The following is a 114,222-nucleotide window of genomic DNA, read 5'->3' as shown; positions in this document are numbered from 1 at the left end:
CCATCCCTAATTGCCCTTGTAGGTGATGGTAAGCCACTTTCTTAAACCACTGCATCCATGTGGTGTGGGTACACCCGCACTGCCTTTAGAAGGAAGTTCCAGGTTTTTTGATCCAGCAACAGTGAAGGAAAGACAATAGTATAGTTCTAAGTCCAGATGATCTGTGGCTTGAGTGGAATGTGCAGGTGCTGGTATTCCAATGTGTCTCCTGCCCTTGTCCTTTTACGTACAGTAGTTGTGGGTTTGGAAGGTGTTGTCAAAGGAGACTTGTAAGCTGCTGCATTTTCTTTTGGCAGATATTACAATCATTTTGTGCTGATGGTGGAGGGGGTTAATGTTTAAGATGGTGGATGAGTACCAATCAATCAGACTGCTTTATCCTGGATTGCGCAAAGCTTCTTGAGTATTAATGGAGTTGCAGTTATCCAGGCAAGTAGAGTCTTTCATGACACTCCTGACTTGTGTCTTGTAAAATGGTGGACAGGCTTTGATTTGATTTGATTTATTGTTGTCACTTGTATTAGAATACAGTGAAAAGTATTGTTTCTTGGGCACTATACAGACAACATATCGTACATAGAGAAGGAGAGGGTGCAGAATGTAGTGTTACAGTCATAACTAGGGGGGAGTTGGGAGGTGAGTTACTTGCTACAGAATTCTCAGCCTCAGACCTGGTGGTTGGCGACATTGAACTCAAGAAAATACCAAGTATAAGAACCTAAAGCAGTGACTGTTTCTATTAATGTGAGTAAATATGAAATCTTCTTTGACAGGGTCACTTATTTATTATAATGAAAAGTTTAGTAAACATCTACCACAAGAGGGCACTCACAGAGCATGGAGACAACGTCCATCACTTGTGTTTGTAAATCCATTTCCCTTTGAACAGCTGTGTTGGACCATAGCCTGTTGTAGCTCAGGGTCATGAGAATCCCCTCATTGACATCCGGGTTAGAAAACCAGAAATCTCAGGCTTTCACTAATGAAATCTCAAGATACCAAAATCTATTTTCCTTCCAACTGCAGAAGAGGAATTAAACCAAAATACTGAAGGAGATGTTTTAATTTATTCTTGTGACGTGAGCATCCCTATCTGGAATCGCCTCCAAATCCAAAACTCTCCAGGATAGCTTTGTAATCTCTATTCTGTCGCCTTACACGTTCTCAATCATAATTGTACCTATGGTGGTTGTGCCTTCAGTTACCGAGGCCCCAAGCTCTGGAATTCACTTCCTACATCTTGCTGCCTCTCTCTCTCGCTTCCTTCTTTCAGACACTACTTAAATCCTACTTTTTTGACAAGCTTTTAGATCATCTTACCCAATATCTGATTGGGATGGCTCATTGGCACAGTGGTTAGCACTGCTGCCTCAGCACCAGGGACCCAGGTTTGATTCCAACCTTGGAGGACTGTCTGCGTGGAGTTTGCACATTGCATAGGTTTCCTCCAGATGCTTGTTTTCCTCCCACAATCCAAAGATGTGCAGGTTAGGTGGATTAGCCAAGCTAAATTGTCCCTAAGTGTTCAAAGATGTTAGGTTAGGTGGATTAGCCATGGTAAATGCATGGGGCTATGGGGATAGGGCGGGGAGGGGATAGGGCGGGGAGGGGATGGACCTGGGTAAGATGCTCTTTCAGAGAGTTGGTGCGGACCCGATGCGCTGAATGGCCACCTTCTGCATTGTAGAGCTTCTATGGTTCTAATATCTCCTTATGTGGTTGGGTTTAGTACCTTGTTTTATAATGTTCCATGAGATGTTTCATTTTATTAACAAAGCTATATACAGTGTGGTTGTAAGAGCAGCATTTACAGCCTATCCCTAGTTGCCCTTAAGAAGCTGCCACTGAGTTGTCTTGAACCGCTGTAGTCCACAGTGCCATTACAAAGGTGTTCTGGGATTTTGATCCAGTGGCATTGAAGGAATGGTAACATAGTTCCAAGTCAGAATAGTTTGTGGCTTGGAGGGGAACTGCAGGTGGTTGTGTTCCATACATCTGCTGCCCTTCTCCTTCTCGGTGGTAGAGGTCACAGGTTTAGATGTCTTTGTTTGAAGGAGGCTTGGTAGTAATACAGCCACTGTGCTGATGATGGAGGGAGTGAATGTTTAAGGTGGCGGATAAGGTGCCAGTCAAGTGGGTTGCTTTATCTTGGATAGTGTCAAGCATCATGTGTGTTATTGGAGTCATACCCATCCGGGCAAATGGAGAGTATTCCATCGTGGTCCTAATTTGTGCCTTTTAGATGGTGGACAGACTTTGGGGAGTTAGGAGGTGAGCTACTTGCTGCAGAATTCCGAGTCTTTGATCTGTTCTTGTAACACTATTTATATGTCTGGTATCATTCAACTTCTGGTCAATGGTAACGCCAGGATGTTGATAGTGTTCAATGATGGTAGTGCCATTGAATGTCATGGGGAGATGGTTAAATTCTTTTGTTGGATATGGTCATTGCCTGACACTTGTGTGGCATGAATGTTACTTGCCCCTTATTAGCCCAAGCATGGATGTTGTCAAGGTCTTGCTGCACATGGATAGTCTACTTCAGTATCTGAGGTGTCACAAATGGTGCATGGTGCAATCATGAGAGAACATCCCCACTTCTGGACTTATGATGGAGGGACGGTCATTGTAAAACAGTTGAATATGGTTGGGCGTAGGACACTATGCCAAGATGATTAACTTCCAACAACCATCTTCCTTTGTACCGGAATGACTCCAACCACTGAAGAGGTTTCCCTTGGATTCCCATTGCTTTCACTTTTGTTAGGGATCCTTAATGCCACACAGTCAAATGCTGCCTTGATAATCATTCATCTCACCCCTTGAGTTTGGCTTTTTTGTCCCATGTTTGGTTAAGATGGTAATGAAGCCAGGAGCTGAGCGTCAGTGAGCAGGTAATTGCTTAATGAGCAAGTTATTGCTGAGTAAGTGCTGCCTTATAGCACTACCAACAACACCTTCCGTCACTTTGCTACTGATTGAAAGTATACTGATGTGTTGATAATTGGTCAGATTGGATTTGTCCTGCTATTTGTAGACAGAGTAAGAAGTTTAACAACACCAGGTTAAAGTCCAACAGGTTTATTTGGTAGCAAAAGCCACACAAGCTTTTGGAGCTCTAAGCCCCTTCTTCAGGTGAGTGGGAATTCTGTTCACAAACAGAGCATATAAAGACACAGACTCAATTTACATGAATAATGGTTGGAATGCGAATACTTACAACTAATCAAGTCTTTAAGAAACAAAACAATGTGAGTGAAGAGAGCATCAAGACAGGCTAAAAAAGATGTGTATTGTCTCCAGACAAGACAGCCAGTGAAACTCTGCAGGTCCAGGCAACTGTTGGGGTTACAAATAGTGTGACATGAACCCAATATCCCGGTTGAGGCCATCCTCGTGTGTGTGGAACTTGGCTATCTGAACTGATAGCCAAGTTCCGCACACACGAGGACGGCCTCAACCGGGATATTGGGTTCATGTCACACTATTTGTAACCCCCACAGTTGCCTGGACCTGCAGAGTTTCACTGGCTGTCTTGTCTGGAGACAATACACATCTTTTTTAGCCTGTCTTGATGCTCTCTCCACTCACATTGTTTTGTTTCTTAAAGACTTGATTAGTTGTAAGTATTCGCATTCCAACCATTATTCATGTAAATTGAGTCTGTGTCTTTATATGCTCTGTTTGTGAACAGAATTCCCACTCACCTGAAGAAGGGGCTTAGAGCTCCGAAAGCTTGTGTGACTTTTTCTACCAAATAAACCTGTTGGACTTTAACCTGGTGTTGTTAAACTTCTTACTGTGTTTACCCCAGTCCAACGCCGGCATCTCCACATCATTTGTAGACAGGTCATATCTGGACAATTTTCCACATTTTCAGGTATATGTCAGTGTTGTAGCAGTACTGGAACATCTTGGCTGGTTATGGTTGGTGATATGGCTATATATGGAACACAAGAATACAGTTCTCCTGCCAGGATGTTGTAATGGCCCATGGCCTTTAGATAGTGCCCTCAGCCGTGTCCCAATATGACATGGAGTGAATCAAATTGGACCAAGACTGGCACCTGTGATGCTGATGGAGGGACGGTCATTGTAACCTGTGATGGTGAGGACCCCAAGAAGATGCTGCGATAAATCATGCACTCGGCACTTCTAGCTGAAGCTGGTTGCAAATACTTCAGCTTTGTCTTTTGCACTGATTTGCTGGGCTCCCTCATCATTGAGGACAGGTGTATTCATGGAGCCTACTCATACCAACGTACAACATAGGAGCAGAAGTAAGCCATTCAGCCCGTCAAGCCTGCTCCACCATTCAAAAATATCATGGCTGACCTTTTTGTTTTTTAAGTTCCACATTCCCATCTACCCAATAATCTTTGATTCCCTTGCCTAACAAGAATCTATCTATTTCTGCTTTAAAAAATATTCAATGACCCCACTCCCCCCGCCTTCTGACGCAGAGTTCCAAAGTCGCACAACTCTGAGAAAAAAATTCTCCTCATCTCTGTCCTACAAGGGTGAACCCTAATTTTAAAACAGTGCCCCGTAGTTCTGGAATCGCTCACAAGAAGAAACATCCTTTCCACGTCCACTTGTCAATACCATTCAGGATCTTATATACTTCAATCAATTCACTCCTCACTCTTTTAAACTCCAGTAGAAGCAAGCCCAACCTGTCCAACCTTTTCTCATAAGAGCAGGTATCAATCTAGTAAACATCCTCTGAACCACCTCCAAAGCATTTACATCTGTCCTTAAATAAGGAGACCAAAACTGTACATTATATTTGAGATATGGTCTCAGCAATGCCCTGTATAACTGAAGCATGTTATCCATAATTTTATGTTCAATTCCTCTTGTAATAAAGAATAGCATTCCAATAACCTTCTTGACTATATGCTGTACCTGCATGTCGGTACGGCACGTAGTGAATCATTCACTAGAACACCTAGACCCTCCTGCATCCGGAATTCTGCAGTCGTTCTCTGTTTAAGTAATACTCTGCTTTCTATTCTTCCTGCCAAAATGAACAACTACCCATTTTTCCACATTACACTCAAATCTGCCAGATTTTTGCCCTTTCGCTCAACCTCTTGATATTCATCTGCAAACTCTTTGGCCAGAATTTTCTGGTCGTTCACACCCCATCGCCACTATGAGTGAGGATGGAGAATTTGGTGCTCAGTCAAATCTTCATTCACTGCAACGGGACCAGAGAATTCCACCAGCATGAACAGCCTGAAAATTCCAACCCTACATCTTCTTCGCAAAATATTTTCCTACATATCCTTAGTCCACAAATTTAGCTACCATGCCTTATCTGGGCCATTGATGTAAATTGTAAAAATTGGAGGCCCAAGCAAGACCTCTGCGGGACTCTACTCATCACATCTTACCAATCAGATAAAGATCCTGTTTTGCATATTCTCTGTTTTCTACCAGCCAGCCAATCTTCTATCCAAGCTAATATGTTACCCCCTTAACCATGAGCTTTAATTTTCCACAAAAGCATGCTGAGTATTCCTAAATTTTGCCAAGTGCCCAGTTCTAACTTACTCAATGAGTCTTTCTAATAGCTTCCCCATGACAGAAATCAAATAAACTGTTTTCTGCCTCTTTCCCTCCATGAAAAGAGGGGTTATATTTCCTACTTTCCAGTCTGGTGGAATCTTTTCAAAATTCAGGATCCATCTGTTGGAAAATTAACACAAATGCATCTACTACTTTGTGGGCAATACGGTGGCACAATGGTTTGCACTACTGTCTCACAGTGCCAGGGACCCCAGTTCGATTCTGGCCTTGGGTGACTGTCTGTTTGGAGTTTGCACGTTCTCCCCATGTCTGCGTGGGTTTCCTTGGATGCTCCAGTTTCCTCCCACACTTCAAAGATGTGTGGGTTAGGTTGATTGGCTATGCCTTAGTGGCAGGAAGACTACTGGGGTTATGGAGATAAGGCTTGGGTGGGATTGTTCTCTGTGCAGGTTTGATGGGCCGAATAGCCTCCCTCTGCACTGTATGCATATACCTCAGGGGTTCACAAGCTGGGTTCCATGGAAGGGGGCCACAAGGGCCCGAGAAGAGCCAAGGTTGGGGAGGGGAATTTTGATTTGATTTATTATTGTCACATGTATGAGTATACAGTGAAAAGTAATGTTTCATGTGTGCTATACAGACAAAGCATACCGTACATAGAGAAGAAAAAGAGAGTGCAGAATGTAGTGTTACAGTCATTGCTAGGGTGTAGAGAACGATTAACTTAATGCGAGGTAGGTCCATTCAAAAGTCTGAGGGCAGCAGGGAAGAAGCTGTTATTGAGTCGGTTGGTACGTGTCCTCAGACGTTTGTATCTCTTTCCCGACTGAAAAAGGTGGAAGAAAGTATGTCTGGGGAAAGAGATAGTCATCAACTTCACTATGTTGGCTGCTTTTCCAAGGCAGCAGGAAGTGTAGACTGTGTCAATGGGCGGGAGGCTGGTTTGAGCGATGGCTTGGGCTTAGTTCACGACCCATTAGTAATTTTTTGTGGTCTTGCACAGAGCAGGAGCCATACCAAGCTGTTATACAACCAGAAAGAATGCTTTCAATGGTGCATCTGTAAAGGTTAGTGAGAGTCGTAGCAGACATGCCAAATTTCCTTAGTCTTCTGAGAAAGTACAGGCATTGGCAGGCTTTCTTAACTATAGCGTCGGCATGGAGGGATCAGGACAGGTTGTTGGTGATCTGGACATCTAAAAACTAGAAATTCTCGACCATTTCTACTTTGTCCCCATTGATTTAGACTAGGGGCATATCCTCCACTACGCTTCCTGAAGTTGATGACTATCTCTTTCATTGAGGGAGAGATTGTCATCACACCAGTTCCTCTATTTCTTTCCTGCACTTTGTCTCGTCATTGTTTGAGATCCGACCCACTACGGTGGTGTTATCAGCAAACATGAAGATCGAGTTGAAGGGGAATTTGGCCACAGTTATAAGGTGTATAAGGAGTATAGTAAGGGGCTGAGGACACAGCCTTTTGGGCACCGGTGTTGAGGATGATCGTGGAGGAGGTGTTGTTACCTATCCTTACTGATTGCAGTCTGTGGGTTAGGAAGTTCAGGATTCAATCACACAGAGGGAGGAGCTGAGTTCCAGGCCACGGAGTTTGGAGATGAGTGTTGTAGGAATAATGGTGTTGAAGACTGAGCTATAGTCGATAAATAGGAGTCTGACATAGGTGTCTTTGTTATCTAGGTGTTCCAGGGTTGAATGCAGGGCCAAGGAGATGGCATCTGCTGTGGACCTGTTGCAGCGCTGATTGGAGCTAAGGTTGGGGGAGAGGGATGGGGGGGGGAGGGGGGGGGGGGGGGATGCTGAGAAGACAAGGCCAGCACGGGAGAGATGAACCAAGGCTGTTGGGGACCAGAGAAGAGTCATGGGAAGCCTGAGATGAGCCAACACTGGGGGAGGGGCCTTGAGAGGAGGCAATGCCTTGGGAGCCCAAGAAGAGCTGGGGAACCATGAGAAGTGGGTGGGGGTGAGGCTGGGTGAAAGTGAGGGTTGGGGATATTGGATAAAGATGACGTTACATGAAGGTGAGAGTGGGTGAGATTGAGGGAGTGTATGAGTGGGTGTTCCCATTAAAATTTTAAAAATGTTAAGATTGGGAAGTATTTATTGAATAACAGAACTTGATAATAAATGTACATATATATATAATGACATAAAAACATGTTTAAATTTGTTTTTGTATGTTTGTACCTATTGTGCAGTAATAGTTTTTTGTGGTTTAATTCTCCAATAAAAAAAAGTTTTGAGGGGTTCCTTGGGAGGTCAAAAGGGTTTCTCATTAGCCAGCTCTTTTAAGTCCCAAAGGTGAAGTCTATCTGACCCAGAGACTTGTCAGTCCACAGCTCCACCAGTTTGCTCAGTATCGCTGCCCTAGCGATTGTAATTTCACCAAGTTCCTCTCTCCCATCTCCTGATTTATAGCTATTACTGGAATGGTTTTGTATCTTCTGTAGTGAAGATAGGAGCAAAATATTTGTTCTTTTCATTTGTCATTCCATTATTATCTACTATTAACTCCCCATTCTCATTTCTAGATGACCAACACTCACTTTTTTCATTTTTAAATACTTGTAAAAACATAGCAAGAGTTTCTACATTTCTAGTTAGCTTCCTCTCATACTCTAATTTCCAGCTCCTGATTAATCTTTTAGCCATTCTCTGTTGTTCTTTATATTCCAACTAATCATCTGACCTGCCATTCACCTTTGCATGGTTATATGCTTTTTCCTTGTTTGACGCGTTCCCTAACTTCTTTAGTTAATCACGGATGGTGGGTCCTCCTTTTAGAATTTTCAATAAAGTAGGAATGTATTTACTCTGAATATTCCAAAATATCCCCCTAAAAGTCTTCCACTGATTCTCTATTGATCTATCCCCTGGCATTTTAATTCACTTCAGCTAGCTCAGCTTTCATGCCCATAGGAAAAACATAAAAAGCAGGAATGTAAAGACAGTAATCTCAGGATTACTCCCGGGGCCACATGCTAGTGATAATAGAAGAATAGACCAGATGAATGCATGGCTGGAGGAATGGTGTAGGTGAGAGGGATTCAGATTCCTAAGGCATTGGGACCAATTCTGGGAAGGTGAGACATGTACAAGCCAGGTTGCATCCCAGCAGGACTAGGACCAATATCCATGCAGAGATATGTGCTAATGCTGTTGGGGTAGGTTTAAACTAGAATGGCAGGGGGATAAAAACCTGAGTGGGGAGACACAGGAGAAGGAAACAAAGATAGAAATGAAAGACAGAAAAATAGAAAGCAAAAGTGGAAGGCAGAGGAAACAAGGGCTGGCAACAAATAGGGCCATACTACAAAAACTGTAAAAATCACAGAATCATTATGGCTTAGGAGGAGACGATTTTATCCACAATGTCTGCACCGGCTCTCCAAACGAGCATCATGACTTGATAAATTTTCTATCTGTCTGAAGTCACATGTAAGCCAGACCACAGAAGGATGGCAGACTTAATGGCATGAATCAACTAGATTAGTCTTTGACAGTCAATGATGAGTTCATGGTTACTGTGACTATCTCTCAATTCCAGATTTTATTCATTAAATTTAAACTCTACCAGCTACCATGGTGGGATTTGAACTCTTGTCCCCAGAGCATTAGCCTGGGCTGCTAAATTCTTAGTTCAGTGACATTATCTCCCCTTATCTCCAAAATGTTAATAAGACAAGTCTAAGGGTACTGTATCGGAGCATTCACAATAAGGTAGACAAATTAAAAGTGCAAATTGATTTAAATGGATATGATATAATTGCGATTATGAAGATATGGCTATAGGGTGACCAAGACTGGGAACTAAATATCCAAGGAAGGATATTTAGGAAGGACAAGCAAAAAGGAAAATGTGTTGGAATGGCGTTGTGTATTAAGGATAAAATCAGTGCAATGGTGAAAGAGGATATTGGCTCAGAAAATCTAGATGTAGAATCAGTCTGGATGAAACTAAAGAGTAACAAGGGGTGGTGAAAATGTAAGTGGGAGTTAACTATATGCCTCCAAACAGTATTGGTAAGGCATTAAACAGGAAATTAGGGATGAATGTAATAAGGGTGCTAAAATAATCATGGATGACTTCAATTTACATATAGATTGGTCAAAACAAATTAGCAAAAATACTGTGGTGGATGAATTCCTGGAGTGTGTACGAACTTTTTTTTTGGACCAGTATGTCAAGGAACCAATGGGGAACATTCAATCCCTAATTTGGTACTTTGTAATGAGGAGGAGTTAATGAATAATCTTGTGCAGTTCCTTTCAGGAACAGTGACACGAACATGATAGAATTCTTCATTATGATGGGAAGTGAGGAAGACGGATCTGAAACTAGGGTCTTAAAACTGAACAAAGGAAACTATGAAGGTATGAGACTTGAGTTGGTTAAGATAGATTGGAGAGTTTCATGAAAAGGAATGACAGTGGATAGGCAATGGCTAATATTTAAGAAATATTGTGACAGTTGTACATTCCTTTCTGGTGCAAATACACAACAAGAAAAGCAGCAACAAATTGGCTAACTGGCTAAGGATATTTTAGATCCAAAGTGGAGCTATATAAAGTTGACTGAAAAAGTAATAAACATGAGGATTGGGAACAGTTAAGAATTCAGCAAAGGAGGTCAAGCAATTGATCAAAAAGAGAAAATAGAGTACGAGTAAACTTGCAAGCAACATAAAAGTGCACTGTAAAAACTTCTATAAGTATATAAGAAAAAGATTACTGAAGACAAATGTAGGTCCTTTACAGTCCAAGTTGGATTTATAATAGAGAACAAGAAAATGGCAGAACAATTAAAAAATGACTTTAGTTCTGCCTTCACGAAGGACGACATAACAGTTCAGAAATCCTAGGGAACCAAGGATCGAGTGAGAAGGAAGAATTGAAGGAAATTAGTATTACTTAAAAATAGTGCTAGAGAAATTAATGGGACTGAAAGCCAATTAATCCCCAGGGCCTGATAATCTCCATCCCAAGGTATTAAAGGAGGTGGTCATGGAAATAGTGAATGAGGTGTTTGTCATCTTCAAAGATTCTGTAAGTTTTGGAACAGTCCTGACAGATTGGAGGGTGACAAATGTAACCCTGCTATTTAAAAAAGGGAGGGAGGGAGAAAACAGAACTACAGACCAGTTAGCCTAACATCAGTAATAGGGAAAATGCTCGAATCTATTATAAACAAGACACTTAAATTATCAACAGGATTTGACAAAGTCGACATGGATTTATGAAAGGCAAATCATGTTTGACAAACCTATTGGAGTTTTTTGAGGACGTAACAGAATGGATAAGGCTGTGGTGTATTTGGATTTTCAGAAATCCCACGTAAGAGGTTAATATGCAAAATTAAAGCACAAGGGTGTAATATATTTGCATGGCTTCAGAATTGGTGAGCAGACTGGAATCAGAAAATAGGAATAAATGACTCCTTTTTCAAAGTGGCAGGCGGTGACTCGTGGGGTGCTGGAGGAATTAGTGCTTCAGCCTCAGCTATTCACAATATACATCAATGATTTGGATGAGTTACCAGTGTGTGTGTGAGAGTTGCAGGCGATGTTCTTTGGCTGGCTGCTCCCAGGTAAAGATGGCCAATGGGTCAGGGTATGATAATGAGCAATAACTAAATCTCTCTTTATTCCCTTGCAGGTTTATTTCAGGTATTGCGATGGAGCCAATGGAGCTTGCTGTTATTCTCATTACAGCAATGGCGGAGGAAAGACTCAAGTATAAATGTGCAGTTGCACTGATGCTGGAGCATCACCCTCAGGACCAGGCCATGATCAGCAGCAGAAAGCAGCAGCAGAAGGCTGCACCAGCCGGTCAGGTGCTTGAAGGCCATGCAGACACTCAAGAGTGCCCACTGGTGGCTGCATCATCCAGTAGATGCCCTCAACCATCAAGCTCATGGCCTGAGCTATGCATTGGACACCTCCCTCCAGGGATTGGCCATCAAGCCTCAGGCTCTTCACTGCGGATGCCCTTGCTGTGTTGGCCTGCGGGCCTCGCATTTCCAGCATTAGTTCCTGCAAAAGAAGCCTTTGGGACGCCTCCAGTTAGCCTTGCAATCTCTAATACCCGTTCCTGGTATTCCTGACTCTGCCTTTGCATCTCCAGCAACTGAAGGACAGACAATGCCAGAGGCATCACACCCGGCTGGGGCACCGCTGAGTCCTGGGATCCAGCAAATCTCAGACTGTCCAAACCCTGGGACAACCTGCTTCCAACTGATATGGAGTTGATGCTGTGAGGTGCTCACCAGATAGCAACCCAGAAGCCTGCCTGCTGCAATCGTTCACCAATGTGTGTGTGTCCACGCTGGTGGAGGGTGCAGATCACGGCTGTGACACATCTTCAGTGTCCTTCGCCGACATATCTTGGCACAGGATCCCAGCTGGTTGATGGGACAGGCTGCTCAAGTGATTTTCCTGCAGGGGAAGGGACATGATATTAGTGCTGGCAAGGGCAAAGGTCTGGGAGAGACAGAACTCACGCAAGTTTGGGAAAATGGATGAAAGTGCATATCCATGTTATTATTGGCCCTTTTATTCCACAAACATCACCTTTGCTGGCAAGCCTATTATGTGGTGTTAGGGTTCTGGACCAGAATCCCAAATTACATGAGGATGCCAGACTAGACCCCAACAATTTTTCTATTTTGGCATAAATGGGAAGATATGATGCTTCGCTCCAGGAGTAATTCCACTGACAAATTAGGGATCGTTATAGTAACACAAACTTTATTGAATAACACAGTTCAAATATAACTCTAACAAATGAAGCAGATTAACTACTAACAGTTGAACAATATTTAAAAGTGAAAGAAAACAACCTTAATTTCTAACTTACGTCTGTTTCAGTTTGATATACAGTAACAGTTTTAACAACACCAGGTTAAAGTCCAACAGGTTTATTTGGTAGCAAACACCATTAGCTTTCGGAGTGCTGCTCCTTCGTCAGATGGAGTGGAAATCTGCTCTCAAACAGGGCACTTTGCCGTCAGTTTGATATAAGCAACATTCGTCTTAGAGACTCAAAATCCACTTTAAATATAGTTAGCTACCATAAAAATACTTGCTATAAGTGTAAACAGTCTTGAAGCTTTCAGAGAGAGAGAATGAGTTTCAGCAGCTTGCAGAACACCTCTGTCTTCAAGCAATTCCCAGCCAGGACTGAAAAGCTGTTTCTCTGCTGCAGTCCAAGCTCCTCCCATTAACCACATCAACACATGATCCTTCACACCTAAACCCACATTCCATTCCTTTAATCAAAACCCCAGAAGAAATGTCCGTTAATAAAGAAAAAAAATATTAGCTCTATCTTAAGTAATTACTATAAGGCTAAAATGAGTCATTATTCTGCTCACTCAGTATCTGAGCAAAATGTTTTCCAGACACACCAACTGTCTGCACGATAGAGGTGAATCTGTAAACAGACCCCTTAAATGTAAATGTATATATAAATATATATCAATAGTAACAGCATGCTATCATTACAGTGGCACTTTATCAAATGTCTTTTGGAAGCCCATAAACATTACATCAACCACACCTTCAATACGCTTACTTCATCAAAACACTCAGTCAAATTTGCTAAGCAAATTTACGTTTAATAAGCCTGTGCTGACTTTCCTTAATTAATCCATCCTCATCCAAGTGACTATGAACTTTGTCCCAGATTATTGTTTCCAAAAGTTTTCCCATCTCCAAGGTTAAACTGAAAGGCCTGTAGTTATTCGGTTTATTTTTTAGAGAGAAAAATCAAGAGCTTGGCAACTGAAGGGACATGCAAGAGACCAGAACTGGAATCATTTCGTCTGAGGTTGTGCAGCCGTTGAGGCAAAGTATATTCTGTATTATTTTCTTCTCCTGGATGCAACTGTTCAGTTTAAAAACAACATAATGGTCTCAAAGATTGAGAAACAATTTGCATTGACCGCTATTAATGCTGAAAATGATCAAAATTCTTCACTTCCAATGTTGTTTGTTTACCACTAATTGTAATTTGTCATAGATTTGCATTATTATTTAACTTGGTCTGATCTTTTAATTTAAATAGTTTGGCAATTAAATCACTCAGGCAGTTATGCTATTTCAGAATTTCAATAGTTTTATTTTGCTTAAGGAAGTACAGAAAATGGAAATGCAAGTTTTGCAACAATGTTGTTAATTAAATTGATACATTATGCATTTACATTAAAAGGTTAATACAAGTTCAATCCGGTCTCCATATTAAAATGTGTGAATGAAACCAACATAGGCAATTACATAGGCAATCTGAAATGAAAACAAAAAATACTGGAAATCCACAGGTCAGGCAGCACCTCTGGAGAGTAAACATTTCAGGTCGATGACCTATCAATCAGAGATGAATCATTAACTACAACATTAACATTGCTTCACTCTCTCCATAGGTGCTGCCTCACCTGCTGAGTATTTCTAGCATTCTGAATTTTATACAGGTGTAATTTCCTCCCAAATTTGCTTTATTCAGCACACTGGTCTAAAGAATGTAGCTATATCAACCACAGATAGCATTGAAATTAGGAATTCTATTGCAAAAATTTGTTCTGTCTACTGTGACACAATTCAATTCGTTTTGATACACCAAAAATAGAACTACCTTCAATAAAAAAAAACTTTCATGGGGAGGTGGAAACTAATTCCCGAAAATATAAAGAGCCAGTCATCAATTGGCATCACCAATGTGAAATAAATCAGGCCAGAAATGAGACCTCATGGTTCAATTCTCCCTTTTAAGAAGCAGCAGTAGTGTTCTGCCAGATTCTTTGAAACACTTTTATTCCTATTTTGAACATGAGCAGTATTTTGAAGAGCAGTTTTAAATTATGGTTCAACATTCAACTCTATTTGTAAGTAATGCATAGGATAAAGCAGAATACATTTGGAGAAAATATAAAAGCATTTAATATTGGATCTCCTGGTTGCTTGTAATGTGCAACCCAATAAACTGTAAATTACAGTACTCCCATAATTAAACTAACAAATAACTAACTCATATACATGAACAGATCCCAAACCCTTTGCCTTGTGGTCTCATTAATCATATACGTTCCTCATGTTCACTCATGGACGTTTTTGAGCTAAGCACATCGGCAAGCATGTGTTTTGGGATTTCAGAGCCTCTCACAGTCAGTGTATAGCAGGCATCTTCCACCTTTCCTAGACTTTGTTTCAATGTGTAAAGCTTCTTGGAAACTTCATACGGTCCAGTGTTACCAATATAAGTAAACCCATCATAGATAGCACGTAGAAACTGGCTCACCTCAAAGGGCGTTTCAATATCCCCATTACCAACACTGGTGATACACATGCGCATCAATTCACCAGTCAAATCTGCAATCCCCAACAGGTAGTCTGTGGGAGTCACCTGCAGACAGAGTTGTTTTTGTTTCTCACCCTGTGAATCAGATAAGGCCACATCCTGCATGATAAAAAGCATCAATAAGAGTGGAAAAATTCATATTACATTAAATATTACCTGTTGCATAAAAAGGAATTTTAAGCAGTTAACAACAGACATTTAAATCTTGACAGTGTGTGTTCCTTTTGGTTATTGGATTGTCATTATAAAGTAACACTTTCTGAGGATACTTAAGAAAAAGTAATCCTACATTTCAGTAGGAATATTAACGTGACATGCCCAATGATGGTGCTCATTCATTTATTTTTACAATTCAAAAATGCAATTAGCTATATCTAGATTCCCAATCAGCCACATGTGGCCAGTGGCCATCATGTGGACAACAATCTTATGTTGGTGGGGTCTGAGATTTCTTGGTATTTTCATCTTACTTTTGATCCGAAATTGATTTGATTTGAAATTGAAACATCAGCACCAAAACTGGATATTGTTTAGGTGCTCGTTAACACTTCCAAATTCACTACAAAACACTGACATTAGTTATTTTACATTTAGATTTTACTATCTCATTTTAATTTTTTGATAACAAGCATAATTTGATTATTGGGAAATACCAATAGTGAGAAGACTAGCAAACTCTTAGCATCAAAATGATTAAAAGAAAATACGTTACTCTTGCTCCTTGCAGGCGAAGTAAGGAGTCTCACAACACCAGGTTAAAGTCCAACAGGTTTATTTGGTAGCACAAGCTTTCGGAGCACTGCTCCTTCGTCAGGTGAGTGAAGAGTTGGGTTCACAAACAGGGCATATATAGGCACAGACTCAATTTACAGGATAATGGTTGGAATGTGAGTCTTAACAAGTAATCAGGTCTTTACAGGTACAGACAATGCAAGTGGAGAGAGGGTTAAGCACAGGTTAAAGAGGTGTAAATTGTCTCAAGCCAGGACAGTTAGTGAGATTTTGCAAGCCCAGACAAGTTGTGGAGTTACAGATAGTGTGACATGAACCCAAGATCCCGGTTGAGGCCGTCCTCGTGTGCGGAATTTGGCTATCAGGTTTTGCTCGACGATTCTGCGTTGTCATGTGTCGTGAAGGCCGCCTTGGAGAACGCTTACACGAAGATCAGAGGCTGAATGCCCTTGACTGCTGAAGTGCTCCTCGATAGGAAGGGAACACTCCTGCCTGGTGATTGTCGAGTGGTGTCCATTCATCTGTTGTCGTAGCATCTGCATGATCTCGCCAATGTACCATGCCTCGGGACATCCTTTCCTGCAGCGTATCAGGTAGACAATATTGGCCGAGTCACAAGAGTGTGTACGGTGTACCTGGTGGATGGAGTTCTCACATGAGAAGATGGCATTCCTGTCGAGGATCCGGCACATCTTGCAGAGATTACTGTGGCAGGGTTGTGTGGTGTCGTAGTCACTGTTCTCCTGAAGGCTGGGTAGTTTGCTGCAGACAATGGTCTGTTTGAGGTTGCGCGGTTGTTTGAAGGCAAGTAGTGGAATGTGGGGATGGCCTTGATGTTTGTCTTCATCGATGACATGTTGAAGGCTCTGGAGACGATGTCGTAGCTTTTCCGCTCTAGGGACATACTGGACGACGAAGGGTACTCTGTCCGCTTGTCCTGTGTTTGTCTTCTGAGGAGGTCTGTGCGGTTTTTCGCTGTGGCGCATCGGAACTGTCGATTGATGAGTCGAGCGCCATATCCAGTTCTTATGAGGGCATCTTTCAGGTGTCTTACAATCCTCCTCATCTGAGCAGATCCTGTATACGTAGTGCTTGTCCATAGGGGATGGCTTATTTAACGTGTTTAGGGTGGAAGCTGGAGAAGTGGAGCATCGTGAGGTTATCCGTGGGCTTGTTGTACAGTGAAGTGCTGAGGTGACCGTCCTTGATGGAGGTGCGGGTGTCCAAGAATGCAACAAATTCTGGAGAGTAGTCCATGGCGAGTCTGTAACCTCCACAACTTGCCTGGACTTGCAAAATTTCACTAACTGTCTTGGCTTGAGACAATTTACACCTCTTTAACCTGTGCTTAACTCTCTCTCCACTCGCATTGTCTGTACCTGTAAAGACCTGATTACCTGTTAAGACTCACATTCCAACCATTATCTTGTAAATTGAATCTGTGCCTATATATATCCTGTTTGTGAACCCAATTCTTCATTCACCTGATGAAGGAGCAGCGCTCTGAAAGCTTGTGCTACCAAATAAACCTGTTGGACCTTAACCTGGTGTTGTGAAACTTCTTGCTGTGCCTACCCAAGTCCAACGCCGGTATCTCCACATCTTGCAGGAGAAGGAAGAGAACTGAAGACAAAAACTTTAAACAATATGGATTGTTGAGCTCGAGATGAAAGGAAATTATCTGAATATTGCCCCTAATAAGAATTAATGGATTTGTTCGAAAATTAAACTACTTTAATCTCTGCATTCTGCAGAACAATCACAGAATATCAATCATTAAAATAGCAAGTGGCGGAGGGGGCACACAGGGGTGGCATTCAATGAAACATATCACTAAAAATAAAATTAGAACATTTAATGAATTCATGGAATCTCCAATTCATATCCTCGAGTGTAACTGCTCTTTAACATGGATGTCCAAGGGTAACAAATTCTAAATCAAACTGCTTGCATGAAGTAAAGCTTCTTTTCTCCATTACAAACCAACTTCTTAAACCCCACTCCACCCTGAGCCCAACAAGTGCAAGGGACAAATGAACTTCTCTGTCACAAAGGTTGAAAGTACCTGTTCAGCTGCCTTTACTGCTTCTCTTCCTTCCCCCTATCCAACCAAGTCAAATTTTCCCAGAGGATCTGACCTGCTTCAACTTGAACTCATCCTATAGTTTCTCTTTTATTACACCCCATGCCCCCTCTGAACCCTACTTGTTGATGAGATCTACCTCTTGCTCCTTAAAGCCTACTCAACCAAACTGCTGAAAACCCAACTTCCCTTCCGGCTCCGATGTTAGCTGATGTTAACAGTTTTCTTTCCTTGTGTGCTGTTTCTGCAAACCTTCAAATCTGTTGTCATCAATCATCATCTTAGAAAGCCTATCCTTAACCCCTCTTTCATTATAAATTACTACCCAATCTTTAACTTCCATTTCCTCTTCAAAGTCCTTGAATCTGTCCCCATCTTGCCTACAACTGTTAGATGTGTGAATAGTGACAACAGGTAGATATTGAATGCAGGTCAATACAAACTATTGTTACTTAAATGGTATGCATGCCTGAACAAAGATAGAACTCCATGTTTGAATCCCTCTAATTAGATTTATCATCCTGCTGAAACAGCCCTCAAAGTCATAAGTGACTGCTTATGTGCACGTGACTAGTAAACTATCCCTGCAAATCACAGACCCCACCAACATAAGTCCATCAACTTGGCCTTTGACATGGGTTGGCCACATCATCAACCTCCAAAGACCACCTGCTATTGTCTTCAGGGTAGAAGTATCCTTGCCTATTTCCAATTTTATCTATCAAGTCATAGCTGGAGATCAGATGAAAAAGGATGTTAAAGGAATTAAAAAATTAATATGATGAGGAAAAAGTGTGCTTATGACAGGTTTCAGGTCTAAAATACAATTGAGAACAAGAGGAATACAGAAGTTTCAGAACGGAGGATATAAGAACACGAAGAGGATTATGAGAAATGACTGACAACCAGCATAAATGGGAATCCCAAAGTTTTCTATAGGCATATAAATAGGGTGGCCAAAGTAGGGCCAGTTAAGAACTTAAAGGGAATTTAAACAAGGAGGCAGGGGGCATGGCTGAGGAATGCTGTGCATTCATGTTCACCAAGGAGGTACATGCTGCCCAGGTCATGGTGACAGACAAGGAAACTCTGTCCCTATAAATATTCAAAATTGATGAGCCAATGTTACATAGACTCAGTACTTCAAAGTTGGCAAGGCACCGGATGAGATGCATCCAAGGATATTGAAGGGAGTAAGAGTGGAAGTTGCAGGGGGCACTGGCCATAATAATTCAGTCTTCCCTAGACTCAGGGAAGGTGCCAGAGGACAGGTGTATTGCAAACATTACACCATTGTTTAAAAAAGGTTGCAAGGATAATCCCAGCAATTACAGACAAGTCAGTTTTTTAAAAAAATCAGCGGTGGGCAAATTTCTAGAAACAAAGAAGAAAGAAAATTACAGCACAGGAACAGGCCCTTCGGCCCTCCAAGCCCACACCGACCATGCTCCCCGACTGAACTAAAACCCCCTACCCTTCCGGGGACTGTAATCCCTCCGTTCCCATCCTATTTATGTATTTGTCAAGATGCCCCTTAAAAGTCTCTATCAAATCTGCTTTCACTACCTCCCCCGGTAGCTAGTTCCAGGCACCCACCACCATCTGGGTAAAAAACTTGCCTCGTACATCTCCTTTAAATCTTGCCTCTCGCACCTTAAACCTATGCCCCCTAGTAATTGACTCTTCAATCCTGGGAAAAAAGCTTCTGACTATCCACTCAGTCCATGCCCCTCATAATCTTGTAGACTTCTGTCAAGTCGCCCCATAACCTCCATTGTTCCAGTGAGAACAAACCAAGTTTCTCCAACCTTTCCTCATAGCCAATGCCCTACATATCAGGCAACATCCTGGGAAATCTTTTCTGTACCCTCTCCAAAGCCTCCACATCCTTTTGGTAGTGTGGCGACCAGAATTGAACACGATATTCCAAGTGCGGCCTAACTAAGGTTCTATAAAGCTGCAACATGACTTGCCAATTTTTAAACTCAATGCCCCGGCCAATGAAGGCAAACATGCTGTGTGCCTTCTTGACGACCTTCTCCAAGTGCGTTGCCACTTTCAGTGACCTCTGTAACTTTACATCCAGATCCCTCTGCCTGTCAATACTCTTAAGGGTTCTGCCATTTACTGTATATTTCCTATCTGTATTAGACCTTCCAATATGCATTACCTCACATTTGTCCGATTAAACTCCATCTGCCATCTATCCGCCCAAGTCTCCAACTGATCTATATCCTGCTTTATCCTCTGATGGTCCTCCCGCAAATCCACCAACCTTTGTGTTGTCTGCAAACTTACTAATCAAACCAGTTACATTTCCCTCCAAATCATTTATATATATATATATTACAAACAGCAAAGATCCCAGCATTGATCCCTTAGGAACGCCACTTGTCACAGCCCTCCATTCAGAAACGTACCCTTCCACTGCTACCCTCTGTCTTCTATGACCAAGCGAGTTCTGTATCCACCTTGCCAGCTCACCTCTGATCCCATGCGACTTCACCTTCTACACCAGTCTGCTATGAGGGACCTTGTCAAAGGTCTTACTGAAGTCCATGTAGACAGCATCCACTGCCCGACCTTCATCAATCATCTTCATCACTTCCTCAAAAAACTCGATCAAGTTAGTTAGACTCGACCTCTCCTTCACAAAACCATGTTGCCTTTCGCTAATAATACATCCACTTATTCCCAAGTGGGAGTAAATCCTGTCTCGAAGAATCCTCTCCAAATAATTTCCCTACCACTGATGTAAGGCTCACCGGCCTGTAATTACCTGGATTATTCTTGCTACCCTTCTTCAACAAAGCAACAACATTGGCTATTCTCCAATCCTCTGGGACCTCTCCTGTATGTGGAGATGCCGGCGTTGGACTGGGGTAAACACAGTAAGAAGTTTAACAACACCAGGTTAAAGTCCAACAGGTTTATTTGGTAGCAAAAGCCACACAAGCTTTCGAAGCTCTAAGCCCCTTCTTCAGGTGAGTGGGAATTCTGTTCACAAACAGAGCTTATAAAGACACAGACTCAATTTACATGAATAATGGTTGGAATGCGAATACTTACAACTAATCAAGTCTTTAAGAAACAAAACAATGGGAGTGGAGAGAGCATCAAGACAGGCTAAAAAGATGTGTATTGTCTCCAGTCAAGACAGCCAGTGAAACTCTGCAGGTCCACGCAACTGTGGGAGTTACAAATAGTGAGACATGAACCCCATATCCCGGTTGAGGCCGTCCGCGTGTGTGCGGAACTTGGCTATCAGTTTCTGCTCAGCGACTCTGCGCTGTCGTGTGTCGCGAAGGCCGCCTTGGAGAACGCTTACCCGAATATCAGAGGCCGAATGCCCGTGACCGCTGAAGTGCTCCCCAACAGGAAGAGAACAGTCTTGCCTGGTGATTGTCGAGCGGTGTTCATTCATCCGTTGTCGCAGCGTCTGCATAGTTTCCCCAATGTACCATGCCTCGGGACATCCTTTCTTGCAGCGTTGTCTATCTGATACGCTGCAAGAAAGGATGTCCCGAGGCATGGTACATTGGGGAAACTATGCAGACGCTGCGACAACGGATGAATGAACACCGCTCGACAATCACCAGGCAAGACTGTTCTCTTCCTGTTGGGGAGCACTTCAGCGTCACGGGCATTCGGCCTCTGATATTCGGGTAAGCGTTCTCCAAGGCGGCCTTCGCGACACACGACAGCGCAGAGTCGCTGAGCAGAAACTGATAGCCAAGTTCCGCACACACGAGGACGGCCTCAACCGGGATATGGGGTTCATGTCACACTATTTGTAACTCCCACAGTTGCGTGGACCTGCAGAGTTTCACTGGCTGTCTTGACTGGAGACAATACACATCTTTTTAGCCTGTCTTGATGCTCTCTCCACTCCCATTGTTTTGTTTCTTAAAGACTTGATTAGTTGTAAGTATTCGCATTCCAACCATTATTCATGTAAATTGAGTCTGTGTCTTTATAAGCTCTGTTTGTGAACAGAATTCCCACTCACCTGAAGAAGGGGCTTAGAGCTTCGAAAGCTTGTGTGGCTTTTGCTACCAAATAAACCTGTTGGACTTTAACCTGGTGTTGTTAAACTTCTTACTGTGTTTACCTCTCCTGTAGCCAGTGAGGATACAAAGATTTCTCTCAAGGCCCCAGCAATTTCCTCCCTTGCCTCTCTCAGGATTCTGGGGTATATCCCATCAGGCCCTGGAGACTTGACTACCCTAATGCTTCTCAAGAATCCCAAAACCACCTACTTTTTGATCTCAACATGACTCAATCTACACACCCTTCCCCAGACTCATCATCCACCAAGTCTTTCTCTTTGATGAATACTGACGCAAAGTACTCATTTAATTCCTCGCCCATTTGCTCTGGCTCCACACATAGATTCCCTCCCCTGTCCTTGAGTGAGCCAACCCTCTCCATGGCTACCCTCTTGTCCTTTATATATGTACAAAAAGCCTTGGGATTTTCCTTAATCCTGCTGGCCAATGTTTTTTCGTGACCCCTTTTAGCCCTCCTTACTCCTTGCTTAAGTTTCTTTCTACTTTCCTTGTATTCCACACCTGCTTCATGTGTTCCCAGCCTCCTAGCCTTGACACATGCTTCCTTTTTCCCTCTGACTAGTCTCACAATATCTCTCGTTATCCAAGGTTCCCAAAACTTGCCATACTTATCCTTCATCCTTACAGGAATCTGCTGGTCCTGAATCCCTATTAGCTTACACTTGAAAGCCTCCCACATGCCAGATGTTGATTTGCCCTCAAACATCTGTCCCCAATCTACATTCTTCAGTTTCTGCCTAATATTGTTGTAATTAGCCTTCACCCAATTTAGCACCTTAACTTGAGGACTACACTTGTCTTTATCCATCAGTACCTTAAAGTTTACTGAATTGTGGTCACTGTTCCCAAACTGAAACGTCGACCACCTGGCTGGGCTCATTCCCCAATACCAGATCCAATATGGCCCCTTCCCTAGTTGGGCTATTTACATTCTGTTTCAAGAAGCCCTCTTGGATGCTCCTTACAAACTCTGCCCCATCCATGCCCCTAGCACTAAGTGAGTCCTAGTCAATATAGGGGAAGTTCAAATCTCCCACCACAATAACTCTGTTATCTTTACACCTTGCCAAAATCTGCCTACATATCTGTTCCTCTATCTCCCGCTGGCAGTTGGGTGGCCTATAATAAACCCTCAATATTGTGACTACACCCTTCCTATTCCTGAGCTCTATCCATATTGCCTCGCTGTATGAGCCATCCGAGGTGTCCTCCCGCAGTACAGCTGTGATATTCTCCTTAACTAGTAGTGCAACTTCCCCACCCCTTTTACATCCCCCTCTATCCCGCCTGAAACTTCTGTATCCTGGAATGTTAAGCTGCCAATCCTGTCCTTCCCTTAACCAAGTCTCTGTAATAGCAACAACATCATAGTTCCAAGTACTAATCCAAGCCCTACGTTCATCTGCCTTACCTGTTATACTTCTCGCATTGAAACAAATGCACTTCAGTCCACCAGAACCTCTTTGATTAGCAACCACACCCTCCTGCTGTTTCTCTGAGTCTTACTGGCCCTACTCTCTGGTTCCCCTTCAGTTAATTCCCCTTTGCTTTGGTTCCCACTCCCCTGCCAAACTAGTTTAAATCCTCCCATGTGACACTAGCAAACCTCCCGGCCAGAATATTTATGCCCTTCTGGTTTAGATGCAACCCATCCTTCTTGTACAGGTCCCAGAAGAGTTCCCAATGGTCCAGATATCTGAAACCCTCCCTCCTACACCAGTGGTATAGCCACGTGTTGAGCTGCACTATCTTACTATTCCTTGCCTCACTGGCACGTGGCACAGAGAGTAATCCTGAGATTCTAACTTTCTACCCAACTCCCTAAACTGCTGCTGCAGTACCACATCACTCTTCCGACCTATGTTGTTAGTAGCAATATGTACCACGACCTCTGGCTGTTCACCCTCTCCCTTCAGAATGCTTTCTGCCCGTTCAGAGACTTCCTGGACCCTGGCACCAGGGAGTCTCTTTCACGATTAGATGAAAGCAAAATACTGCGGATGATGGAATCTGAAACAAAAACAGAAAACGCTGGAAAATGTCAGCAGATCTGACAGCATCTGTGGAGAGAGAATAGAGCCAAAGTTGAGAGTCTGGATGACCCTTCATCAGAGCACAACGATGAAGCACTGCTCTGACGAAGGGTCATCCAGACTCGAAACTTTGGCTCTATTCTCTCTCCACAGATGCTGTCAGACCTGCTGAGATTTTCCAGCATTTTCTGTTTTTGTTCTCGAAACAATTGTTCGGGATAGAATTAGTAGTCACATGAAAAAATGTGGGCTCATTAGCAAAAGCCTGCATGGATTTTTAAAGGGAAAAATTGTGTTTAACTAATTTGCTGGAGTTTTTTTGAAGAGAACAGAAAGCAGTTGATGAGGGTAAGGCTGTAGATTCTTTTTTCAAGAGGCATTCAATACAGTGCCACACAACAGACTTGCGAGAAAAGTTATAGCTCATGAAATAAAGGGACAGTATCAACATGGATACAAAACTGGTGGGATAATAAAAATTAGAGAGCTATGGATATTTTGTGGGCTGGACAAAGTTTTGTGGAGGAGTTCCTCAGGGGTCAGTATTGGGACATGTGCGTGCGTTTTCTTTCTGTCTCCATTTCCGGCAATAGACTATCTACCAATATCCATTACAAGCCACTGACTCTCACAGCTATCTGGACTACAGCTCTTCGCACCCTACATCATGTAAGGTCTCCAACCCTTTCCTTCAGCACCCGTTGCATTTGTTCCGATGATTTCCAAAGTGGTGCTTCTAATATGTGCTCCTTTTTCCTCAACCATTGATTCCTATCTACAGGGCCCTCAAAGACGTGCGGTCAATCTCCCGTGCCACGACCCTCACCCCCTCCCTCCCTCCCAGAACAAGGATAGAGTCTCCCTTGTCCTCATATTTCACCCCACCAGCCTCCGCACGCAAAGCATAATCCTCTGCCATTTTCACCAACTCCAGCGCGATTCCACCACCAAACACATCTTCCCTTCACTCCCTCTGTCAGCATTCCACGGAGACTGTTCCCTCCGGGATAACCTAGTCCACTCCTCCACTATACCCAACACCTCTCCCATTACTCATGGCATCTTCCCAGCTTCCAATCACAGAAAGTGTAACACCTGCCCTTTTACCTCTTCCATGCATATGATCCAAGGTCCAAAACACTCATTCCAGGTTAAGCAGTGTTTCACTTGCACCTCTTTCAATTTGGTCTATTGCATTCGCTGCTCCCAATGTGGCCTCCTCTATATCGGAGACACCAAGCGTAGACTGGGTGATCGCTTTGCTGAGCACCTTCGGTCTGTGCGCAATCAGGACCCTGACCTTCCAGTTGTTTGCCATTTTAACATACAACCCTGCTCCCATACCCACATGTTTGTCCTTGGCCTGCTGCAATGTTCCAGCGATTCCTAACGCAAACTGGAGGAACAGCATCTCATCTTCTGGCAAGGCACTTTACAGCCTTCCGGTCTCAACATCGAATTCAACAACTTCAGATGATTAGCTCTACCCCACCTCGACCACTTTGTTTTCATTTTATTTAATTTTTTTACTGTTCTCTACCTTTTATTTCAGTATTGTCTTTCTTCATTTTTCTTTCCCCCCCAATCTTTCCCCCTACTTTATCCCCCCTTTCCTACCTCTTTTTCTTATTTTACCTCTCTCCCCCCACATCTTCATCTGTCATAGTTTACCCTCTGGTTTTAGCTTCTCTGCCATTTGGCCATTCACACCCTTTATTCTCTCTATGGACTGCCATTAACAGTCTTTTCCCCTGGTTTCTGTGGCTATGACTCATCTTTCATTCCCTCACTCTGCAGTATAAATATCTCCCACTTTCTAAGCCTTTTAGCTTTGACAAAGTGCCATCTGAACTCGAAATGTCAGCTCTTTTCTCTCCTTATAGATGCTGCCAGACCTGCTGAGATTTTCTAGCATTTTCTCTTTTGGTTTCAGATTCTAGCATCCGCAGTAATTTGCTTTTATATAGTATCCTGGGCTTTATTAATAGGGGTATAGAGTACAAGGGCAAGAAGGATATGCTGAACTTGTACAAGACACTAGATAAACTTCAGCTGGAGTATTCTGTGTGCCACACTATAGGAAGGATGTGAATGTATTGGAGAGAGTGCAGAAGAGGGTTATAAGAATGGTTCCAGTGATGTGAAACTTCAGTTATGAAGATAGATTGCAAAGTTTGGAGTGGTTCCCCTTGGACAGAAGGCGGCGAAGAGGAAAGCTGATAGAGATGTTCAAAACCATGAGGAGGCTGGACAGAGTAGATAGGGAGAAACTGTTCCCGCTTGTATAAGTATCGAGAGGGCACAGATGTGAGAAATAACTTCTCCACACAATGAGTGGTTTGGGTCTGGAATGCACTGCCTGAAATTGTGGTGGGGGCAGGTTCAATCGAGACATTCAAGAGAGCATTAGATGATTATCTGAATAAAAACAACGTGCAGGGGTACAGGGAAAAGGCAAGAGATTGGCAATGTGTCATAACGCTCATTTGGAGAGCTGGTGCAGAGATGCTGGGCCGAATAGATTCTGAGCTGTAACAATTCTTCTAATTCTGTTATCATTGCAAGGGCTTGCTTTCTACACTTGCATGATTTCCTATGAAGCCCCCCAATAACCTTTCCTTGGCCTCTGTTCTATTTTTTATCTTCATGTTGCCCTTCAGCAACAGCGTGCGAAAACACATCAGATTCCACATGTACACTGACAACAGCCAACTCTACCTGACCAGCACCTCTCTCAACCCCTGTGCTGCCTTTGATATGTCACATCACTTACTGACATCCAGTCCTGGATGAGCAGAAGTTCTTAAGGCTAAATATTGGGAAGGCTGAATCCATTGTCTTCAGGTCACACCACAAACTTTGTTCCCTGGCCACCGTCTCCCTCCCTCTCCTTTGAGGCTAAAACAGATTATTCTCACTTGGACTTCCAATCTCACCCTCAGATGAGTTTCTGGATACGTACCCTCCCCATCACTCATTTCATCTACTTTAATCTCAGTAACATTAACATGCCTTTGTTCCCACCTGACCTGATGATTCTAATGCTCTCTTGATTTTCCCTCCTACCTTCCTCAAAAATGAACTCATCCAAAAACTCTGCTGCCCATATTCAAACTCTCACCAAGTTCTTTTCACCCTTGCAACATGTGTGCTTGACTTACAATGTTTTTAAAATTCACATTCTTTTTAATGCTTCCAAGGCCTCGCCATCCCCATCTCTAAACGTCTTCAACCCAACAACATTCCAAGATCTCTGTGCTCCTTGAATTCTGTCTTCTTGCACAATCCCGATTTAATAGTTTCACTATTGGTGGCCATGCTTTCAGCTGCTTGGACCCTGGAATTTCCTCCCTTAGCTTCTGCACCTCTCTCTCTCCTTTTTAAAGGTGCTGCTTGAAACTAACCTGTTTGACCAAGCGTTTGGTCATGTCCTTTTGGTCCTCTGTCATAATAGCTCATGCTATCCAAAGTCAAATTTTGTATGATAACACTGTTGGCACCTTGGGACATTTTACTATGTTTAAGTGCTATTTAAATATCATAGAATCCCGATAGTACAGAAGGAGGACATTCGGCCCATCGAGTCTATACTGACCACATCCCACCCAGGCCCTATCCCCATAACCTCACACATTACCCTGCTAATCCCCCTGACACTAAGGGGCAATTTAGCATGGCCAATCAACCTAACCTACACATCTTTGGACTGTGGGAGAAAGTGCAAACTCCACATAGACAGTGACCTGAGGCCGGAATTGAACCTGGGAACCTGGCTCTGTGAGACAGCAGTGCTAACCACCGTGCCGCCCTATATAAGTATTGTAGTATAAAGACTCAGGACAGTTTGAGAGAAAAGGTTTCACATGTAAAAAAAACACATTGCAGGGGGGCGAATGATCTTACCTTCTCACCCCGCTGGTCGATGGGTGAGGCGAGTGGTAGGATTGCAAGAGAGCCGGAAAATCAGGTTTGCGCCCAGCTTCTCGCCAGCTTACCCAAAAAGGACACAAGGCTGATTGTAATATTTAAATTCTATTTCTTCTGCTGTTGCACACAATAGAGGGATCTGTGCATGTGCAGTAGTGTCCTCTGCTGCAAGCTGAAAGCTTTCAGTGAGCCAAGGCCCCACCCCCTTCCCTGCTGGCAGGAAACAGATCTTGCTTCCTTTTTTTCCTCAGAGTGTGGTAAGATTCAATTTTTTAACTCACCCAAAAAAAAAGACGCACTTAGAATATTTTTGGTAAGATCGCCCCCATAAAAGATACATGATGAAGCAATGTACAGCATGGTTTGGTACTAAATTCTTTATAAAACAATAGCAGATTTCTTTTTTGCATTAGAAATAAATTGTCTTTATTCAACAAAGATGGTATTCCTTAAATCAGCTACTTTTGTTTAGATATAATGAGTGTAGCAGAATGCCTGCCACCTTGTCTTCCTGCCAGCTCTTCTATAGTCATAAGAAAAACTATATATTACTACATCACTGACACATCAAATGATTTGGAGAGTGATGGAAATGGCTGGGAAAAGGCGTGGCAGCTAATGAAAAAAATAAAAATAATGTTTCTAAACTCTGCGGTGAAAGTTAGGAAACAGGATTAGGGAGATATTTCACATCATATCTTTGATTTTGTTTGTTCTGCAACAACTACATGATAGGTTGTTGCATAAGGTTAAATATCACAGGATCTAAGGTGAGGTAGCCAAATTGATACAAAATTGGCCTGATGACAGAAGATGGTGGTTGTAGAAGGTTGTTTTTCACACTGGAAGCCGGTGACCAGTGGTGTGCCTCAGGGATCGGTGCTGGGTCCACTGTTATTTGTCATTTATATTCATGATTTGGATGAGAATTTAGTAAGCATGGTTAAAGTTTTCAGATGACACCAAAATTGGTGGCATAGTGGACAGTGAAGGAAGGAGGTTATCTAGGATTACAACAGGATCTTGATCAATTGGGCCAGTAGACTGTCGAATGGCAAATGGAGTTTAATTTAGTTAAATGCATTTTGTTCGATCAAACCAGGGCAGGACTTAATTAGTTAATGGTAGGGCATTGGGGAGAGTTATAGAACAAAGAGATCTAGGGGTACAGGTTCATAGCTCCTTGAAAGTGGAGTCACAGGTGGACAGAGTGGTGAAGAAGGCATTCGGCAAGCTTGGTTTCATTGGTCAGAACATTGAATACAGGAGTTGGGATGTCTTGTTGAAGTTGTACAAGACATTGGTAAGGCCACACTTGGAATACAGTGTACAGTTCTGGTCAGCCTATTATAGAAAGGATATTATTAAACTAGAAAGAGTGCAGAAAAGATTTACTAGGATGCTACAGGGACTTGATGGTTTGAGTTATAAGGAGAGGCTGGGTAGACTGGGACTTTTTTCTCTGTTGTGGAGGAGGCTTAGGGGTGATCTTATAGAGGTCTATAAAATAATGAGGGGCATAGATCAGCTAGATAGTCAATATCTTTTCCCAAAGGTAGGGGAGTCTAAAACTAGAGGGCATAGGTTTAAGGTGAGAGGGGAGAGATACAAAAGGGTCCAGAGGGGCAATTATTTCACAAAGAGGATGGTGAGTGTCTGGAACAAGCTGCCAGAGGTAAAAATTTTACAATTTTGTCTTTTAAAAAGCGTTTAGACAGTTACATGGGTAAGATGGGTATAGGGGAATATGGGCCAAAAGCGGGCAATTGGGACTAGCTTATGGGTTAAAAAAGATGCGGCATGGACAGGTTGGGCTGAAGGGCCTGTTTCCATGCTGTAAACCTCTATGACTCTAAAGAAAAGACAAATTTGCATGGTGCCTTACAATGTTTCTTGTACAACTACATGATTTTAACACACAGCAGTGATTTCTTGAGATCTGAGAACAGCAATGAAAAGAAAAAGAATGAAAGACTTTTATATAGCACTTTTCACAACCACCGGATGGCTGAAAGTGCTTAACAGCCAGAATTGAACCCAGGTCCCTGGCGCTGTGAGGCAACTGTGCACCCTCAACAGTCTTTCATTCCTCTTTTCATTGTGGGTTATCACCAGGCCCCAATTTCCTGAAACATGTTTCAGCATTACATTTCATATCCTCATTAAAACTCAAACATAAATATATTTCACTTTCTGGGAAAACCATGTCTGCACAACTGTGATAGATGTAAATCATTAGATAGAGATTAGGATGTCAAGCTTTTCCCACTTTCAGATCCAGCAGACACAATAACATATATGAATACTCTCAGACACTTTCAAATGGAGAAAATAAATCTCACCTCAGAATTCTCTGCTTCCTCTTTCTTAGGAGGAAAGACTAAATGCCTATTAATCTCGTCAAGGCAAATCAAGCTTCTGGTCCGAATAAAATGTTGGAAGGAAACAGCTTCCACATACTCCTGCAATCCTGCAATTCAAAACGAAGAATACTGAAATCCAGACATGGGCATTTAACATTTTTTATGAAGGAAAGTAATTATATCTGAAGTATTATACCTTAAAATCAAACCAGGAATCTATAAAGTATGATCTTTTATAGGTCAGACAATAAGTAGAAAACACTAATTCTTATTCATCGGTACAAACTACAAAGCTTCAAAATAAAACAGGCAATTCAAACAACAAATTGAAAAACAGCCCTGAATAAACGCACAGAATCAAAGCCAATGCTCCAAGGTGATTGCATAGAATTGCATATTAGATATAGTTGTAGGTTAAATTGTGACCAGTTCCAGTCCCACTGCACCCACATTATAAATTATGCTTTTGAATGTCATGCGTATGGTCATTAGGTTTCAGTTTTTACAGAAAACAAATGGAATTTCAGAATATGATCCCAAAGCTCCAATATAATCTGCAAAAGCAATTCTAATCTGTTCCCTTTTTCTGTCATCGTATATTTAATAAACATATTTATTTTATCCAGCTTATTCTATGTTTCAGTAATAGCCTTGCCCACTAACCCTGATGCTGCCTAACCCTAACCCTGATTTCCTCATTGTTCCACTGGAGCAAGCTGAGAGGGAGTGATTGGAGGCAGCAGTGCTGGTGAGAGATTAATTGAATTGTTTATTTATTTAATTAGTCAGCTAGTGTGTGTTTTTTTTTTTGGCCTTTACTTTTGCAGTAGAATTTTAAGTTTAAAGCGAAAACTGGAAGTGGGCTGCTAAGGAGTCTGGGAAGGGTTTTTATTTTAACTTTAAAAGTCAGTTACCTGGGAGGTTCCCCCTCATTGTTCCACTGGAGCAAGCTGAGAGGGAGTGATTGGAGGCAGCAGTGCTGGTGAGAGATTAATTGAATTTTTATTTCTTTAATTAGTCAGCGAGTGTGTGTTTTTTTTTGGCCTTTACTTTTGCAGTAGAATTTTAAGTTTAAAGTGAAAACTGGAAGTGGGCTGCTAAGGAGTCTGGGAAGGGTTTTTTAAGCGCGTGAAGTATAAAAGGTAGGCTGCAGTATCCAGTGGGCAGCGTCAGGAGCGGGCAGGGGAGTAAGTGGGAAGCAGAGTGTGAGCTATAAGGCTTTGGCTCACAGGGCTTGAGTGAGTGGGAAGCAGAGTGTGAGCTATAAGGCTTTGGCTCACAGGGCTTAGGCAGTAAGGGCGAGCAAAGGTGAGTTTAAATTCATTTATGCACTTTCTACCTGGTACTGGCAAGGTATCTAGAGGGGATGGGTGTGCAGGCAGTGCTATGTTCCTCTTGCACTATGTTTGAGGTGAGGGACGACGACAGTGTCCCTGCTGATTACACCTGTGGGAAGTGCACCCATCTGCAGCTCCTCCAAAACCGTGTTAGGGAACTGGAGCTGGAGTTGGATGAACTTAGGATCATTAGGGACGCAGAGGTGGCCATAGACAGAAGCTTTAGGGATACAGTTACTCCGAGGAATGAAAACAGATGGGTGACGGTGAGAGGGGCTGGGAGGAAGCAGTCCATGCAGGGATCCCCGGTGGTCGTTCCCCTTAGCAACAAGTATTCCGCTTTGGATACGGTTGAGGGGGATGACATACCAGTGGTGAGCCGCAGTGAGAGGATCTCCAGCACTGTGTCCGTCTCTGTGGCTCGGGAGGGTAAGGGGCAGAGCGGGAGGGCAATAGTTATTGGGGACTCGTTAGTTAGAGGGATAGATAGGAGGTTCTGTGGCAGCAAAAGAGACTCACGGATGGTATGTTGCCTACCGGATGCCAAGGTCCGTGACGTCTCAGACCGTGTTTTCCGGATTCTGAAGGGGGAGGGGAAACAGTCACAAATCGTGGTACACATTGGTACCAATGACATAGGTAAGCGAAGGGACGGGGATTTAAAGCAGGAATTTCTGGAGCTGGGCTGGAAGCTGAGAGCCAAGACGAAACATGTGGTCATCTCTGGTACGTTGCCGGTGCCACGTGATAGCGAGTTGAGGAACAGGGAAAGAGTGCAGTTAAACATGTGGTTGCAGGGTTGGTGTAGGAGGGAGGGTTTCAGATACGTGGATAATTGGAACACATTCTGGGGAAGGTGGGACCTGTACAAACAGGACGGGGTGCACCTGAACCAGAGGGGCACCAATATCCTAGGAGGGAAATTTGTTACGGCTCTTCAGGGGGGTTTAAACTAATTTGTCAGGGGAGTGGGAAAAGGAGTTGTAGTCCAGAAGTCAGTGAGGGTGGTGAGGTATTGGGGAAGGTATCAGGGTCAAGAATGGGTACCGGTAGACAGGAAGGTGGGTTGAAGTGTGTCTACTTCAATGCAAGGAGCATCCGGAACAAGGTAGATGAACTTGGGGCGTGGATTGGTACTTGGGACTACGATGTTGTGGCCATTACGGAGACGTGGGTAGAACAAGGACAGGAATGGTTGTTGGACGTTCCGGGGTATAGATGTTTTAAGTGTAGGGAAGCTGGTAAAAGAGGTGGAGGAGTGGCATTGTTAATCAAGGATAGTTTAACGGCTGCGGAAAGGCACTTCGAGGGGGATCTGCACACTGAGGTAATATGGGCTGAGGTTAGAAATAGGAAAGGAGCGGTCACGTTGTTAGGAGTTTACTATAGGCCCCCAAATAGTAATAGAGATGTGGAGGAAGAAATTGCTAAGCAGATTATGGATATGTGTGGGGGTCACAGGGTAGTTGTCATGGGGGACTTTAACTTTCCAAATATTGATTGGAGCCTTTGTAGGTCAAATAGTTCGGGTGGGGCAGTTTTTGTGCAGTGTGTGCAGGAGGGTTTCCTGACACAATATGTGGATAGGCTGACAAGAGGTGAGGCCACATTGGATTTGGTACTGGGAAATGAACCGGGGCAAGTGTTAGATTTGGTTGTGGGAGAGCACTTTGGAGATAGTGACCACAATTCGGTGTCTTTTGTTATTGCAATGGAGAGGGATAGGGCCGTACGGCAGGGCAAGGTTTACAATTGGGGGAGAGGTAATTATGATGCGATTAGGCAAGAATTAGGGGGCATAAGTTGGGAACAGAAACTGTCAGAGAAAGGAACTAATGAAAAGTGGAACTTTTTCAAGGAACAAATACTGGATGTCCTTGATAGGTATGTCCCTGTCAGGCAGGGAGGAAATGGCCGAGTGAGGGAACCATAGTTCACGAAAGAGGTGGAATGTCTTGTAAAAAGGAAGAGGGAAGCTTATGTAGGGATGAGGAAACAAGGTTCAGATGGCTCGATTGAGGGTTACAAGTTAGCAAGGAATGAGCTGAAAAAGGGGCTTAGGAGAGCTAGGAGGGGACACGAGAAGTCCTTGGCGGGTCGGATCAAGGAAAACCCCAAGGCTTTTTACTCTTATGTGAGGAATAAAAGAATGACCAGGGTGAGGTTAGGGCCGGTCAAGGACAGTAGTGGGAACTTGTGTATGGAGTCAGTAGAGATAGGCGAGGTGATGAATGAATACTTTTCTTCAGTGTTCACCAAGGAGAGGGGCCATGTTTTTGAGGAAGAGAAGGTGTTACAGGCTAATAGGCTGGAGGAAATAGATGTTCGGAGGGAGGATGTCCTGGCAGTTTTGAATAAACTGAAGGTCGATAAGTCCCCTGGGCCTGATGAAATGTATCCTAGGATTCTTTGGGAGGCAAGGGATGAGATTGCAGAGCCTTTGGCTTTGATCTTTGGGTCCTCGCTGTCCACGGGGATGGTGCCAGAAGACTGGAGAATGGCGAATGTTGTTCCTCTGTTTAAGAAAGGGAATAGAAATGACCCTGGTAATTATAGACCGGTTAGTCTTACTTCGGTGGTTGGTAAATTGATGGAAAAGGTCCTTAGAGATGGGATTTACGACCATTTAGAAAGATGCGGATTAATTCGGGATAGTCAGCACGGATTCGTGAAGGGCAAGTCGTGCCTCACAAATCTGATAGAATTTTTTGAGGAGGTAACTAAGTGTGTTGATGAAGGTAGGGCAGTTGATGTCATATACATGGATTTTAGTAAGGCGTTTGATAAGGTCCCCCATGGTCGGCTTATGATGAAAGTGAGGAGGTGTGGGATAGAGGGAAAGTTGGCCGATTGGATAGGTAACTGGCTGTCTGATCGAAGACAGAGGGTGGTGGTCAATGCAAAATTTTTGGATTGGAGGCAGGTTGCTAGCGGAGTGCCGCAGGGATCAGTGCTTGGTCCTCTGCTCTTTGTGATTTTTATTAATGACTTAGAGGAGGGGGCTGAAGGGTGGATCAGTAAATTTGCTGATGACACCAAGATTGGTGGAGTAGTGGATGAGGTGGAGGGCTGTTGTAGGCTGCAAAGAGACATAGATAGGATGCAAAGCTGGGCTGAAAAATGGCAAATGGAGTTTAACCCTGATAAATGTGAGGTGATTCATTTTGGTAGGACTAATTTAAATGTGGAAATACAGGGTCAAAGGTTGGGTTCTGAAGACTGTGGAGGAACAGAGAGATCTTGGGGTTCATATCCACAGATCTCTAAAGGTTGCCACTCAAGTGGATAGAGCTGTGAAGAAGGCCTATAGTGTGTTAGCTTTTATTAACAGGGGGTTGGAGTTTAAGAGCCGTGGGGTTTGCTGCAACTGTACAGGACCTTGGTGAGACCACATTTGGAATATTGTGTGCAGTTCTGGTCACCTCACTATAAGAAGGATGTGGAAGCGCTGGAAAGAGTGCAGAGGAGATTTACCAGGATGCTGCCTGGTTTGGAGGGTAGGTCTTATGAGGAAAGGTTGAGGGAGCTGGGGCTGTTCTCTCTGGAGCGGAGGAGGCTGAGGGGAGACTTAATAGAGGTTTATAAAATGATGAAGGGGATAAATAGAGTGAACGTTCAAAGACTATTTCCTCGGGTGGATGGAGCTATTACAAGGGGGCATAACTATAGGGTTCGTGGTGGGAGATACAGGAAGGATATCAGAGGTAGGTTCTTTACGCAGAGAGTGGTTGGGGTCTGGAATGGACTGCCTGCAGTGATAGTGGAGTCAGACACTTTAGGAACATTTAAGCGGTTATTGGATAGGCACATGGAGCACACCAGGATGATAGGGAGTGGGATAGCTTGATCTTGGTTTCAGATAAAGCTCGGCACAACATCGTGGGCCGAAGGGCCTGTTCTGTGCTGTACTGTTCTATGTTCTATGCTCTGGACATTTGGCCTTGGTTCTTTATCCTTGTCATGTCCTGCACTATGAGTTCTGAATTTTAATCTTTGAAAGGGTTCATAATCATACAAGTTTAAAAATCACACAGGCTGAAAAACAAAGGTGCTTTTATAAAAGCCTTCACAGACAGACACCAAGGCCATTAGTCTGACAAAGCACATAAATCAGACATCTGTAACTGGAAAATGGGAGTGATCCACAGATACAGAAATGAGCTGTATTATGAAGTTTTCATGTTGATTGGATATTATAATGAAGCAAGCATAAAGTGATTGTGATTGGTTTATGCTAGTTACTTGTAATCGATTTCGAAAACTTTAATTGCCATTGTATCTTGGAATACGCCATTCTGGCTAGCTACAGGGATGTGAACTGGAGCTTCCCAGCATATTAAAACAGCCGTTTACGAGAACTCTGTCACTTGTCTGGTTACTCGAAGGGTAGAATCATAGAATCCCTACAGTGCAGAAGGAGGCCATTCGGTCCATCAATTCTCCACCGACCACAATCCCACCCAGGCAATATTCCCATAATCCTACATATTTACCCTGCTAATCCCCCTGACACAAAGGTCAATTTAGCATGGCCAATCCTCCTAATCCGCACATCTTTGGACTGTGGGAGGAAACCCATGCAGACATGGGGAGAATGTGCAAACTCCACACAGACAGTGTGTGGACCCGAGGCTGCAATTGAACCCGGGTCCCTGACGCCGTGAGGCAGCAGTGCTAACCAATGTGCCACGGTAAAGTTGTGATCAATTAAAAGGCTGACATCAAAGACTGCAACAATTCTGGTGACAAGATGGCATTTCACTCAGGCCAGCTGGGAATAATGGTAAGTATGAAACCTCTGATTGATATTCTGAGCTGAGCTATCATAAACCTAGCAATAGTAGCCGATTTAACGAGTGAAATCCGAGCCCAAAATAAACTAGACAACGGGTATTTTTGAGGGTCAACCCCGCAGTGATAAACTGCGGTCACGCAGAGCAGTGAAAAGACCATGGGCCATGGTGAAAGCCGAAAAAGTGTAGTCAAAAAATTAATATCTGTCTTAAAAATTTAGAACTTTGTGTTGTAGATTTGAATTACAGTTATAGAAGTACATCAGGCACTGGAAATCAGCTTAAAAGCAACTTCTGTCACTTTAAAAAGCTGGAAATGGAAAGTGACTTGTTTAAAATTTATGAGCTACGGTTATATCTATATTGCATGTTAAGTTCTGTTTAAGAAACTTCTGAAGAAAAGTTAACTATTTTAACAAACAGTTGATTTGATTTTAAATCACTCTGAATCTCGTGCCTGTGTTCGTTTATAATGGTAGATTTATGGGAAGTAATTAAATGTGCAAATTTTAAGTGTAGGCTGGAGGAATGTGAAGTGTGAAAATGTGATAGTCTTAATTTGGTAGGATTAATTAAAATTTGGGATATTTGAAATGATTATGACAAATCCTGTATTGGATTGATCTTAGATCAAAACTTCTGGTCAGGTTGAAAGATATATTCCTGATACAATTAGCAATGAAAAGATAATTCTAGAATTAGATTCTGAGAAAGGAATTAGTCCTGGGTCACGAATGCTTGCTAGAATTTTAAAAAGAGTGAATGATTTCCATTTGAGAACTTTTACTCCGCTCCTTTTAAAACTAGCAGAGACAGTTGAAGGTGTATTTATTTTTCCAGACATTGGAAGTTACAAGATTTTAAGGTTGTGAATTGTCAGCTATGTGCAGATGAATTAACCCATACTGCTCCAAGCAGGATGGATTTGTTCTTTTTTTGTGACAGCTAACTGCAAATGAAACAAAACTTGCAGTAGCTTAAAGATATTCGAGAATTTATTTGTATTCAAGCCCTGGATTGTCCAGCATGGTCAGACAGAGTAAATGAACCAATTACAATGTTGGCGAAGTAACTGCTCACAGAACACAATCTGGTGCAAATTCTGAATATGGGAAGGTTGAAACCATGTCTGGTTGAAGTGGGCTCAAAGGGAAAGCCTCCTCCTGCCAGCAACTGGGCAGGTTACTGTAATTAGGGACAATGGAAATAACCCAGTGGGATAGATGAACATTGAAGGAAAGGAACACATATGCTTGTGCAGATCAGATGTGAGGAAGTGAACAGGATAATAGAGGAGTCATTGTAGGGGAGCTGACTTGACCCTGTGGTCAAAAGGTTACAGTAGAGTGAATGGAGAGCCAAGAACAGGATGGGCAAATGTTGAACAGGGTATGCCAAATTTAAAGATGATATTAATTTGATGGTTAATGAGAATGACAATGGTGATTTTTAAAAAACATTTAAAGGGATTCAAAGAAAAGAACACAGTTTAGGGAGTAGTTATGGATGTAGGAACAAAGTTTTTCTTAAAAAAGAGATAAGATAGATACTAATGGACACTTGAAAGGCCACAACACTACTGTTTGAATTTGGGACAATTTTGACATAGGAAAAATGTGCTTTAGCAAGCTACCTTTAAAATGAAGAATGAACAATCAAAATAGGTTACTGCCTGGAATCAAATAGAACGGTTTGATCTCTGTTTTAAAGATGTTATGAAGCAAACTGAATAGAATTAAGTAATTGAGAAGATAGAGACTGGAAATTAAACAATAAATGGGAATTGAGATATTGGGTGCAAATCAATTCATATTTCAACCTGACACTGATGTATATTCTAGTGAAAGGAAAGTACAGATGGGCTAGTAAATTGATAGCTTTTTCTTGGTGATATTTGTATCCTTGTCTATGTTTTTAAGAGGGTTTATAATAGCTGGTGCTGGTGGTGAAAGGGAATGGGTAGAAAAACTGCACAATTTTGCCAGAAATGCACAGCGAATGTGTTTCCAGTACAATCCTGGAAAAAGCAATAAAAATAAAACTACATCACCAGCCTCTTCCCAGAGGACTTTAGGAACAGATACAGATTGATTTTATAAGTCCATTACCCCCTTGAAAAAGGAAAGCAATATTGCCTTGTAATTATGGATCAGTTTACTAGATCGGTGGACGCATTCCACACTAATTACTCCACTTTAATAAATCATAGAGGGGGGAAACCAATGCACTGACACATGGAGGCAGGATCCGAGGATACATTAGAGAATTGAGTGAATAATTTGGTTAAGAAAGAAGTTGGACAGGCAGTGCAAGATCTGGAGAGGGGTCAGCCTGTTGAAAAATCAAGAGTACCACAAATGGACCACAGGGTGATGGTAAAGGTGGGACCAGAGTGCAATGGTCTACAATTGCGATGGCATTATGACAGGTGATACCTGTGCACTTGGAAATATAGGTCAGGAAGTGGGTGGAAGCATTATACTCCGTTAAAAATATATGAGGACCCTAACAAACTTGACGACCACCCAATTGGTGGGGACCAACATTAATGTTTTCACAGGTTCCTATTTACTCTGATGACTGTCATGGAATTGTGTATGTCAGCTACCCACCAGAGGAACAGGAGAGTGGATAAAGAAACCCAACATTTGGATTTCCAAGGTTCTTGTGCCCTGAGAAAGGCCAGGCATGCCAATCTGAACCACTGATCTAGACTGTGGGTAATCTGAGATGGAAAAGACACACAGAGGGCAATTTGGGTATTTAATGGATACATGATTCAAATATTGGGATTCTGGAAATAGCTATTCAATGTCACGCAACCTGGCTTTGAGGGCCAGTATTGTCAAGGACTATGTAAACATGTAATAGATAAGACTTGATTGCAGAAATATTAGATGTTACCAGTTTAATACCTGTGGACATCAAAAACCTACCTGCAGCAGAGGATATAGAAACTCCTGCTTTTTGAGGACTATTAAAACAAAGTAGATTAGTTTAAAATAGGGACCACAGTGTGCCTTATAAATGTATATATATATATCTCAAAGGTATCACAATGTGCCTCATTTATATACTATACAAAGGTATTGTCTGTATAAGTGCATATATAATCATTTTTGAACAAGTATTATAGATTTAAACTGTATTTTTATATTTTCTTGTGAGCTTTGGCCAACAAGCAATTTATCCCGAGGCACAATGGGAAATAAGCTTAATTCGACAGACCACATTCTTTTGGAACAATGAAGCATAGGGTATATGCTCTATTATCATGATAATAAAGGCGACATGGCCTCACCCCTCCCTATCTCTGTAACCTACTCCAGCCCGACAACCATCTGAGGTCTCTGTGCTCCTCTAATTCTGTGTATCCACAATTTTAATCATTCCATCACTGGTGGTTTTGCCTTCAGTTACCTGGCCCCTAAGCTCTGAAATTCACTCCTTAAACCTCCTGGTCTCTCTATCTCTCTCTCCTAAAACATCTTACAATATAAAATTTTGTTTGAATCCCTTTGGAGAGTTTTACCATATTAAGGGCACTTTAGAAATGCAAGTTGTTGTTATCCTGGCCTTGACCTACACTGTGAGCCTTGGACCTTCACCCTAGTTCTCATAGAAACCCTACAGTGCAGGAGGCCATTCGGCCCATCGAGTCTGCACCGACCACAATCCCACCCAGGCCCTATCCCCACATATTTACCCGCTAATCCCTCTAACCTACACATCTCAGGACTCTAAGGGGCAATTTTTAACCTGGCCAATCAACCTAACCTGCACATCTTTGGACTGTGGGAGGAAACCAGAGCACCCGGAGGAAACCCACGCAGACACGAGGAGAATGTGCAAACTCCACACAGACAGTGACCCGAGCCAGGAATTGAACCCGAGACCCTGGAGCTGTGAAGCAGCAGTGCTAACCACTGTGCTACCGTGCCGTCCTGTGCTGTTAGTCTGTTCCCTCTAACTTAGTCTTCCCCTGTACTGTACTGTGAGACTTGTCCCTTTGCCATAGTCCTGTTCACACTGTGGAGCTGCGTCACTTTACTCCTACTCCTATTCTGCACCATTAGCCTTGAACTTTCCCTTATTTCAATCCTGTCAATCTTGAGCCTTCACTCTAGTCCAGTCAACTGTGTCCCCTTAACCTAGTCCTATTCTGTACTTTGTGGATTGGCCTTTATGCTGGTCATCACCTGCATTGTGAGCCTTGGCCTTTTATCCTAGCCCTAACCTACTACGTGAGCTTTGACCATTTACTCTAGCCCTGTCCTGCATTGTAAGCCAGGCCTTATATCCTAGTCCTAACCCTCACTGTGACCGTAAGCCTTTATTGTGAGACTTGTTCCTTTATCCTGCATGGTCCTGTCCTGCACTGTGAACCTTGTACCTTTACCCTAGTCCTGTTTGACACAGAGAGCCTTAGGTGTTAAATTTTAAATTATTCTCCTTTATGTACAGAAAGGAAAATTACTTTTTTATTTAAGATCTTTTAAAAATGAATCTTTTTGCTGATGCAGGAGAGTTGCAAACAAGATTTTCTGTCCCTCCTTGGCTGCCATATGTGGCACATTTGGAGCGACGCCATTTCCAATGGAATTGGAGTTGGAATGAAGCCACAGTGGAATGGTTTCCAAATTAAGAACCACCCGAGAGCTGGTCAATCCTAGGAAACCAGGCAACTGGACCTCAGGCCAGCATTATATTATACCGATTCCACTAACTAGAATGGAGACATCCCGACATTACAGCAGGGTAGGTTGACTCAATCTAAGAGTCTCCATGAGAGCAATAAATGTCAAACAAGTAACTAGAAAATATATTTCCCAATAAAAGGAGGAACACTGAAACAAAATGCACTCTATTTAGACATGCCTTCCTTTTCAAGCATGTCAGGATGTTTCCCAGTTTGAATCCTTTTTTGACAAGACATTCACAAAAAGGTAGAATCAGAGAACCATCAGCTCTGGAAAATGATCACATTCTATGATAAATGAATGTTAATTTTTTAGCATACATCTGGAAAATTTCTGTCGCCTTGTACAAGAAGAATCACAATTAGGACAGGTGAAAAGGATAAATGATGAGAGATTGCACAGCTTTGAGTGTCTTAGTGCATGAATCACAAAAGGCTAGTTGTGCAGCTACAGCAAATAGTTAGGAAAGCTAATAGAATGTCATCATTTATTGCAAGGTCAATTGAATGCAAAAGTAGGGAGGTTACGCTTCAGTTATTCAGAATACTAGTGAGACTACATCTGGAACACTGTGTGCATCTTATTTAAGGAAGGATGTAAATGCATTGGAAGCAGTTCAGAGGAGGTTTACCAGACGTAAGGTTTACCTTGAACGGGCAAATTATCTTATGAGGAAAGATTGGATGGGCGAGGCTTGTACCATTGGATGTTAGAAGAGCAAGAGGTGACTCGATTGAAACATAAGAGATAATCTTATTAACTGGCAGAGCAGGCACGAGAGGCCAAATGGTCTATTCCTGCTCCTTGTTCATATACCAATGACTTCATAAAGAGTCAATCACATAGTAAGGGACCAGGGTCAAATGTAGGCCAGACAAACAGATTCCTATCCCTGAAGGACCAGTTAGGTTTTAATGACAAAACAGTAGCTTTCATATTCAATTGATCTGCTCACCAACAAATCACAAGATTTAATTAATTCAATTTTCTAAATTGCCACCATGCGATTTAAATTTACAACCGCCAGATGCTGGTCCAGGACCATGAAAGTGCCATATCCTCAAGTGTGCAAAACAGAACGAAATGAAACATAATCAGTACAATTCTGAAGTTATTTTCTCTGCTCACCTTGATCAAAAATTATGATGCAAGGGCAATTTATCAATCTAAATAAAGATTAGAATTTTACATGGATACACTGACAATCACTAACAACCCACAGGATTTAATTATCTCCAGTTATTTTGGATAGGTACTATGCTAAGCATCAACAGAGCCAAGAATGAAAAGGAAATAGAAGTGCACATCTGAAAATGCATTTACAAACCTGGAATTTAGTATATGTTATAACAGAGACAAGATCGATATAGACAGAATCAGAAACAGAGCAGTGAATGACTGATAAAGGATGCAGGTAATTACATACTGATGTTCCAGAGGTAGATTCCAGAGGTAGATACTGCCAAATAATGCCAGTATCCTCACCAAATATGCCGTTGTGATTGAGAAAATCAGTTTTGGAATTTCCCAAGGAAAATTTTGGATGTTATTTTGAGTCAAAAATTAAATGAAACCACTGCTGAAGGAAAATAAATCACAAAGAAAATGTTGGGCTAATTTTAAAAGCAACTTCTTATAATGTTGTAGTTGCCCCCCCACTCCCCCAAATAAAGGATCATTTTTAGTTTGCTCTATTGACCACCAAAGTATTTTACAGTGCTGTCATTAGGACCCAGTTTAAATATTCAGTTTCTAATCATTGAAATCTGGTTTTAAACACAGAGGCTAAAGAAGACGAGGAAAATTATACTGCTTAAGTTAAATTGCTATCCATGGAAAGATCAAAGCAGTGGAAACTCATTTTTAGTTTCAAGATTTGTTAAGTATCTAATTCCTTCTAAGTATTTAGTAACTAAATGTTAGCTAAATTGCAAAGTCCCTTGTTAATTTTAAATATCGACAAATCTAAATCTGATAGGAACAGCAGCATACTAAGGTACATCTGATAATTCACGAAATGCACATTAACTTTCTGACCCTGCAAGTATAGAATTTGCTTTTTGCTTGCAGCAAAAGAACAAGTTTTTCATTACAAAACTATTTAAATTCATAACCTTTGAAAATTTGAAGTTCTTTAATATTCATCTTAGACACTAAGATCATTCTCAAAGGTTGATCCCTTTAGGTAAGGTGTTTAAACCCAATCAATGATTTGGTGCTCTCTATCAGCTATTCTGAGATCTTGCATCAATGGTGGGAATCTTTAAATTAAATTGATGAATGCTACCAAGTTAGCATTAAAAGTTATAAAAACTAAAAAGTGGTACAAAATAGAAATTAGGATAAATTGGAGCCTTAAATTCAAACTGAGAACTACCAGAAAGTGCTACAAAGAACAGAAACAAGAACTGGGTTAAAACATGATCCTCTCAATTCTGGCATTTGGATTTAAATCCAGCTAAATGGATGGGAATGTCACACTGGTACAAGATGAATACTCTCCTGATTGGAGAGCCTCGGTATATTGTTAGGAAAGAATATAGCAAACTTCACATTATTTCTTGGCCTAGGTTCGTCCACTGGGCTTCTTGACTTTGACCAGAGCTGAATATAGTTGGAAGTACCTACCAATCCCCACCATTACCAATCTGCTTGCCTATACAAGGGGAAAGAATAGCCAAGCCAAAATGTCTGAAGTTCTTTGTGACAAGAAATCATAGCACTTTTGTGATCTGTGGTAAAATGCAAATACTTCTAGGCCACTTCAGATGGGTGGAATTATTAAAGTTCAAGTCGGTAGAAACATTAGTTTTTTTCTTTAGATTCCCTTTTATTGTTGCCAAGACTGTTGACCAATGCATTGCATCAAATCAGAAAAGTGACCTCAGCATTTCAACATTCAATGCATTTAGTGCCTGTAATACAGGATGAAGTCCATAATTAGAACAAAACATGATCTGGCTAAATTAATCACATGAAGTGAAGCAAAAGATCTTGCAATGCAAAAGCAAACTATTTTTCAATGTCTCAAAACCAATTCGGGATGGCAACAAATGCTGCCCTTGCTAGCGGTGCCCACATCCCACGAGAAAATATATATATTAAAGAACTTTGATAATTAACATGAGTCTAGACGCCAGTAAATAAAACAGCAATAGAGCAGCACAGTAACATTTGGCATGTTATTAAATGTTTGCATATTACAGGTCAACATAAATAATATGTAAATATGAAAATCCATGTGAAGTACTTTGCAAAAATATTCTTATTTTATGTACACATTTAGGTCTTGGCCAAACTCCTCATATTCCACATTTACAGTAGACACCGTGAAGCCCCTCTTCCACGCTCACTGATGCACATAATAATCAGCTCCTCGCTCACCACCACACATACCCCTCTTTCCAACCTACCTCCCCCACTCACAAACACACTTGTGCCCTCCCACCCCACTTGCTTAGTCATGCCCTCCCTCCCCACTCACTCATATCCTCCCTCTCCACACAATCACCACCACTCATTCATGTTCTCCCTATCCATTCATCCTCACTTTCTTCTTCTTTATCCTCCATACTATTGGATCTCTTCATCTTATCTGGATGTAGAGGAGCTGGAGTGAAAAAGCAGCAAGAATGAAGATGGATAAAAGGGAAACATTTTATAAATTAGACTCAAATCCTAGATCTTTCTAACATATTGACTGAAGTTGTTGTCAGGACTCAAATCCCAGGCTTTGGCTCCACTCCCATTTGACTCTGCTCCTTCCTCCCCAGGCCTCAGCCATGGACTCCCCCTTCTACCCACACCCATCCACCCCCAATTTCTCCCACCTTCACCATCCTTGGCACCACTCCTCCCTCCCCAGCTCTGATACTGTTCCAGGCCCTGCAGCTGAGCTCCCATTCACATAAAATGTGTCAGATTTGTTACAGAATAAAGAGAGGGCTAATTGTTGGCTCATCAAGATAAATGAAAAAGTCAGAATCTCACCAGTGGAAATTACTCATCATTGCCTTATACTATTTTATTTGTACATGGGATGTCTGTGATGCTGGCAACGCCAGCATTTATTCCCTATTCCTAATTGCCTTTGAGAAGAAGGTGAGTGTCAGAACACCTATAGCACCATGAGGAAGGGAGTTCTAGGATTTTGACCCAGTAACAATGAAGATTTGGAAATATATTTCATGCCAGGATAGTGTGTGGCTTGGACAGAAACTTGCAGATGGCAGTGTTCCCAATGTGCCTTGTGCCTCTCAGCAGAAAAGGTAGTGGGTTTGGAAGATGATATAGAAGAAGCCTTGGTAATCTCTGCAGTGCATCCTGTGATGGTACTCACTATATTCATGGTGCACCCATGAAGAAGGCAGAGAATGTTTAAGGTGGTGGTTGGGGTGGCCAGTAAAGCAGGTTGGTTTGTCCTGGAGGTTGCCTAGCTTTTTGAGTGCTGCTGGAGCTGTACTCATCCAGAAGAGCATTCCATCTTTCTTCTCTTGTCCCTCATAGACAGTAGAAAGGCATAAGGAAGTTAGGAGGTGAGACAGTCGCTGCAGAATACCCAGCCTCTGACCTGCGACTGCAAACACAAAATTTATGTGCTTGGTCAGTTAACTGTCTGACCAATGGCAACCACAATCTGACCAAAGGCAACCCCAGAACATTTATGGCAGGGGATTCAGCAATAGTAATGGCTTTGAATGTCAAGGAAAGGTAGTTAGGTTCTCTTTTGTTGGAGATAGTCATAGCACTTGAGTGTTGTGAATATTGATTCCTATTTATCATCCCAAGCCTGTATGTTCTTTCTGTTGTGGGTATAGATTGTTTCATTATCTGAGAAATTGCAAATAGAACTGAACACATCCATGATCAGTGAACATCCCCATTTCTGACTTTATGATGGAGGGAAGGTCACTCATGAAGTAGCTGAAAATAGTTGGGCCTTAGACTGGGGAACACCTGATTTTTGGAGCTGGATGACTGACCTCCAACAACCATAACCATTTTCCTTTGAGCTAAGTATGACTCCAGCTAATGGAGAGTTTTCACCCAAAATTTCATTGAATTTTACTCAGCCTCTTTGATGCCACATTTGGTGAATACTGCCTTGATGTCAGTGGCAGTCACTCTCACTTCAGGACTGGAATGCAGCTCTTCTGTCAATGTTTGAAACAACATTGTAATGTGGACTGGCACAGAGTGGTCCGAACAGTACCCAAGCTCAGTGTCAGTAAGCAAGTTACTTCCATCACTTTCCTGATGATTGAGAGTACATTCAGTTGCCCTGTACAATGACAGCTGCTGCTAGCCTCAAAACACACAAAATATTTACAAAGTTTTAACTCGGTTATCAGTACCTTTCTAACATGCACACTCATTTATACATTCATGGATAGTAATCTAATTACAGTGTTCAGATGATAGCTCTAAACTGATCAAACTTTCCTGTATATTTATAAGAAAGGCTGCATTGTTAGCTCCTCTGAACATTTGTGAAATACCAACTGGCTGGTAAGGTAGTCTTTCTACTTCGTAATGGCAAGCTATTTAAAATTTAAACTGATGTTTCTAAAATCATCTTTCAGTTGAAGTAAAATCAACTATGGCAGCAGGGACAAGGCGAGATGAACATTGCAGATTAGAACATGCTGTCAGTTTCAGCCAGCAGTTTTAAAATTATTTTGCATCTGCAACAATGTATGATATGTATTCCATTAGATTTAAATACTCTAAAGCTCTTCTTGAAGCATTGCAGCATCAACATTTATGACTGGGAGGAGCTTGCTACCAATTGTTCAAATTTACAACAACTTGTCCATCAAGCTGCATCATGCTTTGTGTTGCAATATCTTTTAATGATGAGGCAGAGCAGCGGCACAGAAAGAAATAAAAGGAATCAAGTCCTGCACACCAGATTCCAATTCCTCGTGGGACATCCTACCCCCGCCTATAGAAATCGGTCTGTTAGGTCACATGAAGATCCATGGCAAAAATCTGCAACCCTGAGTAGACGTTATCCTCAAATAGAGGGACAGCTGCCACCAACAACAAATGACTTCAGGATAGAAGTGTCACACCATATAAAACAGACTATATCATTCTGCAGGTTAGGTGTCCCTATCTCCCTTTAAAGCTACTGTTAAGAAAACAGCTCAAAACTTTGCACATTACAGCTGCCCCAGTTTTTGCATTGAGAGTAATGGTGAATCTAACAGCGTTATTATGGAGTAAATCAAACAGTAACTTTGAGTGTGTACGTGTACCAATTAAACACAGAAATCTTGAAGGTATGGTCTGTGCTACTGTGCTCCTTTACAGGCTGTACTACATCAGTGCTGTGTTGACAGACTCAGCATAGTAAAATGTCACTAGATGCTTCACAGGAGCATAATCAGACACAATCTGACATTGAGTCACATAATGAGAGATTAGGTTTAAAAGTTTGATCAAAAAAGTATGTTTTAAGGACAGCCTTTAAGGATGAAAGGTAGAAAGGTGGTGTAGCTTAGGGAAAGAATTCCAGGTCTTGGGGCCGTGGCAGCTGAAGATACAGCTGCGAATTGGGATGAGCAGGAGATCAGAATTGGTGGAGTACAGATATCTAGGAGGATTTCTTACACTGGAGAAGGTTACAAAAATAGGGAGGGGAGAGGCAAAGCAGGAATTTGAAAACCGGGATGTAAATTTTAAAATCAACAAGTTGCTTAACAAAGAGCCTATGAAGGGTCAGAGAGCACAAAAGGTCATGGGTGAATAGGATTTGGTGCCATTCATAACAACAAGAGTTTTGGAAGACAAACAAAAGAACAAAGAACAGTACAGCACAGGAAACAGGCCCTTCGGCCCTCCAAGCCTGTGCCGCTCCTTGGTCCAACTAGACCAAACGTTTGTATCCCTCCATTCCCAGGCTGCTCATGTGACTATCCAGGTAAGTCTTAAACGATGTCAGCGTGCCTGCCTCCACCACCCTACTTGGCAGCGCATTCCAGGCCCCCACCACCCTCTGTGTAAAAAACGTCCCTCTGATGTCTGAGTTATACTTCGCCCCTCTCAGCTTGAGCCCGTGACCCCTCGTGATCGTCACCTCCGACCTGGGAAAAAGCTTCCCACTGTTCACCCTATCTATACCCTTCATAATCTTGTATACCTCTATTAGATCTCCCCTCATTCTCCGTCTTTCCAAGGAGAACAACCCCAGTCTACCCAATCTCTCCTCATAGCTAAGACCCTCCATACCAGGCAACATCCTGGTAAACCTTCTTTGCACTCTCTCCAATGCCTCCACGTCCTTCTGGTAGTGCGGCGACCAGAACTGGACGCAGTACTCCAAATGCGGCCTAACCAGCGTTCTATACAGCTGCATCATCAGACTCCAGCTTTTATACTCTATACCCCGTCCTATAAAGGCAAGCATACCATATGCCTTCTTCACCACCTTCTCCACCTGTGTTGCCACCTTCAAGGATTTGTGGACTTGCACACCTAGGTCCCTCTGTGTTTCTATACTCCTGATGACTCTGCCATTTATTGTATAACTCCTCCCTCCATTATTTCTTCCAAAATGCATCACTTCGCATTTATCCGGATTAAATTCCATCTGCCACCTCTCCGCCCAATTTTCCAGCCTATCTATATCCTGCTGTTTTGCCCGACAATGCTCTTCGCTATCCGCAAGTCCAGCCATCTTCGTGTCATCCGCAAACTTGCTGATTACACCAGTTACACCTTCTTCCAAATCATTTATATATATCACAAATAGCAGAGGTCCCAGTACAGAGCCCTGCGGAACACCACTGGTCACAGACCTCCAGCTGGAAAAAGACCCTTCGACCACTACCCTCTGTCTCCTATGGCCAAGCCAGTTCTCCACCCATCTAGCCACTTCTCCTTGTATCCCATGAGCCTTAACCTTCTTAACCAACCTGCCATGTGGGACTTTGTCAAATGCCTTACTGAAATCCATATAGACGACATCCACGGCCCTTCCTTCATCAACCGTTTTTGTCACTTCCTCAAAAAACTCCACCAAGACGTCAAGTTTATGGAGGTCTGAAAATGACAGGCTGGCCAGAAGTGCATTGAAATACTCAAGTCTAAAGGAAACAAAGATATGAATGACTGTTTCAGCAGCAGATAAGCTGAGGCAGGAGCAGAGCCAAGCAATATTATGGAAGTGGAAATAGGTGGTCATTATGATGAGACTCATCGCAAGTCTGCGTGGATTTTCAATCTGATTGGTGGAAGCTGTTGCTTGTCTTGCTCATGCATGTCACAGATCTCTGGAAAGGGTATTGTGATATCGCTTTGAGAGAATATGCTAATGAGTAATTGGCCAGGATGTAAATCATGTGACCATCAGACATTAATCAGACGCGCTTTCAGTTTAGCTATCAGCATGAAGGAATTGCAGCTGTACTTTCCTGTTAATAATAAATCTGTCTGCTGAGCAATCCTGTACTACATCCTCAAATAAATCAAACCTGCAGTTGGTTTATCAGTGCTGTGCGAGATTGGCAAGTCATTGCTAAGCAAACACAGAAATACAATATAGGGTACCACACTGGATTAGATGCCTCATAACAGTAAGTTATCACTCAAAAGCCCAAGAAAACTATGGAGTTGTTAGTGTAACGTACAGGAAGTACTATTACTTTGCTGCCATTATGTTTATCAGTTTGAGACTCCAGCTGAGGGCTGCTCAACATTTTAAGAAATCTTTCATTTGCAGGATATATATGAATTGATGTATTGTTATTACCAAACTTTTCTATTGATCTCCCAAAACACTGCTTTTATTGCACTGGCTGATCTGCTGTTGTATATAGATAGGAATGTGTTCCTTTAAGGCCGTAAAGAGAATTCTGAGCCTAATTGTTCTTTAAGGTACAGGTTAGAGCCACAGCTTTGTCTGTATTCTCTATTCGTTTGGTGGTACAGAACTTGAATATTGCTGAAAAAGCGAGACATGCTGTTGAAACTTTTAATTTTGCACTCATCAGGACAGATGCAAGAATTCCAATTATAAAGGGAACATCAATTTACACTACAGAAGAAGACTGCTGATTGGTTGGCAAGTGGACTCTGAACAGTAGAGCCATTGCCATGGAGAATGCACCAGGGAACGGTTAACTGCAAGTTTTTGTTTAAATTCAAACCAGGCAGGTTGACTCTGATTGATCATGGCAATGATGGTGTGTGCGACGCAGATTTCGCATTTCCTATGCAAGAAGTTTTCCCAAATTCATTTTTGACCCACTCTGCTTGAACTCAATAACTATACCCTCATAGATTTCCCTGCTGGAGAAAAGAATCCTTCTCTAACCACCACATTAATTCCTTTTGATTCAAAACCTCAATAAAATTACCTTTTCACCTTATCTTCAGGGAACTAACCTTCATCGAGATCAATTTCTCATTACTCTGTGCCTTCATCTCAGGTGGACCCTCTCCAAGACCAGAAGATCCATCCTTAAGTGGGGTGCCCAAACTAAACAATAATCGCTGACTAGTGCAGTAGAATTCATTTGCTTTTATCTTCCAAATAGCTTGTCCTGAAGCCCAGAAGACCTGGCCTATTTTGTTGCTTTTTGGAACTGTCAACTAGTTTTCAATAACTTATGAAACTGCACCCTAAATCCTTTTGTTCATCCAGCCTTGTGGCAGTCTTTTCTAATTTCAACCATACTCCCAACCTTGCATTAAACTGTAATTGCATTGTTCTGCACACCCATTCAATCAATCAATGTCCATTTACAATTTTCTGCTCTCCTCTTCACTATCCACTATACTTTGTAGTTTTATTTCCAGGATAGGGATTTACATATTCTTTACATACTATATATTTAAAAATACATACATCTTCATGCATAGCTTGACACTGTTTCCATTACAAATTGTTATGTTCAGAACGTATAATGGAAATTTTATATGTAGACTTGTCACATAATAATTAAATCCTCTCACTAGTGAAGGTAATGTGGGGAGGCCGGCATACAGGGGCCACTGTGCATGCACTGATCTCGGTGCTGAAAAATCGCGCTTGCGCAGTGGCCTGCTCAGCGCTATGCTGCCGGCTCGGGTCACTGTCTGTGTGGAGTTTACACATTCTCCTCGTGTCTGCGTGGGTTTCCTCCGGGTGCTCCGGTTTCCTCCCACAGTCCAAAGATGTGCGGGTGAGGTTGATTGGCCAGGTTAAAAATTGCCCCTTAGAATCCTAAGATGCGTAGGTTAGAGGGATTAGCGGGTAAATATGTGGGGGTAGGGCCTGGGTGGAATTGTGGTCGGTGCAGACTCGATGGGCCGAAATGGCCTCCTTCTGCACTGTAGGGTTTCTATGGTTTCTATGGCCTATCCAGCGGGAATAGGCCCCGTTCACTGGTTTCTGGAGTGAATCACGCTGAGGCACTCTGCAGTGCACAGAGTGTGGGTGATTCATTTTGAAACTCCCACTGAAAAAAACCAGCGTGATTTACTCCAGTTTTTACACAAATTCGACACTTCGAATTTTTCTGGGAGAATCCCACCCATGATCTTCAGCTTAGATTAATAAAAAATTCTTTTATTTAAAACATGTAATATTTCGTTTAAGATAAAGTTTCCTGAAAAACGGTTATTTAAAGGTTAGTTAAAGATCAGATCTCTTTTAACATGAGGGTTTTTTAAGAGAACAGCTAATCATTCTTGCTGTGAAGTTAAAAAAAACTACTAAACATAATCAAAAAGTTAATTTCAAGGCTCCTAGAAAACTACTATAAAATAGTTTGGGCATTAGCATTTCCTTTAAAAGTTGGCAAACATCAAATCTGATGGAAAAATATTCAAGATTGTAGGAGAGACAAATGTTCAAAGGCCACAAAAGCAAACTCCACTTTGGTTGTTGATCTTTGCGCTATTCATTAAATATTACAAAATGGAGACAAAGTTAATATGTATCCATGAACTAATTCTCAGAATGTGGAACTCCTCCACACAGTATCTCAAAAGAAGGCTGCAGAACCACTGAATAACTGCACCAATAGCTGGCAGATGAGCATTTTTATTTACTGACTATGCGACAGCCCTTGCTTTAACAAAAATCTGGGTCTAAGATTCTAACACATAGATAAGAGAGCCAATCTTATAAATGTAAACCCGGGTAGCCAACACTTAAATATCTCTGGGATTTAAATTACAGAACAATATGAAAGCATCTAAAATCTGTTCACGAAGTTAATAGAAAATTATAATGTGCATGTAGATGCGCGTGCACGCACACAGGCCTCTTGAAGGTAGTCTGTAGAATTCTTGTACACAAGAACAACACAATGCAGTCTAATTATACTCTTCTCAGTGATACAAACACATGAAAGTAAAGGGACAGGAAAAGACAAACTGACCCTGTCCCACACAGTCGTGATGCCTTGAGCATCATGGTTCATTACACCATCAGCAGCAGCCACATAATCTGCTGGGAGAAAGAAGATAAATTCAGGACAAAATAAAATCTGGAAACTTTCTCACTGAACCCCTTAGACCTTCCAAACTAGTACAGAGAACTACATTGACTTTGATTTATATTAAGCACCTGCCATTTCTGCCTCAGCCAGAAACTGGTCCAGCTCTCTTTTGGTGATATGTAAAAACATGCATGAGCTGGCAACTCATTCCAACGGTCCACTATCTTCTGAGAAAAGAACAACCGTCTGACATCAAACACAGCTGGCCTAGTTTGTATGCAGACCCATTTAAGTGGTCGAACTGAAATAATATTTCAGCAAGAACACAGTCTGATCTTCTTATTATTTAAGCACTTGTCAGATGTCCCTAGATTTAACAGTCCAGTATTAATTCAAACCATGATCCAAAATCAGCAAAAGTCGCAACTGCTTCTTTAAGACAACTAACTTTTCTTTTTACAGCTCCTTACATGCCTATTTCCTCTAGTTATTACCAAGCAAGCACAAACCTTTCTTTTATCATTCTTCCTCCCTTTCCCACTTGTAAAACAAGAAATAATCACCTTGCCACAGTAACAATACACGCATTTCTTCTTCTGCTGTAGTAGGAAGGGGAAAAGTGAAAATTGGTAATGGCAAGATAAGACCTACTTGATAACTTAGAATATTTATTTTGATTTAAACAAAATCAGACAACTTCTAAAAGTAGTGATATCTGTGCCATATGTCTAACATGGAAGTAGTACGAGTCTAAGATAACTCGCCTCAACTATAAGAAAAGAACAAACCTACAAATAGTTCAAAGATATGCATTTTGTGTAAAAGTCACAAGCCATTTCATTGCAGTTTTAGGAAAAAATAAACACCAAACCCCTCAAATCCCCTTAAATCTATGCCCCCTGGGTTATTGACCCTGCTACTAGGGGGAAATGTTTCTTCCTATCTAACCTATCTATGTCCATTAATGAGATCTTCCCTCAGCTTTCTCTGCTCTAAGTCCAAAGATGTGCGAGTTAGGTTGATTGGACATGCTAAAATTGCCCCTTAGTGTCCTGAGATGCGTAGGTTAGAGGGATTAGTGGGTAAAATATGTAGGGATATGGGGGTAGGGCCTAGGTGGGATTGTAGTCGGTGCAGACTCGATGGGCCGAATGGCCTCTTTCTGCATTGTAGGGTTCTATGATTCTATGAAACCAAGGGAGGAGTTATGACTTTCCACAGTGCAGGGAGGGATGAATTGTCTGATTTTGCTACTACTGTCCAGTCTTTCTACCTTGCCTTTTGCCCTTCGCTGTTTGTGTTCTTAACTGTTCAAATGAAGCAATGCCACTACTTGAGATCACTCGCAAAGTAGTTCTTTCTTGTTCATGATTTTCCCAATTTATGGTGGACATACCACATTTATCGTCAGTTTTACAGCACAGAAAAAGGCTTTTTGACCCATCATGTCTGTGCCAGTCATCAAACGCCTATCTATTCTAATCCCATTTTCCAGCACTTGGTTCGTAGCCTTGGATACTGTGGCATTTCAAGTGCTCATCTAAATGCTTCTTAAATGTTGTGAGGGTTCCCACATCTACCATCCTTTCAGATAGTGAGTTCCAGATTCCCACCACCCTCTGGGTGAAAAGGTTTTCCTCAAATCCGCTTAAATCTATGCCCCCTGGGTTATTGACCCTGCTACTAGGGGGAAATGTTTCTTCCTATCTAACCTATCTATATCCATTAATGAGATCCTCCCTCAGCTTTCTCTGTTCTAAGGAAAACAATTCCAGCCTCTCTTCATAACTGAAACTCTCCAGCCTAGGCAACATCCTGGTGAATCTACTCTGCACCCTTTCTAGTGTAATCACATCCTTCCTACAGTGTGAAACTACACACCGTACTCTAGTTGTGGGATAACATGCATCTTATACAGCTCCATCATAACCTTCATGCTCTTATATTCTATGCCTCAGCTAATAAAGGCAAGTATCCCATATGTCTTCTTAACCACCTTATCATTCTATCCTGTTGCCTTCAGGAACCTTTGGACATGCACCCCAAGGTCCCTCTGGTCCTCTGTACTTCCTAGCGTCCTACCATTCATTGTGTAGTCCCCTTGTCTTGTTCATCCTCCCAAAATGCATCACCTCACACTTTTCATTTGCTACTGTTCTGCCTAAATGACTAGCCCATCTATATCATCCTGTAATCTAAAGCTTTCCTCCTTGCTATTTACCACACCACCAATTTTCATGTCATCTGCAAACTTACTGATCATACCACCGACATTCACGTCGAGATCATTAATGTACCAAACAAAAAGCAAGGCAATCCCTGCGGTACACCATTGGACACAGGCTACCAGTCACAAAAATAACCTTTGCTATTATCCTCTGTCTCCTGCCACTAAACCAATTTTGGATTTAATTTGCCAAATTGCCCTGGATCCCAAGGGCTCTTCTCAATCAGTCTCAAAAGCGGGACCTTGTCAAAACCCTTACTGAAGTCCACGTAGACTATATCAACTGCACTGCCCTCATCTACACACTTGGTCACCTCCTCAAAAATTGTAATCAAATTTGTCAGACATGATCTCCCCCTGACAAAGCCATGTTGACTATCTTTGATTAATCCTTGCCTCTCCAAGTGAAGTTTAATTTTGCCCCTCAGAATTTTTTCCAATAATTTCTCTACCACTGATGGTTAAACTCACTGCTTGGTAATTACTTGTTTTTTTTCCCCTATTTCCCTTCTTAAATAATGGTACCACATTAGCCGTCCTCCAGTCCTCTGGCATCTCTCCAGTGGCTCCAGAGGATTTGAAAGTTAGCATCAGAATCCTTGAAATCTCCTCCTTTGCCTCACACAGCAACTTAGGATACATCTTATCTGGGCCTGGAGATTTATCCACTTTTAAGCCTGCTAAAACCGCTAACACCTCCTCCCTCTCAATTCTAATTTTATATCACAGTCTCCCTCCCTGCTTTTTATACCTACATCATCCTTATCCATTGTGAACACAGTTACAAAATACTCGTTTAATACCTGCGTCATTCAGCTCCACACAGAGGTTGCTACTTTGGTCTATGGCCCTACTCTTTCCCTGGTTAGCCTCTTGCCCTTAATATACCAATAGTGGGATTTTCCTTCATTTTGTCTGCCAGTGTTTTTTCATGCCCCTTCTTCATTCTAATTTTTTTAAGAACCCCCTTGCACTTTCAATACTCCTCGAGGGCATCCACTGTTTTTAACCCACTTGAACATGCTCAAGTCTCCTTACACAATGCTGTATATCCCTTGACATCCAGGGTTCTCTGGACTTGCTTGTCCCACCCTTTATCTTTACAGGAAAATGTTGGCATTGTACTCTCTCTAATTTCCTTCTTGAATGACTCCCACTGCTCTGAAATCAATCTTCCTATGAGTAGCTGCTCCCAGCTCACTTTGGCCAGATCCTGTCTTATCCTATTGAAATCTGCCTTCTTCCAGTTTAGAACAAAGAAAATTACAGCACGGGAACAGGCCCTTCGGCCCTCCAAGCCTGCACCGACCATGCTGCCCCACTTAACTAAAATCCCCTATGCTTCTGGGGACAATATCCCTCTATTCCCATCTCATTCATGTACTTGTCAAGACGCCCCTTAAAAGTCACTACCGTATCCGCTTCCACTACCTCCCCCGGCAACGAGTTCCAGGCACCCACCACTCTCTGTGTAAAAAATCTGCCTCGTACATCTCTTTTAAAACTTGCCCCTCGCACCTTCAACCTATGCCCCCTAGTAATTGACTCTTCCACCCTGGGAAAAAGCTTCTGACTATCCACTCTGTCCATGCCTCTCATAATCTTGTAGACTTCTATCAGGTCGCCCCTCGACCTCCGTTGCTCCAGTGAGAACAAACCAAGTTTCTCCAACCTCTCCTCATAGCTAATGCCCTCCACACCAGGCAACATCCTGGCAAATCTTTTCTGTACCATCTCCAAAGCCGCACATCCTTCTGGTAGTGTGGTGACCAGAATTGAACTCTATATTCCAAGTGCGGCCTCACTAAGGTTCTAAAAAGCGTCAACATGACTTGCCAATTTTTAAACTCAATACCCTGGCCGATGAAGGCAAGCATGCCGTATGCCTTCTTGACTGCCTTCTCCACCTGCATTGCCACTTTCAGTGACCTGTGTACCTGAGAAACCATACTTCGGGTCCATCTTTGTCCTTTTCCATAACTACCTTAAATCTTACTGAGTTATGGTCACCATCACTGAAATGCTTCCCCACCTTTACCACTTGCCCAGCTTCATTCCCTAAAATTAAGTAAAGTATTACCTCCTCTATAGTAGATCTTTTAACTGCTAGTTTATAAAGCTCTCCTGGATGCACTTTAAGAATTCCGCCTCTACTAAGCCTTTCACATTTTGCCGATCCCAATTAATATTGGAGAAGTTGAAATCCCCTACTATTATTACCCTATTATTTTTAAACATCTCTGAGATTTATCTACATATCTGCTCTACTATCTCTCCATGTCTGGGGCCCATAGTACACTCTTAGCGATGTAATTCCCATTTTTGATTTCAAGTTTCAGCCATATGGCCTCAATTGAGGAGCCTGCTGAAGGATATGATCCCCCCCTCTCTGAGGTAATTGACTTCTTGATCAATATTGCAACCCTCTATTACAGCCCCCCACCCTCTCACCTGAAGATTCCATACTCCAGAATATTGAGCTGCAAATCCTGCCCCTCCCTCAACCATGTGTCTGTAATACTATCATGCTCCCATGAGTTGATCATTGCCCTCAGTTCATCTGCCTTACCTGTAAGACTGCTTGCATTAAAATAAGTGCCACCCAGCCTTGTCATATTCCCTTGTGCCTTAACATGTCTTTCTTTGCACCGTCTTCCAGATTGACAGTTTTTCTTCTTTATTTTGTTGTCCATCATAGTATCATATAATCCTACTGTGCAGAAGGAGGCCATTCAGCCCTTCAAGTCGGCACTGACCACAATCACACCCAGGCCCTATCCCCACGCATTTACCCTAGCTAGTCCTCTTGACACTAAGGGGCAATTTAGCATGGCCAATCCACCTAACCCACATATCTTTGGATTGTGGGAGGAAACCAGAGCACCCGGAGGAAACCCACACAGATATGGGAGAATGTGCAAACTCCACACAGGCAGTGACCAAAGCCGGGAATTGAACCCTGGTGCTGTGAGGCAGCAGTGCTAACCACTGTACCACCGTGCTGCCCATTGTACCTCCGCACAATGATCCGTCCCTCTGTCAAATTAGTTCCACACCAAACAGCAGCAGCAAACCTCACTGCGAGGATGTTGGTCCTATTCTGGTTCAAGTGCAACTTGTCCGAATTGTACAGGTCCCACCTTGCCCAGAAACGGATCCAATGATCCAGGAACCTAAAGCCTTCCCCCTGCACCATCTCTTCAGCCACACATTCATCTGCTCTATCCTCCTGTTCCTTTATTCACTAGCAAGTGGCATTGGTAGCAATCCAGAGATTACAACCTCTGAGGTCCTGCTTTTAAATCTGCTACCTTGCTCCCTAAATTCTTGCGGCAAGACCTCATCCCTCTTTCTACTTATGCCGTTGGTACCAATGTGAACCATGACCTCTGACTGTTCACTCTCCCCCTTCAGAATGAGCTGCAACCCTTCAGTAACATCCTTGTCCTGGACCCCAAGGAGGCAACACACCATCCTGGAATCACGTCTGTGGCTGCAGAAATGCCTGACTGCACCCCTCACGATCTCAAAATCTCCTACCACTACTGCTCTTCCACTCTTATTCCTTCCCCCATGTGCAGCTGAGCCACTCACAGTGCTGTGAACTTGGCTCTGGCTGCACTCCCCAGAGGAGCCATCATTCTTACCATTTTCCAACACAGAAAAATGGTTCTTCAGTGAGACACACTCTTCGGCTTTCTCGACTACATACCTGTCCTCTTTCTTCTGACTGGTGGCCACTCATTCCCTTTCTGACTGCACTTCCTTAAACTGCAGGGTGACCATGTCCAAAAACATGCTATCCATGAACCCCTCAGCCTCGTGGATGCACCACTGTGCGTCCAGCTAACACTCAAACTGTCAAACCAGTGGCATTTCCTGCAAATGTGGTCATCCATTGCAGGCCATGCAAAACAATGGGACTGAGTTCCCCATCATACTTTTAGCTTAAAAAGACTCACCTTAAATTTATGCCAATTAGAATTTTTTTTTTAAAAAGCTAGCCTTTCCTTAATGTTGCTTTAAATTGGGGAGAAACAACTTACCCACTACATACCAATCTGTTCCGTTCCCTGTAGCCTTCGCTCCTGTAGCAGGCGCAAGACCACTCTCTGAAGATTAAACAGTTAGAAAGCCAAAAAAGCACTTCTATCCCCTCTGCACCGAATTCCCACTGTGCTCCAAATACCCAGATACACACACGCACTCACTCTGGACACATCTAATTCAGAATGTGCTCTCTCCCAACTGCATGTGCCTGAATCTTACTGATTTCCTAAGATTGGCCTTCAAGAAATCCTTGAACCTTTAACCTCCCTTGCAGGCAGCGGGCAAGTTTAAGTTGTGAACACATGATCATCTTAAGAATTTTATCAGTAGTACATGTCCAGTCCATCTGACTAGACTCTGATAATGAGTGATTCAATTCCAGACATTTCCACTCTTTGAGGTAACTTCAGTGTTGGACACTTTGTCCTCTCATTTGATTTTTAAATTTATTTTTATGCGACATGAGCTTCACGGGCTGGGCCGACATTTAGTGCCCATTCCTTACTCCCTCCATTTCAGAGGGCATTTGAGAGTCAACTACATTGCTGTGGGTCTGGAGTCACACGTAGGCCAGAACAGATAAGGACAGCAGATTTCCTTCTCTAAAGGACATTCGTGAACCAGATGGATTCTTACAACAAGAGACAATGGTTTCATGGTCATCAGTAGATTTTAATTTTTAATTCCAGATTTTTATTGAATTCAAATTTCATCATCTGTCATGGTGGGATTTGAACCCAGGTCCCCAGAGCATAACACTGGGTTTCTGGATTGCTAATCCAGTGATAATTCCACTGTGCCTCCCCTTATGTCCGATTAGTAATGTTTTGTAAATTTAAGGGATGCATTCATTTGCATCCTTAAGATTAAGGGAAGCCCAGGGTTACAACCGAAGAACAAGGGAATATATGTTTTAGCTCATGCATTATTTATTCAGTTGTAAGGGGAGGCAGTGGTGTAGTTGTATTGTCACTGGACAAGTAATCCAGAGACCCAAAACCTGGGAACCTGAGTTCAAATCCCCACGGCAGATGGTGACATTTCAATTCAATAAAAATATGGAATTAAAATTCTAACAATGACCATTTAACCATTGTTGATTGTCATTAAAACCCATCTGGTTCACTATTTTTTTAGGAAAGGAAATCTGCCATCTTTATCTGGTCTAGCCTACATGCGACTCCAGATCCAGACTCTCAGTCTGAAAGACATGCTGATTGGGTGCATTGGCCATGCTAAATTCCCCTTAGTGTACCCAAACAGGCCCACACCCCATGAATGAATAAAAGGAACAATGCAGAATATGTCCTATCATTTATTTAGCTATACGTTGGTGGCTTAATGGTTTTATTCTGTTCATTTATAAGCAAATGATCATTTACCGAAATGGTGCACTATTAATGCATAGTGTATACATTTGTTGGGGCAGCCAGAAAAAGGGTGATGTATTAATTTGAGGTGGATGAAAGAATATTAATCCCTTGACCTTCAATAAAAAAACAAAAGCTCTGTTGGGAAGAAACAGAAAGCAGAGCAAATAGGTTTGTTCTATAATGCTAGCCTAAAACTCAGCAACTCTGTATGTTGATTGTAATCTGAAGAGCGAGGCAGTTTTCCAAAACACTTTAAAAATCCCATGAATTCAAATGCATTAGTCAGTGAAAGAAGCTTCCAATCTGGAAACTGTATAGTCTGAATGGGTACAATTTTACCTCATTTGTTGAGCTCTGTGTTCTATCATTGGGTGTAGATGGTGAAACATCTGGAAGTTTAGAAGGTGAAAGAGAAAGTGTGCAATGTTAATTGAGGTAGGAAAATTGCTTGATGGATATCTGAGTTTCCATGTATGTTCAGTCTTTGCACAGGTACTTCCTGGGTAGCTCAGTTGATAGCTCATAGGATTCTTAATCCCAGGGTCATTGTTTGAATCCCATATTGAATGGCAAAAACTTTCTTGAACATTTTCAAGAACTTCTGTCATTCTTTTTTTATGATGTGGAGATGCCGGCGTTGGACTGGGGTAAACACAGTAAGAAGTCTAACAACACCAGGTTAAAGTCCAACAGGTTTATTTGGGAGCAAAAGTCACTAGCTTTCGGAACAGGCTGTCCCTTCGTCAAGTGGGTGGGAGTTCTGATTACAAACAGGGCACAAAGACACAAACTCAATTTACATGAATAATGATTGGAATGTGAGTCTTTACAGCTAATCAAGTCTTAAAGGTACAGATGATGTGAGTGGAGGGAGCATTAAGCACAGGTTAAAAAGATGTGTTACAAACATATGGGCGGGGATCCTGGATTCAGGATTCAATCCTGGACCGGGGAGCGGCGCGGGCTTGGAGGGCCGAAGGGCCTGTTCCTGTGCTGTATTGTTCTTTGTTCTTTAAACACAATCCCACCCATCTGACGAAGGGACAACCTGTTCCGAAAGCTAGTGGCTTTTGCTACCAAATCAACCTGTTGGACTTTAACCTGGTGTTGTTAGACTTCTTACTACATTATTTTTTTAACCAGAAGCATCCTTATGGCTAAATATTACAATCAATTCTCCACAGTCTGAGAGCTCATAGGAAGTTGGCAATTGCATTTACTAAAATTTCCTACTTTTATAACTTCTTCATTTAATTAATTGTCAGCAGCATGTTTTAGAGGCAACGGTTGATAAATTATAAATATACTTGATATAAGAAGTTGCAATTCATTTAGGACTGCACAGAAAAATGGGCAACTTGAAATTTTATTGTTAGTCTGTGCCAATCCAACTTGTTCCTTTTAATGCAACCAATTGATGGACACACTGCAACTATGCATGTGAAGGAAGTGTTTCCCCCAGTTTTGCAACACACATAAACATAGCTGTACCTAAACATGAGCAAGCAAATCAAGGCTCAAGACGGCGAACAATCTGGTGAGTTTTAATTTCATATTTTCATGACGGATATCCTACTTAAAAGTATACAAACATATTGCTTGCTTGTAGACTCAGTGCACTGTCATATCAATAAACATTGGTTAGACTGATAACTGTCTAGTCCTCAGTCTACTAATTACATAAGGATATTAGCAGGAGCTAGAGTATTAGTTCGAACTGATATAAAATGCAAAAACATCCTGTGCAAAACAATATGAATATGGTTGTAGGATATGAACCAACTATATGATAAACTCGTATTAGTTATTTCCTGTGCAGCTAACCCTGCTACAAGTTCAGAATACTGGGAGGAGTCTCACTGAATCAGTTTCACAAAGATAGCAAATCAATCACTCCCAGAAGTACAGCCCTCTGGTGGGGGAATCAGAATAAGGGAGCATAATCATAAAATTAGAGCTAGACCATTCGGAGTAAGGTCAGGAAACATTGTATTAACACAAACAGTAGGAAAGGGAAAATCTAGAACTCGTACCTTCGGCTACACAACACCAGACCAACTGAAAGATTTTCCTGCCATTGACGAAGGTTTCAAGTTCTAACTTCCTTCAATTTATTTAATAGTTAAAAGCAGCAAGTGGGCTATGTCTATGAATTTAGAAGCAATAAAAAATCGTACCAAGATAAATCCGTAGAAGCCAGTGATATGCAGAGAACATAGAACATTACAGCGCAGTACAGGCCCTTCGGCCCGCGATGTTGCACCGACCAGTGAAACCAATCTAACGCCCATCTACCCTACACTATTCCAATATCATCCATATGTTTATCCAATGACCATTTAAATGCCCTTAATGTTGGTGAGTCCACCACTGCTGCAGGCAGGGCATTCCACGCCCTTACTACTCTCCGAGTGAAGATCGTACCTCTGACATCTGTCCTATATCTATCACCCCTCAATTTAAAGCTATGTCCCCTCGTGCTAGCTATCACCATCCGAGGAAAAAGGCTCTCACTATCCACCCTATCTAATCCTCTGATCATCTTGTATGCCTCTATTAAGTCACCTCTTAGCCTTAACGAAAACAACCTCAAGTCCCTCAGCCTTTCCTCATAAGACCTTCCCACCATACCAGGCAACATCCTAGTAAATCTCCTCTGCACCCTTTCCAATGCTTCCACATCCTCCCTATAATGCAGTGACCAGAACTGTACGCAATACTCCAAGTGCGGCCGCACCAGAGTTTTGTACAGCTGCAACATGACCTCCTGGCTCCGAAACTCAATCCCTCTACCAATAAAAGCTAACACTCCGTACACCTTCTTAACAACCCTACCAACCTGGGTGCCAACTTTCAGGGATCTATGCACGTGGACACCGAGATCTCTCTGTTCATCCACACTACCAAGTATCTTACCATTAGCCCAGTACTCTGTAATCCTGTTACTCCTTCCAAAGTGAATCACCTCACACTTTTCCGCATTGAACTCCATTTGCCACCTCTCAGCCCAGCACTGCAGCTTATCTATGTCCCTCTGTAACCTGCAACAACCTTCCACAACTCCACCGACTTTAGTGTCATCTGCAAATTTACTAACCCATCCTTCTTCGCCCTCATCCAGGTCATTTATAAAATTGACAAACAGCAGTGGCCCCAAAACAGATCTTTGTGGTACACCACTAGTAACTGAACTCCAGGATGAACATTTCCCATCAACCACCACCCTCTGTCTTCTTACAGCTAGCCAATTCCTGATCCAAACCGCTAAATCACCCTCAATCCCATGCCTCCGTGGAGAGAAACTCACCCAATCTCAATGCTGGTCGTGTCCAACAATGGGAACCTACACATGTACAGTCTTTGAAAGTGAGACTGTTCCAATCATCTCAACAGAACTGCAGCAGGTCAACTGATGGAAAAAAAATCAACTTATGGGAAACTACTGATGGGACAAAACAACTCACGCTCTCTTAAAATCTTCTCATGAACTACCCCCCTCCCCCACCCCCGCAGTTCCAGAATATCTTCCCCATCACGAGGAGAGTCAATGACCTTGAGGCATAGCAAGCGATAGAGATGAACAACCCATTAAGCAATGCTTCAAAGGAACATGCTACAATTATGATGAATGTTGCATAATATTGTCATTTCTGAGGTTTCTGGCCTCACATGTTTAATTGATTGCCCATAAATCAATAAATTAGAGACGCAACTGAGAATCAACCAATGTGGATGGCCAAAGTGAGAATTATAAAACATTACAGGTACAATGAGGAAAATGCTCCAATACTGGCACAGCAAATTTTAGGTAGGAAAGTGTTAACATGTTGAAAAGCTATAACAGCCCAATGGCTGAACATTACTTTTCTTTACTCTGAGTCAGAAAGTGGTGGGTTGAAACACATGAACTAGACTGACACTCCAGTACAGTACTGGGGGAGGAATACTGTTGGAAATTGAGTCTTTTAAATAAAATGTTAAACCTAATCCCTGTCTGGCCTTCCATGTGGATCTAAAAGATCCCACGATAACATTCAAAGAAGAGCAGGGTAGTTCTCTTCTTTGTCCTGGACAATATTTATCCCCAAATATCACTTAAAACAGATCATATAGTCATACTGTTTATGGGAGCTTTCTGAGCACAAACGGGCTTCTGTATTTCCTACATTTCAGCAATGACTGCACTTCAAAAGCAATTAAATGACTTTGGACATCTGTGATTGTGAAAGGTGTGATATAAATGCAAGTCTTTTCAACCTATACTGCTCGCGAAAACTGGGACTGAATTGATAAACAGCCCAAGGAAAGACTCTCAGTCTTCTGTTGCTGAGTTGCAATCAATTCATCTTGTAGCCTGTTATGTCTTACAGACCTTGCCATAGTCGGTGGGAGTCCGTGTTGCTAGCCTGGGACTCTAACTTGGTCTGGCTGTCCTTTGGCATCTTGGATGAATATCTGTAGATCGTATGACTTTCTCGTATCGGTCAGGATCGCCTGACTTGAGTGCCTCAGACCTGGACTTCAGTAAGCAGTGGATATCCCTGTTCATCCATGGTTTCCGATTAGGGAACACATAGCTTTGCTTCTTGGCACACGGTCTTCTACACACTTACTAATGAAGTCAGTTACTGTAGTGGCATAGTCATTCAGGCTGGTCGCAGAGTTTTTAAATATTGACCAGTCTACTGACTTCAAGCAGTCCCGTAGGAGATCATCTGATTCCTCAGACCAAATTGCATGACTTTCTTTGACGGATTCTCCCATTTCAGATTTTGCTTGTAAGCCGTGAGCAACAGCACAGCCTTGTGGTCTGATTTGCCAAAGTGTGGGCAGGCAATAGAGTGGTAGGCATGTTTGATATTTGTGTAGCAATGGTCTAGAATGTTTGGACTTCTACTGGAACAGGAGACATGTTGGTACCACACGAGATACATTTTTTCCTTATTTAATTGACAATTTTCAAGTGATGCAGCTTTGAATCCTGTTTAAATGTTCTTGATTGGATTGGCAATATCTTTTGATGCCTGCGCTCCTCTGTACTGTCATTTTCCAGTCCCATCAAACTTGCTTTGAGAATCAGTGATACTGTGACCAAAATCTTTGCAGACCCACTCCAGTTTGAAAGTCAAAAGACCCCAAACTGTACATGACTGTACAATGACAACTCATTGCTCTTTAAGTTAGAAGGTTGATGTGCATAATTCACCATAACAAAGGTGTTAGTAGGGTGTCAGCATTTGAAAACAGTAAATTGTATTCTAACAGAACAACTACTTTAAAAAGAACGTACTTTCAATCAAGATTATACTAGAACAATAAGTTCCACCAAATGTTTACTTCATGCAAAACATTACCACTGATGCACACTACTCATAGTTGGAATGTAAATTAGATATTGAAATCGAGGGTGTATAATCTAAATCTCTTTATTCAAAATGGCCATCAGATTATAATCCAATTATTTTCCACTGCTCCAGTTGGCAGTGAAGCAATTGCAAAGCAGCTGAGAATCAGTGTGAAATAGATTCAGCACTGGATTGTGAAAAAGAGTTTTTGGACAAATCATGGAACTAAATGTGTAGGGCGCATGTTTATTTCACTAACTGAGGCATACAGATGGATTTTAACGATCAGAAGTATCAAATGATGCATACTGGATCAGGAAATAAGTAATATTCATAATAAAGGAGTGCTTTTCCAGAATAGTAATGGTAGACACAGCTGAAATTGAACTGTAGGTAAGTAAAGAGGGCACCAACATTGTTTACTAAGACTCTACAGAAGACATAAAGTACAATAGTTCTATTTTGTAGTTAGCCAGTGGATGTGCAGGAATCCTTATTTCTAATTGGCTGAGTTGGATAAAACCTGTAGACCGATTGGTCATGAGATAACATGGTTACTGAAGAGGTCACATGATGAAGCATGCGAGTTCTCCCCAGAGTACAGGCAGAATACAAGTGTGGAGTAGCTGCTCAGCGAGCGAATAAAGTATTGTTTGTTACAAGACCTTGGTCACCAGTCTTTGGGAACCTAGCAATTCCACATGGTGTCAGGAGTTGGCAGAATGGCACAAGGACTTCACCTCATTAACCCACTAGTATTCGATGAAAATACTGTGAGCAACTGGGCCAAGTTTGAAAAGTAGTGGTATACATACTGCGGTGCCGGATTATCGGAAAAATCAAAATAGGCACAAACATACACCTTACTAAATCTAGCACATTTGGCATATGGTAAACGCTGCCACACAAGGAATGTGGAATCACATTGCAAAATACTGCAGATCAAAATCACAGCAGCATTCTTTTGACAAGAGCCACATTGCAGCCTGTCAGTCCTGCAAGGTTAGGAGCATCAGCAAAGTGAACAAACTGGAGCTCAGCCAGAGCAACCAAACCACTGAGCCTCCAGCAACACTCTCCTGTGAAAGTGTTGACACTGTCACAAAAAAGGGTGAGATCTTCTTCATCACCCTGAATATGATTTGTAACAATGCAAAACCGAAGGTTAAGGTAGACATTGGTGCAAAGTGTAATTCATTGCCCAATCGAATGCTACGGGAACTTGACCCATCTGCAGCACCAGACCCTAATAATCAGGTGGACTTGTGGCCTATGGCAGACAAACCATCCGCACAGAAGGTGTGGCCACTCTTCACTGCACACAAGGCAGTTTCAAGTTTCATACAGTCGACCAGAACGTTAGATCTTCAGGACAGTACCACACTGGGGTTCATCCAACTTGGTCCAGAGGTACACGCTCTGCAACACCAAGCCCCATGAGAGTGTACCAAGACCCCTTCAACTGCAACATCATTGGCAAACCACCAGTAATATACTACATACAACTAACTGGAAGACTCAGTACCACCAATAGTTTGTGCTCCAAGAAGAGTACTAATGAGCTGCATCAGATGACAACACTGGGTGTCATAGTTATTATAGATGAGGCCACAGATTGGGTTTCAACAATGGTGGCCACAGTAATGAAAGATGGTCCCGATATACAGCAACACAGTTCAGTTAAACAAAGTACTTTTCAGACCTCATAACCCTCAGAAGACAGTGGAACAGAATGCTCAAAACCTTGCCCAACTGCAAGGTTTTGAGCATCCTGGAAGTGAAACACAGGTTTTGGCAAATCCTGCTAGATGAGGAATCATTAAAAGTTACAACATTTAAATCTCCAGAAGGCAAATATTGTTTTCTTCATATGGGATCTCCATTGGCAGCGAGGTCTTCCAACAATATGTGGTGCAACCCTGCAAAATCAATGTTGATGACATCCTGGTCTGGGGTGGTATGATGCAAAAACTTGATGCAGGTCTTTGTCTTGTTCTCAACCAAATCAGCATCATACAGCTGAAGTTTAACCCTGCTAAATGAGGATTCAGAATCAACCAGGTTCTCTATGTGGGCCACCTACTCACAGCCAATGATACCATATCCAGATAAGACAATGGCTATATGATAGGTGGACGTCCTGTGGATCAATATGCTTTCTTTACAGTGCTTCCTTGGTATAACAGATTATCTTTCTAAGTTCATCACGTGTTACAGTGAAGCCACTGAAGCTCTGCGTCAACTTCTCCTCCAAGATGTCAAATGGTGTTGGCAGGAGCTCCGCACAGCAGTCTTCAACAGACTCAAAGAGGTATTCCCAGCTCCATCAGTGCTACAATACTTTGACATTCGAACACCTGTACTCTTACCAGCATATGTGACTCAGCATGTACCTGGTGTAGTTTGCATCCAAAATGGCAGAACAAACAGCCTTTGCATCAAGGGCCCTCATCGACACAGACTTGCCATGCTCAGATTGAAACGGAACCACTTGCTCTAGCCTTCATCTCTCAGCAATTTCATGACGTTCATAAATGGTCATCCTGCAACTGTTGAAACGGATCATCAGTCACTCATAACTATCCCAGAAAAGCCTCTTCACACTGCACCTGCATGACTGCAGTGCATGATGTTAAAGCTACAATCTCAGCATTGTCTACAAACGTGGTAAGAAGCTGTACTTAGCTGATGCTCTTTCAATAACCTTCCTACCCACTGTGGACAAGGCAGATTGTGAAGAAGACATAGACATAATGAAAATAGAGGTACTGAGCTGTCCTCTCATAGAATCCAGAAGCCTTACAGGCAGATATCACATGCAGACAATGGCACAACATCATCTTGAGGTGCTGGCCTGAGTCCTCAAGGGAACTTTCCCACAAGCTCCCAACATCCTGCGCCAGAGATGAGTTAACCATACAGGATGGATTGATTCTGCGTGGTCAATGATTCATCATTCCGACTTCTCTTCAGAGGTACCACACCCAGCAACTTCACCAGGGGCACCTTGAGTTGGAAGCAACTAAGTAAAGGGCCAAGGAATCACTATACTGGCTGTCCATGTAGGATAACATAGAAAGGGAAGTCTCCAGTTGTGCACTGTGCAATGCACCAAGCCACATCAAACAAAAGAACCACCGCATCAACATGAGATCCCGGTCCTCCATAGTCACTAACAGCAGCTGACATTTTCGAATGGGATGGTAAATAACATTTGGTCTTAGTCAACTCATATTCCGGGTGGTTTGAACTCAACTACCTACCAAATATGATGTGCAACGCAGACATCATCAAGCTCAAGAGACACTTCATCACACGGTATAATTTAGACTTATGACAGACAATGCGCACCAATGCACACATACATGGGATTTTGAGCATATAACGAGCAGTTTCCGAGACCGACAGTCCAACGGTTTGGCGAAAATGCTTATTTTATTATTTATTAGTGTACAAGTAGGCTTACATTAACACTGCAATGAAGTTACTGTGAAAATCCCCTAGTCGCCACACTCCGGCACCTGTTCGGGTACACTGAGGGAGAATTTAGCACAGCCAATGCATCTAACCAGCACGTCTTTCGGACCATGGGAGGAAACCGGAGCATCTGGAAGAAACTCACGCAGACACGGGGAGAACGTGCAAACTCCACAGAGATAGTAACCCAAGCTGGGTCCCTGGCGCTGTGAGGCAGCAGTGCTAATCACTCTGTCACCCCAAGGTGGTACGCTCAGCCAAGCATCTTCTAGGGAAGTGTACCCGGGATCACAAAGATTTCTATGTTGTATTCCTCAACCTGCAAAACACACCATGACAGGGTCTGCTTTCATAGGACAGCAACTATTCTTCAGGCACAGTAAGGCCACAATTTCTACTGCCAAAGCTCTTTTGCAGCCCAAACTTGAAACCAATGTGAGTGGTGCACTCTCAGAGCGCTGATTAAGAGGGAAATGTTCACAGGCTTGACCATCTGACACTTGATCAAACAGCCAGGATCCAGACCTCATTCAACCATGACAAGTTGGCATGCTCCACAGCCAAACAGTTACATGGTCACCTTGGAAGATAACCACTATGTACAAAACCAATGTCACCTACTACAGGTATTGGAACCAACACCAGCAGAAGCCACAGGACTCCAGCCGTTCAGCTTACAACCCCCTCCATCGGTGGAAATAGAGGCCCCACCATCAGTGGAAATGGAGGCCCTTCCAGAGGCCTAAGCATCAAGCTCTGCATCAACTGGGCACACCAATGGAGTGCCTCAAGTCATCCACACTGAGGACACTAGCCCAAGAACATCTAGAGCACAGCCAACTGGCACAATCACACACTCAGGACATATGACAAATCAAACACAAAATTCCAGGACTATGTAACGAACTAGTCTTTCTTCTTTACGTAACAAAACGGGGTGGGGAGGGAGATGTGATGGCCATAAACCAGCTGCAACATGCCTCAATCCATGTCTCATCCTTTATAAATAATTATGTATTGTTAGCCTGTTCAATCTGTAAGTTATAAAATGGTTTGTACACAATTAATGCTTATGCAAACTGTTACACCTCAGTACCACCAGTTGCCCCAACCAAGTTAAACAGGGAAGATGTAGATAGAATGGTCATGTGATGACATGATTACTTAAGAGGTCACATAATTGTGGCAGTTCTCCCCAGAATGCAGGAGAATAAAGTATTGTTTGTTACAAGTCCTTAGTTGCCAGTCTTTGGGATCCCAGCACATCTCCAAAGCCCAATCCCACAAAAATGTTTCAAGTGTTCCCCATTAAAGGGGAGAGACACCAGCATAATCTCAGGAAGGTGGCCCACTAAAAAGATTTTAAACAAATCTACCAAAATAAAAACATATACTACATGTTGGTACTCAGGGCTCAAAAAGAAGTCAGAGTAATACTCCCAGCACTTTTACACATCATGAGCCAATAATAGTTATAACAGGACCAAAGTTTCTTCGGCCCTCTCAACCATCAGAAATGCCAAGGCACCCAACCTCTGCTTTTGACCCTGTTGGAGAACGATGGGCCAAGTGTATGTCACAATTTCAAACCTCCAAGAATATGTTAAATCAGAACTGGCAACCTATTCCTGACACATCTTTCAGAGCAGCATGAAGCTCAACAAGCTTCAGATTATTTAAGTTACAGTATTATAATATAGACATGGAATTAGAATTTGATATAATCCAAATTTGGTATAATTTGGGATTAAGGCTTTTGCTTTTTATTTATTTATTAACGGCCTGTGGATTTGTACTGGAGCTAAAAATAACACAATGCTGAAGTTGTACATTCATAAGATGATTTGACACTATGTGAATCAGGATACAATTTAGCCAACACTGTGGTTTATCTTTTTGCTGATTTGCAGGATTTAGGTTGCAAGATGTGTAATTTGTGCTTGTCAAGATAGTCCTGAGATAGGAAATGGGCACAAGGCCTGGATGGTAAAGTAGTGCGATGGTAAAGTAATGCGAAGTGATGCATTTTGGTAGAACTAACGTAGGGGGGAGCTATACGATAAATGGCAGAACCATAAAGGGTGTAGATACGCAGAGGGACCTGGGTGTGCAAGTCCACAGATCCTTGAAGGTGACGTCACAGGTGGAGAAGGTAGTGAATAAGGCATATGGCATGCTTGCCTTTATAGGACGGGGCATAGGGTATAAAAGTTGGGGTCTGATGTTGCAGTTGTATAGAGCGTTGGTTCGGCCGCATTTGGAATACTGCACCCAGTTCTGGTCGCCACACTATCAGAAGGATGTGGAGGCTTTAGAGAGAGTGCAGAGGAGGTTTACCAGGATGTTGCCTGGTATGGAAGGGCTTAGTTATGAGGAGAGATTGGGTAAACTGGGGTTGTTCTCACTGGAAAGGCGGAGAATGAGGGGTGACCTAATAGAGGTGTATAAAATTATGAAAGGCATAGATAGGATGAACGGTGGGAAGCTTTTTCCCAGGTCGGTGGTGACGTTCGCGAGGGGTCACAGGTTCAAGGTGAGGGGGGTTAGGTTTAACATGGATATCAGAAGGACATATTTTACACAGAGGGTGGTGGGGGCCTGGAATGCGCTGCCGGGCAAGGTGGTGGAGGCGGACACACTGGGAACGTTTAAGACTTATCTAGATAGCCACATGAATGGAGTAAGAATGGAGGGATACAAAAGAATGGTCTAGTTTGGACCAGGGAGCGGCGCGGGCTTGGAGGGCCGAAGGGCCTGTTCCTGTGCTGTATTGTTCTTTGTAGTGCATGTGCTATTTTGCAGGAAACTCCCCTATTTCTGGGGGTTTTGTTCACAGTAGTACTTGTAACGCTACAATGAATCATCTAGGACAGTGTGTGCATCAAGTGACCTATAGAAATCTTGAGCTTTCCTGAAAAGATCAATTCCTACCCAGGGAACAACAAAGTAACTGTCTTCATTTCTCTGTATATCTACTACTTAAAGAATGTATGTGCTTGGACTTGAACAAATAAATTACAAAGATTGCACTGCAACCATTTTTGGTTTGTCAGATTCAGTTTTTCTATTATTCCACCACATAACTTAGATAATAAAGTAAATCATCAGTAATCCATTTAAAACAACTTAGTCTTCTACAGAACTGGTTCACCTTATTTTGAAACATGCAAATGAAATTTAGGTTCTAGGTTGAAAGTTGAACATGTATTTAAATTGGTCTCTTACCTGGAGAAAATGCACGGTGAAATTGGCACATGTCTTCACCAATCAATTCCTGAGAAATTTGCTGAATCTTTTGTCTAACGTCACCAAATTTGGCCTCAGATTCATTTAGTAATTCCTCAATGTCACTAACACTGTGAATGGAAGCATTCATTAGATGCAATAGTTAACTAAGCATCAATTGTAAATATGTAACTTATCAAAGGAAATTCGACTTGAATTTCAGAAAATGATTAATAATTAATCTTTTCAAGTCAGTTTTCTGTTTTGCTCATTTCAGTGCACAGTATTGTGATGTGGGAAGTTCAGATTTTATTATTTGTCAAAGGGAAGGGAAATATTTATTTCTCCTAGTATGTCACTCAGCGGTGGGTACTTTTCGCAAAACAAAGTATAAGTGAGCTGGTGAGTTTAATAGTTGGATAGTTCTTTCAGAGACCTGTCAGACAGGACATCAGTTGTAGAGCCCAAAAGTTAGCGAAGAAATCCTGAAATGCACGCATGGCAATCATTTCAACATGGAAATGAAGCCTGCACTACAAAAAAAGACCATGACAAGTTTCGTGGCAGCTCAAATCAGAGGATCATAGCTCTGCTAAATTTGTATTCATTCTGCCCATTCTAAGCCTGTAAAATGGGTCGAATAATGCTTAAATCTCTCCCCTTTTAAACCAAACTGAACACCGATTTCTCTTTTTAGGTTATTAACATATTACCAAAAACTCTGTTTTGAAGTCTTCACTTGACCACATCTGTGGTTACCACACCTGTGATTAGCAGTAGATTTGCTTTCTTTAGTGACAATCACAAAGCAAAGCGAATAAAGCAAATTTTCCTCATCAAAAACGTATTTCCTTTTCTCAGTCTGACGGATGAAAATTCAGTTTAAAAATCTCTCACAACTATTTCTGAGATCAAAGAAACAATTACTTGGTACAACAATTATGGTATGAACTACAAATTTATTTTTAACTATCATACAATCAACAAGCCCACTAATAGTAAACTAAATACTCTAATTTATTGGGAAGGTAGTGGAGGAGCCTGATGCAACAAAAGGGACATCAAATGGAGTGGGGGAGGGACCACTTATCTGGGCACCGAACAGGCAAGACTGGTTAAGCCCCATTCTTCTAGGCTGCAAGTCTGTAAAGAGTACTAGAAGCTGCCTCCCTTTGTCATGCTGGGACCAATGCCCTGACCAATCCCCACCTCCTTGACTTTAAGATGCACTCTTAGGGTTCACAAATTAACAGATTGCATTTTCTGTCCTCCCTGATCAGAGAACTGTCCCCAGCGCTCCGAGAACTAGGATCAATCTTCCAGGTAACCTACATTCCAGAACCACAAAATAACAAAAAACTTACATGTTGGAGCCATAATGTCTGTTTTCTTATAATTTACCTTCCCACAACGTAGTCAGGGTTCCAGTCTGCAGCCTGATCCATTACTGAGCATTTATTACTGAGCACTTCAGCAGCAGAATAACACTATGTTTAAAATTTCTATTCTGTTTCTGTTCCTGCAAAACACTGCATCCTTTGACTTATTGCTGGGTTCACAAGTGATATTAAGCATGGCACACCTACACATGCTAATGTCACATTTTGTTACTGTCCTAAAACAACCTTGAAATCTATACGCTTTGAAGCTGGCGAATGAATCTGATCAGCACATACCAATTTGCAAAGTTCCTAGACTAGACATTAACTATAAATGATGTGGCTCCGTTAATTTAACAGTATACTTGTGGCCTTAAAAGTATACAGGCTGACATTACCAACAGAATTATATAATGTGTATCACATGGAATAATAACACTTTTGTCCTTACCAAACAACATTCGTTCAAATTAATGAAAGCAACACTTCAAGAGACCTACTTTATATATAAATAGCACTCTTCATTTGTTAACTTTCTACAAAATGAAACATATTTAATGAAGATCTTGTTTATTACCCACCTGCTTACTCTGTGTAGGAGAAAAATGATCCGTTTACTTTCAATAGTAATGTCACGACTGAGTTTTACTAGCCTCTCATATTTATCATGCTTTGCATCTAGCTCCTTTTGAAAAGCTGATCAAAACAAAATGAGGAAAGCAATTAGTTTGTCTATAATCACAATTTTAGTTCATCTGTGAAAATGTTAATGGAGCATTCACTACAAACGATACAATGTCATTCTTATAGAACAATAAAACTACTGCTCGTTTAATTTCCGCTAACATTGAAAGCACTTCCTGAGAAATCCCTGAGGCAGAGAATGAAACCAGAGGTAACCTCAACAGCAGTGATTTACTTCAACTGTGCATAAACCAAAGCTTCTTCCCTATAAACCACAGATTAAGAGGAACCTTCCCAGGCCGACAAAAACGTCATTGAAAACAGAGAAACACTTCAGGAGTTAATTTAGCTGAAGGCTGAAAACAACCGCTAAACTGATACTGTGTTAATAAGAAATACCTGCTTGAAAGTCCAGATTTAACACAATTTCTGGCTAATTGATGATTGTTATAATTTGATCATACCTACAGCTGCTCACCAGAAACAAGCAGGTCTAGCATTCAAGTAAGGCCATAAGAAATAGGAACAGAAGTAGGCTGATCAGCCCCTCCTCACATCCACTTCCCTACCCTTTCCTTGTGAACCTCGATTCCTTTACTGATCAAAAATCTATCTCAGCCTTAAATATACAAAAAGCCTCAGCCCCCACAGCTCTCTGTGACAAGGAGTTGCAAAAACTCTCAACCCTCTGAGAGAAGAAATCCCTCCTCATTTCAGTCTTAAATTGCGCCCTTTTATTCGGAGACTATTTTTGATGTACTGGTCTACAGTGAAAAATATTGTTTCTTGCGCACTATACCGACAAAGCAAACTATTCATAGAGAAGGAAAGGAGAGAGTGCAGAATGTAGTGTTACAGTCATACCTAGGTGTGGAGAAAGATCAACTTAATGCGAGACAGGTCCATTCAAAAGTCTGATGGCAGTAGGGAAGAAGTTGTTCTTGAGTCTGAGGCTCTACCATGAGGCGAAACATCCTCTCAGCATTTATCCTGTTAAGCCCCTTAAGAATTCTACATACTTCAATGAGATCACCTTTTATTCTTCGAAATTCCAATGAGTAGAGTCCCAACCTGTTTAACCTTTCCTCATAAGAAAATCCCTCCATACCTCATTCTAGTGAACCTTCTCTGAAGTGTAAGTTGATAGGGATTCAGGACCGGCACATTCCTGTAAGGATGAAGGATAAGTATGGCAAGTTTTGGGAACCTTGGATAACGAGAGATATTGTGAGCCTAGTCAAAGAGAAAAAGGAAGCATTTGTCAAAGCGAGGAGGCTGGGAACACACGAAGCAAGTGTGGAATACAAAGAAAGTAGAAAGAAACTTAAGCAAGGAGTAAGGAGGGCTAAAAGGGGTCACGAAAAAGCATTGGCCAGCAGGATTAAGGAAAATCCCTTTTTATACATATGTAAAGAGCAAAAGGGTAGCCAGGGAGAGGGTTGGCCCATTCAAAGACAAGGGAGGGAATCTATGCGTAGAGCCAGAGGAAATGGGTGAGGTATTAAATGAGTACTCTGCATCAGTATTCACCAAAGAGGACTTGGTGGATGATGAGTCTGAGAAAGAATGTGCAGATAGTTTGAGTCATGTTGATTTCAAAAAGGTGGTGGTATTGGGGTTCTTGAGAAACATTAAGGTAGACAAGTCCCCAGGGCCTGATGTGATATATCCCAGAATACTGAGAGAGGCAAGGGAAGAAATTGCTGGGGCCTTGAGAGAAATCTTTGTATCCTCACTGGCTACAGGGGAGGTCATGATGTGGAGATACCGGCGTTGGACTGGGGTAAACACAGTAAGAAGTCTCACAACACCAGGTTAAAGTCCAACAGGTTTATTTGGTAGCAAAATCCACTAGCTTTCGGAGCGCTGCTCCTTCGTCAGGTAAGTGGGAGTTCTGTTCACAAACAGGGCATATAAAAACACAAACTCAATTTACAAAATAATGGTTGGAATGCGAATCTTTACAGGTAATCAAGTCTTAAAGGTGCAGACAATGTGAGTGGAGAGAGCGTTAAGCACAGGTTAAAGAGATGTGTATTGTCTCCAGACAGGACAGTCCTGGTGTTGTTAAACTTCTTACTCGGTCAAAGAAGCCATGATGTGGAGATGCCAGCATTGGACTGGGGCAAACACAGTAAGAAGTCTCACAACACCAGGTTAAAGTCCAACAGGTTTATTTGGTAGCAAAAGCCACTAGCTTTCGAAGCGCTGCTTCTTCATCAGGTGAGTGCTACCAAATAAAGTGTTACAAATCAGCCACCAAATAAACCTGTTTGACTTTAACCTGGTGTTGTGAGACTTCTTACTCGGTCAAAGAAGACAGAGGGTTGCAGTGGAAGGGTGCATTTCTGAATGGAGGGCTGTGACAAGTGGCGTTCCTCAGGGATCAGTGCTGGGACCTTTGCTCTTTGTAATATATACAAATGATTTGAAGGAAAATGTAACTGGATTCATTAGTAAGTTTACGGACGACACAAAGGTTGGTGGATTTGCAGATAGCGATGAGGACCATCAGAGGATACAGCAGGATATAGATCAGTTGGAGATTTGGGCGGAGAGGTGCCAGATGGAGTTTAATCCGGATAAATGTGAGGTAATGCATTTTGGAAGGTCTAATACAGATAGGAAATATACAGTAAATGGCACAACCCTTAAGAGTATTGATAGGCAGAGGGATCTGGGTGTACAGGTACACAGGTCACTGAAAGTGGCAATGCAGGTGGAGAAGGCAGTCAAGAAGGCACACGGCATGTTTGCCTTCATCGGCCGGGGCACTGAGTTTAAAAATTGGCAAGTCATGTTGCAGCTTTATAGAACCTTAGTTAGGCCACACTTGGAATATAGTGTTCAATTCTGATCGCCACACTACCAGAAGGATGTGGAGGCTTTGGAGAGGGTACAGAAAAGATTTACCAGGATGTTGCTGGCATGGAGGGCATTAGCTATGAGGAGAGGTTGGAGAATCTTGGTTTGTTCTCACTGGAACGACGGAGGTTGAGGGGCGACCTGATAGAAGTCTACAAGATTATGAGAGGCATGGACAGAGTGGATAGTCAGAAGCTTTTTCCCAGGGTGGAAGAGTCAATTACTAGGGGGCACAGGTTTAAGGTGCGAGGAGCAAGGTTTAAAGGAGATGTACGAGGCAGATTTTTTACACAGACAGTAGTGGGTGCCTGGAACTCGTTGCCGGGAGAGGTAGTGGAAGCGGATATGTTAGTGACTTTTAAGGGGCATCTTGACAAATACATGAATAGGATGGGATATAGTCCCCGGAAGAGTAGGGGGTTTTAGTTCAGTCAGGCAGCATCAGTGCTGCAGGCTTGGAGGGCCGAAGGGCCTGTTCCTGTGCTGTAATTTTCTTTGTTCTTTGAACTACCTCCAATGAAATAATATCTTTCCTTAAATAAGGGAACCAAAACTGCTCACATTCCTCCAGTGTTAATTAGACACCATTTTCATGATGCAGAACATGTGGAATTTTCATGCCCACTTCTATTGAAGGTGTGGCGTGCTCTACCAGCCACAAGGCAATAGATTGCAAGACAGCTCAGGGGCCGAGAAGGGGAAAATACACAGATTATCAAATACAGTATTGTAGATACTCAGGCAGAGGAATGTTCTGTATCTGCAGGTGAGGCAGGATGCCATCTCGACCTCCTAACCTCTCCTGTAGCAGCTGGTAGGACTCATTCTGTTCTCAAATCCTCCAATTCCTCATCCAAACTAATGGAGACTCTGAGCAAGATGCTGAAGACCAAGCACTCCCTTTTTCCTGGTGACCAATTTAAGATGCAGTGACATTGCATTTAATCCTTTTCGGTGAACAATCCCACCCAGACCCTATCCCCATACATTTACCCTAGCTAGTTCCCCTGACATTAAGGGGCAATTTAGCATGGCTAATGAACCTAACCCAGACATCTTTGGACTGTGGGAGGAAACTGGAGCACCCGGAGAAAACCCGTGCAGACACGGGGAGAATGTACAAACTCCTCTCTTGTTGTTCTTGTACATATTTGTTCTTCTCTCTCCCTCTGACTGTTTGGGGGGTCTATAGCACAGTTCCAGTCATGTGATTGCTCCTTTTCGTTCCTTGGATGAACCATATTGCCTCATTTGATCATCCTCCTAATATATCATCTCTTCTCACAGCAGTCATTGTTTCTTCAACCAAAATTGCACCCCCTCCTTTTTTAACCTCCTCTCCATCTCATCTGAAAACCCTGTAATCAGGAGCATTGAACTGCCATTTCTGTCCTTCCTTAAGCTTTGTTTCTGTCATAGCTATGTTGTCATATTGCCACATTTCATTGTGTCCTTAGTTTATCTGCTATACTCAATAAAATAAAACTCTTCTAATGTTTTTAACTCTAAATATCATACAAATGTATAATCTTAACTACTCAAACAACTATAGAAATTATAAAATACCAAGAGAAACATACACCGGAATAAAATATCAGTTAAATAATTGGTCAAACACAGAAGTGGAGATTTCTAACAAGTTAATAAGGTTTTTAGGCAGAATACATAAGGCACTGGCAGGACTACCTGCCTCTCCTTATAACTCAAACCATCAAGTCCTGGTAGCATCCTAGTAAATCTTTTCTGCACTCTTTCTAGTTTAATAATATCCTTTCTAAAATAGGGTGACCAGAACTGTACACTGTATTCCAAGTGTGGCCTTACTGATATCTTGTACAACTTCAACAAGACGTCCCAACCACTGTATTCAATGTCCTGACCAATGAAACCAAGAATGCTGAATGCCTTCTTCACCACCCTGTCCATCTGTGACTCCACTTTCAAAGAGCTAGGAACCTGTACTCCGAGATGATTCTTTAAACAAGGTAATAAGCTAATCAAATAAGCTAATTTGTTGACACAAATGTGAATGCGGTGAGAGAATTAAACAAGTAATTATGATTTTAAAACATATATATAGGGCGGCACGGTAGCACAGTGGTTAGCACTGCTGCTTCACAGCTCCAGGGTCCCGGGTTCGATTCCCGGCTCGGGTCACTGTCTGTGTGGAGTTTGCACATTCTCCTCGTGTCTGCGTGGGTTTCCTCCGGGTGCTCCGGTTTCCTCCCACAGTCCAAAGATGTGCGGGTTAGGTTGATTGGCCAGGTTAAAAATTGCCCCTTAGAGTCCTGGGATGTGTAGGTTAGAGGGATTAGCGGGTAAATATGTGGGGGTAGGGCCTGGGTGGGATTGTGGTCGGTGCAGACTCGATGGGCCGAATGGCCTCCTTCTGCACTGTAGGGTGTCTATGATATATTGATATTTTAAATTATTTTAAGTATTGTATGAATCATTGTTCATTTTAGCCAAAAGCAGGTTACCGCAAGGGATAATGGTAAAGGTGAATAGTTCAGAACCAAAGGCCTAAAAACCCTATAGTTAGCAAAATTCATATCAGAAAGTTTTTTTATGCGGGAACACATATTGCAACATTTATGAATAGGTGTATTCATTCTCTAGACTTAAGGTGGAAACGTGCCCGGACGCAGGATCACATGTCTATCCAGTTTGGCGATGATCTGGTGGGAACCTCCACTTTGACCCGTGTAGTGGCGTCAAGGGTAACCAGGCAACAAGGAAGTGACTTTAGCCAAGATGGGAGTTAAATCTCTAGATTTAATGGATGAATGAAATATCATTATGCTGAATGGTAAAATGCAATTGGCTGAGGTGAATGTCAGGGATTATTATTGATGTGTGTATACTAAATATAATTGTTTTAAGCTAATATAAGGCGGAAATGATTGGTAAGAAAAATTATAATTGATCTGTTTTTGATTGTATACATCATATTCTTCGGATGTCCTAGTTTGATGTCAATTATTCAACAGAAATCACTGATATATAAAGGGGCTACAGGTGGCATTGGATGTTGAAGGAGAATTGTATGTGGAGTTGGATCAAAGAAATAAAGGTAGTTTATGAAGAAGCCAAACTCGTGTCTCCTTTACTGAACTACAACCGAGAGGCTCAAACATCGGAGAGGATCTGTCACTCAATCACAGAGCTACTTAACCCTTTTGGTGATTTCCTTGCAGCTGCTCGTTTTCTTTTAAATAAATGTTACTTTTTATACAGAGATATCTGCCTTGTAAGTTTTGTATTGTCTAAAGACAGTACTGGTCACCGCGATTTACCCCACAACACACACTAAGTGGTTTCACCTATTTAAATCAACAAATTCAAGACGAGATAAAATGTACCAGGAAATGCGGTGAAATAATAAACTTGCAGATACTTCATGCTTGATCACAGCAAGGTCGCACAAGGACCAAATGAATGAATGGCCAATTAACATATATTACATGCCTTGTGCGGGAGAGGAAATTTGGCCAGAGTACCCCTACATTTCGAAGTCAGGTGCTAAGTGGTCTTCACATATCCAAAGGATGACAACTCTGACAACAGAGCAATCCTCAGTGCTGCACAGATTATCTGTCCAAGTTCCATGGCATTTCAACCTACAACCTTCAGATTTAAAAGCACACACGTTATTAGCTCAGCAGAGAAAAGGGTGAGCATGTATGGGCAAGTGAATGATGGCAGAACAGAAGAAAAAAAGAGACTTGCTTTTATACTGCACTTTTCGTGATTTCTAGATGTCACACAGCACTTTCCAAACTATGAAGAACTTTGAAGTGTAGTCACCGTTTTTGATGTAGGATATACAGCAGCCAGAGAGAACAAACAGAAAATGCATAGAGAGCTGACAGCACAGAAAGAAGAAAGTAGTGAGATGGGGAGAGAGATAAAGAAATTGAGCCAGAAAATTTGAGAAGAATGAGAGAAAAGAGTGAGGGAGAGAAAAACGGAAAGAGAAAAAGAGGGAGGAAAAACGTCAAAATCAAAGAGCCACATACGAAGAAACCAGCTGTGGCGAGAGGATGGAGGCTGTGTATGCAGCAGAATGAAAAGCAATTATCATGTTAGAGGAATATTTTTGGCTCTGCTTAGTAGGAGGGAAGTTGCTGTCAGCACACCCACATGATAAAATGCTCATCCTCTGACTCATTGTCAGCAATATCACAGCAGATTCACTGTTTGAAAAGAATCAAGCCACATTCTCGAAAGAATTTATGAGTTTCATAACTGTGGTGTTCTGGAACGGACCCAGCAGTTGCATAAAACTGACGTTTTGACATTCCAAAAATAATACAACCTTCAATAGTTAACCCAATGACAAAGAGCTGTAGAAAAGAATATAAAAGCAAAGACTTGCATTTCTCTTCTGTCTTTTACAACCACCAGAACCCCCAAGACACTTTACAGCCAATGATGTTCTTTTGAACTATAGTCACTGGTGTAGAAAAAGCGGCAGCCAATTTGCACAAAACAAGCTCCCATAAACTGCAATGTAAAGTGGCCAGATAATCTGTTTACGATTTTGATTGTGGGATAAATATTGGGCAGGAAAATATGAAGTTCTTCAATTTGGCAGGAAGGCTAAAGAAGCAGAATATTACTTAAATGGAGAATAACGGCAGAATTTTGAGGTGCAGAGAGATCTAGGTGTTCTCATGCACAAGTCACAAAAAGTTAATGAGCAGTTACAGCTGTAATCAAGAAGGCTAATGGAAAGCTTTCCTTTATTATGAGAGGAACTGAACATAAAAGTAAGGATGTTATGCCTCAGTTCTAAAGGGCATTGATGAGATTGCATCTCAAATACCGTTTGCAGTTTTGGTCTCCTTATTGAAGGAAGTGTTGGATGCAGTTGAGAGGAGATTTACTAGAGTGATACTGGAATGAGCGGGTTGAGTTCTTCATTCTCAATGACCCTGATAACCTTTGATTCTCGTGCTTAACAAGAATCCACCTGCCACTGCCTTAAAAATATTTTGTGACCGTGCTTCCACTGCCTCCTGAGGCAGAGAGTTCCAAACTTGTAGAGAGAAAAATTCTCCTCATCAAGGAGACCAAAATTGCATACGGTATTTGACATGCACCACGTTGCACAATTTTGATGACACAGTTGAACCTAGCCCCACAGTCAAGTAAAAATGAATCTGCAACAAACCAAATTTTTCCAGTGGTATCCTCTTCAAGTCTTTAATTTATTTCTCCTTTGCGACAACCATGAAATATGTCTTACCTCAGACTATGACAGCAGAAAGCATTAGTTATATCAGGAGCCACAAGTTTGTGATCATCTAGATTAACTCTCATTTCATGCAAAATGCATTGCCAAATTTCCAAGGACCACAAGCTTTAATTTTAGTGTCACAAGTAGGCTTACATTAACACTGCAATGAAGTTACTGTAAAAATCCCCTCGTCACCACGCTCCAGCACCTGTTCGGGTACACTGAGGGAGAATTTAGCATGGCCAATTCACCTAACCAGCACATCTTTCGGACTGTGGGAAGAAACTGGAGCACCTGGAGGAAACCCACGCAGACATGGGGAAAACGTGCAGACTCCGCACAGACAGTGACCCAAGCCGGGAATCAAACCTGGGTCCCTGAGGCTATGAGGCTGCAGTGCTAACAACTGGGCTGTCCCCAAAACAATGGCGCCCAACATGGGGCACGAACCCATGACCGAGATTAAGAGACTCATGCTCTACTGACTGAGCTAGCTGGGCTAGCTCAATTTGTTCATACAAATTGCACATCCTTTTGATGAGGCGGATCCCTCCTCTACTAAAAAACTAGAAGGGGACATTTTTTAAGCTGGTTTCAGTAAGAGCAACACATTCAGGAAATGTGGATATAAGGTAAGAACAGGAATGATCTCAACTGTGATGCTATTGTGCTTATATTGTCTTCGGTGTGGTAGAACAGGATGGCTAGGCCTGTACAAATATCTCGATAAAGGTCCCTAACTTCAAACAAGCAAGAAAAAATCCAGAAGACAGTAGTAATGTGATTAGATTTATAATACAGGTATCAATTTTGGCTTCCTTTCGACATTCTAAATCTATAATGTTCCCATTATATTAGGCCCCTCGTACTGGTAGAGTAAGAATCGCATTAGGATGCTTGAGATTGGTAAAACAAGCTAAAAATGGATTAAAATAACAATTCAAGGGATGAGCTAATAAAGCACTTACACTTGAAGGATAACAGCACTGGAGAGGATGGGTTTACTTTACTTTCTCTTTCCTCCTTTCGGTTACGAGACTGCACATTGTCATATTTTCGTTTTCGGAATCCACCTGAACTCAAAGAAAACCACAATAGGTCAATAAATTGTTCTACATCAACAGATCTAATCAACTCACTCACCAAATCAAGTACCGTCATGTTGTTATAAACATTCATATTTTGTAAGAAAGCAGGCTCTGTATTTTCTGTCTACTAAAACATTAGATAATAATGCAATATTATTGATTTTACTCACATGGTTAGCTAAAACTTCAAGATTTTAATTTAAATTACCATCAATTGTCACGGTAAGGATTGATATAGAATGTTTAATTGTTACAGTAACAGCTTTATAATGCCCTTGAACAAACCTGTAAAACCAGATTGATATATTAATAGCTTTAGAATACCCTTGATTGGAAAGATAGTATTAATATACCCTTGATTCGTACAAGAATAGCTATCAGATGTCCTTGATTGCTGATATAAGCATCTTTGGTATGCCTTTTATTGGTGTAACATGAATAGTTTTAATGAATGCTTGATTTGTACAAGCACAATTTTAGAATACCCTTGATCTGTATAATAGCTACATAACATCCTTGATTGGAAGAATAAATCTAGAGTGCCTTTATTTGGTACGGTAAAAATAGCAATAGAATATCCTAGATTGGTATAACATCAATAATTTTAGAATGTCCTTGACTAGAATAGTAACAATTCTTCAGAGAGAAACTTAAATGGCAACAAAACAAAATTTAATAAAAAATATATGCTAGCGCTTGTATTTAAAGTTACAGCTTTCAATAACCTATCACAAAGAACTGATACAAATGAAAATCTCTCTGATCCGAAAGATACTGATGTGCTCAGGTGCAATTCCAAAAAAACAAATATTTGCATAATACATCAGATCCTCAGAACATCCCAGAGCATTTTATAAACAATGGGTTGGTTTTTGAACTGCAGTCACTGTTATGTACAACACTAAACAAATAAATGATCAGATAATATTGGAACCTGTTACAATGAAGTGAATGCTTCAGTTTGTAAGCAAGAGCAGCTATTACTAATTAGGGGTAGATTAAGGAACTATTCCGAAGTATATAAGAACTGGTTTCCATCAGTATTGGGGGAAGGAAAAGGAGAGTTGGTGCCTGTGCTTTTGCGAATAAACATGTTAAACAAAAGAATAGTAATTGAATGTATTCAGTTCAGAATGGCTCCAGATTCATCCTTTACTCAATGAACACTGACTTTTACATGTGACACCCCACTACTGATTCTAGTTCATGTTAACACAGATCCATTCATAACCATCCTGGATTTGTGAGGTGGAAGAGGCAGGAGATGACAGCATGAATTTCTGAAGTGGGATGGAATCTTCCCTAACATTCACTGGGGTTCTTTGTGGAAATCATTAGCCTCATTCACGTTGGAGAAATTCATCTATGCTTCTAAATTTATGCACACCATGAAATAGGTGACTGTGGAATGTGGGGGTGGGGTTCTGAGGTGCACTGAAAACTAACTAATACAAAGAAAGAAAACAGTGAGCACATGAATAGTTTGTATTTTGTAGACATTTATTGGGTTGTAAAATTGAAATGTGGTGGCATATAGTGGCATGGCCAAAAAGAAGATTCTGAAAGATGTTTAAGAGCAAAATTCAGACAGTTAAGTAATTGAATAAATTATTTTTTGCTGTGACTCAAATTTCCAGACAGCAATTAGGATGCTGAATTAGGATGCTACCAGATATAATTCCAATAAAAAAACTTGTTAGATACTTTACCAACGAATGGCAGACAAACGACTCAAGAAAACAGATTTACAAAGTTGATATAAAGTTCCCTTGGGTTTAATCAGTTGTATACAGAAGGGGTTTTGCAGCTCTAGGACTTCAAGTTACTACAATTCATGACAGCAACAGAGCAAAGGATTTATGGGACACGGTCACCATCCCCACATTCATCTACCAGTGAAGGTCAGCTGGCTTCCCTTCAAATGCCAACAGCGAGGGCCGTTGGAAACCCCATTAATTACAACACTTATACTGCCCACCAATCATCAGCCTCCCTGAACCACTGTCTTGAACTATTGCACAATGCACCCAGCATTGCCTGTTTGTCTGTCTCTTTCTCTCTTTAACCTCTTCCTCCACAATCCCCAACCCCACCCCAGCCCCCGCCCAGTTCAGTGCCATTCTATTTTTCCTTAGTGAAGGAGGAGTCAGGGGAAGGTACATTTAGAAATCTAAACGGAAAAGTCAACGCAATAGAACAGTGTAGCAAATGGAATTGGAAGGAAAGAGATAGTGTGACAGTGAATAATGTCTATGCAAAGAATGGTATTTAAAATAAAATTAAAGGTACTTTATCTGAAGGCAAAGTATTCATAATATGGTTGATGAACTAGTGGCACAAATAAAGATAAATGATTTTGATCTAATCAACATTACAAAGAACAAAGAACAATACAGCACAGGAACAGGCCCTCCAAGCCCCCACCGCTCTCTGGTCCAAACTAGACCATTCTTTTGTATCCCTCCATTCCCACTCCGTTCATGTGGCCATCTAGGTAAGTCTTAAATGTTCCCAGTGTGTCCGCCTCCACCACCTTGCCCAACAGCGCATTCCAGGCCCCCACCACCCTCTGTGTAAAATACGTCCTTCTGATATCCGTGTTAAACCTCCCCCCCTCTCACCTTGAACCTATGACCCCTCGTGAACGTCACCACCGACCTGGGAAAAAGATTCCCACCGTTCACCCTATCTGTGCCTTTCATAATTTTATACAAAGACAAGATAACAAGATTACAAAGGTTGGGAAATAAATATCCTGAGTACACAACATTTCAAAAAGCCAGGCAGAAAGAAAAAGGACGGGTAGCCCTGATGGTAAAGGATAATGTAACAGCATTACTAAAAAAGGCTCTTGGCTCAGAAGGTAGGATCAGGATGGATGAACATTAGAAATAACAAGGGTCAGAAAATACTGGCGGGAGCATTTTAAAAGGCTTCCTAGCAGTACTTATACTGTTGGACAGAGCATTAAGTGAGAAATATTTGGAGCTTGTAACAAAGGCAGTTTGTAGCAGTTTGACATAACTGAGTTGTTTGCTAAGCTATTTTAGAGGGCAATTAAGAGTCAACCACATTGATATACGCCTGAAGTCATATGTAGACTAGACAAGGTACGAACAACAGAATTTCCCCTCTGAAGGACATTAGTGAACCACAGGGGTTTTATGACAATCCCACAGCGAAATGATCATTTGGCCAAGGTTCCTTCAACAGCATCTTCCAAACACGTGACTTCTACCACCCAGTTGTAATTTCTTGGGCTATTTGGGATAAGCCACAAATGATGGCCAAGCAAGAGCACAGAAAAATCCACTCCACAGAACTTAATAGCAAGCATATACACAGTGGTCAATTCTATGCCTGCTAACAATCACAACAAGAAGTCTCACAACACCAGGTTAAAGTCCAACAGGTTTATTTGGTAGAAAATACCATTAGCTTTCGGAGCGCTGCTCCTTCGTCAGATGGAGCGGAAATGTGCTCTCAAGCAGTGCACAGAGACACAAAATCAAGTTACAGAATATTGATTAGAATGCGAATCCCTACAACCAGCCAGGTCTTAAAGGTACAGACAATGTGGGTGGCCACGACACCAAACAACCCTGCCACAGCAACCTCTGCAAGACGTGCCGGATCATCGACACGGATGCCATCATCTCACGTGAGAACACCATCTACCAGGTACACGGTACCTACCCTTGCAACTCGGCCAACATTGTCTACCTGATACGCTGCAGGAAAGGATGTCTCGAGGCATGGTACATTGGGGAAACCATGCAGACGCTACGACAACGGATGAATGAACACCGCTCGACAATCACCAGGCAAGACTCTTCTCTTCCTGTGGGGGAGCACTTCAGCAGTCACGGGCATTCAGCCTTGGATCTTCAGGTAAGCGTTCTCCAAGGCGGCCTTCACAACACACGACAGCGCAGAGTCGCTGAGCAGAAACTGATAGCCAAGTTCCGCACACATGAGGACGGCCTAAACCGGGATGTTGGATTTATGTCACATTATCAGTAACCCCCACAGCTTGCCTCCTGGACTTGCAGAATCTCACTAGCTGTTCTGTCTGGAGACAATACACATCTCTTTAACCTGTGTTTAATGCTCCCTCCACCCACATTGTCTGTACCTTTAAGACCTGGCTGGCTGTCGGGATTCACATTCTAATCAGTATTCTGTAACTTGATTTTGTGTCTCTGTGCCCTGTTTGAGAGCACATTTCCACTCCACCTGACGAAGGAGCAGCGCTCCGAAAGCTAATGGTGTTTGCTACCAGATAAACCTGTTGGACTTTAACCTGGTGTTGTGAGACTTCTTACTGTGTTCACCCCAGTCCAACGCCGGCATCTCCACATCATAACAATCACAACAGCAAAATTTAATCTTATGTGGAGTGTTGAGTGGATAGGAACCCACTTTGTAGCTATACATTTTAAAGATTATTTGCATGCCTTGAGTTCTGCATTATGGGAAATAAAACATTTCATCTCTTTCCCTTGTACAGAAAGGCACAGTCTTAACTTCAATCGCTCCAAGTTTGTTAAAAATGTATTGCTTTCTATTGGTGCATGACAGTACTGGAGAAAAACATAAGTTGTATTTCTATACTGTCTTCCTGGACACAAAGACAACCAAAAATGTTTGACAGCCGAATAACCAAAACACCAAGAGTGGCTCGGTATTACCACCACAAGCCGGTTGGGTCGTAGTTACTAGACTGGATTTGCAGCACCAACAAGAAGGGAAAAACATACTTAAACCATAAAACTATAAGATATAGGAGCAGAATTAGGCCATTCAGACCATTGAGTCTGCTCCACTATTCGATCATGGCTAATATATCTATCTCACAACCCCATACTCTGAGGCTGTGCCCTCTCATTCTAGTCTCTCCTACTAATGGAAACATCTCCTCAATGTCCAATCTATCAAAGCCTTTAAGTATTCTGTAAATTTCAATGAGATCCCCCCTCATCCTTCTAAGCTCCAGCGAGTACAGACCCAGAGTCCTCAAATGCTCCTCATAGGTCAAGCCTTTCAATCCCAGGATCATTCTTGTGAACCTCCTCTGGCCCTTCTCCAACCAAGCACATCCTTCCTTAGATTGGAATTAAAAGTCTACTAATGACCAGGAAACCATTGTTGAATGTCGGAAAAATCCATCTGGTCCTCTAATGTCCTTCAGGAGATATACCTGGGCAATTTTCCACTTTGTTGGGTAGATGCTAGTGTTGTGACTGTACTGGAAGAGCTTGGATAGGGGAGCAGCAAGTTCTGATGCACAGGAGTTCATTGCTATTGTCTGACATCAGGGCCTATTGCGTTTGCAATAGTGCCTTCAACCATTTCTTGATAAAACATGGAAGGAATCAAATTGGCTAGAGACTGGCATCTGAGATGCTAAGGGGTTCCAGAGGAGGCTGAGATGGATCATCCAGTCGGCACTTCTGGCTGAAGATTGCTGCAAATGCTTCAGCCTTACCTTTTGCACTGACGTGCTGGGCTCCTCCATCATTGAGGATGGGGATATTTGTGGAGACTCCTCCTCCAGTGAGTTGTTTAATTGTCCATCACCATTCAGGACTGGATGTGGCAGGACTGCCGAGCTTAGATCTGATCTGTTGGATCAGATTGTGGGATTGCTTCGCTCTGTCAATCACTTGCTGTTTATGCTGTTTGGCATGCAAGCAATCCTGCTTGGTAGCTTCACCAGGTTGACATCTCATTTTTAGCTATGCCTGGTACTGCTCCTGGCATGCCCTCCTGTACTCTCCATTGAACGGGTTGATTCCCTGGCTTGTTGATGGCCCACAGTGCCACATGGATGTCCAGTCTTGAGTTGCTAGATCTGTTCGAAGTCTGTCCCATTTAGCACAATGATAGTGCCACACAACACGATGGAGGTTATCCTCAATGTGAAGGCAGGACTTCATCTCCACAAGGGCTATGCGGTCGTCACTCTTACCGATACTGTCGGTAAGATGTGTCTGCAGCGGCAGATTGGTAAGGATGAGATCAAGCATATTTTTCCCTCTTGTTGGTTCCTTCACCACCTGCTACAGTCCAGTCTAGCAGATATATCCTTTAGGACCCGCCCAGTCAATCAGTAGTACAGCTACCAAGTCACTCTTGGTGATGGACATTGAAATCCCCCACCCAGAGTACAGTTTACACCCTTGCCACACTCAGTGCTTCCTCCAAATGTTGTTCAACATGGAGGAGTACTGATTCATCAGCCAAAGGAGGACAGAATGTGGTAACCAGTTAGAAGTTTCCTTATCCGTGTCTAACCTGAAGCCATGAGCCAGAGTCGATGTCGAGGGCTCCCAGGGCAACTCCCACCCAACTGTATACGACTGTGCCGCCACCTATACTGGGTCTGTCCTGCCAGTGGGATAGGACATATCCAGGGATGGTAATGGTGGTAGCTCACCTCGTGACTTCCCAAAGCCTGTCCACCATCTACAAGGCACAAGTCAGGAGTGTGATGGAATACTCCTTGGGGTTACCATTGACTAGAAACTCAACTGAACTCTCCATAAACATAGTGGCTACAAAAGCAGGTCAGAGGCAAGGAATATTGCAGCGAGTAACTCACCTCCTGACTCCCCAAAGCCTATCCACAAGGCACAAGTCAGGAGTGTCGTGGAATATTCCCCCCTTGCCTGGATGGGTGCAGCTCCGACAACACTCAAGAAGCCTGACACCATCCAGGACAAAACAGCCCACTTGATGAGCACCACATCTACAAACATCCACTCCCTCCACCACTGATGCTCAGCAGCAGCAGTGTGTATTATCTACAAGATGCATTGCAGCAATTTACCAAAGATCCTTAGACAGCACCTTCCAAACCTATGCCCACTTCCACCTAGAAGGACAAAGGCAGCAGAAAAATGGGAACACCATCACCTGCAAGTTCCCCTCCAAGCCACTCACAATCCTGACTTGGAAATATATTGCCGTTCCTTCACAGGTCAAAATCCTGGAATTCCCTCCCAAACGGCATTGTGGATCAACCCACAGCACGTGGACTGCAGTGATTCAAGAAGTGGAGATGCCGGCGTTGGACTGGGGTGAACACAGTAAGAGTTTTAACAACACCAGGTTAAACTCCAACAGGTTTATTTGGTAGCAAATACCATTAGCTTTCGGAGCACTGCTCCTTCATCAGATGGAGTGGGAATGTGCTCTCAAACAGGGCACAGAGACACAAAATCAAGTTACAGAATACCGATTAGAATGCGAATCCCTACAACCAACCAGATCTTAAAGATACAGACAATGTGGGTGGAGGGAGCATTAAGCACAGGTTAAAGAGATGTGTATTGTCTCCAGACAGGACAGCCCGCAAGTCCAGGAGGCAAGCTGTGGGGGTTACTGATAATGTGACATAAATCCAACATCCCGGTTTAAGCCGTCCTCATGTGTGCGGAACTTGGCTATCAGTTTCTGCTCAGCGACTCTGCGCTGTCGTGTGTTGTGAAGGCCGCCTTCGAGAACGCTTACCTGAAGATCAGAGGCTGAATGCCCGTGACTGCTGAAGTGCTCCCCCACAGGAAGAGAACAGTCTTGCCTGGTGATTGTCGAGCGGACAGAGTGCCCTTCGTCGTCCAGTACTTCCCCGGAGCGGAGAAGCTACGGCATCTCCTCCGGAGCCTTCAACATGTCATTCATGAAGACGAACATCTCGCCAAGGCCATCCCCACATCCCCACTTCTTGCCTTCAACCGCGCAACCTCAAACAGGCCATTGTCCGCAGCAAACTACCCAGCCTTCAGGAGAACAGTGACCACGACACCACACAACCCTGCCACAGCAACCTCTGCAAGACGTGCCAGATCATCGACACGGATGCCATCATCTCACGTGAGAACACCATCTACCAGGTACACGGTACCTACTCTTGCAACTCGGCCAACGTTGTCTACCTGATACGCTGCAGGAAAGGATGTCCCGAGGCATGGTACATTGGGGAAACCATGCAGACGCTACGACAACGGATGAATGAACACCGCTCGACAATCACCAGGCAAGTCTCTTCTCTTCCTGTGGGGGAGCACTTCAGCAGTCACGGGCATTCAGCCTCTGATCTTCAGGTAAGCATTCTCCAAGGCGGCCTTCATGACACACGACAGCGCAGAGTCGCTGAGCAGAAACTGATAGCCACGTTCTGCACACATGAGGACAGCCTAAACCGGGATGTTGGATTTATGTCACATTATCAGTAACCCCCACAGCTTGCCTCCTGGACTTTCGGGCTGTCCTGTCTGGAGACAATACACATCTCTTTAACCTGTGCTTAATGCTCCCTCCACCCACATTGTCTGTATCTTTAAGATCTGGTTGGCTGTAGGGATTCGCATTCTAATCAGTATTCTGTAACTTGATTTTGTGTCTCTGTGCCCTGTTTGAGAGCACATTTCCACTCCATCTGACGAAGGAGCAGTGCTCCGAAAGCTAATGGTATTTGCTACCAAATAAACCTGTTGGACTTTAACCTGGTGTTGTTAAAACTCTTACTGTGATTCAAGAAGGCAGCTCATCACCATCTTCTCATGGGGAACTGTGGATGGGCAATAAATCCTGGCCAGCCAGCACCGCCCATGTCCGACAAATGAACAAAAAATACTACAGGGCCCAAAATTGCTTACAATATTGCAAATGAGGTCTGATCAGAGGCTTATAAAGCTTTAGCAGTACATCCCTGCTTTTATGTTCTAATCCTCTCGAAATTAATGCTAACATTGCATTTGCCTTCCTAACTACCAGCTCAACCAGTAAATTAACCTTAAGAGAATCATGAACCATGAAAATTTTCTATGGTTCTATGGCTCCCAAGTCTCTTTGCACTTCCAATTTCTGAATTCTCTCCCCATTTAGAAAATACTTGGCCTCATTGTCACCAACCTGCCTGTCGCAGATGCATCTGTCCATAACAGTATCAGGAGGAATGGCCAGTGCTTGTGGAGACAAAGTCCCATCTTTACATTGAGGACACCCTCCATCATGTTGTGTGGTAGTACACCATGCGAAATGGGACAGACTTCGAACTGATCTAGCAGCTTGAGACTGGGCATCCATGCAGCACTGTGGGCCATCAGCAGCAGCAGAATTGTACTCAACCACAATCTGCCAACCTCATGGCCTACCCACTAAGCCAGGATATCAACCCTGGTTCAATGAAGAGTGCAGGAGGACATACAGGCATACCTAAAAATTAGGTGTCAATCAGGTGACGCTACAACACAGGACTACATGCGTGCCAAACAACATCAGCAGCAAGTATTTGACAGAGCTCAGTGTGCCCTGATACTTCCCCATGTGGTTTTGTTTGTCTGGTAACACCAGTGTGGAGCATCTTGAGAAGTTTTATTTTACTGGAGTTGCTGTATAAATGATAGCTGTTGTTCAGAGGATCTCGCTAAGCAAAAGGCTCAAAGATTTGCTTCAACTACCTTCTTTACTCATGTCGGCTGCCCCCGAGTCAGAATGTCTTGCTGATCTGAGTTCCCTCCGGTATGGCCCTACTCCTGAAGTATCCACAGCCACTCTAGGGGACCTCACTGCGGTTCCTGCAGCACAAAGCCCAGCGTATAGGTATCTGCCCACTATCCTGAAACACCTTCAGTTCTACAATACAGCTAGTTTCTTTTTAATATACAAAATTTAGATTTTAAATTGGGAAATACAAAATACGGAGCTGAATTGAACCAATGTTCAATTGGATCGTTTCACACAAGCCCCGCTGCCAACCTTTAACCGGCAGTCCAGTTCAGGAACCTGGTGGGACAACAGCAGCAGCACTGCGCAGGCGCTTTGGCTTACAGTGCATGCTGGGAAATGTAGTTGTGGCTGTTTTCACTTCAAGGCTGCGCATGCTGCTGAATGATTCCCTGTTGAAAGCCTTGGAACATATGACTAATAGTGTAGAGTCACTTAGAAGTTCCAGCACAGAAACAAGTCACACAAGACTTCACCTGCCCTAAAATAAAAGTAAAATGCTGGAGATTTAAATAAAAATTCAGCAGGTCAGGCAGCATCTATGAAGAGAGAAACTGAATCAACATTTCAAGTCCAATATGACTCCTCCGGAACTGAAGTAGAAATGTGATGAGTTTTACTTTATTTATTTGTTCATGGGGTGTGGGCATCACTGGCATTTATTGCCCATCCCTAATTGCTCTTGAGAAGGTGGTGGTGAGCCACTTTTTATGCCCTTTGGCTAAGATCAAGTGTAGTATCAACATGCTGTGCTTGGTTGAAGTCATTAGGTTACATTTTAGCTTCATTTGAAGCAATTTTTTAAAGCGGCATCTCGGCCTTTTGGCTAAGATGCAAATGAGATCAAGCCTGGAGGAGGAGCTATTCCTACTCCAATCAGCTTGGATCATGTAGATCAAGCCCAAGACAGGAGGTGAGAGCCCTGTCTTGTCAGCTTGGATCGGGAATGTCTCAACTTGTTGAGACTCTGAATTGGACTTGATTTGATTGAATTGGAATAAAAATACAAAAAGAGGGTGTCAGGTCAGGGATAGGTTAGAGGGTGGAGGAAATTAAATTACAAAGAACAAAGATATCATGGAACAAAAGGCAAAGGGAGTAGCAATGGGAATGGTAAAGAAACAATGGATTGGTCCAGAGTATGTGTGAATAACAGAATAGTGGTCAGCTCTGTCTGAAAGCAAAAATACATGAGAACAAGATACAGACAGACACGGGGAGGGGGGGGCATAATTCAAATCGGAGGAAGTCGTTGAACTCAGTGTTCGGTCCAGAAGACTGAAAGTACCTAATTGGAAAATGAGATGCTATTCCTTCAGCTTCTGTTGGTCTTCAATAGAACATTGCAGCAGGCCAAGGACAGAAATATGAGCATGAGAGCAATATGGTGAATTGAAATGGCAAGCAATCAGAAGGAACCATACTTGAGGACTGAGCATATATGTTACACAGAACGGTCACCCAATCTGTGTTTGGTCTCCCCAGTTTAGAGGAGATTGCTGATTGTATTGGGATCAGCAAATGCAGTCAACTAAATTGAAAGAAGGACAAGTAAATCACTGCTTCATCAGCGTTCGGAGCCTTGGACAGCGAGAAGGGAGGGAGGTAAAGGGGCTGGTGTTATACCTCATGTGATTGCTTGGAATGGTGCCATAGGAAGGAGAGAAGGTGTTGCGGGAGATAGAGGAATGGATCAGGTGTTGTGGAGGAAATAGTCCATTCTGAATGCTGTCAGGGCAGAGGGAGAAGGATGTGCCTGATGGTGGCATCATGCTGGAATTGGTAGAAATGGCAAGAGATAATCCTTTGAATATGGAAGTTGGTAAGGTGGAAAGTGAGGAAACAAGATATACCTGAGTAAGTTTCCACCTTAATTAAAAACTGAAGATCTGGAAATCAGCAGGTCTGGCAGCATCTTTAGAGAGAAAAACAGGATTAACATTTCAAGATCAATGATGCTTCATCAGAATTGGGAGTACTTAAAAAAGTAATAATTTTTAAGCAAGGAAAAAACCTTTGGAGGTATGGGATAAAGAACAAAGGAGAAGGACTGTGATGGGGTGTAAAGCGGGAGGGATTAAATGACAGTAGGCATTATGGTAAAAGGCAAAAGGAGTTGGTAACTGGATATGTAAAGAAACAGAGGATATGTTGAGGGGAGCTGTGTATGAGAAAATGAAGAATTATCAAAAGCTATCCAAAGCCAAAGAAACACAAACATGAGAAAAAAATGGGACAGATGTTATGATCCAGAATTATTGAACTTATTGTTGAGCCTGGGTGCCTGTGAAGTGTCTAGTTTAAAGACGAGGTGCTTTTTTTCTCAGGTTTACTATGCGGTTCACTAGAACAGTGTAGGGCAAGTGTAGGAACAGAAGGTCAAGGACAGGGAGGTCAGAGTGTGAATGGAGTGGACAATTAAAATGAAAGGCGACTGGTAGCTTGAGAGTCATACTCAGTTTCTTTCCTCCCCACCCAGCCTTGCTTAAAAATTGTCAGACCTCTAAGTATTCCCAGTTGTAAGCTGAAATGATATCTTTCTCTATCCATGGATGCTGCTACACCTATTAATTATTTCCAACATTTTCTGATTTTATTTCAGATTTCCAGCATACTCCTTCCATATTTTTGGTGGATGCCAATGTTGGAGCTGTACTGGAATAAGTTGGCTTGAGGCACAACTTGTTCTGAAGCACATGTCTTCAGATGTCTACAGCCAGGATGTTGTCAGGGCCCATAACGTTTGCTGTATCCATGTGGTCAGCCATTTCTTAGTATCACTTGTAGTTGGTGAAGACTGGCATCTATGATGGAGGGTGCCTCAAGGAGTAGGGAGAGATGGATCAGCTACTCTCCACTCTGGCTGAATATTGTTCTAAAGCATTGTCTTTCTCTAATAGTTAGCTAGCTTCACCTTAAATGCAGAAATGCACTTCCTCTCTGAGTAAAAAAGTCTTCTGAATTTGTTATTCGATTTATTAGTGACTTTCTTATAATTATGGCCCCTGGCTTCAGACAATATCTACCCCATCAAACTTCAAAGACCTCTCTCAGGTTATCCTTAATCTTCTCTTTTCTGCAGAAGAAAGCCCCCAGATGTTCAGTCTTTCATGGTGGTTATAATCTTCCTGTTCTTTCATATTCTGTTCTAAAGCAACTTCTGCTTAGAAAGAGGAATAAAATCAATTTCATTAACATCTAACATCTCCTGCCACAGAAATGAACTGTGCCATTCTTTAATGTTCAGTGTTAGAGACCCCAGATCAGAAATTCCAAGGCATATTACTAATTAGCCTCGACCCCAACTTTATTTGATTTTGGCATTAGTGCACGCATAAGGTGTTTTGCTCCAAATGTGATTCTATTAACCCACTAGGAAGCTTTTATTGAAACAAACTTTATTCAACAACACAGTTAAAATTTAACAAAAAGAATTAGCATAACTTTTACCACTTGTCTTACTTAAACATGACAAGATATAATTCTTAACAGCTAGCTATCTCTATATTTAAGCTATATCCCCACAGACATGCATCCTTCTTCCGAATCAGTTAGCACAAAACATATAGCTCCCATGGATGCTAGGTTTCCAGCCTTTTAACACCTCTGGACAGAGAACCAGAAATACATCTGCCTTCTGACTCCCACATAGCAGTCTCCAGAGAAAGATCTAAATTCAAACAGCAGAACTTCAGAGAAAGAGACCTATTGTCTGGCCTCCAATCTCCTAAAAAAGAAAAAAGCTACTTCTCACTACAGTTCCCAAGCACCAACTAAGCTTGTTTCTCTGTGTGAGCCTAACCCTGCCCAATCACATTACTTTTCCTGTTAATCATCCTAATCAAGCCCCAAACTGAAAAACCCCAGCGGAAAACACTAAAACAACAACACTGCATTAGCCCAGATTAAAACAAACATTCCAGCAATTAAGATCAATTATGCTCTTTCAGCATCAACATGGAGACTGCCAGTTATAGACAAAGTGACACTGAAACCTAGAACTGAACCTAGAGCTAAAAAAAACCTGCACAAGAAACATGACACAAAATACATTTCTTAAAGGCACAGTATTGTCACATCAGTCCCTAGTTTAAAGTTACATTCTGTCCTTATATGAACATAGCACTGCCATTTTATATATCACTAATCAATTGACCATGGTATACACAGGAAGTCAATTCTGAGTAAAGTCTTTAAAAAGAACAGAATTAAATTTCAGAGGATAAATGCAGTTTGGCATGCATATATAATTAATCTCTGTTTTAAAGTTGTACATATCAGCCTTGATTTTATATAATTATTGATTTGATGTTATTCATAGTCAAATAGATAAACTTGTACCAATTTGGAAGCAGAAAGTTAAACTTTGCTGGAGCATTAAAATTTCCCTGCAATACATGCTTTGGAACTAGAAGCTGCATGATGATATGCTATAAGATGTAATTCATATAATCATAGAACCTTACAGTGCAGAAGGAGGCCATTCGGCCCATCAAGTCTGCACCGACCACATTCACACCCAGGCCCTATCCCGTAACATCTCATACTTACCCCTGACACTGAGGACAATTTAGCATGGCCAATCAACCTAACCAGCACATCTTTGGAGTGTGGGAGGAAACCGGAGCACCCGGAGGAAACCCGCGCAGACATGGGGAGAATGTGCAAACTCCACACAGACAGTGACCTGAGGCCGGAATTGAACCCGGGTCCCTGGCGCTGTGAAGCAGCAGTGCTAACCACTGTGCTACCCATTCAAGTTTATGACAAGTTTACATAAAATGATTCAATTATAATTGAAAAGAATTGACACAAAAGTGTGACAACTGAAAGTACACTTTTGCAGACAAATTTTAATATTTAACTCGTCAATCTAATCTATTCAACATATTACTCAGAATGGACATATAATTAGCAAGTGAAGTTCAAGGACTTCAACACAGTTAAGTGAGAGCAATGACATTATGGTGAGAAAATAATGAATTCGAAGGGTGGAATCTTATAACAGTGGGACAGTGAGTAGTGGGTAAGGAACCTGTTTGTTTTGTCAATCAGCTCCTTAACTCCTTAAGCATCCCACTTCCAGGTATCCCAACCAAAGGGGGCAAGTGAGATAATGCAACAAATCTGTCAAAAGAAGGAATTCTAGTGAAAGAGATCCGAAAAGGGGTTAGATTGGCTGAACTGTACATTTTTCCTTTGGCATCAGCAACCACAGGAATGAAAAGGAGAAGGATGTACTCTGAAGTCTGTGATTCTTACATGGAGATCCGACTGAAGGATCTGCGGGTCTGAAGTGAGGTGATGTTTGCTGAAGTTGGGAGGGAGAGGCCGAGCTTTTATACACATATAAAAATACACATATACAAATCAAGCACTAATCTCCACGCATCAGCACAGCCTTGATCAAGAGAGGAATGCAAAAGCTGAATGCCAGAGAAGAGATGAGAATAGCTGCCATCGACATCAACACTTCGGAGAGCACCATTGACCAGAAGTTTAGCCAGACGAACCATTTCAACATTGAGAAAGTTGCCATCAACATCTAGGTAGTATTCATAGAATCCCTACAGTACAGAAGAGGCCATTCGGCCCATCAAGTCTGTACCGACCACAATCCCACCAGGCTCTATTCCTGTAATCCCACACATTTATCCTGCTAATCCCCCCGACGCTAGGGTCAAATTAGCATGACCAGTCAACCTAACCCACACATCTTTGGACTCTGGGAGGAACCGGAACACCCGGAGGAAACCCACACAGACAAGAGGAGAAAATGCAAACTCCACACAGACTGTGACCCGGGGCAGGAACTGAACAATGGCAATGGTTAGGATAATTTGGCAGCCTATACAGCCTTGTGGGTGGCACAGTGGCTCAGTGTGGGTGGCACAGTGGTTAGCACTGCCTCAGCATCAGGGACCCGGGTTCGATTCCTGCCTTGGGTCACTGTGTAGAGTTTGCACATTCTCCCTTTGGCTGCGTGTGTTTCCTCCGGGTGCTTCGGTTTCCTCCCACAGTCCAAAAATGTGCAGGTTAGGTGGATTGGTCATGCTAAATTGCCCCTTCGTGTCAGGGGAACTGGCTAGGATAAATGCATGGGGCTCTGGGGATAGGGCCTGGGTGGGATTGTGGTCAGTGCCGACTTGATGGGCCAAATGGCCTCCTGCTGCACTGTAGGGATTCTATGATACTATGATTCTATACCAGTTGCAGCAGAATTAGAATAACATCTAGAATTAATCTGACAAGTGGCAGGCAACATTGATATTACATGAATGTGAGGTAAAGACCACACCATCCCTTCAACAGCACCAGTGTCACTGAATCTCTCACAATCAACATGTTGGAGAACATTATTGACCATAGGCTTAACCAAACCAGATATACCAATATTGAGAATAGCTGCTATCAATGTCAAGGTAACATTCAATGAAAATGATCCCAACAATTAGTTTGACCCTCTGCTCTTTCTCCATATCCATGCACACTTTTCTTGTATGAGTGAATGCCTTGAGAGTTGCTAAGGTTGGAGATAATAGAAAATTCAAGAATAAGTTCATTCATGCCATGTATGAAAACATGCGAGAGGCCTTGAGATAAGGGAACTGGAACCATCTGGTACAGATAAAATTAGAATAAGGGAGGCAAAGACAACAGTTGAAAGGGAGCTAAACACAACTCAGTCCAGCTTTGCAGGTTTGCTAATCTGTATAAACATGAATGATTTGTAACACAGGTTGTGTCCCAGCACTGCAAACTACCATAAAAGGTATCATGAACTTTCTGTTTGTATATAAACATATCTTGTCTAATTTTGCTATTAATAAACATATCAATAAATATATTTCAATGTATCACATACATATTAGAAAAATTATGATTTTTGCAACTGGCACGATTTTTAGAAATGGAAACTATCCTCCAACAATTCCATTCTGTTTGTTTGCAATTTTCATATGATAAAGCAGTATATACCAGCTAAAGCAGGAGAAAGATAGCATTTAGCATTGAGATGACAAATGGCAGGCAACATTCACTCTGCATGAATTTCAGGTAAAAAGGAAATGTTGTTATCTCTTGACCTTCAATTGCCCCATGGTCGCTGAGTCTCCCACCATTAACATCTTGAGGAGCACCATTGACCATAAGCTTAACTAAACCAGCCATGTTAGCACTGGAGCCACAATTGTAAGGATGGGATTGGGTACTCTGTAATGAGACTCCTCAAAGCCAATGGACCATTTATAAGGGTCAAGTTAGGGGTGTGGTGAAATATTTACTACTGACCTGGATTGGTACGGTTACAACAACTAACCCCCAGTAAGCTTGATACCATTCAGAATAAAATGGTTTGCTTGGTTGCTGTTTCTCTCAAAATTCTTGTCATCCATTATTGGCATACCATGGCCGCAGGAGCAACACATCAGCAATATTGTGGAACACCAATTCTAAGTTCTCTTCCAAGTCTTAAACTAACATAAATTGACCGTATATCTTGTTTTATCATTGTTTGGGCAAAGTCTGGAAATTCCATACTTTTGGGTGAAAGGAGACTGAGAAGACCAAAGAGAAAGCTTGAGGTATCAGAATATGAAAGTGATTTTCAGTAAAGACAAGCAGAATGGAACAGGAAGGGACAGAGAGTTAAACAAAAAATGTACATCAGGTCATTGGAGAGAACAGAAGTAAAAAAAAAAGAAATTAAAGATTCTTTATCTGAACGCACAAAGCATTTGCTTTGATCTGTTAAGATAGATTAATTAGTGGCACAAACAGGGGTATATGATTTAGATCTAATCGCATTACAGAAATATGATTACAAAGTGATTAAGGCTGGGAAATAAATATTCCAGGGTAGACAATATTTTGGAAAGATAGAATGGCAAAGAAGGAGATGGGGTAGCCCTTATAGTAAAATATGACACAAGGACATCAGTGAGAAAGAATCTGCCCTCTGAAGAGCATGAAGTAGAATCAGTATGGGTGGAAATTAGGAATAGAAAGAATCAGAAAACACTGGTGTTTTCTACACTGGGAGTAGTTTATAAGCCCCTTAACAATAGTTATACCATTGGGCAGAGCATTTAACAAGAAATTAAAGGAACTGTAATTATTGTGGGGGACATTAATCTTCATATAGGCTGGGGAAATTAAATCAGCAAAAATGGTCCAAAGATGAGTTTGTAAAATGTTTTTGTGAGTTTCTTGGAGCAGTACTTGTGGAACTATTCTGGATAAAGCTATCTTAGATCTAGTATTGCACAATGAAGCAGGGTTAATTTGTAAAATCATAGTAAAGATCTACTGAGAAATAGTGACCATAACACCATTAAATTCCATGTTAAGTTTGAAAGAGACATATCCCAATCACAAACAAAAATCTTAAACTTAAACATAGATATGAGGGGAAAACTGGCTAAGGTCAATTAGGTAAATAGATTAAAAGATATGGAGGTAAATGAACAATGGGAAACATTTCAAGAAACAATTCAAAATGGTCAACAAAGTGCATTCCATTGAAGAACAAAAACTCAGTAATAAGGACCCATCCATGACTCACTCAGGAAGTTAAGGATAGTATTAGATTAAAAGAAGAGGCCTGCAATGTTGCAAAAGAAAAGTTACAGGTCTGAAGATTGGGAGTGTTTTAGAAACCAGCAAAGGGCCACCAGCAAAAGTTGATTAAAAAAGGTAAAAATAGAAAATGAGAGTAAATTAGTCAGAAAAATAAAAAGGTTGTAAGAGCTTTTAGAAGTACGTAAAAAAGAAGAGAGGAACTGAAGTAAATATTGGTCCCTTAGAAGCAGAGACAGGACAAATTATTAGGGAGAACAAGTTAAATGGTGGAGACATTGAACAAATATTTTGAGTCTGTCTTCACAATAGAAGACACAAGTTCCATACTCGAAATAAATGATAACTTAGGGCTAAAAAGAGTGAGGAAAGTAGAAAAAATAATATCAGCTGAGGTAAAGTATTGGACTTAAGGGACTAAAATCTGACAACTCTCCAGGACTTAATGCCCCACACTCCAAGGTTCTAAAAGACATATATGTAGACAGAGTGGATATGCTAGCTATAATTTTCCAAAATTTCTTAGATTCAGGAATGGCCCCATGAGATTGAAAATTGGCAAATGTTACGTCGCTTTTCAAGAAAGGAGGGAGAGAGAAAGCGGTGAACTGCGGGCTAGTCAGCCTAACATCAATTGCTGGGAAATGCTAGAATCTATTATTAAAGTAGTCTTAACAAAGCACTTAGAAAAGCATAGTATGATTTGAACAAGTCAACATGGTTTTACAAGAGGAAATCTTGTTTATGACAAACTTATTGGCATTTTTTGAGGATGTAACTGGTAGGACAGCTAAAGAGGAATCATATGTGGAATCTACCAAGATTTCGGAAACGCATTCAATAAGGTGCTACACAAAATGGATAATGGTAAGGTTGGGGCTCATGGAGTTGGGGATCATATATTAGCATGGACGGAGAATTGCTTAATGGATAGAAAACAAAGAATGAGCATAAAGGGGGCATTCTCAAGTTGGCAGGCAGTGAGTGAATCATGAAGTGTCGCAAGGATTGGTGCTGGGGCTTCAGTTATTTACAATCTATATTAATGACATAGATGAAGAGTAAGAGAGTAATGTTTCTCACTCTTGCTGATGAACTAAACTAGGTAGAAACATAAGCTGTAGAGAGGACAGAGAGAGGTTGCAAAGGCATATGGTCAGGTTAGGCGAGTGGGCAACAAGGTGGCAGATGGAGGATGATATAGTCTTATAGGGCAGTGGTTCCCAATCTTTTCAGTAACATGATACACTTCAATGAGGCAAGCTGAACAAATGCTCAAACATCGCATTTACTTTAATTTACTATGGATCATTGATATGGTGTGAGAACATTGAGGAAATAGAACTTGTATTGACAGCATTGACCAAGCGAAGGATTTTGGAAGGGTTGCGATTAGCCAAAATTAGAAAGCAAGCACAGTATCTGACTGACAGGAAAAAAAGGGGGAGGAAGCAACAGTTTGGAGATTAAAACTGGCTTGAAAAGAAATTAAAGCTGTAGCTGAACTGAAAGGAACCTGCATTATCAACCCTATCTATCTTAGACTAGTCTAGTTGGGCTGTTGTCCTAATAGTTGGGCTTGAAGCACCCTGCAAAGCCCTCAGGCACCAGGCCACTCGTCCATTTGGTGTTTGGATTGCAAAGAGTTAGTGTTAGCTAGGGGGGTGGCCTCAGACTGTCCAAGCTCTTCTGGGTCTGTTACCTAGGATTATGAGGGAGGGGCGGGGGAGTGCTGTTCCAACAGACACAACGGGCTAACTCTCAGATGAAATCCAGAAGGAACATCTCTGGTGAACCATCGCAGCAAGAGATGCTGGTGAGCCCAGCCTAGACATCAGCAGTTGCTCCTCACCCCTCCCAACGTGACCTCATCTTTCATTAAGCCTTCCATTGTCTCATGAGAAATATTCAACCGTTTAACCATCTCCTGCTTTTTCTTAAGCACACCTCAAGCCATTGAACTCGCCGAGAGAGTAATTCATCCCATTGACATGTTAACTATCAGTTTCTTGTAACAGATGGAGTGAGCCGCTGAGAGTTTCCTGTACTTTCTGTTTTTGACGCCTCACAGAGTGCCTCACAAAGGGGCTTGATACGGTGGACAATAAGAGATTCTTTCCATTGGTTGGGGAATCTAAAACAATCTAGAACAAGGGGCCAGGTTAGGGGCCAATCATTTAGGACTGAAATGAAGAGGAATTTCTTCACTTAAAGGGTTGTGAATCTTTGGAATTTTCAACTTTAGAGGGTTGTGGATGCTCCATCATTTAATACACTTAAGGCTGGATTAGACAGACTTTTGATCTCTCAGGGAATTAATGGATAAGGGGAGTGGACAGGAAAATGGAGTTGCAGCTATGATCATATTGAATGGTGGAGTGGCTCAATGGGCCACGTGGTCTACTCTTGCTCCTGTTTCCTATGTTCTTAATGCTCATTACCAAAAGGACAGTAGCAATTCAAAGAGAAGCCTACCATCAACTCCTTGGGACAACTGGGCTTGACAATTAATACAGCCTTGTCAGCAATACCGACATCATGAGAACAAATGCAAATAAAAATAAACAAGGCTTCCTCTCATCAGCAGGATAACCCTGTGTGTTCCCCTAATAAAAACAAAGGTAATGTGAATCCAGTGGTTTAAAGAGGGTGTCCATAGTGAAATCAACCTAATAAATTATATTTCACTAACTATAAAGTAAATTAATTGATTTATTATTGTCACATGCATTGGGATAGTGAAAAGTGTTGTTTCTTGCACACTACCATTCATAGAGTACATCGGGGAGAAGGAAAGGATAGGGTTCAGGCTATAGCGTTAGGCTGAGGAGAAAGATCAGATCAGCTTAATATACGATAGGATCATTCAAAAGTCTGATGGCAGCACGGAAGAAGCTGTTCTTAAGGCAATTGATATGTGTTTTCAGACTTTTGTATCTTTTTCCCTACGGAAGAAGGTGGAAGAGAGTATGTCTGTGGTGCGTGGGGTCCTTGATTATGCTGGCTGCTTTCCCGGGGTAGCAAGAAGTGTAGATGAAGTTAATGGATGGGAGGCTGGTTTGCGTGATGGACTGGGCTACGTTCATAACCCTTTGTAGTTTCTTGCGGTCTTGGTCAGGGCAGGAGCCATTCTAAACTGTGATACATCCGGAAAGGATGCTTTCTATGGTGAATCTGGGATAGTAAGGTTAGGTGTTAGATACAGTTGGGGATAACTATAGCCTCCATTAGTAAAGTCGAGAATACTTCAGAGAAAAGCATTCTATAAATAATTCCGAGACTTGATAATTTAAACTAGAAAAGGATTAAGCACCGTATAGGTTCCTGAGAAATTTAACATGTCAGGTTAGTTCTGAGGAATTGGATATAACTGAAGTACTAAATGGATACTTTGTATCTGTTTTCACTACTGCGAATTATACCATATTCTCATGAAACTATAAGGCTAATGTCTCATGTCTGTCATCGGGAAATTACTAGAATCCATTAATAAAGAGGTAATAACAGGACATTTAGAAAAGCGTAACACAATTAGAATCAACATGGTTTTGTGAAAGGGAAATTGAGGTTAAGAAATTTATTAGAGTGCTTTGAGGAAGTAACTAGCAAGGGAGATGAAGGGGAACCTGCAAACATGGTGTGTTTGAATTTCCAAATGATTTTCAACAGAGTACCACATCAAAAATTACTTCAGAAAATAATAGAGTAACACATTAACATGGATAAAGAATTGGTTAGCTAACAGGAAGCAGAGTGTAGGGATAAATAAATGATATTTTGGTCAGCAATAAGCAGTGTGCCTCAGCAATCAATGCTGGGGCCTCAACAATTTACAATCTATATCAATAACTTGGACGAAGGGATTTAATGTATGGGAGCCAAATTTGATGATGACACAAATATAGATAAGAAAGTAAGTAGTCAAAAGGACACAAAGAGTCTACAGAGAGATTTAGATAGGTTAAGTCAGTGGACAAAAATCTGGCAGATGGAGAATAATGTGGGAAAATGTGAACTTATCCACTTTGGCAGGAAGAATAGAAAAGCAGTATATTATTTGAATGGAGAAAGACTACTGAACTCTACAATCCAGAGGATTCTGGATATCCTGGTGATTATAGAATCATAGAATCCCTACAGTGCAGAAGGAGGCCATTCACTGACCACGATCCCACCCAGGCCCCATCCCCACAACCCTAAGGGTAAATTTGGCATGGCCAATCCACCTAACTCGCACATCTTTGGACTGGGGGAGGAAACCGGAGCACCCGGAGGAAACCCAAGCAGACATGGGGAGAATGTGCAGACTCCACACAGACAGTGACCCAAGCTGGGAATTGAACCCGGGTCGCTGGTACTGTGAAGCAGAAGTGCTAACCACTGTACCATCGTGCCATGTGATAAGTTACAAAAAGCTGGTCTGCAGGTAAAGCAAATGATTTGGAAGGCAAATGGAATGTTGGTGTTTATTGCAAGGGGAATCGAGTATAAAAGTAAGGAAGTATTGCTGCAGTTGCACAGGGTTTTAGTTAAGCTACATCTTGTGGACTGTGTACAGTATTGGTCTCCTTACTTAAGAAACAATATAATTGCATTAGAAGCAGCTCAGAGAAGGTTCACTTGACTCATTCCTGGGATTGTCTTATGAGGAAAGGTTAGGGTTAGTACAGGTTGGGCTCACACCCATTGGAGTTTAGAAGAGTGACGGTCATTTTTTTGAAACATATAAGATATGAGGGGATGTAAGAGGAATTTTCCAGGGTGTCCCTCTGGGAGGGGTCTTGTACTCAGCTGAACTCAACCAATACAAAAACTATGAAAAACAACATATAGATAAAGAGCGAAAAGAGGTTTATTACTAATGCATGCATCAGGAGAAAAAATAGTCAGCAAGCACTAGCTACCCTTTCGGATGTAACAGTACAAGTATAAGATTAATCTACTCTTCTTAACACTTTAATTTCCCTCCCAGCTTGTCACCCAAACTGGAGGGTCCAATTACAATATTACACATTATTACCTTAGCCAATAACGCTCTATCTATCAGCAGGATTAGGAGCTTATTAGTCCATTGCACCTGAAAGTTCTTTCCTCGTGACTAGGAAACCTAACTATGTCAATCTGGTAGATTCAAGGATATTGCGATCACCTGCAAATTTTAATTGGTATGGGGAGTCAATTCCCTTGCCGATGACCAGTCACATTATCAGCATGAGAAACTGCACCAACGTTGTTAACCATGAGCTAATGCACATACATTCAAAACCCTGATTAACTTGCAGCTGTCTAACGCAATCTGATAAGGAGAACTGTTCTCTCTATACCCCATTGTCTCAAAAGAATTTGGTCTGTCTACTGCTGTCTATTTCCCATCATGCTGAGCAGTTAGATCGCTCATTGGCCAAGGTTTACAAAACATATTAAGAATACAGTTTAATTTCATACTTGGTTAAATTGTGATTATACAGACAATACCTTTGCATATTACATTAGGCACATGGTGAATCCTTATTTTCTTTATAAGGCATCTTGTAACCTTAACCTTAGCCTACTTATTATTGTAAATTTAAAACGAGGGGCTTTTATACAATAAGTTTTATATTACGCTCCTTCAGGGGACTTGACAGCGTGGATGCTGGGAAGATGTTTTCCCTCGTTGCCAAGTCTAGGACTAGCAGACACCGTTTAAAATTTAGGGGTCTCCCATTTAAAGACTGAGATTAGGAGATTTATTTTCATTCAAAAGGTCATTTGTCAGTGGAATTCTCTCCTCCCAGAAAGCAGCGAAGGCTAGATCATTGAATATATTTAATGCTGAGTTAGATAGATTATTGATCAACATGGGCGCTAAGGGTATGGAGGACGGACAGAAAAGTGGAGTTGAGGCCACAATCCACTCAGCTGTGATCTTCTGAATGGTGGAGCCAGGTTAAAAAGCTGAATGGCCCACTGCCACTCCTAATTCACATGTTAAATAAAAGCAGATTGATTTGATTTAACGGTGATTAACTGCAGAAAGAAAATGTATGTGATAACAGGAACAAGAAATGGTACTCATCTTTTTACCTGAACTGCCAATGAATATATGTTTGCTTATTAGTTTTCCCTTATATGGAGTTATTTTAAACTCTTTTGTTATAATCACATAATGGTAAAACATGCCAGTGCAATTATATATGTGGGAGCTTAGAATTTAAATACTGAGATTTTACAGCAGCTCTCGTCCAAGGAAAAAAGTGAAACAAACTTGGTCCAAAATAGAAAACTACTAATTTTTTCCAGTTCAGTATTATATGACCTGTCTATTAAAAACAGTATGTTCACAAGACTTTACCATTTGTTTTACATTGAATCTGTGACAGATTAATAAAATCTATTTAAAATGTCTATATTATGACTTCATTGAGGGTTCTGCACCAAAATACAAGCATCCATTTTAAAGATCAGTCTAATAAGTTAACATGACTCAGTATAAATGGTTGGATGTGGGGACAAATATAAATTTTTATTTGATTACCTTTTTCTTTGCCTTTGTTTTTGCTGTACCAATGTTTGAAATTACTGTCCTGTAGATTTAAAAGTGAACTTTATTTTAGATATGTCCTACATACACAGAACATAAATACTAGGTAGCAAATTAAATAGAATGCAAATAGAATGCAATGAAGATATGAAAAAATGAATTTGTGAGCAATTATATTTCATAAACTGCGAATACAGAATATAACGCAACAGGAAAAAAAATCAGTAAGAGAAGTGGTAAACAGCTAGAATATTTTATAACTACAGGTCAAGTATTTTATCTATAATCCTGGCCATTTACATTTCGATTTTTGGATATCGCATATAAACTTACATTACAATAGCCTAAGCCTAGGCTACCTATCATTTAAAGTAAATACAATTGCTGGAAAAGTAAGATGTATCACTGAATATTAAATACAAGATACTTGTAATAAGTTTTTTTTTGACATGTTCACCACAAGAATCGCAAGGTAAACAGTGCAAACAACTAGACTTCCCGTGCTATAGGCCGATGAGGTTCAAAAACGTGCAGTTTTTGGATGTGTTCAATTTTCAGATTTACAGATAGAAGATACTCGATCTGTATTGTATTATCTGCAGGATTATGTAACAATGGTAAAAGTTTTCTCTTTCACATTTATCTTAGTTGCAATTCCATCTATTATTATTATCACTGGTATCATCTTATATTTCACATTATCATTGTCATCTTAGGTTACTTGCTGCCATTTTTGCATCAGAGTTAAAAGTTGTGAGTTCAGGCCAATTTCAGATCTTGAATACATGATACATCATGGCAGTATTGGGAGACATTTGGCCTGCCATGGCATCCGCAGCACCACAGTGGCTGTGGGATGACCCAACCCCAGCCCTCTTCCCCTGTCCCAGCCTTCCCCTCACCAGCCCCTGGAGCATTGCAACACACGGTGCTGCTCCCAACCCTCACTCAGACATGAGCCCAGATGCCAGTGTGCAGTCAGAGAACAGGTAGGAGTCAGACTTGTGTGGCAACAGGGCAGTATCACAGCATGCCACACAGTGAGTCATTACCCATGCCTGGACCAGTATCCTTAATATGGCCAAACCTGGTGAGATGTCAGTTGGACCCGTGACAGGTGGGGATTGGTGATGTGGACAAGGGGTAGGGAGGGGTCAAGGGAGTGGGGTTATGGCTATCAGACTGCATGCCAGTCATTGGGTGAACCTTGCTGCGAGGAAGGCCTCCCTCGCCACTGCCGTCTTCCATCCTCCATCTTCCGGTTCCTTCCTGATCTCTTCCTCCTGGGCCTGCTCCTCCTCCTCCAGGGTGTCTCCCCACTGCTGCACCAGGTTGTGAAGTGCACAGCAGACTGCAATGATGCAGGAGACCTCAGGGGCTTTACTGGAGGGCCCCGCCTGAGCAGTCCAGGCAGCGGAACCGCATCTTCAAGAGTCCAATGCACCACTAGACGAGCTATCCGGCAGCCTGGGCTGGTCCACAAAGAGGCTGGGGACATCCATCCTAATAATGTAGCTATCATGGACATTTCCCAGGTGGCAAACACACATACATGATGATTCATCCTGTGATTGCACACGATCTGCACATTTAGGGAGTGGAACCCTTTCTGTTAACATAGCGCAGTGCCTGGCTGTGTGGGGACTACAGGGCGATGTGCATGACATCTAAAGCCCCCTGTACATGGGGCATGTGGTGATGGCGGCAAAGCTTGCAGCCTGGGCTTCCTGTTGGGCCTGGCCCACATTGAAGTGGATGTAATTGCCTGCTGGGCAAACAGGGAACCATCACCTCGCGGGCGCACTTCTGCATGGAGGGCTGAGAGATGTCTCAGGTGTCTCTGCTGAGGCCTGGAAGGAAGTGATGGTGTAAAATTTTAGGGCCACAAATTGTTTTTAAAAGTTATCAATCACTGTTTTGATACAAAAACAAAATACTGTGAATGTTGGAAATCTGAAATAAAAGCAGAAAAGCATGGAAATATTCAGTAGATATGGCAATGTCATTGGAGGGACAGAGTTAGCTGTTCTATTCTGATGAAACATTAATTCACTGTCACTGTGTGAAAATCCTCAATCTCTCTCCCTAACAACACTGTGGCTGTACATGCACCACGTGGACAGCAGCAGTTCAACTCAGTGGCTCATAGTTTAAAGATGCATCTTCTCAAGGGTAACTTGGGATGAGCAATAAATTCTGGTCATGTGAGCAACTCCCATATTGCAAAAACAAAATTGCAAAACCCGAAATGTTAACTCTGTTTCTCGCTCTATAGATGCTGTCAGATCTGCCGAGCAATTCCAGAATTTACTGTTTTTATTATTATTTTGATGTCTTGATGCAATGGTCTAAACACAATTTAATTTTCTGCTTGTTTCTGCTATCATCCTATCACACCAAAGACTTGCATTTATATGGCACTGTTGGAAAAGAATAGAAAAAGGTCCCAAACTGTTTCATGCAGATGGGAAGAAAATAATTCTTCTTTTATTCATTTATGGGATGTGGGCATCACTGATTGGACTTTTGATGAGGAATTGAGGAATTTTAAATGATGGGTGGCACAGTGGCACAGTTAGCATTGCTGCCTCACAGCTCCAGGGACCTGGATTCAATTCCAGCCTTAGGTGACTGTCTGTGTGGTGTTTACATGTTCTCCCCATGTCTGCGTGCCCAAAGATGTGTAAGCTAGATGGATTAGCCATGCTAAATTGGCCCTAATGTCCCAATATGTGTAGGTTAGATGGATTCACCATGGAAAATGTGAGGGGTTACAAGGATAGGGCAGGGAGGAGGGCATGGGTAAAATACTGGGCAGGATTTTGCAGCCTCGCTTGTCCTGAAACGATAAAATTCCTCTCAAGGTCAATAGACCTTCCCATGCTCTGCCCCTCGCCTCTCTGATTCCCGTGGCGGGTGGGCCAGTAAAATTCCAGCCACTCTGTCTGAGATTCGGTACAGACTCGATGTGCCAAATAGCATCTTCTGCAATCTAGGGGTTCTGTGAAAATATGGAATTGCTCACAAAGCACCAGGAATCCGGGTTCAATTCAATGGGTGATTGTGTGGAGTCTGCACATTCTCCCTGTGTCTGTGTGGGTTTCCTCCGGGTGCTTGTTTCCTACCACAGTCTGAAAGATGTGCGGGTTAGTTTGATTGCCCCTGTGTCGAGGGATTAGCATGATAAATATGTGGGGAGTACGGGGATAGGGCCTGGGTGGGATTGTCATTGGTGCAGGTTCAATGGACCAAATAGCCTCCTTCAGCACTGTAGGGATTCTATGAAGGCTGATTTTACAATTTTCATTACTTCCATGTGATTCCTAATATTCTCCAGCTCGCATTTGCCAATTTCCACTTCTATCCCATAGTAAACATTATGTTAGATGGCTACTTCAACCATTTAAATGGCAGACTGAGTTATGATATCTCACCATGGTATGTCTTGCTTCAGGGTCATTCTTAACTGACTGATGATTGATTAGCGGGCCATTCTTTTTTTTTCTACTCCTGTTTCTTTTTGCCATTTGACCTTTGTTGTTCATTTCAAAATTATATATACACAGACACAAGGCTGGAATTTTATCACTCCGCCCACCACAGGAATTAGAGCGGTGGGGGGGGGGGGGGGGAGGGTGCAGATTATGGAAAGGTCCATTGACCTAGAGTGGGATTTTCCAATTTCAGGATGAGCAAGGCTGTAAAATCCCACCCATTATATCAAGTTGTATGATTACTTATAGATGGTACTAGATAGGATTTGTCTCGTGGCATCAACACTGTCCATCGCGATTTCTGCTCGGAAAGGAGTCGGCAAAGAACTAAGTGGAGAAAGATTGAATGGCAACAAAATGCTGGAAATATTCAGCCAGTCAGACAGCATGTGCAGAGAAAGCTTTGAGGGAGTGATGAGACCTGGCACCATTTGCCTGTTGTCTGAGGCGAATTGAGGGAGGCGCCAAAAAGGGGAGGAATAGAGAAGAAAATGTGGCTGTGAAACATTCCAGCTTCAGCAGATCAGAAGTGGTCAGGTAGCCCTAAATGGGTGGGGGGTGGGGGTGATGCACGCTAAAAGAACGGGAAAGGGGATATCAAATCCAGTGGGTAGCATTGCCACCTCACAGCACCAGGGACCTGAGTTCAATTCCCCGTTTGGGTCATTGTCTGTGCAGAGTCTGCACATTCTCCCCGTGGCTGCCTGGGTCCCCCCTCCCCCCACCCCCACCCCCCCCTCCGCACACCCGCCCGCCCCCCTACCCCCGCTCGCCCCCCTCCCCCCCAAACCCACCCGCCCTCCCCTCCTCCCCCATAGACCCCCCTCCCCCCCACCCACGCCCCCTCCTGCACCCCTCTCCCGCCCACCCACCCCCCGCCCCCACTCCTCCCCCCCACCACCCTCTCCCGCCCCCTGCCCCCCTCTCCCGCACCCCTCCCCGCCTCACTCGCCCCCGTCCCCCACACCTCGCCCCCACTCCCTCCCGTGCCCCCCTCGCCCCCACTCCCCCTCCCATGCCCCATCTCCCGCCCTCGCCCCCTTCTCCGCCCCCCCCACACATGCCCCTGGCCCCCCCCACCCCTGCCCAGCCCACCCCATCCACCTCTGCCCAGCCCACCCCACCCACCTCGCCCCCCCTCCCACCTTGCCCCCCTCGCCCCACTCCCCTTTTGCCACCCCGCCCACCTTGCCCCCTCCCCACTCCCCCACCCACCACGCCCCCTCCCCCGCCCAACTCACCCCCCTCATCGCCCCCATCTCCCGCCCCTCTCCCCATCTCCCGCCCCTCTCCCCATCTCCGCCCCATCTCCACCCCCGCCCCCCCTCCCCCGCCCCCTCCACCCCCCTCTCTCCCCACCTCCACACCCCTCGCCCCCTCCCGCCCCTCCCCCTTGCCCCCCCCCCTCCCCACTCACCACCCCTCCATCCCACTCACCCCCTCCCCACCCCTCCCTCCACTCACCCCCCCTCCCCCCACTGCCCCCCCAACGCACCCCTCCCCCCCCTCCCCCACCACACCACCGCCCCCCTCCCCACCGCCCCCCCACCACGCCCCCCTCCCCCTACCACACCCCCCCACCACCACTCCCCCCCTCCCACCACTCCCCCCTCCCCACCACTCCCCCCCCCTCACCACTCCCCCCCCCTCACCACTCCCCCCCCCACACCACTCCCCCCCCCACACCACTCCCCCCCCACACCACTCCCCCCTCCCCCTATACCACTCCCCCCTCCCCCCCGCCCCCTACACCACTCCCCCCCACACCACTCCCCAATCCCCCCCACACCACTCCCCCCCCCCCCACTCCCCCTCCCCCCTCCCCTCCCACTCCCCCCCTCCACCACTCCCCCCACACCACTCCCCCCTCCCCCCCTACACCACTCCCCCCTCCCCCCTCACCCCCTACACCACTCCCCCCCACACCACTCCCCCCCCTCCCCCCCTCCACCACTCCCCCCCCACACCACCCCCCCCTCCCCCCCTCCCCCCTCCACCACTCCCCCCCTACACCACTCCCCCCCCCCACCACTCCCCCCCTCCCACCCCTCCCCCCATACCACTCCCCCCTCCCCCCTACACCACTCCCCCCCCACACCACTCCCCCCCCTCCCCCCCACACTACTCCCCCCCCACACCACTCCCCCTCCCCCCTCCACCACTCCCCCCCTCCACCACTCCCCCCCTCCCCCCCACACCACTCCCCCCTCCCCCCCTACACCACTCCCCCCTCCCCCCTTACACCACTCCCCCCCCACACCACTCCCCCCCCTCCCCCCTCCCCCCCTCCACCACTCCCCCCCACACCACTCCCCCCCCTTCCCCCCTCCAGCACTCCCCCCCTCCAGCACTCCCCCCCTACACCATTCCCCCCCCCCTACACACCCCCCCCCCACCACTCCCCCCCCTCCCACCACTCCCCCCCTCCCCCCATACCACTCCCCCCCCACACCACTCCCCCCCCTCCCCCCCACACCACTCCCCCCCCTCCCCCCACACCACCCCCCCCCACACCACTCCCCACTCCCCCCTCCACCACTCCCCCCCTCCCACCACTCCCCCCCTCCCCACCACTCCCCCCCCCTCACCACTCCCCCCCCACACCACTCCCCCCCCCACAACACTCCCCCCCACACCACTCCCCCCCTCCCCCCTATACCACTCCCCCCCTCCCCCTACACCACTCCCCCCCACACCACTCCCCCCAATCCCCCCACACACTCCCCCCCCACACCACTCCCCCCTCCCCCCTCCACCACTCCCCCCCTCCACCACTCCCCCCCTACA

At 42.8% G+C, this 114,222-nt stretch overlaps 1 protein-coding gene across 2 annotated transcripts; it reads right to left on the bottom strand.

The window, feature by feature from the left end:
- Positions 1–12,280: 12,280 nt before the first annotated feature.
- tsnax (translin-associated factor X) lies at positions 12,281–92,949 on the bottom strand. 2 transcript variants are annotated; one of them, XM_078213408.1, is made up of 7 exons: positions 92,796–92,949; positions 83,212–83,316; positions 74,034–74,148; positions 72,074–72,204; positions 30,094–30,221; positions 14,847–15,005; positions 12,281–12,822 (listed from the first exon to the last, which is right to left on the bottom strand). In XM_078213408.1, the coding sequence occupies exons 1-7, from the start codon at positions 92,806–92,808 to the stop codon at positions 12,607–12,609; spliced, it is 867 nt and encodes a 288-aa protein (XP_078069534.1). In that variant the 5' UTR covers positions 92,809–92,949; the 3' UTR covers positions 12,281–12,606. The 2 variants fall into 2 exon arrangements, with proteins under 2 accessions (XP_078069534.1, XP_078069533.1); XM_078213407.1 differs by lacking the exon at positions 12,281–12,822 and having other exon boundaries at positions 14,482–15,005.
- Positions 92,950–114,222: the final 21,273 nt, after the last annotated feature.

The sequence above is a fragment of the Mustelus asterias genome, chromosome 5, assembly GCF_964213995.1.
Source record: "Mustelus asterias chromosome 5, sMusAst1.hap1.1, whole genome shotgun sequence".
Taxonomy (NCBI): Eukaryota; Metazoa; Chordata; class Chondrichthyes; order Carcharhiniformes; family Triakidae; genus Mustelus; species Mustelus asterias.
This window is presented reverse-complemented; position numbering and strand designations above follow the sequence as displayed.

Excerpts from the sequence above, each read along its gene's own strand:
- tsnax (XM_078213407.1), bottom strand. Across the intron at positions 30,222-72,073 it reads TCACCGTGCATTTTCTCCAG|GATTGCAGGAGTATGTGGAA; the intron begins GTAAGAGACCAA and ends TTTGAATTGCAG. Across the intron at positions 15,006-30,093 it reads AGGAAGCAGAGAATTCTGAG|GATGTGGCCTTATCTGATTC; the intron begins GTGAGATTTATT and ends TTTATCATGCAG.